Source organism: Musca autumnalis, unplaced genomic scaffold (assembly GCF_047663935.1).
Source record: "Musca autumnalis isolate F117 unplaced genomic scaffold, ASM4766393v1 scaffold_4, whole genome shotgun sequence".
NCBI classification, from domain to species: domain Eukaryota; kingdom Metazoa; phylum Arthropoda; class Insecta; order Diptera; family Muscidae; genus Musca; species Musca autumnalis.
In genome coordinates this window covers 19,893,919-20,015,814 of record NW_027411977.1, presented here as the reverse complement: position 1 = coordinate 20,015,814, position 121,896 = coordinate 19,893,919, and the positions used below count along the sequence as shown (strand labels likewise).

The 121,896-nt window shown below is 34.3% G+C and overlaps 2 protein-coding genes and 1 long non-coding RNA gene across 5 annotated transcripts; 1 reads left to right on the top strand and 2 right to left on the bottom strand.

Moving 5' to 3' along the window:
* Nucleotides 1–3,340: 3,340 nt before the first annotated feature.
* Pep (Protein on ecdysone puffs) lies at nt 3,341–17,413 on the top strand. 3 transcript variants are annotated; one of them, XM_073983836.1, is made up of 5 exons: nt 4,777–4,906; nt 5,061–5,191; nt 5,297–5,651; nt 9,628–9,845; nt 14,660–17,413. In XM_073983836.1, the coding sequence occupies exons 2-5, from the start codon at nt 5,181–5,183 to the stop codon at nt 16,167–16,169; spliced, it is 2,094 nt and encodes a 697-aa protein (XP_073839937.1). In that variant the 5' UTR covers nt 4,777–4,906; nt 5,061–5,180; the 3' UTR covers nt 16,170–17,413. The 3 variants fall into 3 exon arrangements, with proteins under 3 accessions (XP_073839938.1, XP_073839937.1, XP_073839939.1); XM_073983837.1 differs by lacking the exons at nt 4,777–4,906; nt 5,061–5,191 and adding an exon at nt 3,341–3,649; XM_073983838.1 differs by lacking the exon at nt 5,061–5,191 and having other exon boundaries at nt 4,782–4,906.
* LOC141402471 (uncharacterized) lies at nt 5,613–6,380 on the bottom strand. The gene is made up of 2 exons (XR_012412636.1): nt 6,121–6,380; nt 5,613–6,063 (listed from the first exon to the last, which is right to left on the bottom strand). It is a non-coding gene; the product is annotated as an uncharacterized lncRNA (long non-coding RNA).
* Nucleotides 17,414–26,638: 9,225 nt separating the features above from the next.
* On the bottom strand, nt 26,639–90,929 carry LOC141404204 (uncharacterized). Its single transcript, XM_073987569.1, has 6 exons — nt 90,184–90,929; nt 52,608–52,824; nt 52,274–52,466; nt 39,670–39,998; nt 28,106–28,421; nt 26,639–28,046 (listed from the first exon to the last, which is right to left on the bottom strand). Exons 1-5 carry the CDS (start codon nt 90,483–90,485, stop codon nt 28,173–28,175), a joined length of 1,290 nt encoding a protein of 429 aa, XP_073843670.1. The 5' UTR covers nt 90,486–90,929; the 3' UTR covers nt 26,639–28,046; nt 28,106–28,172.
* Between the last annotated feature and the right edge of the window lie 30,967 nt (nt 90,930–121,896).

Sequence of the window (121,896 nt, the reverse complement as noted above, 5' to 3'; positions counted from 1 at the left end):
GTTCATAGAATTTTGTGTGGGGAAATAAGTAATTTATTCGTAGTTATGGGCCGAACAACGAATAGAGAACGAACGACGTACCGTCGAAACGGGCTATAAAGGTTTGTGCAAATTTGTACAAACTTTTGGGTTATCGTACAGACCTATTGCTACCAGATCTACAATTTTTCCGTTCCTTTACTTTTCTGGAAAAATGTTCATGAGAGAGCAATTTTGCCACCTTTCTCTTTTACCGCTCTTACCATTAAAAAGTAAAGGAACAAAGCTCTTATTTGTTCTACCATGCAGACAAGGCTGCTTACTAGGCGTTTACACCAGACAATTTTTCTTCAAATACAACTCTGATTTACTAACACATACATACATTTGCCGGCTGTCTCCCAGCTGTTACTCTTTTTTTCACAGACAGTAGGGCTATCAAATTTTTGACATTTTTTGTAAAAATGTGTGAGATAACAGCGCTGTTCCTTTACGTGCAAGAATCTTCAAGTGTTACTACTTTTTACTCGAAAAGCGTTCCTTTACTTCAGACACCACACAATTCATATGGGAGCAGTTTACAACTTTTACTACTTTTGCCTGTTTTACAATTTTCAAGAGTAAAGGAACAGACCAAATAAGTGAAATGTGTTGAAAACAAAAGAACATGAACAAAAACAAAATATGTGAACGGAATACAAAAGGAAATCAATGATTTTCATTCATAATTTTACAACGGTTTTTGCAGTTGTCGGGAAGCCTACGTCACACAGGCAAGTTTTGAGATTTTGACAATACATGAAGTGAATTGTCCTGTCTTTAGTAAACGCAGGGTTATGTGTCCAGTTCTTTACCCTGCGTTTACAAATGACAGGACAGTTGACTTCATGTATTGATTGTCAAAAATCCCACAACTTGCCTGTGTGACGTAGGCGTCCCGTTCACATATTTTGTTTTTGTTCATGTTTATTTGTATTCAACACATTTCAATTATTATCTCACTTATTTTTACAAAAATGTCAAAAATTTGTCTTCCATACTGTCCATGGTAGAATAAGAAAAGGTAGCAGCAATACACAGCTGACTGAACTGGGTTGTAACGTTAGTGTCAAATTTCATATGACATTTTATACATTTATTTCTATTTCGATGTACATTGGGGACATATATTTGTTGAGAAAAAAAATATATCATTCGGAAAAAAAAACATTTCCCAGAAAGACTTCTTCATATCAATGATATGTAACCTCCCCAAGTTCGAACGATAAGCCGCGTAGTAAATCCCCGCTTGTAGAGGCGATACAACGTTTGTTAATATGAGAGGTATTTTGTTAAAATTAAAAAAAAATAAAGCCCTAATAAAGCCCTTCTTTGAAACAGCTTCTCCTTTTTCTGTGAATTTCCAGCGACCCCAAACTTTTCTGCAAGAATTCTACATTCTGCGAGAATTTATGCATTTAGTGGAATGATGTGGAAACATAAAAATTGAAAATGTTACGAATTTTCATTCATGTTTTCCAAAATATTCAACCAAATGTGAAAAATTATTAGTTTTTTAAATTCCAATAATTTATAGACATTTCCTTGTTTTGTTTACAAATACAACTGGCAGAAACGTTACAAACAAAAACAAAATCCTTTGTGGTTGTTGTTCGAGTTGTATTTGTTGTAGTATTAACTTTACCTTATATTTGTTCTACCATGCATACTGTCTGTGAAAAAATGATGGACAGCTGGGAGACAAACGACTAAAGGCCTGCGTACATAAGCTGCCTTGCCTGCTTACCTTGCTTACTTCTGATAAAAGAATAAAAAAGAAGAGGGCAACCCAGTTCGAAATTTCATCGGCCTTCTTTATTCTTTTATTTTTATTATGTCAAAAATGAAGCAGGAAAGCAAGGCAATCAGGCAGAGCAGCTTATGTACGCAGGCCTTAATGTATGTATGTGTTAGTAAATCAGAGTTGTATTTGAAGACAAACTGTCTGGTGTAAACGCCTAGTAAGCAAGTTTACTTGGTCCCGGGCCACACTAGAGTAATTTCACTGAAATTTTTGCATGAAATTATGCGTCTCTAGATCGATTTCCATAGTAGAGTAAAATCATGACATTGCTGTTGTGTGGAATTCGACCTAAGAACGCCTAATTTCATGAAATTTTTTTATGAAATTCACTCTAGTGTGGACCGGGACTTGCGGCTAGCCTCTATTTATAGGAGAGGAACGTAAAAAAATGGAAGTGGAAAAAATTGCTCGTACTGGCAATTTTCAGGCTAATCCTTTTATATTTTTCGTATTTGACATTATTTTCTTGTTTTGAAAACAAGACTTGCCGCAACAGAATTTCCTGTATAGACGCATGAGGCAATTTTAAAAGGTACAAAAAAAGTTGCCGCTGGGAAAATCGCCTAATGTAAATCGGGACTTTGTTTTATCATTCGTCCAACGCCTATGTACGTTATAAAAAATTTAATTTCTTGGCAATTATTGCTCTGTTCCTTTACTTACCTGAGGTTACCATTTCTTACCATTTTTAACCTGCAAAGCGTTCCTTTACTTTAAAAAGCATGCAACTTATAGTCGTGTTCCTTATGTGCCAGAGGTTACCAGTTTTTACCACTTTTTACCCGCAAAGTGTTCCCTTACTTAAAAAAGCATACAATTTATATGATAGCAGCTCACCACTTTTACCATTTTTTGCCACTGTTACCATTTTTCAAAGTAAAGGAACAGACCATATATGAGAGCAGTTCACCACTTTTACCATTTTTTGCCACTGTTACCATTTTTAAAAGTAAAGGAACAGACCATATGTATATGTATATTTTGTAAACACAGGATAAATGTTGGGTGTTTTTCGGCTTCATCCGAAACTATAGTCTTGGCTAGTAAATCATTCAAATGTTTGAATTTACATTTTACATTTACGAAATCCACTCGATTTAAACGTCAAATGAAATCCAATCGATTTCAGATGAGTTTTCATTTGACGTATAAGCAAAGGAATTGACGTTTGAAACCGAGTGGGTTTCGTAAATGTAAACCAAGCATTACAGACGGGTTCACAAATTTTGGAAATTTTAGTAAAAACAAGTGAGATAATTATTGAAATGGCTTGAAAAAAAAACGAACATGAACAAAAACAAAATATGTGAATAGAAAACAAAAATAAATCGACGATTTTCATTCATAATTTTACAATTGTTTTTGTTGTTGTCTGGACGCCTACGTCACACAGGCAAATTTAGGTTTTTGACAATAAGTACATGTACTCAACTGTCCTGTCATGTGTAAACGCAGGGTAAGTAATTGTGGCATGCTTGCGTGATTGATAACACTATTTACTCATGAAAATACAACCCTGTTTAACCAACGCCGTCAAACAGACTCGCATTGGCGTCTCATTCACAAAAACGAAAAAAATCAAGCTGAAATTTGGACATTTCACAGTATTTGTTGTCAAGTTGTGAAGTGAAGTTGTGTTTTTTCGGGCTGCGCTTCACTCTTAAATTTCTCTCAGTATAATAAGTGGAAAAGAATACTAGATAGAAAAGCAGCCATTTTGGGTTTTTGAAAAAAGTGAATTTTTTCAAGCAAGTTTTTTTGCATTAAAAAAATTAATTTCAAGTGAAAATTAACAAATAAACGGTTTTCCGGTAATTATTAATTAAGGTACGTGTCTATTTTGTAAGAAAATTCTTTAAACAAATTTTGCGAAAAAGATAATTTTTGCAAGAATTAATGACTCATATTTTTCATGTATTCGTGTATGTGTTTGTGCATGGTGAAATTTTTTATAGTTTAAATAATTAATAATTATGTTGTGATTTTCTTTTTTAGTTTTATTATCACTATTCTAGTTCCTGTTATATAATTTAGTTAATTTTCCTAACTTGTATTGCATTTTCTTGCGAAATGAAAAAACTTGAGATTTTCTTTGTGTATCTATCCTTGTGAACTGTTTCACCCCTCCTTGCATTCACATTTTTGTCATTGCCTGTCTGGCATGACATGTGTAGGCTTGAGGAAAAAATGGGGTCGTTATTGGCGGTGCGCATTATTCTATTTTGTGTGTATGTATGGTGGTAACATTTATCAGGGGTACAGTTCGCACATAGATTTTTTCATGTAAAAACGTTGTAGCTGGCTATCGTCAACAACATGGCTTGTAAGTTTTATCTAATAAAACATACTACTCATATTAACGTGTATGACAAAGTTTTTTTGAATAAGAAAAAAAAAATAAAACCGGCCGGCATTGTTTTCTGTCTGTGTAAAAGTTTTTGTATGCACGTCAGCGTGGTTTTTTTGGGGGACACTCCATCCATTCAATGTGTGCGGCGGTACACACGCTCCCGCCATTTTGTTTTTTCCATAAACTTCTATTCATTTCTCTACCTTTTTATGTGTTTCTCTTGCCATTCTTGCTTGTCAAGTTTTTCGTTTCGATGTGTTAATGCCCCAACGTCAAATACAAGGGGGAATACTGTTGTCGCCGGTGTTAATGATCTTTTGTTTGCCGCTAAAAACCGGTTCTCATTATAACTCTCTACATAATAATAATACGGGGATTTGTTATATTGATTTCACCTGACTTCATGGAAAATTGTTACAAAAATTACATAGAATTTAGTAGGTAGAAAAAAATACTAAAACAACCCCATTAGTAGTGGCTTCCTGGTATTTCAACCCTTATAATCTGTAATCCAAGAAATAACCACCAAATAATCAACCAACCCTCTTGTCAGATTTCTCTTCAACACACTTTCATATTACCTCTTCATTTCTGTTACTGTCAGTTGTTTCGCATCTCTGCTCTGGTACACATCAACTGGCCGGGCTCTCTTGTCTGTCAATAAACGCGCGCATTACAGTGTTGTATTTTTATGGTAGTGAACAGTATTTAGTGTAGATACCAAACACAAAAAAGTGAGAATATTTCCTGTTCTATTTATTTTTATGTTATAAGAAATTATTCTTGGCCAATTTTATTGACAAATTTTTTTGAAAAAATGCAAAATTTTAATTTGTTTGTTTGTGTGCGTGTGCTTTGTTGTGCGCTTTGTTTTCTGTTTATTTTCAGCTAGCTTTGTGTTCATAGTAAAAAAAAAATTGAATCCCATTCCCAACTCTCATCCCACAATCCATACAAATTTAGTTAAATTTAGTAGATCCTTGCATTTTTTGTATTTAAACAAATATTATGTGTCCAAGGTAGGTTGGCTTTGCTTTTTGTTTTGCCTAAATTTGTGTTTGTTCTTTTTTAAGTGTTTGAAAAAATTGTTTTTTAATTTTTTGTAATGTTTTTCTTATTTTTAGCGTTAAAACAGCCACAAATAACCAAAACAAAAACACAATGGCTTTCCGTAATCAAAATCGTAATAACCGCAACTTTGGCGGTGGTAACAACTACGGTCCCATGGGTGGTAACCGCGGTATGGGCGGTGGCAATAACATGATGTCTCCTTGGGAGAACCAAAATGCCGGTGGCGGCTTTGGAGGCGGTAACATGCGCCAAGGTGGTGGCGGCGGCGGCGGTGGCCAAATGAATGCCCAAGCCATTAGCTTGGCCAATAATTTGTTGAACAACTTGTTCCGCAATCAAAATCCACCCTCCTTGTTGGATATGCCCCGTGGCGGCAATATGAATCGTGGTGCTCAACGTGCTGGACCGGTATGTATATGATTTTTATTATCATCATTCCATTCTGTATTTTTCTATTATTCTACATAAGTTCCTGATTTTTTAATTAAATAATTGAATTGTTCTAGGGAAAATAGAGTAGTTATTTCCTGCTTTTGCTCCAGCAGCAGCATCAGATTTTGTTTTGTAGAGTTGTTGTGCAGTCATTGTGTTTTTATATGGCTCTCCTCTTCCATACATTTTGTTATCCCCTATTTCCGTCACGTAATTTGCTATTTGTTATGCCTTCAAGTTTTGTTTAATCTTGTTTCTTCTGGGGGATTTGGAAATGATTGTGGAATAATGCCTACGTGACTTTATTTCCAAATGTCATTGACCTTAAATACGGCAAAGCCTCATCAGCAAGATTTTTTACATTTCTCTCACACAAAAGGGCAATGATCTGAAAGAAATATAAGCCTTAATTAACTCATTTTTATTAAATTGAATTTTTCTTTACTTTAAAGACGGCTGTTAGACAAGTCTATTGTACTAAAACTTCTTTTTTACAGTCATGCATTGATTCATTTTAGCGCCAATTTCTCCACATGGTTTTCAAGTTAACTGACTCATAAAATCTCTATTACTGACTCACTCAACACGTTTAATATACATGGAAGTCATTACCACATTTTTCATAATTCTTTTTTTTTAGTTAGCCAGTTAACCGCAAAGAAGCTTACAGCCGTTCATATTTTTTGTGTTCTATTTCTATTTCCCAGACACATTTATTGACATTTGCTTTAAAAACTCGTGAGTTGGCAATTTTTAGTCTCACTTCTCTTCCCACATGTTTTCTCCCATGATTATTTCTACCGAAAGTTAAACGTCATTACAACCGTGAGAAGAGAACACAGCAAATGCAATTGACATTTAATAATTGTATTGTTGTTCAGCACAAAAAATCAAAGAAGAATTAAATATGTATGTAGTTTCTACTTTTATTTTTTGTGCTAAACAACAATACAATTATTAAATGTCTGTCAATTGCATTTGCTGTGTTCTGTTCTCACGGTCATGCATTGACATCTGCAGTAAAAACCTGGATGGTTGGCAACACTAACTCATTAACAATTGACACTGTCGTGTTATCAATGAAGTGTTGCTGATTTCTTATTGCAAAGGGAATAAATTTACTAATATTTGCAAAAGCAAATGGAAACAACGAAAGATGTGCCGAAAATTGATAGATTTTGTTTTGGTGTTAAGGAAAAAAGTCTTAAATACCAATTGAGAAATTAGTCACATACTAGGGCTTATGCATTTGGCGCAATTTACATCAGCAGCACAGCAGTCACAATGCAATCCCCAAATTTGCAAAGAATAGAAGAAAAGCAAAAGCAAGTGAGAAGTGCACAATCTGTATTATTTTAAATAGGCAAATAAAATTAATGATTATTTTTTTCATAGTGTTAATAAATGGCTGGCCCATTTACGGATGCCCTTAACAAAGCCCTGTTGAATTTCTTTCATAAGAAGGCTGATGGGATAGAGATAATAAAGATAAATAAGAACTGGTTCTAGGAGCATTATCTCTTATTTAATTAAATATCGATAAGTACCAAATAGCTGTGGCTCTCAAACCCATTAAACTCTTCTGTAGGATTGAAGAAAAATCGTTTCACGAAACAAGTAAATTTATTCTTAACGAGAATTTTGAAATTATGGCTGGTTTGCAATCTTCAACTACAAAATACAAAACAATTGATGCTACTGCTGTTGCCTTAAGATAGTTTTATAAATACAGTATGTTTTTTATATATAGAAAATGCATTTATCTTTATAATTTATTTTAAAAGTATTTTTTTTTTTTTTTTTTTGCTGCAAGTCAAAGACTACTATTTTGTTAGTTTTTTTATGTTTTCCAAGTTTTATTTAATAATATTTTGTATATGTTATTTTTAATATATATAAAAACGACGAAAAATACTACAACAACGTTAAAAATACCAAACAACAATAATTATATCCACATTTTTTAATTTTTTTTTTGTAAAACTCTTAACATACCTTGCAACTATTGTAACAATTGTTGTATATTAACTACTTTAAGGCCAACCAACCTGGAATTTAACCAAAACATTGTCAATCCCTTCAATTAAAACAACATATTACTTTTAAAATATTTGTAATAGTTACCATTTAATAATGTTTATTGATAACTTCTATCTTTCTCTCACTATAAAAATTGTTATATTTGATTTTAGTAATTTTAATTGCTACCCGAAATATTTTTTATAAAAAAATAGGAAATCAAGAAATTTTCATACCAACTACTACTCTACTATATATTTGTTATTAAGTAATTGATTTTTTGGAGTATTTCCAACCATTCTAATTAAAAATTTTATTTTATTTTCTCTCTCCCTTTCCATAATTACCAAAAATACAAAATGATATTGATCTGATCGTTCGTGTGTGTCAAAATATGATGTGTTGTATACAAAAATATGTCACACATCGGTTTCCGTTCCGTGCCCCTCTTCTTCAAAACACACATGCATGCACATTGCAAATATTGAAAACTTTGGTCTTTGGATTTGAAAACAAAAATGATCGATCGCTACTTCTGCCACACATCCATACCAACCACTACCACAACCCACCAACAAATGTCAACCACACTCCATGTACCACTTAACTCTATGGTCTTCTTCAACATCGATCGGTGGTATTGCCAAAAAATAACAATAAAAAAACCAAATACAATGTGTGATGATGATGATGCATCCTTATGTCAATCAATGAATATGATTTGATCGCTGGATTTGCATTTCAATGCATTATTTGTTGTAATGATATCTGTCGTCGTTGTTGTTGACATTGTCGAAATGCTGCAATTGAAAAACAATTCATGCCTCTTGACGTTGCTGTGTGTTTTAAATTTAAAACAATTTTTAATTGTTTGTATTGTTAAATAATTGTTGTTAACCCTTTTGCCAAATGCGCCACTATAAAACATATTTTTTCTCTTTATTTTTTACAAACATAAAAAATGAAAATTTGTTTTAAAAAAAAAATGTTACAAAATATTATTTTGTGCGCACACCATCATCTCCTTTTTCTCTATTACAAAATATCCTGTCTCAAACACAATGAACAACAAAAATTCAAACACACTCAACTCGAATTGCTGAATTTAAATGAATTGTGTTCTAAAATCTGAACATGAAATTCGACAACAAAATGCAACACAACGCTCGCAATTAAAAAAATGAAAAAAACAAATTCGATATCAATATGAACGATAACATTTCTGGACGCCTTTGGATGATTCCGATACGATTACCAAACTTCTTGTATGTGTGTGTGGTATATCTGGTAAATATATATCGACTGGTGCCTAATCTTCAACATATCGTTTGTCTGCTACTCTACTTGTGCAACAAAAAATCCGAAAACAAAACAAATATTTAACGCTTTATTGTGTTTGGGTTTTTCAACAACAACAAAAAAACAACACAACCTATTTTTTAAACATATGAATTTTTATAATTTTTTATTTAATTCTTTAAAAATGAAAAAAATGTTAAAACATTTGCCACAATGTTATGCAAAAAATGTACAAAAAAACCAAAAACAAATTGTGATTGTTGCCACACCAACAACAAATGCCTTGTAACTTTCAAACTGATTGCCATGCCATCCCACATGAAATGAAACAAAATATGTGAAATCATCTTTTCCATCCACACCCCCAAACCACCACGCTTCTTCTGCAACAAACCAAAATGGCCAAATACACAAAATAAAATGCGCTAAATCTTGAATTGAAAACTTGATTAAAAATGTGTGTAAACTTTGAAACATGACAAAATGTCAAAATAATGTGTTTAAAATGATAATTATCATTTATTACTTGTTTATAAAAAAATTATAAAAAACTGTGTTTCAAACGATTATCTTCAATATGCGCTTTAAAAACTGAAAAACCAAAATCAAACAATTATTCTTCACAAATCATCAGATGGCCAATCGTGGTGGTGTTGGCGGCAATCGTTTAAACAATCGTCGTGGTCAAGGAAGTTTCCAAAACCGTGCTGGTGCTGGTGCTAAATCAGCTGCAAAGCCCGGCGCTGGCGGTATTCGTAAGCAGAATGCTTTCGATCGTGCAAAGAAACTTTTGGCTAAAAATGCCAACAATAAAAAGAAGGATTCCGCTTCTGGCGATAAGAAAACTGAGAGGTAAGCCCACAAAAATAAAAAAACCAAACCTATCAAACAAACAACAAATTTTTCAAACCACAAAAAGGATTCTTCAAAAAAACACTGAATAATTTTTCAAATATTTTTTCTTATGGGAAAATATTTTTGTTGTTTATAGAAATACGATTTTACCATTTTTTATATGTAACATATAAATATACATAATAATTAGTTTCGTTATTTTTCCTTATACAACTTTCTTAGATAAGTCACATATAAAATATTAGGCTAATTTGTGGTTAAAAGAAAAAAACTATGGCGGGACAACACAACACAAGGAAGTTTTATACAGCAGCCAATTGCACCTAACCAATCACATGAACAGAGTCGTCGTTTCTTCTTTCGTCTCTAGTGTTGGTGGTGTTTTAGTTGTTGTTGTTTGTGTTTGTTCTTCTTATGGTATTTTTAGGGGTAACAAAGCGCCATGCTCATGCAACTTTTTTTTTTGTTGCATGTGGAGTAACGAAAATGGGTGTTATTATTAGCAGGTGTGGGCGGGCGGGTTATTTCTTCTTTCTTTGTTTTTATTTCGACTTCTCCTTTACAACATTTCTTTATTGTATATTTATTTCTATATATATTTGTATTGTATATTCCTTCGAATCATTTTAATTTTAAGTTTCATATTCACACATTTTCATCATATCCATATTTGTATTTGAAATCTCTTATAAGAACTGTATTTGAGATTTTATTTTATTTATTATGGGATTCTAAAGTAGTTTTTTTGCTTTACTCTTAAAATGCTTTATAATTTTCTTTATCCAATTTGAATACTCACTGGAAATATATTTTAACAGAGGAAATGTTTGCAATGTTATAAGAATGTCGGTTTCCAATTAAACTTCGCTATCTTCGATCGTTTCCAAACTCCTAAAGCTCCCATTTTATAGATTCAAATATAATTGAAATAATAATAATTGTTCCACAAACATCCCATACGGGACAAGAGAGACTTCTGTCATATCAATGACTGCACCCCGATTCATATCAGCTCAATGATATGGGACCTACAGTTTATCGCCGAGTCCGAACGGCGTGTCCTAAGACACCACTTGTAGAGAAGTTTTACATGCCTGAAATACTCAGAAAATGTCGCCAACATTACTGAGGGGTATTTTGCCAACGTTGAAAATTTTGATGTTTGCCTGGCCGGGGAATCGAACCTACGACCTTCAGCGTGAAATATAAATAATATATAATAAAGATACTTCATTTGTATCGCGATTCCCAAGATCGTTTTATGCTTGTCTTTCTATTACGAAGAATCTGCTAGTAGTAGGTCCCGCCCAAAAATATCCATCTGGTAATCAATGGAGATTTTTTATTTAGCTCTATAAACGATTCTTTCATTTAGGATCATTTGCGGTAGTCTCTGTTGTTGTTGTTGTTGTAGCAGCATATAATGCTGGGTTGGCAGCCGCTGGCCGAAACACTTGGTTTCGGGTCAATCCGGTACGTAAGAACCCGCTGCCGTGGGATTGTTGCGGTAGTCTATGAACATTTCCAGTGCTCTACCCCAACTCTTTCTCCTTCTTGTGTTCTGGTCGTGTAAAACGTCCCATTTTCATCGGTTGTTATCTAAAGGCAGCCTACCTATTTATGGTGACTTCCAACTTCTCGTCTACACAAGCCTAGCTTTCTCAGGTCTAGCACCTGCTCTTGTCTATAAAAAACATCACACTTGCCGGTCATTCGTGACCACAATAATACTCCCACCTGGTGACTCCCGAATGTTCGTCTATGAGACCACCTATCTGCACTTTATAAAAATAAAAATGATAATTATCAATCAGCTTGTCTTTAGGGACTGCCAACTGCTCTTCTATAAAGACTTCTAACTGTTCCAGTTATCAGCTCGTTAAGAATACCGTTCAGCTCTATAAATACTAACTTAAGGTAGTCTATAAAGACTTTAACCCGTCTATAAAGACTCCCTACAACTCGTCTATAAAGACGCCCTTCTTCTAGTCTATAAAGACTCCCTTCAATTCGTCTATAAAGACTCCGCTTATTTCCTTTATAAAGTCTACTAAAGACTCCCTCCTACTCGTCTATAAAGACTTCCTTATAGCTGGCCTATGTATAAAGACTCCCTACAATTCGTCTATAAATACTCCCTTCAACTCGTCTATAGACTCCCTTCAACTCGTCTATAAAGACTCCCTTCAACTCGTCTATAAAGACTCCCTTCAACTCGTCTATAAAGACTCCCTTCAACTCGTCTATAAAGACTCCCTTCAACTCGTCTATAAAGATTCCCTTCAACTCGTCTATAAAGACTCCCTTCAACTCGCCTATGAAGACTCCCTTCAGCTCGTCTATGAAGACTCCCTTCAGCTTGTCTATGAAGACTCCCTTCAGCTTGTCTATAAAGACTTCCTTCAGTTCGTCTTTAAAGACTTCCTTCAGCTCGTCTATAAAGACTCCTTCAGCTCGTCGATAAAGACTCCCTTCAGCTCGTCGATAAAGACTCCCTTCAGCTCGTCGATAAAGACTCCTTCAGCTCGCCGATAAAGACTCCCTTCAGCTCGTCTTGAAAGACTTCCTTCAGCTCGTCTATAAAGACTCCTTCAGCTCGCCGATAAAGACTCCCTTCAGCTAGTCGATAAAGACTCCCTTCAACTGGTCTATAGACTCCATTCAACTCGTCTATAAAGACTCCCTTCAACTCGTCTATAAAGACTCCCTTAAACTCGTCTATAAAGACTCCCTTCAGCTTGTCTATAAAGACTCCATTCAGCTATTCTATAAAGACTCCTTCAGCTCGTCGATAAAGACTCCCTTCAGCTCGTCGATAAAGACTCCCTTCAACTCGTCTATAAAGACTCCCTTCAACTCGTCTATAAAGACTCCCTTCAACTCGTCTATAAAGACTCCCTTCAACTCGTCTATGAAGACTCCCTTCAGCTAGTCTATGAAGACTCCCTTCAACTCGTCTACAAAGACTCCCTTCAACTCGTCTACAAAGACTCCCTTCAACTCGTCTACAAAGACTCCCTTCAACTCGTCTATGAAGACTCCCTTCAGCTTGTCTATGAAGGCTCCCCTCAGCTCGTCTATAAAGACTCCCTTCAGCTCGTCTATAAATACTTCCTTCAGCTCGTCTATAAAGACTTCCTTCAGCTCGTCTATAAAGACTTCCTTCAGCTCGTCTATAAAGACTCCTTCAGCTCGCCGATAAAGACTCCTTCAGCTCGTCTTGAAAGACTTCCTTCAGCTCGTCTATAAAGACTCCTTCAGCTCGCCGATAAAGACTCCCTTCAGCTCGTCGATAAAGACTCCCTTCAGCTCGCCGATAAAGACTCCCTTCAACTCGTCTATAAAGACTCCCTTCAGCTCGTCTATGAGGACTCCCTTCAGATCGTCTATGAGGACTCCCTTCAGATCGTCTATGAGGACTCCCTTCAGATCGTCTATAAAGACTCCCTTCAGCTTGTCTATGAAGGCTCCCCTCAGCTTGTCTATGAAGGCTCCCCTCAGCTCGTCTATAAAGACTTCCTTCAGCTCGTCTTTAAAGACTTCCTTCAGTTCGTCTATACAGACTCCTTCAACTCGCCGATAAAGACTCCCTTCAGCTCGTCGATAAAGACTCCCTTCAGATCGTCTATGAAGACTGCCTTCAGCTCGTCGATAAAGACTCCCTTCAACTCGTCTATAAAGACTCCCTTCAACTCGTCTATAAAGACTCCATTCAACTCGTCTATAAAGACTCCCTTCAATTCGTCTATAAAGACTCCGCTTAGTTCCTCTATAAAGTCTACTAAAGATTCCCTCCTACTCATCTATAAAGACTTCCTTACAGCTGGCCTATATATATAAAGACTTTCCTACAATTCGTCTATAAAGACTCCCTTCAGCTCATCTATAAAGACTCAGCTTAGTTCGTATATAAAGTCTACTTCCAACTGGTCTTCAATCCTTCAACACTTAAACTCCTTTCAACTCGTCCATTAAGACTCCCTTCAGCTCGTCTATAAAGACTCCCTACAGCTGGCCCAATCCTTTGGATCTTTGGTACCGGATTGAACCGAAACCATAGTGTTTCGGCCAGCGGCTGCTAACCCAGCTTTAAACCTATGCTCCTACTTAGGTTTCATGTTGCTACAACAACATATAAAGACTCCCTACAACACGTCTTGGTCCGGATTCCCATTTATGATGTGTCTTTTGAGGGTCATCCTATCTTGCCTGTCTATAAAGATCATCTCTTTTCGTTAAAGGATTCAATTCCATTGCCGGGAGGTATGATTTCTATAGCCTGGATAAAATTAGTTTGTGTGCTCAAGTCCTTCAGTCTTCCGGATAATGTCCATTTCGTTTTTCAAATATACCTGCAAACATTTCTCATGAAAGAGTATTTCAAATTATTAAAGAAAATATAATTTTTTTTGTTGGATTCGAAATCATTTTACATAAATATAAAGAACAATCATTAAAATTTTCAAAATAGTTGATATTTAAATTTCAATTCTCATGATGATGATCTTCCTCCTAACCTATTCTTGATCCCACATTCATTATAAAAATGTGTATATTTTCATTATATTTTTATTGCATTTTATTTTTTGCCCGCGTGCTATCTTCATTCTCCCCATTATTTCTTCTTCCCCCTCTCTATACATATAAAAATAAGTGTTCCTGCCCCTCATCATTTATCGATTTATAAAATTTGCCTTCATCAACCAAACGTGTTTTTTTTTTCACAATTTTTCTAATCATTTTCTTTTCTCTACCCATTTTTCTCTTGTATTTTTCTCACCTATGGGAAAAACAATTCTTCTGACCAACAGCAAAGAGTCTCCCTATGCCAATGTTCCCAACGATATGTTCTACTGTCACCTCTGCAAGAAACATATGTGGGATGCCAACTCATTTGAAAATCACATTAAGGGACGCACCCATTTGATGATGCGCGAAGGTATTGAAGAAAGCTATCGCCTAAAGGCCAACATGATCCGCCAGGAGGCCAAGATTGCTGAACAATTGAAGTCCATTGAATTGGATCGCTTGAAGCGTATGGGCAAGAGCAAACAACGCCAATTGGACTACTGTACCATGTGTGATTTGAACTTCCATGGTCACATCTCGGCCCATCGTAAATCTGAGGGTCATTTGCAATTGAAAAAATTCTTGCATCCCAAGTGTACCGAATGTAACAAGGAATTCGCCACTCGCATCGATTATGACTCTCACTTGCTGTCCGCTGATCACTTGATCAAGGCCGCCGAAAAGAACACCAAGGTTGGTGAACGTAAACGTCAAACCTTGCCCATCCTCACCGAGGAGGAAGAATTGAAGGATGTCCGCCCACCCACCAAGAAGAAGAAGAAGGCTGCTGCCAAGAAGACTGAAACTGCCGAAGGCGGTGAAGCCAAGAAGGAGGGCGAAGAAGATGCCGAAGGTGAAGAGGCTGAGGGCGAGGAAGCTGAGAAGAAGGAAGGTGAAGAGGGTGCCGATGAGACCAAGGAAGGCGAGGAACTCAACGAAACCCAAGAAGGTGAAGAAGAAGTTGCTTTGCCCGTCGATCCTGAGGATTGCATTTTGGATTTCAACGAGGGTGATGAAATTCCCACTGAGGTCGACAACCGTCTGCCCAAGTACAACTGGACTCGCCCCGTGGGTACCGCACTCATCACCAAACTCGAATGCTACGAGTGCTCATTGTGCGGCAAATTCTTCGACACTGAAAAGACCGTCGAAGTGCACTCCCGCACTGTTACCCATCACCGCAACTTCTTGAAGTTCATCAACGAGAAGGCCAGCGACACCAAGATCGCCCAAAAGCGTGCTGCTGCCGCCATTGAAGAAAGCGAACGCAAGAAGCGCAAGATTGAAGAAGCTGAGGCCGCTGCCAACGGTGAAACCACCGAAAAGACCGAAGGTGAAGGTGGTGAAGCCGCCGAAGGTGGTGCTGAGGGTGAATTGTATGATCCCTCCGAAGCCACCGGCGATGATGAAGATGTTGAGATGAATGAAAACGGTGAAGGTGAAGAAGGTGGCGAGGGAGAAGAAAATGGTGAAGAAATGGAAGCCCAAGAAGAGGATGGTCAAGGTGAGGAGGGAGGCGATCAGGAAGCCGAAGCTGAACCTGAGCCAGAGCCCACACCCGAACCCGTCAAAGAAGCCGCCAAGACACCCGCCAAAACTCCCGCCAAGACTTCTGCTCCTTCCACTCCAGCCGCAGCCAGTGAAGCCTCGCCCGCCAAGAAAGCCACACCCGCAGCACGTGGTGCAACAGCCGCCGCCGGAGCCAAGGGTACGCCGCGTAATCGTGGACGCGGTCGCTACAACCGCTATTAAGGAGGTGGTCTTATAGACAACCCCCCACAACAACACACACATATATTATATATAAACTAAACTACATAACCATAGAATAAAAAAACAAAAACTTTCCCTGGACCATAGAAAAGGTTTTAGTGAAAGTGTATTTGACGCGAATATTTATATTCAGCAACTATGATTTTCATAAAATTTTGTCATTACCATTATCGTTTTGCAAAATATAACTTTGTCTACAATATAAATACTATATACCCCCCGCTACTAACAACAAGTCCCCGATTTGACCCTCTACAAGAATAATTATGATGAATGTTAAACATCTGCAGATTGAAGAGTCGTCAGGCAAATAGAATTTATTCATTTCTTTAATTCCTTAAGTTGTAATTCTAAATCTATAACCGGAAGCCATTTAAGGGGCTTCCCATTTTAACGTGAAAAAATTTGCTCCTTTTTTTTACCTAATAAATATGCAAATTATGTACTAACCCAAATACACAAAAAAAAGAAAAAAATGAGAGAAACAAAAACCAACAAAACCCCCATTAGATAATGAATAAAAGATCCAAAATAAAAATAATAAAAAACAACAACAAACATTAAACAAAATTATTATTCCATTACCTAACATTTTGAATGACAACAACAACATATACCGGGAAGGAGATTCCTCTATCATTTTTAAATAAAAGATATAGATATATAACAACAACAAAAGTGAATACATACAGGCAGTTGTGTAGTGTAGCACGCTCAGCGCTCATCATCCTGAAAAACCTCCAACTAATCTTTTTCATTTGACATTCATCTGTGTGTGTTCATCTTCTCCATTTAATGACGATGATGATGAAGATGATGGGCAGCTTCAATCTCAACAAAAATAGGAAACACAACAACAACAAAAAATTTATATAAAACAAATTATTATTTACTTTAAGATTTTAGTTAAAATATAAGTATTGTACTCTACTCTTTGAGGAGAGAAGGAGAAAAAAGAAAAACAAAAGAAATAAAAAAAAAAAACAAAAAAATTATCTGAGAGATCTCTAATTTATCAGAAGAAACATAACCAATAGAAGAAACACCTCTCATATTCTTTCTCCAAACATTCATTCAAAGAGAAGAAATAAAATACAAAAAAAAAAAAATATAAGATGAAGCACATGAGAATGATTGCACATCGGAAGGAAACAAAGAGACATGAACAAAACAAATTGAAAATTTAAATAAAAAACATACCATGTAAGTGTAAAAAACAAAAATATTATTGAAGTTGTTTCTTTTTTTGGAAGGAATTGGTGGGATTTTTTTAGAGGTCGATTACACTGTACAACACAAAAAAAAAAAATTACAGAATAATTCGGCCAGATTATGAAAGAGGACCGAAAAAAGAAGACACGTGTATCGGCGTTTTGAAAGTTTACGTCGAGAAGTAACCTAAATAGGCGTGGCAAGTTCCGCCCATTTCTACAGGTTTTGAAATATTCTACATCAGATTCCTTGGAATCCTTGCATTTTAAGTATAAAGTGTCTTTGGCAATATTACGGACAACAACGCGGGATATCTTTTTATGAAAAAAATTAGGGGTCGATCATCGATAACAATTATCGTTGAGTGGCGTTGCCAGCTGTCAAAATTGATCCACGTATGGCAACACTCAACTGAAGTTGCGGATCTCAGTTGACGAAGCGGCTGTTTTTCAGCAACCACCAATTTTCAGTTGCAGTGAACATTTTCGAAGAAACAAGAAGTAAAATAGAAGGAAAAATAAACATTCACGGTGCTCTTGAAACAATTTTAAATGGAAGGTGCTTACACCTTGGAAGTTTTTGCGGATTCTGAAACTACAATGTTCATAGATGAGAAAAATCAAAAACCAAAAAAAATCGCCGGAGCGCTTTTTAAATAAATCGCGATTTAAGTTGACATTTTTAGGCGTTGTTTTTGTTTTCACGATTTTGCTTAGAAACCGCAAGTCGAATCAAAATGGGACTAAAGAAAATGTTGTAGCTATGAAAATTCTCTACAAGATCGACGTTAATGGTATTTTCGTAGTTTTTGCCATTTTTGAGATATGGAAGTTCAAATTGGGACAATTCAAATTCAATTCAATTCTGTATCGCCCCGTTATAAAACAATGTCATGAAGGGTGCGCCTTAACTAACTTTTGATGAAAACCGCTTACACAGGGGAAGTTTTTGTGAATTCTGAAACAGCAATGTTCATAGATGAGAAAAATCCAAAAACAAGAAAAAATCGCTGTAGGGATTTTTAAATAATTCGCGGTCAAAATTCACATTTTTAGGTGTTGTATAGGTTTTCACGATTTTGCTTGGAAACCGTAAGTCCAATCGACATGGAGCTAAAGAAAATGTTGTAGCTGTGAAAATTCTCTAGAGGATTGACGTTTATCATTTGTTCCCTGCCTGTACCATTTTTGAGATAAAGAAGCTCAGTTTAAATTTTTAGATTTTTTTGTTAGGGTTTCGCGATTTTGCTTGAATACGGTAAGTCTTATCGATATGGGACCTGAGAAAATCTTAAAGCTGTGAAAATTCTCTACAAGACTGGCTTTAGTAACTTATCCTAAGTTGTACCATTTTTTTTAGATATATGAGTTTAAGTTGGGAATTTGCAGTCATCACATTGTTTTATAAGGGGGCGACACAGAATTGAATTGAATTTGAATTGTCCCAATTTGAACTTCTATATCTCAAAAACGGTAAAACCGACGAGAATACCATAAAGGTCAATCTTGTAGAGAATTTTCATAGCTACAACATTTTCTTTAGTCCCATTTTGATAGGATTTGCGGTTTTTAAGCAAAATCGTGAAAACCTAAACAACACCTAAAAATGTCAACTAAAATCGCGATTTATTTAAAAAGCGCTCCGGCGATTTTTTTTTGTTTTTTGATTTTTCTCATCTATAAACATTGTAGTTTCAGAATCCGCAAAAACTTCCGAGGTGTAAGCACCTTCCATTTAAAATTGTTTCAAGAGCACCGTGCATTTTGTTAACAATTATTGATTCTTTGCATCATTAATTTTGTGTATCAATATGGTGAAAAAAACGACAAAGCAACAGTTCGAAATATTAATTGATAAACTGAGTGAAAATGCAAACTTAGCCCGAGGAGTTCGGGTTTTTGTTGAAACCAAAGCCACAGCTGATGAAGCGTGGAGGTCCATTTCGGACAGTTTAAACAGCCATGGACCTCCAACACGACCACCTGAAGAGTGCCAGAGAGTCTGGATTCACTTTAAAGCAAAGTTGAAAAAGAAAATGGCTCAAAATAAAAGAAACTTCAACGCCACTGGTGGTGGTCCATCACAGTAAGTGAATTTTTCGCCTTTGGAGCAGACAGCAGCAAATCTTTTGCAAATGAATTTGGTGACTTTGAAGTCGTCCTTTAACGTTTCCACAATGTAAACTACGGCATCCTTTGGCAATCGAAAATACGCCTTAAACCTGAAATAATTTACTGATTATACAGATCTTTCCACATGAACATCAACTTACAGTGCAGATGGCGATTCCAATGGATTCGACTTGTCCCTCAAATTTCTTCTAATAGATGCAATGTCCTGTACATTTTCTTCATCATCAAAAAATAATTCTACCGAACTTATCATTTTTTGGGACAGCAAATAAAACTTGACGATGCGAAGATTCAGTGGCCAGGTTATATTCCAATCTTAGGTTGTTTTCCAAATTTGCTCGAAAACTCAGCCAAAATATTAAAATATTGTCCATAATACACCAAAGAGTTATCCAAAGTGCAAATTATTTTTAAAATAGTTTTTTTTGGCGAATAGAGGTCACAAGTTTGAAAAAACACTGATCGATAACATGTTTATCGACCACCCAGTTAAGTTGACATTAATGGTACCACATTTCATCTCAGTCGCGCAGACAACTGACAACGCAACTCAAGTTTAAAAAAAAAACACAGATTAACAGCAATACAGCCACTCCTTAAAGGGTGTGCTCCTTTAAGGTTTTTGCAGAAGGAAGCTTTCAAAAATCCCATGGCAATGACTTTAACCTCGGGATGGCTCAACCCACATTGTCAAAGGTATTAAGCGAGGGTCTGGAGTTTATAAAAACTAAAATGTTGATTGTTTCCAAATTAACAGAACTTTCCTCTTCTATTAATTTGGAAACAATCAAAATAAAAACTATTTTTATTCAAAAACAAATTTCCCGGGCGTTGTCGGTTGCATTGACGGAACACACGTGCATATAATGGGACCAAAGGAAGATGTTCGCCATTTATATCTGAATAGAAAAGGATATACAGTGTTGGTCACACAATTAGCACACCCCACTACCAAAATTTATTTTGCCTAAAAAGACCTACCAAAGTAGTTGTATTTAATAAAGTATTTGTACTAATATATTCTCAGTAATATGCTTAAAGAATACAACGCAATACAGAAACTGAAACATAGGTAACTTTCAATTTAAGGGGTCGATCGTCGATAACAATTATCGTTGAGTGGCGTTGCCAGTTGTCAAAATTGATCCACGTATGGCAACTCTCAACTGAAGTTGCGAATCTCAGTTGACGAAGCGGCTGTTTTTCAGCAACTACCAATTTTCAGTTGCAGTGAACATTTTCGAAGAAACAAGAAGTAAAATAGAAGGAAAACTAAACATTTTGTTAACAATTATTGATTCTTTGCATCATTAATTAATTTTGTGTATCAATATGGTGAAAATAACGACAAAGCAGCAGTTCGAAATATTAATTGATAAACTGAGTGAAAATCCAAACTTAGCCCGAGGAGTACGGGAGTTTTGGTGAAACCAAAGCCGCAGCGGATGAAGCGTGGAGGTCCATTTCGGACAGTTTAAACAGCCATGAACCTCTAACACGAACACCTGAAGAGTGGCAGAGTCTGGATTCACTTTAAAGCAAAGTTGAAAAGGAAAATGCCTCAAAATAAAATAAACTTCAACGACACTGTGAATTTATCGCCTTTGGAGCGGACAGCAGCAAATCTTTTGCAAATGAATTTGGTGACAAATACAGTAGGTTCAGTTTAAGTACAAATGACGAACATCCTCCATCTATATAGCCAACTACACCAGAGAATTTCGTTTTTGAATAAAAATGGTTTTTATTTTGCCTTTTTTCCTCCTCTGTCAACTTCGAAACGATCCAATTTTGGCACAATTTGTCCTCTATCAAGTGGACAACTTCCTTCAATACTCTCGACAATGTAGATTGAGCCATGCAGTTGTTGAAATCATTGCCATGGGACTTTTGGAAACTTCCGTCCTCCAAGAATCGCAACGCTGCGCACACTTTTAAAAGTGGGGGTATTCCTGTTGATCTGTAACTTTCTTTGAAGTCATCCTTTAACGTTTCCACAACGTAAACTACGGCATCCTTTGGCAATCCAAAATACGCCTTAAACCTGAGATAATTTACTGATTATACAGATCTTTCCACATGATCATCAGCTTACAGTGCAGATGGCAATTCCAATGGATTCGACTTGTCCCTCAAATTTCTTCTAATAGATGCAATGTCCTGTATAGTGTCTTCATCATCAAAAAATAATTCCACCGAACTTATCATTTTTTGGGACAGCAAATAAAACTTGGCGATCCGAAGATTCAATGGGCAGGTTATATTCCAATCTTGGGTTGTTTTCCAAATTTGCTCGAAAACTCAGCCAAAATATTAAAATATTGTCCAGAATACACAAAAGAGTTATCCAAAGCGCAATTATTATTATTTTTTATTTTTTTTTTGGCGAATAGGGGTCACATGTTTGAAAAAACACTGATCGATAACATGTTTATCGACCACCCAGTTGAGTTGACATTCATGGTACAACATTTTGTCTCAGTCGCGCAGACAACTGACAACGCAACTCAAGTTTAGTGGCAATACAAGATAGACCCATAAATAACCTCCAAAAATGTAAAAAATGTCCTAAATTTACTGGACACGTAATTAGCACACCTTAAAAGAATCACTAATATTGTGAATAGTTTCAATATTTTCGTCCATATTCAGTTTTAAATCCCATTCGTTTGGGAATAAGTTCCAGTCTGCTAGTTATACTCTGCACCAGTGTCCGAAATTCCAGTGTCAGAAGGGAATTATATGGGTACACCTTGGGTCCCAAGGACTGATGGAAATTTCTGTTTTTTAGTGTTTTTTATCGAATTTTTAAATATAAACAAATTCATTGTGGCAAGTAGTTCATAGAAACATCAAATAAAACATCATATTCTTGTTCATCTTTGTAAATTTGCGAATAGTGGAATGTACCCCCCAGCAGTGTGCATCTGTAAAGTCCGTTTGATACAAAAATTTTCATTAAAACACTGTAATATTATGCTTTGAGCTATTGATTTTATAAATACTTATCCATCTGGACTGAATTTCACCGATATGTCCAGATGTATGCCACGATAAACCTATCGGGTATGTTCTGAGACACACTTCACCTCTCACTTCACGCTTCAAGCATTTTGTTCAACCCATTTACCCCTATTTTTTGCGAATTTCTTGGGGCTAAGATTCATTAGGGTATTTAAAAGGAATAGTACACCCTAGTCCGTCCATAAAATACTCGAGAAATAAGCGTAAATGGGGTGAACAAAATACTTGAGGCGTGAAGTGAGAGGTGAAGTGTGTCTCAGAACATCCCCGTATGTTCATCTCTATGGGACCTACACAAATTTCAATAACTTTATAAACGTAAGGCAAATGGGAGATAGTCTAGTGAGACCGCAAGATAATATGTTTCCCAAAGCTTAAAACGATTAAATTTAAAATCAAAAATCCAGAAAACTTATATCTTGAATAGTATGTGCCTACTTTCATGGATTTTAACCAATTTCAGCAAACCTCAAAATCCTTTATTGTTAGAAAGGGGTTATACCTTTAAACATACTCATGTGCTACGTGTTCACCTAGTGCTTTGTTCACAGTTTTGTAGTGATAGGTCTTTGTTGTTATTCAGACGTGTAATTTTCAATAACAAATGGTGTTATAAGTTGATCCTTTTTCACATAAGGGTGCATTTTACTGATCTTCTTTCTATAAACCCATTCCAATTCGAAAATGTTCTTGAATAAATTATCGACCATAAACACTTTTTGAACGGTTTTTGCACTTTATATTTAAATTTCGGTAGTCGGTTAACAATAATAATTTCAATTCCAATAATTTCAGATCCAATTGTACATTTGTTTTTAAAGTTTAGGCGACTTTCTGACGTTTAAGTGTACATTACGAAAAATGGTACGCTATTGAGATATATTTTGAAATTCCGGGGTGATAAATTATTTTTTCTTTCAAAAAATAACTTTTTCAATACTTTTTGAATATGAATTAACTTCAATATAAATTAATGTTTGTATATTAATTGAATTAAAATAAAAAATCTTAGGGTGTGCTAATTATATGTCCCCTTGATAATTTGGGCGTCTTCACAAAACTTTTATTTTCAAAAAACCACTGATAATACTATTCACTTATATCATTAAACCTGTTAAATACATTATAGAAAAGAATTTTGTTTACGAAAATATTTCAATTTGCCCTATCAAAACTCTTAGCTGACTGAAATAATTTTGCCCCAAAGGAGTGTGTTAATTCTGTGACCAACACTGTATAAGTTTAAACGTTTTGTTGGCAAGTACTTTGTCAATTTATATTTCATTTTGAGGTTTTTCATTTTCTACCTCAGCAGATTGTCCAATTTCACTGTTATTATCATCCCATGTCTCTTCAATTTCGTAGATCGCACCTGTAGGATTTGAAACCATATTAATTTGCAGTAAGTCTGCTACCGCTTGCTTCATCGACGACAAAGATATTTCTTGTGATGGTCCACCTCCTGTAGCTGTAATGTTCTTCTTATTTTGAGAAATTTTTTCTTTAGTTTGGATGTAAAATGAGTCCATAATCTGTGCCATTCATATGGTGTACGCACACAACTATTTATTAGTTCCGCAACATACTTCCCCATCTAATCAAAAGTGGCTTTAGTTTCGCCAAAAAGTCTGACTCCACGAGATACGTTTGGGCGGGCTTCCATTTTTTCAAGCAGCATTTCAAATTGCTGCTTTGTAGTAATTTTTACCATTATAAGTACTGAAACACTCAAAAACGTATATAATATTAAATAAATTCAGTTAAAATAAATGAAAATGTTACTTAAGTTTCAATTTTTCGTTTTTATTCGTTTGTAAAAATGCACGGTGACAGCTAATTTGTTGTCGCCGGAAAATAAACTTTATGGCGACAGAATTTGACGTCGTCGGGCGACTTTTGCCATACGTAATGGAAAAATTGCAACTAGCAACGCGACACGACTCGCATCGCAATACGGAATCGACCCATAAGAGTTTGTTCGAGAATCTTTTGAAATTTTTTACCGAAGGTACACATACTGGCCTTGTTTACAGCGATATTATGTTGTTGGTGGGCAAGTCCATGTTTTCAGATATAAAAGTCCAAAAGCTCTGGATATTATGCCCAACTGAAATGACTTGTTGGCGTGATATCTATATATGGAGGGTATAATTAAATTTGTCATTCCATTCGGTGTCATATTATTGATTAGCATAAAATTCTATGTCAATTTGACCATGTCCGTCTGTCCGTCCGTCCGTTCGTCTGTCTGTATGTTGAAATCAAGATACAGCTCGCAATTTTAAAGATAGAGAGTCAAAATTTGGTACAGAAGTTTTTATTACTTGCAGGATGGTTGGTATTGAAAATGGGATATATTGGTTCACGTTTTGATATAGCCCCCATAGAACGGTACCTCCCGATTTTCGTTATTTTTAAGGTTTTAGCTTCATTATCCTACCAAAATGGGTGAAATTTGGTACGTAGTCTTCTTTAGGGGTACAAAACTTTTCCCCAGAATTTTGTCGGTATCGGTCCACACCTTCATATAGCCCCCATAGAACGGTATCTCCCGATTTTCGGTATTTTGAAGGTTTTAGCTTCATTATCCTACCAAAATGGCTGAAATTTGGTACGTAGTCTTCTTTAGGGGTACAAAACTTTCCCCCAGAGTTTTGTCGGTATCGGTCCACACCTTCATATAGCCCCCAAAGAACGGTACCTCTTGATTTTCGGTATTTTGAAGGTTTTAGCTTCATTATCACACCGAAATGGCTGTAATTTGGTACTTAGTCTACGTTGGTGGTATAAAACTTTCCCCCATAACTTTGTCGGTATCGGTACATGCCTTCATATAGCCCCCATAGAACGGTACCTCCCGATTTTCGTTATTTTTAAGGTTTTAGCTTCATTATCCTACCAAAATGGGTGAAATTTGGTACGTAGTCTTCTTTAGGGGTACAAAACTTCCCCCCAGAACTTTGTCGGTATCGGTACATGCCTTCATATAGCCCCCATAGAACGGTACCTCCCTCCACCGAAATGGCTGAAATTTGGTATTTACACTTCGTTGGTGGTACTCAAACTTCCCCTTTAAATTTGTCGGTATAGGTCCACGCCTTCATATAGCCCCATGGAAAGGTACCTCCCGATTTTTCGTATTTTTAAGGTTTTAGCTTCATTATTCCACCAAAATGGCTGAAATTTGTTATTTAGTCTGTTCGCCAGAAATTTGTCTGTACTGGTCCACGTTTTCATATTGCCCCATTTCTGACTGAAATTCGCCGGTATAGGTCCACGTTTCGATATAGCCCCCATAGAACGGTACCTCCGGATTTTTGTAATACTGAAGATTGTGACGTCAATATCCAACCGAAATGGCTGAAATTCGTTATTTCGTCTTCCAAGAGTTATAAAATATTTCAGAAGAGTATTATCAGTATAGGTAAACGTCTTCCTATATCCCCATAGAAGCTTACTTATGGTTTTCGGTATTTTTTTAGTTTTAGCCACATTCTCTTACCGAAATATAGGAAATTTGGCATTTAGTCTTTTTTGAGCCTAAAAACTTTTCGTCAGAAATTTGTCGGTATAGATCGACGTTTTGAAATAGCCCCCATAGAATGGTGCCTCACATTGTTTTACCGAAATTGCTGAAATTTACCCCCAGTTTTTGTAAAAAATTTTATTCTTCTCACACGAATTGTCAAATTTTGTAGATCGATTTACTCGCTTTAGCGCTAATGCAAAGCGCTGATTTTTAAATGAGGAATCCTTAACGATATATGGAACGGGTATACGAAAAATTAGATGTGTATGTCATCTGGGGGCTGAGCTATGAATGCCTAAATTATTACGAATATAGACGAACGAACAAAAATAAGTTACAAAAACTGGGGGTTAGTATTAAGTCTTCTTCATACACGAAAGGAAACTAATTATTCCATTTTACTTCAATACAACTTGTGGTTGAGGGTATAACAAGTTCGGCCCGGCCGAACTTAACGCCGTTCTTACTTGTAGGGCCATATATATAAGGTGTTCAAATCTCCCACCCTACTGAGGGTATATACATATCTGTTTATAAGGCGTACTAATGTATTTTTAACTTTTTTTTAACATTCATTACTGTTTATTTAAAAAATATTTAATACAAACATATTATCTTATATTAATTTAATTGTTCTTAACAACTATATTCGTTTCAATTATTCAACCAACAACACATACTTAGTTTTCTGATTTGACACTGTTGTGATCAATTAACAGTAAAGCCAGCCTTATTTTATTATAAAAAATCTTACAAGCAACGAACTTAAATTTAAAGAAAAAATGTGATGTGTGCAAAATTTGAAAGGTACAAATTTTTGCTAAACAATTTCTTTTCAAAATATGATTTTAAACAATTTTGCTAACATATAATAACACATAACATTTCAAGTTTATAATTTTAGTTTATAACATTTTCTTTGCAATAAAATCACTTTTTGGTTTCAATTTTAATCTTTTTTTCTTAGTCACCAATCCACTAAAGCAAAACCCCATATTCTGCCTTCTTTTTTTGTAAAATGTTGAAATAATTTCAGAATTGTAATTTTATATTTATTGTGTTGAGGTTTATATACTTGTTTGTGTGCCAACTGGATATAATGTCCTTGCTTGTGAATCTTATTGGTATTAAATTTTCGTATTTTTCCAATGGTAATATGGTGATGATAATGCAGATGTGAATGATGTTTAGTTTCAGTTTCTAAATATACTTATGCCTATAATTACATATAATAATCCTATGTTTGTATATGTCTTTATCATATGCGTAGTGTTGTGATGTTATTTACAATGATATGTTATTACATTACGATGTGTATCCAGTGGGACAAGAGATTATATTCGAAAAACAAAATTGAATGTAAATTATAGAGCAGCATGTTTTCAAGGGTTATTCCAATTACACGTATACTATAGCCACAGTTTCTTTCTTGAAAAAAAAAAAAAACAGACAATTACGTATTAAATTTACGAGAAAATATTGACCCTAAGAGGATAAGCGAGTGTTATATTGGATACTTATTTCATAATACTGAAAATGCATTCAATTTCCAATATTAAACTATGAGGTCGGAATAAGCCCAGCAATAGAGGATAAACATATCATATGTTACATATGTACTATACCTACTTGGATGTACTAATGCAAAACGTTTTACAAAAGAAATATGGGTTAATGTAACAACTCGTATCGATACTAATAATAAAACGAGATAAAATAAAGGAAAGATGCTAATTTAGGTTATTAAGTACCTATGGAGACCAGACATGGTGATGGTGATACCCAGGGCAGAAATGGCCAAACAACTGAGAGATAATCAATAAAACTCCATACAACACACTACATAGTAAATAATCTCGTAATGAAGATGTCAAGCCTCCACATTCAAGAAAAAAAAACTATTGTATGTATGTCACGTTATGATTTTGTTGTTTTCGTTGCTGCTATTGCCGCCGTTACCTAAAAGGAAACAACTAATTAATGTGATTCCATAAATAATATCCCATGAAGATACCTACTTGCTATAACTGCTGCTGTACTCCTTTTTTTACTACTGCTGCCGCCCATCATCATTCATCTTCGATTTCAATTGAGACCACACTCCAATGTATGCTGTTCAATGGTGGCCCGCAAACGACTTTGATCACTGTGTGAACGTTTCAAACCGGTATGCCACCGCTTCAGACATCCCAAAATGTAGGAATGTTTTGTACGACTCAACACATAAACATAGGGATCGGATGTAAAGTGTAATGCCATTAACATGTCAGCAATCAAAAAGAAAGGATGTGCTTTTGGCACTCGATTCGGTACAATGGCCATGGGTATGGCAATCTGTAAAAGGAAAGAAAGAAAAGTTTGTTTTAGTAGATAAGATTTTGAAATTTCAAGTTAATTAAAAATTCTTTATTTTGTGGTTCATTAAAATATTTGTTTCCAATGAATATTAAGGTGGGTCGGCTGTTGAAACCCTGGAATTAAAATCTTAAAATTCAAAGACAAGTAGATAATTTTCCGAGAAATGAATAAGATGGCATCAGAGCAAATAGAAGCTGTGTAGACCAGGCCAACCCCCTACACATCATAATAGAACTATCTATAGTATGGTGTATCACTCTGTATGTACTTTTGATCGATTTCAAGAAAGTCTTCGACACCATTTGGGAAAGAAACGTAGAGCAAAAAGGAACCCAGAAAATAATCCGAGTAATAAATGCGATGTACAAGGATACAGAACTCGTAAGTTTTTCACAACGAGAACATAAGCCAATCGTTTCTCACAAACATGGGAGTAAAGCAACAATGCCCTCGGATATATGTATGTCTTTCCTCTCACAAGATATCCAACAGGCTGTCTAAATTAGAAGATCTGCAAACACTGTTTCGCAATGTTAAACTTTACATTAACATCAAGAGAACTTATGCCATGAGAATAAGTTGATACACATGTAGATAGCTTCTAGGAAGCACAGTAATAAACAATAGAGGTGCAGAAACGGACATTAGCAATAGGTTAAAAAAGCGAGAGCAGCATTCGGATGAGTGCAAGGTGTATGGAGAAGCTCAGAAAAATTAAGCTTAAAGGCCTCGGTATATAAGAAGCCGGCTGGTTTTCTTGCTCCGCTTCGGTTTTGACATAATAAACATAAAGAAGGCCTAGCCAATTTCGAACTATGCTGCCCTTTTCTTCTTTATTCTTTTATTTTTATTATGTCAGAAAAGAAACGGAACAAGAAAAGAAAGCCAGTCGGCGAGGATTTTTACCGAGGCCCTAAAGGGCTGAGTACATAATCTGCTTTGTCTGGTTGCCTTGCTTTCCTGCTGAATTTTTGACATAATAAATATAAAAGAATAAAGGAGGCCTTATAGGCCTGGGAACATAAGCAGCCTCGCCTGCTTGTCTTGCTTTCCTGCTTAATTTCTAACATAACAAAAATAAAAGAATGAAGAAGGCCGAGGGGAAAACGATATCAACATCTTAAACATCTACATACCCCCAGATTCTGTCTGCCAAGCAGGATATAAGTCATCCATAAGCCAATTCCTCCAGGATGAAAATACAATTCTCCTGGGGGACCTTAATGCACACCACGACAGGTGGCACTCAGAATTAGGCTGTGATGCCAGAGGTAACAGTATAGCAAAACAGGTGGATGATTCAAATTACTGCCCCATAAATGAGGAGCATCACAGCTTCCTGCCGCAGCTCCCCTGACGTCACACTAGTAAGTGCAAGCCTAATCGCGAATGTCACCTGGCATGTTGATATCGCGCTTAACTCTGACCATCTCCCCATCACAATAAAGCTCAATACGGCAGATACAACCACCTTGTCAGAAGAAAGAACCTGTGTTAACTTCAACGAAGCTGACTGGATCTGTTTAATCGGTTAACAGTGGTCAGCAGGTGATAAATTCTTTAGACTAACGCTCCTGCAAGCATGCAAAAGATGCATTCCGACTGGGCGAATAATGAACATCAGGCCAAATTTCCCTACGGAAGCTTCGAAGCTTGCCGACCTCAGGGATTCCATCAGGAAAGCAAATTCATCCACCACCAGAATACAGACCCTCAATAAGAAAATAAATAAAATGGTACCCAACCGTAAAAAAGAAATCTGGCGCAAACACTTTGAGGAATCTGACCCTGGCACTAAACGAAATGGAACACAATTCGCAATCTGTCCAACGCAAGACGCACTGACAATACAAAATAACTTTCGGGGAAAACACTCCAAAAACCCCAGCCAAGACTGCAGCGGCCTTCTGCAGACAATTCTTCGATCACCCGGCGACACCAAATCGCGATAGAAGGTAAATACGCCGAGCTTCCCGTGCGCTTAGACCAAATACGGACCCAACCACCATCACAACGGATAATGTGCTTAGAAGCATTGAAGCCGCCAAGAGCTCCACAGCTATTGGTCCGGATTGTCTGGCTACGAAGATGCTGAAACACATGAGACAGCATCGTGCCAACTACATCGCCTGCACCTTCAACCTATGTCTCAGCACCTTCGAGGTCGCAGACAGCGTGCTTCACTGAACACTTAAACCTCACTGATCACCAGCACGGTTTCAGATCTGGAAGAAGTACCACCACAACTCTCAGTGAAGTCACAGCAAGGATAACTGAAGGACTGAACAGCAAGATACCTTATAAACGAACAATACTCCTGTCTAAAGCCTTCGGCACAGTTAACCATGCCACTCTCTTGAGAGACGTGATGGAAACATCACTCCCAAACTACCTCAAGAGATGGCTGGTTAACTATATGCCTTAAGACAGTCCTACGTGGAATTTCGTGGACATAAATCCCCACCAAGGAAGAATAGGCAAGGAGTATCTCAAGGAGGCGTACTATCTCGGGTACTCTTCAACTTTTATGTCTCCAGGGCCCCAAATCCACCCGATAATGTCCACCTAATATCGTATGCTAATGTCCACTGGCAGGAATGTTATAGACACAGATGCTTACATAAACAACTATCTCCCATTCTTAAAGGACTTCTTCGAAGACCGTAACCTGCAGCTATCCGTCCCCTAGTCCTCAGCCACCATCTTGACATCGTGGACAAAAGAGGTCAACACAAAACTTGATATACACATACGCGGGTAAGTCATCTCAACAATCAAGAACCCCAAACTACTGGGCGTAACTTTTGACAACATGTACCTCTTTTGTAAACATCCTGAGATCGTTGCTGGGAAGGTGGGGAAAAGGAATGAAATCCTTAAAGCTCTCTCGGGCAGCACATGGGGGAAAGACAAGGAGACAATCTTGAACACTTATAAAGCCGTAGATCGTCCCCTCCTAAGCTATGCAGCCCCTATATGGACACAAAGTATCAGTGAAACGCAGTGGAGAAACCTCCAAAACACGGCCCTGCGCATTGCAACATGGCGCCACTCCAAGGCACCCGAACAAGGCAACACACAATTAAATGCCAAAAACTTGACCACCCTAACAATATGAGCTGCAACAGACCCCCATCCAAAAGACGCGAGCCTATCAGATACGACTTTCGTAAGGAACTCCCCAACATTCCCCCAATCCCCCATAATCCATCAAACGATGACATTCAAAGCGCACCGTGGAGAACCATATATCCTCATACCCGAGCAGTGTTGTGCTCGGTGGAAGACCACCTCCCATAAGCGAGGATGAGAGGGTACTGCCTAGAGAGACCAGATCAATATTATCACAACTTCGGTCTGGCATCTCTTGGTACTTAAACAGCAACCTCTCCCTCCTGAATCCTGAGATAGCAGACTCATGCCCAAAATGTGGCCAATCTCTATACATCACACGGCACCTCTTTGCGTCTCCTGCACATCCGACTGACCTGACCCCGGAGTCACTTTGGACACATCCAGGTGAAGCAGCAAGCTTCCTTGGACTGGATGTGGATGCTTAGATGTCCACCTATTAATTTCAAAATTTCTTCTCTTTTTTTGTTTTGTTTGTTTTGTTCTTTTCTATTTTCTTTTCTCCCGATACAATATTTATCTGTAGGGGTTACAACAACAACAACTGCAGCTTACAGCGTTGTGGTGGTTACAACGTACTGAAGAAGGATCGCACCAGATGTGGGGAGTGGATACAGACCTATCTCTATGAGTTGACATTGGATGTTAAAAGGTTGGTTGGTGAGCATAAGCTGAACAATTGGTTAAATTGTCTGAAGAGTTGCAACATTGGAGCCGCTATAAGTGAATTGTGGGCAACGGTTAAATCACTCTCGAACCCTGGAAAATAGGAAGATAGGACCTCTGAAGAGGTGCGAAAATTATTTCAATCGACAATTTGTAGTGCACCTCGGGAGTGACAGAGCGAAGGGAAAAGTAATAAAGCGCATCAGATATCTTCGTGCCGATGATGTTGCGAATACCATCCGAAATGCTAAATTATCCAAAGCGTTGGGCCCTGATGGAATCTCCATGGTAATGCTGAAACAGCTGGATGAGCCAGAGGTGAAGTTTTCAACCTGTTTCTCTAGCCACCCTCATTATTCCCGATTTCTGGAAAATGAATCATACAGGCCGATTTCGCTTTGGCGCCCGCAGCAAAGTCCCTTGAGGCCTTAGTGTCATCCCCAGTGTCAGCAATAACTATCCAGTTGCCGATCATCAGCATGGATTCCGTAAGCTGCACAGCGCGACAACAGCGTCGCACGCCATCTCCATCTCTTGCCGAGGACGTAACCAGGGTAAGCCGTGTGATAGAACAGTGATAGTGGCGCTTGACTTATCAAAAGCCACCCCACGCCAGTCGTATGTGGAATTCAGAAACAAAAAGGCCAAACCCCGTATAGTGAAACAGGGATTTCCCCAAAGTAGGGAAAAATCTCCGTAACTGTTTAATTTCTACCTCTCCAGTATTTCCGCCCCTCCAGACGGCATCGAGATCGTAACGTATGCGGATGATGAGATCTGTGAAAGACCGAACTAGAGTTGGGTAATATAGTTCCTGGAGCGGATCGATACTTCTAGTTCCTTTTACCAAAAGGAACTAGTTCCTTAATATAGTTCCATAGTTCCAAATAGTTCCGAGAGCGATATAGTTCAATGCATCTTTCTCGTCCCTCGTTCTTTTTATTTCCTTCATTCCAAGTAGTTCTGAGAATGAAGTAGTTTAACGCATCTTTCACTTTCTTTTTGTTTTCATTTTTTGGTGGATGAATTGACATAAAAATAAATAAATTGCAGCAATGCACGATGGGGCCAATAACAGGTTTTCGAGGCAAAAAGTCAATTTTTGAAGTGAGCAATTTGAAAAAAAATAATAACGGATTTCGATTGCCACACCCTGAATCACTAAAAATAAAAAAATAAATCAATCTGGTAACATCACATAGCGACATACTGATCTGGCAATGGTGACATATTTTCTTATGCATCATTTTCCGACATTCATTATAAATAAGTAGTGAAAGCATTTTAGGCGCCAAAAAGAACATTTCAACATTTTTATATTTTTTAAACATGGAAAGCTCTTCAATGGGTATATAAAATAAGATAGTGTTAACAAATAATAAAAATGTTATGTGTGGTAAATGTATTTTTGAGTTAAGATGTTATGTCTTTTTTGGTGTATTTCGCTTTGTTATCCTTGTGTTCTCTGGAGTATAACTTTTGAGATCTAGGTAGATCTATGATATTATATATATGTGGTGAAAGGTATTAATGTGTACTATCATTTTGTGAAAAAATTAGCTGCGCCTTTTCATAAAAATCTGATTTCAGATGTCGTAATACTTAAAAATATGGAAATTTTTATGTTCTGGTAAGTTTATGTAACAAAATTAAAGATCTGATTTCGAGAAGATTGTTAAAACTATAGCCATAGAGAGAGATCGAAAGTTGTCACAGCACATTTCACAACTTTCGATCTCTCTCTATGGCTATAGTTTTAACAATCTTCTCGAAATCAGATCTTTAATTTTGTTACATAAACTTATAGTGAAACAAAAGCCTAAATATCTGTTTGAAAAACTTATTTTTGCCCAATCTGACAGAGGAAGAATTTTAAAACCATTCACACGTCGGAGCTCTATGTCCGAAAAACAATTTTATATCAACACTATACGTCTTTGAAATAATTTACCACACAATATTCAAAGCATCAGCAACGCTCTCACATTTAAAAAACGCCTTATTCAGCACATTATTAGTCAACGTGGATATTAATGCTTTTTCAAATGTTTTTTTTTTTTAAATTAATATTTATCAGGTTTTATTTAATTTCGTCCCTTTTTATTCATTGTGACCCTACTTAACTAGGATATTTCTTTCTGATAATATATCTTTTTTTTAATCTAATTATATTTATTTAATTCGTCCCTTTTTTATTCATTGTGACCCTACTTAACTAGGATATTTTTTTTTCTGATTATACATCTACACTTTAATTATAAGATTAATGTCTTGTTGTGTAGAAAACATAAATAAATAAATAAATAAATAATCGGAAACACATTAATGTTATCAATTGGATTTCGGAAAAATTTAATAGACGTATATAATAATATATATATAATAATATATAATTTCAAAGATGTCGCAGACAAACTTTGGCTTTTGTGGCGGAATCTTAGCCGATTTTTACTAAATTTGGAACCTTTGTTTATTAACTTATAACAAACCACAGACAAAACCATGAAATTTTAACATATGTATATAGGGGAGCTATTTCTATATCTGAACCGATTTCAATATAACTTGACAAACTTATTTGTAGTCCTAATTCCGTAACATTTTCCAAATTTTTTTTGTAATTTGATGGAATTTGCATGCTTGGTCAATAATTTGCCTGAAATCGGACGAACATATATATGGGAGCTATATCCAATTCTGAACCGATTTCAATATGATTTGCCAAAAATGTTTCTAGACCAAAATCCGTCATACATTTCAAATTTCATCAAGAAACATACATAGCGGAAGTGGTGCTCCAAATACCTAAAATCGGGAGAAAATATATATGGGAGCAATATCAAAATCTGAACCGATTTCAATATAACTTGGCAAACTTATTTGTAGTCCTAATTCCGTGGTATTTTCCAAATCGCATAAAAATTGGGCAGAATTTGCGTGTTTGGTCTATCAATTGCTTGAAATCGGGCGAACATATATACGGCAGCTATATGTATATATGAACCGATATGAACCAAATTTGGCATATTAGTTTCTAAGCCCATTATAAACATCTGTACAAAATTTGGAAGGTCTAGCATTGCCCCAGTGATTTGTTGCCTCGAAAACCTGTCATTGGCCCCATCGTGCAATGTAACGAGGATGTAATTTACATTTATTTAACACTGTGGCCGCATCTGAATGATGAAGGAACCAAACGTGAAAGATCGAAGAAAGATAATGAATTATATACATAAATGAAAGGAATTATATGCACGGCTGGAACTATATGAACTAAAGGAACAAGAAGCAGAATTCCGGCCACAAACTCCCCGAAAATTCCAGGGGGTCACATTCGACGGCTCGTTCACGTCGTCTGCGCTTTCCACAGCTATCTTCGACAAACTGAAAAGTTTATGTGATATGCAATGGGGAAAGGTTTAAACTTGTTAGAATGCCACCCTGAAAACACCAACAGAGGGCCTCCTCAAATCTTCAGTGGGTTATCCACGTGAGGGGGCAAAGATTCTTCCAGTACAGCAACACAGTGAGATGCTTTCGTTGCAGTACTTGTTTGGGAACTTCTTGGAATTGGAGGTTGAGCGAGATTGAGCAGTTACAGCAACAACAGCCAAGTAACACCTGGCGATTAACAATAACTCAAGAACTAAGACAAAATAACCACACATGGGAACAAATATGCCGTGTTTAACATGGGTGCCTACATACCTTCCGGTCTAACTCCACTGTGTTCACTCACAGCAATGAGCTGATTGCAAGCAAGCAACCAGCGCCCCTTCTTACACCGTATTGAGGTACCAATTGTGTTCAATTGTTTGGTCCTGTTCATCACCTTGGTTTGTTTATTGCGGAACCCATTTAACATTCCCGTCTTTCTATGCCTCGGACAGCCGCGGTTGGCATGCAACTCCACATTCAAGCCGGAGGCTATACTCACGATTTGGGTACAACCACAACCACCACGATACTCCTACAAGGGAGCCGACACTATGCCTCGGACAGCCGCGGTTGGCATGCAACTCCACATTCAAGCCGGAGGCTATACTCACGATTTGGGTACAACCACAACCACCACGATACTCCTACAAGGGAGCCGACACTAACTTCTAGACTAGATCAACACCCTTGGTCCCAGAATTAACAGAATTAAGTCTCTGGTACGACCTCTTCTGCGAGTACGGTATTTTCACCACACCTTTGAACTTCCTGTGCAACTACACCAGTGTGAATGATATCAAGCCTGCCTGATATGACATGAGTGTTGAGTATCGTGCTTTCAATTTGGGCCGAATATGCTATCAAGCCTGTAAGATAGGTTCGTTGTTCTAGAGGTTCTACTTTATACCTTTGGTCCTCTATTTCAAGATTATGAAAATCTATCCTGACATGATTGGGTGGGTGTGACAGGGATGCTTATGGTAATTACATCCAATCAGGTACTGCCTCGACAACATCTTGTTGTGTTGATGCACCAGCAAAATCGTCGCATCCTCATAAAGATCTTTCATGGATGTTATGAGGAGGCACTCAGTTCCAGTCTTCCGGTTGGCATTCAGGTAGGTCAACAAGGTTTCTTGATCAGTACTGTCGCCCAAACGAATTGATGACCTTGTTTCTACTTCAGAACTTGTCAGATTACTCCCAATATGTTGGAGCAATTAGTGGTCGCACAGAAAAAAAAATCCGGCGATAAAAAAATTATCATATTTACGAAATTCGATAAAATTATTTGATCACAAAGTAAAAATACAACTGATAAAATATTTCACATATTGACTAAAATATTTATCGATTTTTTATATTGAACTGATAAAATGGAATATGTGGAATATTTTGATAAATATTTTTGTCAATATGTGAAATATTTTATCAGTTGTATTTTTGCTTTGTGATCAAATAATTTTATCGAATTTTGTCAATATGAAAATTTTTTGTGGCCGGAAAATCGATAAATTTTTGATTGAATCTTTGAATCAGGAAACCATCGAGCAATATATTCAGTGGGAGCTTCATTTCAGCCGTTCTTTTGGTGAACAGTGTGGCAGTAGATTTAGCGGCAGATATTTTCATATTCCTCATATGGAAGATCTGTACTAAGCCAGCTATGTATGTGTATTGGTCTGTTCCAGAACCTGCAAGAAGCTACTAATTTTTACTACGATAACATTTTTTCCTTTATGATATCGGAAAAAAATAGTACAAATTAGTAGATTCTTGCAGTACTGGAACAGACCATATATTTATATGTGTGTCTTTGGCGATAGGTTCCGAGGACGCCAAGGTCGAACAATACAGTAATCCGCATATATTACGATCTCTGTGCCGTCTGGAGGTTTTGGAATTTCTGAAAGGCAGAGGTTAAGCTATTCCGGAGATATCACCCTTGCCTTGGGAAACTCCCTATTTCCCTCTACCGGTCTTTGACACCTTATTTCTGAGTTATACAGCCCAATCATGAATATACTTGCGGAATGCAGTTCTCGCGGAATAGTTTTTTCTCGAGAGAACATTCCTCCTATCATGAATAGCTGGGGAAAAATAATCATTGAATTTGGCAGCACTGAAGGGTCGTTTTCATACCTTGTGTGCCCTAATTGTTGTGAAAACAAAGAGAAAATGTCAAGTGTTTGTGTTTTTAGACAAAATAAACAAATTTAATCAAATAAATTACGCTTTTACACATCAAAGAAATTCAGAAGATGTTACTTGTTATGAAAATCATCAAATAAGATTGTAAAATTCCAAGGAAACAGTGCATTGTGCTATCGAACTGCCACTATCATGAATGTATAAACAACGAGTGTTTTTAATAAAAAGATGGCAAAAATTGAAAAAATATGAATTTTGAAGTAAAAATAATAGCAAATATGCATTTATCCAGTGTTTTTCAACAATATCGAAGCGGAGTTTTGTATGTGCAAAATTCTGCTATCCTTCGTTGATAAAGTTGAGAGTGACCGAGTTTGCAAACTAATGTTATTTTGTGAAATATGTTAATTTTTTAATAAATTTCCATCGCGAATTGAAGATTTTAGTATAAAAATCCAATAAAAGTGTTTATTTTGCATGTTTTGTACCAAGTTTGTGGGAAATACTAAGATTTTTTGTAAACTCCCTTCAGTTTTGCAAGGGAGATTTTTTTGGAGGAAAACACACGTTTGAGAGCGTTCATGATACCTACTTTTTCTCCATCGGAATTTTTTTCCGTGCGGATTTTTTGTTTGTGATAGCAAAGAAGGGAAAAGAGAGAAATTCCGCACGGAATTTTCATTCATGATTGGGCTGATAGAGAAATCTTCTCTAATACCGAACAGTACAGCTTGGCATGGTCTACGGTATCGAAGGCTGTCGGTAGGTCAAGTGCCACCATGACTGTTCGGTCGCACGGCCTGTTCTGATTCAGTCCTCCACTAATATGTGGATAAGGTAACGCTTTTGTGGTGCTCTACATTTTCCGGAATCCATGCTGACTTTGGGCAACCGCTTCTCGTCATGGCGAGGAGTAGTTCCTCTAGATTCGTTGATACTGGCTACTAGAGGGAGATCAGCCTGTGCGATTCGGCTCTGCTGGCATTCTAGCCTGACTTCAGTAGTCGAACATCATCCCAACCTTCCACGCTTCTGGTACAATAAAGTGGATTACCGCTGTGCGCTCTATGAAATAACACGGGCACATCCGTTCTATCCCGGATTCGAGAGTGATTTAACCGTTGCCCACAACTTACTTAATTCTATACAATGTTGTATTTCCTCAGGTAGTACATCCACATTTTCCGCTTATGTTAGCTTACTAGCCTGTTGACTTTTGGGTCTTCAGGGTCCGTACCACGAACCTCATCATGCTCATTTGCTAGTCTCGCCGTCTTTGCTGTGAATTTGGTCTAATTTCGGGTATTCGACCAGCAGGTATGTAGCGAACGGATGCAGCAGTGATGATGTCCCAGAAAATTCTCTCAGCTACCCGAGGATCTGAGGGTTATTTGTAAGTTCTCTGAATCCTTGCCAATCAGCTTATCAATGGTTCAGAAAAGTGATTCTCAAATCGGGTGGTCTGTTTCGGAGATGATGATCGGAAGATGCCATACGTCATTCATCACACCGGTTACCAAATGTTAATGTCTGGCGAGATGTGGCAATCTGCGTTTATCCTCCCTAGAAACGTCTTCATTCACCGTGCAAAATGTGGGGCTATCGATTTGCTCTACGATTTGAGCTGTGATAGTTCCTCATAAAATTTAAAATTTAAATATCCACAATCTAAGCTTTAAATATTATTGTTTGAATCCCCGATTATTTCGAAATATGACCATCAAAGTTGCATTAAATTTATTTTTTTTAATTTTTCTCATCAACATTCCTCTTATCTACTCTAATATCTGCAATTCATCATTGCCAATACAAATCCTTATCCCATTCTTCCACTTACCATTTGTGGCATCCAGCAGATAACGAATGATATGCTCAAGAACAGCATTAATTTGGCAAATTTAATTTCATCTGGAGATGCATGGGCCGACAATGTCACACTGTTACTGTGATGATATTGTGGTATGTGTGTGGTACTGCTTTGGCCATGCTGATACAGAGTTGTGCCACTGGAACTTTCAGCATCGATTTGGGCCACAGAACCCTTTTCACTGCGATTCACCATGTCATAGGTCATGTGACGTTGGGTGGTGCGTGTGCGGCCAATAAAGCATAGAACGCGCATAACAAATAAATTACAAGCGACTATAACCACACATAGGAGAGTGCCTGCAAAGAAACAAAGAGAAACGCAAAGGAGTAGTAAGTAAATTGAAAACATGGAAGACATGAAAGACAAGAGGACAAGTGTTCAAAAGTTAGAGGACCATAAAAAACAGACAAACAACCGAATAACGTCAATTGCCTAAACCATTACAAATATTAAATGCTGATAAATGATGTTTGTTGTTTGCCATCATCAATTAAAAAAGGATATTTTCGGTTCTTCTCCTATTTCGTGGAAGGAGGAGATTGGTTATCGGTTCGGTTGTTTATGTAAAATGTCAATATTGAATGGCTTTTTTCTTGTTGTTTTATTGCCAAAATTGCCACTTAAGCTTTTGATGAATTATGATAGCCCTGAGTCAATGGAATAATTTCATTTTATTTGTTATTTGATCATTTATTAGGAGTCGTAATTTTGTGGCTTATAATTGGCGTTAAATTAATGAGTTTTAGAATTTTGTTGCTTTAGGTGATTAAACGAAATTAATATTTCAGGTAATATTCTTAAAAAAATCCAGGTGCTTGAAAAATATTCTTTAAAAAACCCCGATCCTCAAAATAAAAAAAAAAAAAATATTTTTTTAAAAATCCACGGGTCTCAAAAATATTCTTTAAAAATCCAAGTGCCTCAAAACTTCTTTAAAAGTCCACGTGTCTCAAAACTATTCTTTAAAGGTCCACATGCCTCTAAAATATTCTTTAAAGGTCCACATGCCTCTAAAATATTCTTTAAAAGTCCACATGTCTCAATACTATTATTTAAAAGTTCACGTGCATCAAAAATATTCTTTAAAACATCCACTGGCCTCAAAAATATTTTTAAAATAATCCACGGGCCTCAAAAATATTCTTAAAAAACACCACGGGCCTAAAAATTTTTTTAAAATATTAACGGTCCTCGAAAATATTCTTAAAAAACACCACGGGCCTAAAAAAATCTTTAAAATATTAACGGTCCTCAAAAATATTCTTAAAAAACACCACGGGCCTCAAAAATATTCTTAAAAAACACCACGGGCCCAAAAAAATTTTTTAAAATATTAACGGTCCTCGAAAATATTCTTTTAAAAAATCCACGGGCCTCAAAAATATTCTTTTAAAAAATCCACGGGCCTCCAAAATATTCTTTTTAAAAATCCTCGTGCTTGAAAAATATTCTTTTTAAAAATCCACGTGCCTCACAAATATTCATTAAAATATCCACGGGCCTCGAAAATATTCTGTAAAAAAATCCACGTGCCTCAAAAATATTCTTAAAAAAATCCACGTACTTGAAAAATATTCTTTAAAAAATCCACATGCTTGAAAAATATTCTTTAAAAAATCCACATGCTTGAAAAATATTCTTTAAAAAATCCACGTGCTTGAAAAAAATTTCTTTAAAAAATCCACGTGCTTGAAAAAAATTTCTTTAATAAATCCACGTGCTTGAAAAATATTCTTTAAAAAATCCACGTGCTTGAAAAATATTCTTTAAAAAATCCACGTGCTTGAAAAATATTCTTTAAAAAATCCATGTGCTTGAAAAATATTCTTTAAAAAATCCACGTGCTTGAAAAATATTCTATAAAAAATCCACGTGCTTGAAAAATATTCTTTAAAAAATCCACGTGCTTGAAAAATATTCTTTAATAAATCCACGTGCTTGAAAAATATTCTATAAAAAATCCACGTGCTTGAAAAATATTCTTTAAAAAATCCACGTGCTTGAAAAATATTCTTTAAAAAATCCACGTGCTTGAAAAATATTCTTTAAAAAATCCACGTGCTTGAAAAATATTCTTTAAAAAATCCACGTGCTTGAAAAATATTCTTTAAAAAATCCACGTGCTTGAAAAATATTCTTTAAAAAATCCACGTGCTTGAAAAATATTCTTTAAAAAATCCACGTGCTTGAAAAATATTCTTTAAAAAATCCACGTGCTTGAAAAATATTCTTTAAAAAATCCACGTGCTTGAAAAATATTCTTTAAAAAATCCACGTGCTTGAAAAATATTCTTTAAAAAATCCACGTGCTTGAAAAATATTCTTTAAAAAATCCACGTGCTTGAAAAATATTCTTTAAAAAATCCACGTGCTTGAAAAATATTCTTTAAAAAATCCACGTGCTTGAAAAATATTCTTTAAAAAATCCACGTGCTTGAAAAATATTCTTTAAAAAATCCACGTGCTTGAAAAATATTCTTTAAAAAATCCACGTGCTTGAAAAATATTCTTTAAAAAATCCACGTGCTTGAAAAATATTCTTTAAAAAATCCACGTGCTTGAAAAATATTCTTTAAAAAATCCACGTGCTTGAAAAATATTCTTTAAAAAATCCACGTGCTTGAAAAATATTCTTTAAAAAATCCACGTGCTTGAAAAATATTCTTTAAAAAATCCACGTGCTTGAAAAATATTCTTTAAAAAATCCACGTGCTTGAAAAATATTCTTTAAAAAATCCACGTGCTTGAAAAATATTCTTTAAAAAATCCACGTGCTTGAAAAATATTCTTTAAAAAATCCACGTGCTTGAAAAATATTCTTTAAAAAATCCACGTGCTTGAAAAATATTCTTTAAAAAATCCACGTGCTTGAAAAATATTCTTTAAAAAATCCACGTGCTTGAAAAATATTCTTTAAAAAATCCACGTGCTTGAAAAATATTCTTTAAAAAATCCACGTGCTTGAAAAATATTCTTTAAAAAATCCACGTGCTTGAAAAATATTCTTTAAAAAATCCACGTGCTTGAAAAATATTCTTTAAAAAATCCACGTGCTTGAAAAATATTCTTTAAAAAATCCACGTGCTTGAAAAATATTCTTTAAAAAATCCACGTGCTTGAAAAATATTCTTTAAAAAATCCACGTGCTTGAAAAATATTCTTTAAAAAATCCACGTGCTTGAAAAATATTCTTTAAAAAATCCACGTGCTTGAAAAATATTCTTTAAAAAATCCACGTGCTTGAAAAATATTCTTTAAAAAATCCAAGTGCTTGAAAAATATTCTTTAAAAAATCCACGTGCTTGAAAAATATTCTTTAAAAAATCCACGTGCTTGAAAAATATTCTTTAAAAAATCCACGTGCTTGAAAAATATTCTTTAAAAAATCCACGTGCTTGAAAAATATTCTTTAAAAAATGCACGTGCTTGAAAAATATTCTTTAAAAAATGCACGTGCTTGAAAAATATTCTTTAAAAAATCCACGTGCTTGAAAAATATTCTTTAAAAAATCCACGTGCTTGAAAAATATTCTTTAAAAAATCCACGTGCTTGAAAAATATTCTTAAAAAAATCCATGTCCTCGAAAATTTTTTTTTAAAAAAATCCACGTGCTCGTAAAATTTTCTTTAAAAAATCCACGTGCTTGAAAAATATTCTTTAAAAAATCCACGTGCTTGAAAAATATTCTTTAAAAAATCCACGTGCTTGAAAAATATTCTTTAAAAAATCCACGTGCTTGAAAAATATTCTTTAAAAAATCCACGTGCTTGAAAAATATTCTTTAAAAAATCCACGTGCTTGAAAAATATTCTTTAAAAAATCCACGTGCTTGAAAAATATTCTTTAAAAAATCCACGTGCTTGAAAAATATTCTTTAAAAAATCCACGTGCTTGAAAAATATTCTTTAAAAAATCCACGTGCTTGAAAAATATTCTTTAAAAAATCCACGTGCTTGAAAAATATTCTTTAAAAAATCCACGTGCTTGAAAAATATTCTTTAAAAAATCCACGTGCTTGAAAAATATTCTTTAAAAAATCCACGTGCTTGAAAAATATTCTTTAAAAAATCCACGTGCTTGAAAAATATTCTTTAAAAAATCCACGTGCTTGAAAAATATTCTTTAAAAAATCCACGTGCTTGAAAAATATTCTTTAAAAAATCCACGTGCTTGAAAAATATTCTTTAAAAAATCCACGTGCTTGAAAAATATTCTTTAAAAAATCCACGTGCTTGAAAAATATTCTTTAAAAAATCCACGTGCTTGAAAAATATTCTTTAAAAAATCCACGTGCTTGAAAAATATTCTTTAAAAAATCCACGTGCTTGAAAAATATTCTTTAAAAAATCCACGTGCTTGAAAAATATTCTTTAAAAAATCCACGTGCTTGAAAAATATTCTTTAAAAAATCCACGTGCTTGAAAAATATTCTTTAAAAAATCCACGTGCTTGAAAAATATTCTTTAAAAAATCCACGTGCTTGAAAAATATTCTTTAAAAAATCCACGTGCTCGAAAAATATTGTTTAAAAAATCCACGTGCTAGAAAACTATTGTTTAAAAAATCCACGTGCTTGAAAAATATTCTTTAAAAAATCCACGTGCTCGAAAACTATTGTTTAAAAAATCCACGTGCTTGAAAAATATTCTTTAAAAAATCCACGTGCTTGAAAAATATTCTTTAAAAAATCCACGTGCTTGAAAAATATTCTTTAAAAAATCCAAGTGCTTGAAAAATATTCTTTAAAAAATCCACGTGCTTGAAAAATATTCTTTAAAAAGTCCACGTGCTTGAAAAATATTCTTTAAAAAAATCCACGTGCTTGAAAAATATTCTTTAAAAAATCCACGTGCTTGAAAAATATTCTTTAAAAAATCCACGTGCTTGAAAAATATTCTTTAAAAAATCCACGTGCTTGAAAAATATTCTTTAAAAAATCCACGTGCTTGAAAAATATTCTTTAAAAAATCCACGTGCTTGAAAAATATTCTTTAAAAAATCCACGTGCTTGAAAAATATTCTTTAAAAAATCCACGTGCTTGAAAAATATTCTTTAAAAAATCCACGTGCTTGAAAAATATTCTTTAAAAAATCCACGTGCTTGAAAAATATTCTTTAAAAAATCCACGTGCTTGAAAAATATTCTTAAAAAAATCCACGTGCTTGAAAAATATTCTTTAAAAAATCCACGTGCTTGAAAAATATTCTTAAAAAAATCCACGTGCTTGAAAAATATTCTTTAAAAAATCCACGTGCTTGCAAAATATTCTTTAAAAAATCCACGTGCTTGAAAAATATTCTTTAAAAAAATCCACGTGCTCGAAAACTATTGTTTAAAAAATCCACGTGCTTGAAAAATATTCTTTAAAAAATCGACGTGCTTGCAAAATATTCTTTAAAAAATCCACGTGCTTGAAAAATATTCTTTAAAAAATCGACGTGCTTGCAAAATATTCTTTAAAAAATCCACTTGCTTGAAAAATATTCTTTAAAAAATCCACGTGCTTGAAAAATATTCTTTAAAAAATCCACGTGCTTGAAAAATATTCTTTAAAAAATCCACGTGCTTGAAAAATATTCTTAAAAAAATCCACGTGCTTGAAAAATATTCTTAAAAAAATCCACGTGCTTGAAAAATATTCTTAAAAAAATCCACGTGCTTGAAAAATATTCTTTAAAAAATCCACGTGCTTGAAAAATATTCTTTAAAAAATCCACGTGCTTGAAAAATATTCTTTAAAAAATCCACGTGCTTGAAAAATATTCTTTAAAAAATCCACGTGCTTGAAAAATATTCTTTAAAAAATCCACGTGCTTGAAAAATATTCTTTAAAAAATCCACGTGCTTGAAAAATATTCTTTAAAAAATCCACGTGCTTGGAAAATATTCTTTAAAAAATCCACGTGCTTGAAAAATATTCTTTAAAAAATCCACGTGCTTGAAAAATATTCTTTAAAAAATCCACGTGCTTGAAAAATATTCTTTAAAAAATCCACGTGCTTGAAAAATATTCTTAAAAAAATCCACGTGCTTGAAAAATATTCTTTAAAAAATCCACGTGCTTGAAAAATATTCTTTAAAAAATCGACGTGCTTGCAAAATGTTCTTTAAAAAATCCACGTGCTTGCAAAATATTCTTTAAAAAATCCACGTGCTTGAAAAATATTCTTTAAAAAATCGACGTGCTTGCAAAATATTCTTTAAAAAATCGACGTGCTTGCAAAATATTCTTTAAAAAATCCACTTGCTTGAAAAATATTCTTTAAAAAATCCACGTGCTTGAAAAATATTCTTTAAAAAATCCACGTGCTTGAAAAATATTCTTTAAAAAATCCACGTGCTTGAAAAATATTCTTTAAAAAATCCACGTGCTTGAAAAATATTCTTTAAAAAATCCACGTGCTTGAAAAATATTCTTTAAAAAATCCACGTGCTTGAAAAATATTCTTTAAAAAATCCACGTGCTTGAAAAATATTCTTTAAAAAATCCACGTGCTTGAAAAATATTCTTTAAAAAATCCACGTGCTTGAAAAATATTCTTTAAAAAATCCACGTGCTTGAAAAATATTCTTTAAAAAATCCACGTGCTTGAAAAATATTCTTTAAAAAATCTACGTGCTTGAAAAATATTCTTTAAAAAATCCACGTGCTTGAAAAATATTCTTTAAAAAATCCACGTGCTTGAAAAATATTCTTTAAAAAATCCACGTGCTTGAAAAATATTCTTTAAAAAATCCACGTGCTTGAAAAATATTCTTTAAAAAATCCACGTGCTTGAAAAATATTCTTTAAAAAATCCACGTGCTTGAAAAATATTCTTTAAAAAATCCACGTGCTTGAAAAATATTCTTTAAAAAATCCACGTGCTTGAAAAATATTCTTTAAAAAATCCACGTGCTTGAAAAATATTCTTTAAAAAATCCACGTGCTTGAAAAATATTCTTTAAAAAATCCACGTGCTTGAAAAATATTCTTTAAAAAATCCACGTGCTTGAAAAATATTCTTTAAAAAATCCACGTGCTTGAAAAATATTCTTTAAAAAATCCACGTGCTTGAAAAATATTCTTTAAAAAATCCACGTGCTTGAAAAATATTCTTTAAAAAATCCACGTGCTTGAAAAATATTCTTTAAAAAATCCACGTGCTTGAAAAATGTTCTTTAAAAAATCCACGTGCTTGAAAAATATTCTTTAAAAAATCCACGTGCTTGAAAAATATTCTTTAAAAAATCCACGTGCTTGAAAAATATTCTTTAAAAAATCCACGTGCTTGAAAAATATTCTTTAAAAAATCCACGTGCTTGAAAAATATTCTTTAAAATCCACGTGCTTGAAAAATATTCTTTAAAAAATCCACGTGCTTGAAAAATATTCTTTAAAAAATCCACGTGCTTGAAAAATATTCTTTAAAAAATCCAAGTGCTCGAAAAATATTGTTTAAAAAATCCACGTGCTCGAAAACTATTGTTTAAAAAATCCACGTGCTTGAAAAATATTCTTTAAAAAATCCACGTGCTTGAAAAATATTCTTTAAAAAATCCACGTGCTTGAAAAATATTCTTAAAAAAATCCATGTCCTCGAAAAATTTTTTTTAAAAAAATCCACGTGATCGTAAAATTTTCTTTAAAAAATCCACGTGCTTGAAAAATATTCATTAGAAAATCCACGTGCTTGAAAAATATTCTTTAAAAAATCCACGTGCTTGAAAAATATTCTTTAAAAAATCCACGTGCTTGAAAAATATTCTTTAAAAAATCCACGTGCTTGAAAAATTTTCTTTAAAAAATCCACGTGCTTGAAAAATTTTCTTTAAAAAATCCACGTGCTTGAAAAATTTTCTTTAAAAAATCCACGTGCTTGAAAAATATTCTTTAAAAAATCCACGTGCTTGAAAAATATTCTTTAAAAAATCCACGTGCTTGAAAAATATTCTTTAAAAAATCCACGTGCTTGAAAAATATTCTTTAAAAAATCCACGTGCTTGAAAAATATTCTTTAAAAAATCCACGTGCTCGAAAAATATTCTTTAAAAAATCCACGTGCTCGAAAACTATTGTTTAAAAAATCCACGTGCTTGAAAAATATTCTTTAAAAAATCCACGTGCTCGAAAACTATTGTTTAAAAAATCCACGTGCTTGAAAAATATTCTTTAAAAAATCCACGTGCTTGAAAAATATTCTTTAAAAAATCCACGTGCTTGAAAAATATTCTTTAAAAAATCCACGTGCTTGAAAAATATTCTTTAAAAAATCCACGTGCTTGAAAAATATTCTTTAAAAAATCCACGTGCTTGAAAAATATTCTTTAAAAAATCCACGTGCTTGAAAAATATTCTTTAAAAAATCCACGTGCTTGAAAAATATTCTTAAAAAAATCCATGTCCTCGAAAAATTTTTTTTAAAAAAATCCACGTGATCGTAAAATTTTCTTTAAAAAATCCACGTGCTTGAAAAATATTCATTAGAAAATCCACGTGCTTGAAAAATATTCATTAGAAAATCCACGTGCTTGAAAAATATTTTTTATAAAATCCACGTGCTTGAAAAATTTTCTTTAAAAAATCCACGTGCTTGAACAATTTTCTTTAAAAAATCCACGTGCTTGAAAAATATTCTTTAAAAAATCCACGTGCTTGAAAAATATTCTTTAAAAAATCCACGTGCTTGAAAAATATTCTTTAAAAAATCCACGTGCTTGAAAAATATTCTTTAAAAAATCCACGTGCTTGAAAAATATTCTTTAAAAAATCCAAGTGCTTGAAAAATATTCTTTAAAAAATCCACGTGCTTGAAAAATATTCTTTAAAAAATCCACGTGCTTGAAAAATATTCTTTAAAAAATCCACGTGCTCGAAAAATATTCTTTAAAAAATCCACGTGCTCGAAAACTATTGTTTAAAAAATCCACGTGCTTGAAAAATATTCTTTAAAAAATCCACGTGCTCGAAAACTATTGTTTAAAAAATCCACGTGCTTGAAAAATATTCTTTAAAAAATCCACGTGCTTGAAAAATATTCTTAAAAAAATCCATGTCCTCGAAAATTTTTTTTTAAAAAAATCCACGTGCTTGAAAAATATTCATTAGAAAATCCACGTGCTTGAAAAATATTCATTAGAAAATCCACGTGCTTGAAAAATATTTTTTATAAAATCCACGTGCTTGAAAAATATTCATTAGAAAATCCACGTGCTTGAAAAATATTTTTTATAAAATCCACGTGCTTGAAAAATATTTTTTATAAAATCCACGTGCTTGAAAAATTTTCTTTAAAAAATCCACGTGCTTGAAAAATTTTCTTTAAAAAATCCACGTGCTTGAAAAATATTCTTTAAAAAATCCACGTGCTTGAAAAATATTCTTTAAAAAATCCACGTGCTTGAAAAATATTCTTTAAAAAATCCACGTGCTTGAAAAATATTCTTAAAAAAAATCCACGTGCTTGAAAAATATTCTTTAAAAAAATCCAAGTGCTTGAAAAATATTCTTTAAAAAATCCACGTGCTTGAAAAATATTCTTTAAAAAATCCACGTGCTTGAAAAATATTCTTAAAAAAAATCCACGTGCTTGAAAAATATTCTTTAAAAAAATCCAAGTGCTTGAAAAATATTCTTTAAAAAATCCACGTGCTTGAAAAATATACTTTAAAAAATCCACGTGCTTGAAAAATATTCTTTAAAAAATCCACGTGCTTGAAAAATATTCTTTAAAAAATCCACGTGCTTGAAAAATATTCTTTAAAAAATCCAAGTGCTTGAAAAATATTCTTTAAAAAATCCAAGTGCTTGAAAAATATTCTTTAAAAAATCCACGTGCTTGAAAAATATTCTTTAAAAAATCTACGTGCTTGAAAAATATTCTTAAAAAAAATCCACGTGCTTGAAAAATATTCTTTAAAAAAATCCAAGTGCTTGAAAAATATTCTTTAAAAAATCCACGTGCTTGAAAAATATTCTTTAAAAAATCCACGTGCTTGAAAAATATTCTTTAAAAAATCCACGTGCTTGAAAAATATTCTTTAAAAAATCCACGTGCTTGAAAAATATTCTTTAAAAAATCCAAGTGCTTGAAAAATATTCTTTAAAAAATCCAAGTGCTTGAAAAATATTCTTTAAAAAATCCACGTGCTTGAAAAATATTCTTTAAAAAATCTACGTGCTTGAAAAATATTCTTTAAAAAATCCACGTCCTTGAAAAATATTCTTTAAAAAATCCCCGTGCTTGAAAAATATTCTTTAAAAAATCCACGTGCTTGAAAAATATTTTTTAAACAATCCACGTGCTTGAAAAATATTTTTTAAAAAATCCACATGCTTAAAAATATATTTTAAAAAATCCACGTGCTTGAAAAATATTTTTTTAAAAAATCCACGTGCTTGAAAAATTTGTTTAAAAAAATCCACGTGCTTGGAAAATATTCTTTAAAAAATCCACGTGCTTGAAAAATATTCTTTAAAAAATCCACGTGCTTGAAAAATATTCTTTAAAAAATCCACGTGCTTGAAAAATATTCTTTAAAAAATCCACGTGCTTGAAAAATCGTCCTTAAAAAATCCACGTGCTTGAAAAATATTTTTTTTAAAAATCCACGTGCTTGAAAAATATTTTTTAAAAAATCCACGTGCTTGAAAAATATTCTTTAAAAAATCCACGTGCTTGAAAAATATTCTTTAAAAAATCCACGTGCTTGAAAAATATTCTTTAAAAAATCTACGTGCTTGAAAAATATTCTTTAAAAAATCCACGTCCTTGAAAAATATTCTTTAAAAAATCCACGTGCTTGAAAAATATTCTTTAAAAAATCCACGTGCTTGAAAAATATTTTTTAAACAATCCACGTGCTTAAAAAATATTTTTTAAAAAATCCACATGCTTAAAAATATATTTTAAAAAATCCACGTGCTTGAAAAATATTTTTTTAAAAAATCCACGTGCTTGAAAAATTTGTTTAAAAAAATCCACGTGCTTAAAAAATTGGTTTAAAAAAATCCACGTGCTTGGAAAATATTCTTTAAAAAATCCACGTGCTTGAAAAATATTCTTTAAAAAATCCACGTGCTTGAAAAATATTCTTTAAAAAATCCACGTGCTTGAAAAATATTCTTTAAAAAATCCACGTGCTTGAAAAATCGTCCTTAAAAAATCCACGTGCTTGAAAAATATTTTTTTTAAAAATCCACGTGCTTGAAAAATATTTTTTAAAAAATCCACGTGCTTGAAAAATATTCTTTAAAAAATCCACGTGCTTGAAAAATATTCTTTAAAAAATCCACGTGCTTGAAAAATATTTTTTAAACAATCCACGTGCTTGAAAAATATTTTTTAAAAAATCCACGTGCTTGAAAAATATTTTTTAAACAATCCACGTGCTTGAAAAATATTTTTTAAAAAATCCACCTGCTTGAAAAGTATTCTTTAAAAAATCCACGTGCTTGAAAAATATTCTTTAAAAAATCCACGTGCTTGAAAAATATTCCTTAAAAAATCCACGTGCTTGAAAAATATTCTTTAAAAAATCCTCGTGCTTGAAAAATATTCTTTAAAAAATCCACGTGCTTGAAAAATATTCTTTAAAAAATCCACGTGCTTGAAAAATATTCTTTAAAAAATCCACGTGCTTGAAAAATATTCTTTAAAAAATCCACGTGCTTGAAAAATATTCTTTAAAAAATCCACGTGCTTGAAAAATATTCCTTAAAAAATCCACGTGCTTGAAAAATATTCTTTAAAAAATCCACGTGCTTAAAAAATATTCTTTAAAAAATCCACGTGCTTGAAAAATATTCTTTTAAAAATCCACGTGCTTGAAAAATATTCTTTAAAAAATCCACGTGCTTGAAAAATATTCTTTTAAAAATCCACGTGCCTGAAAAATATTCTTTAAAAAATCCACGTGCTTGAAAAATATTCTTTAAAAAATCCACGTGCTTGGAAAATATTCTTTAAAAAATCCACGTTCTTGAAAAATATTCTTTAAAAAATCCAAGTGCTTGAAAAATATTCTTTAAAAAATCCACGTGCTTAAAAAATATTCTTTAAAAAATCCACGTGTTTCAAAAAAATTCTTTAAAAAATCCACGTGTTTGAAAATATTCTTTAAAAAATCCACGTGCTTGAAAAATATTCTTTAAAAATCCACGTGCTTGAAAAATATTCTTTAAAAAATCCACGTGCTTGAAAAATATTCTTTAAAAAATCCACGTGCTTGAAAAATATTCTTTAAAAATCCGCGTGCTTGAAAAATATTCTTTAAAAAATCCACGTGCTTGAAAAAACTCTCTTTAAGAAGTCCACGTCCTTGAAAAAAAAAATCTTTAAAAATCCAAGTGCTTTAAATTTTTTCTTAAAAAAATCCTTTAAAAAATAGAGTTTAAAGATCCTCATGCTTTAAAAATAGTTTTTAAGTTCACGTGCTTCAAAAAAATTCTTTATGTTGGTTCATCCCAAAAAATATTTTTCAAGTCGTAATTATAACCCTGGATCGAATGAGTTTTGTCGTTGTTCATACGCCAATGTATCTCAAAGTTTTGTTAATGATAACATTTGAAATGTGAATGTGGAACTTACCAAATAACATAAACAGCACTGAATAAGTTTTATTCCAAAAACCTTCAGCATCACGATAACGTAAACATTTAATTTTCTCGGGGTTGCTATCGTCCATGTAGGCGCCAAAACCGAAGAAGGGTAAAAATGTGATGACCACAGCTATTAGTATTAGGGATTTTATGGTTTTACGCACCAATTCATAGGTTATGTGCTGAGCGAAAAAAAGAAAAATAGGTGAATTGAACAAATACAATAAGAGTTTTTTTTTCAAGCGTGGCGAAGAAAAGTCAAATAAAAAGTTAACCCACAAAATAACACAAAGATGGATATGATTCCTCCCCCACTCACTTACCTTGTGATAAATAAATGGCCTAGCCAATGCCATCCACCTTTCAATCGCCATGACGGCTGCTATACAACCGGAACTTAGGCCAAAAAATCGCCACACCACTTTACCCACACAGTCCCATTTATTGTATTTTTCAAAGACTTCCGGCGGCAGATAGACTTTCAACAACAAAGTGGTCAGCATACCCAATAGGCCAATGAAGTTGTTGGTCAATAGGCACCTGAAAGAAAACAACAACAAAAATCAACACAGAATATTTTTTTGTTTTCTATTTTTATTATTATTATTAGCCGCATCAATGAAGGAATTAATGTATGATGTTCCATTTATCCTTTCTTGGAAAAACCAAAATCCAAACAATAGAATTTAATGGAAATTGTTAGAATTTAATGTTTTTTTCCCCAACACGTGTTAAGAGGCTTTCAATTACAAATATTGAATTTCCACAAACCATTTGATGAATTGGGATGACTGTAATCCAGGAGGGGTTTTCTATTATTGCATCAATATTGTGGGTTATTTTGCAACATTAAAAGCGTTGGCCTTGTCATATTATATGTATGTACTTGGTGTTAATGCTTTGTGTCGGGATTACTTAGAACATAAAAGATTTTATTTGATAGTGCGAAAAGTGGCTCATTTGATGGTGATGAATTTCAGTAAATTGTCTTTCCTTTCTCGTTAGAAGGGATAAATGCATTGGATATTGTGAAAGAAATTAATTTGTTTATATGTAATTTATCACATAGGGTCTTTACAATGGAGAAACAAATGAGAAATAGGGACTAAAGTCATATTGAAAACCCACATACAAAAAGAGCTTTGAAGGAAGCTACACAGTGAACGTATCTTAAAAGTTCGAATTGATAACAAAATTCCGTAACCGGTGATATTCCTTGTAATAGATGACTGTAATGCTTGGATGGTGCATCCAGTAATAAAGGTTTAAACTTAGATGGTGTCGATGCGTCAAAAAATAGACTTAAAACCACGTTTCTAGTTTGGAGATGCCTCAAAAATATTCTTTAAAATATCCACATGCTTGAAAAAAATCTTTAAAAAATCAAAGCGCTTTATAAATGTTCTTTGAAAAAGCCACGTGATTGAAAAATGTTCTTTAAAATATCCACATTCTTTGAAAAATCGACGCGCTTAAAAAAATTATTTAAAAAATCAACGTGTTGGAAAAATATTCTTTAAAATATCCATGTGCTTGAAAAAAAATCTATAAAAAATATTCTCCACTTGCTTGAAAACAAATTCTTTAAAATATCCATGTGCTTTAAAAAAGTTATTTAAAAAATCAACGTGGTTGAAAAATATTCTTTAAAATATCCACGGGCTTGAAAAACATTCTTTAATATCCACGTGCTTGAAAAATTATTTTAGAAATTAACGTGCTTGAAAAATATATTCTTTAAAATATCCACGTGCTTGAAAAAAATTCTTTAAAATGCCAACGTGCTTGAAAAAAGTTATTTAAAAAATCAACGTGTTTGAAAAATAATCTTTAAAATATCCACGTTCTTGTAAAACATTCTTTAAAAAATGAACGTGTCTGAAAAATATTCTTTTAAATATCCACGTGCTTGAAAAAATTTGTTATGAAATGAACGTGTTTGAAAAAATATTCTTTAAAATATCTACGTGTTTGAAAAAAATTCTTTAAAAAATATTCTCCAGGTGCCTGAAAAAAAATCTTTGAAAAAAATTCTTTAAAATATCCACGTGCTTGAAAAAAAATTATTTAAAAATCTAAATTAAGTATTTGAAAAATATAAAATATCCACGTGCTTGAAACAAATTATTTAAATTCAAAATGAAGTGTTTGAAAAATATAAAATATCCACGTGCTTAAAAAAATTATTTAAAAAATCAACTTGTTTGAAAAATATTCTTTAAAATATCCACGTGCTTGAAAAAAATCTTTAAAATATCCACGTGCTTGAACAAATTCTTTAAAATAACCACATGCTTGAAAAAATACTTTAAAATATCCACGTGCTCGAAAAAAATTATTTAAAAAAATCAACTTGTTTGAAAAATATTCTTTAAAATATCCACGTGCTTGAAAAATATTCATTAAAATATCCACGTGCTTGAAAAATATTCTTTAAAATATCCACGTGCTTGAAAATTATTCTTTAAAATAACCACGTGCTTGAAAAATATTCTTTAAAATATCCACGTACCTGAAAAATATTCTTTAAAATATCCACGTGCTTGAAAAATATTCTTTAAAATAACCACGTGCTTGAAAAAATTCTTTAAAATATCCACGTGCTTGAACAAATTCTTTAAAATAACCACATGCTTGAAAAAATACTTTAAAATATCCACGTGCTCGAAAAAAATTATTTAAAAAAATCAACTTGTTTGAAAAATATTCTTTAAAATATCCACGTGCTTGAAAAAATTCATTAAAATATCCACGTGCTTGAAAAATATTCTTTAAAATATCCACGTGCTTGAAAATTATTCTTTAAAATAACCACGTGCTTGAAAAATATTCTTTAAAATATCCACGTACCTGAAAAATATTCTTTAAAATATCCACGTGCTTGAAAAATATTCTTTAAAATAACCACGTGCTTGAAAAAATTCTTTAAAATATCCACGTGCTTGAAAAAATATTTAAAAAAATCAACGTGTTTGAAGCATTTAAAATATCCAGGTGCTTGAAAATTTTTCTTTAAAATATCCACGTACTTGAAAAAAAAAATATTCTTTAAAATACCCACGGGCTTGAACAAATATTCTTTAAAATATCCACGTGCTTGAAAAAATTTCTTTAAAAAGCTCCACGTACTTGAAAAATATTCTTTAAAAAATCCACTTGACTGCATAAAGTTCTTTAAAAAATCTACGTGTCTGAATAAATATTCTTTAAAATATGCACGTGCTTGAAAAATATTCTTTAATAAACCACATGTTTGAAAAATATTGTTTAATAAACCACTTGTTTGAAAAATATTGTTTAAAACATCCACGGGCTTGAAAAATATTCTTTAGAAATCCACGTGTTTGCAAAACATTCTTTAACAATCCACGTTCTTGAAAAAATATTCTTTAAGAAATCCATGTGCTTGAAAAAATATCTTTAAAATATCCACGTGCTTCAATAAATATTCTTTAAAAAATCCACGTGCTTGAAAAATCCATGTGGTTGAAAAATGATCTTTAAAAAATGTACGTGCTTGAAAAATATTCTTTAAAAAATCCACTTGCTTGAGAAATATTCTTTAAAAAAAATCCACTTGCTTCAAAAATTCCACGTGCTAAAAAATATTCTTTAAAAAAAAACAACATGCTTGAAAATTTTTCTTTAAAAAATCAACGAGCTTGAAAAGTATTCTTCATAATATCCATTTGCTTGAAAAAAATTATTTAAAACATCCAAGTGCTTGAAAAATATTCTTTAAAAAATCCACGAGCTTGAAAAGTATTCTTCATAATATCCATTTGATTGAAAAAAAATTATTTAAAATATCCACGTGCTTGAAAAAGATTCTTTAAAAAATCCACGAGCTTGAAAAGTATTCTTCATAATATCCATTTGCTTGAAAAAAATTATTGAAAATATCCACGTGCTTGAAAAATATTCTTTAAAAAATTTAAGCGCTTGGAAAATATTCTTTATAAAAAGAACGTGCTTGAAAAATATTCTTTAAAATATGAAAAAATATTCTCCACGTGCTTGAAAAAAATCTTTGAAAAAAATTCTTTAAAATATCCACGTGCTTGAAAAAAATTGTTTAAAAATCAAAATGAAGTGTTTGATAAATATAAAATATCCACGTGCTTGAAAAAATTCTTTAAGATATGCACGTGCTTGAACAAATTCTTGAAAATAACCACATGCTTGAAAAAATTCTTTAAAATATCAACGTGCTCGAAAAAAATTATTTAAAAAAATCAACTTGTTTGAAGCATTTAAAATATCCACGTGCTTGAAAATTTTTCTTTAAAATATCCACATATTTGAAAAAAAAAATATTTAAAAAAATCAACGTGTTTGAAAAATATTCTTTAAAGTATCCACGTGCTTGAAAAATATTCTTTAAAATATCCACGTACTTGAAAAAAAAATATTTAAAAAAATCAACTTGTTTGAAAATATCCACGTGCTTGAAAAATATTCTTTAAAATATCCACGGGCTTGAACAAATATTCTTTAAAATATCCACGTGCTTGAAAAATTTTCTTTAAAAAGCTCCACGTACTTGAAAAATATTCTTTAATAAACCACGTGTTTGAAAAATATTCTTTAGAAATCCACGTGTTTGCAAAAAATTCTTTAACAATCCACGTGCTTGAAAAAATATTCTTTAAGAAATCCATGTGCTTGAAAAAATATCTTTAAAATATCCACGTGCTTGAAAAATCCATGTGGTTGAAAAATGTTCTTTAAAAAATGTGCGTGCTTGAAAAATATTCTTTAAAAAAATCCACTTGCTTCAAAAATTCCACGTGCTAAAAAATATTCTTTAAAAAAATAACATGCTTGAAAATTTTTCTTTAAAAAATCCACGAGCTTGAAAAGTATTCTTCATAATATCCATTTGCTTGAAAAAAATTATTTAAAACATCCAAGTGCTTGAAAAATATTCTTTAAAAAATCCACGAGCTTGAAAAGTATTCTTCATAATATCCATTTGATTGAAAAAAAAATTATTTAAAACATCCAAGTGCTTGAAAAAAAATCTTTAAAACTTTTTGGTTATTTAATAAATATTCTTTAAAAACTCCACGTGTTTGAAAAATATTCTTCAAAAAATCCACGTGTTTGAAAAATATTCTTTAAAAAACCCACTCTGTAAGAACCACAAGTGCTTGAAAAATGTTCTTTAAAAAAGCCACGCGCTTTAAAAAAAATCTTTGAAAAAATCACGTGGTTTAAAAATATTCTATAAAAAATGCACGTCCTTGAAAAATGTTCCTTATAATGTGCACGTTCTTGAAAAAAAAAATTAAAATATTCATGTGCTTGAGGAAAAATTTCTTAAAAATCAAAGTGTTTAAAACATAAAAAAAATATCCACGTGCTTGAGAAAATATTCTTAAAAAAATCCGTGTGCTTGAAAAAATATTCTTTAAGAAATACACGTGCTTGAATAAATATTTTTTAAATATTCTCTTATAAAATCATCATCATTATGATCTTCTATGGGGAAACCTACTGGACTTCTATGAAGAGATCAGCAGAAATTCTATGAAAAGAGCTATTGGTCTAATATATCCGTCTTCTGGCTAGTGTGAACCATAAATCTCAAATATTTTAATAGAATTTTCAACTCAAAACTTTATTTTTTTTTCATTCCAAAATGTGTGCACATAAGTTCAGTTTAAGGTTCTTCAAAATATTGGATTATATCAAATTTTTAAACAACGCCCACAACACAAGTTTTCTTTCTTATTGTTGAAAAAATTATTTTTGTCATAAATTTCCACAAATTTTACGGGAAGTGATAGAAAACAAGATAGCAAAGAGGGAAAAAGAAAATATATTTGGTTGTACCGATGTATTTGTAGTAACAGTATCTACAAAATTACCTTTTTTCGTTAAAAAACAATACTCAAAATCTGAAGGAAATTCATCGATTTTGTATGGTCCACAAAATTACAAAATCTACAAAATTAACTTTTTTCGTTAAAAAATACTCAAAATCTCAAAGAAATATGTCGATTTTGTTTGGACCATATTAAGAGTTATTGGTGCCTGACGTATTAAGATCTGTTTAGAAGTAATTGTATTTGCTTTACAGTTCAGTAAAGCAAACGGATTTATTTGAACTTTTTTAATGAATATTTTCAATTAGTTCTTTTTCCGTAGGATATAACTAAAAAGTTTCGCTGTGGCCCGCTGTTCTAATGGTGCACAAATTTAGATTTCAAACTATTAATTTCTCAATATATTAGCTGCGACCCTGGGTTATAAACCCCCTATAACTGTACCACCAGTTTTTGTGTATTTTCAGGATTTTACCTACAATAATCAACCGATTCAGCTAAAATTGAAATATAATGTTATCTACGAATAAACAATATCCTTTCCAACAATTGTCAATATATGTCCACATCTTGATATAGGCCCCATATAACCTTACCTCCGATTTAATTTTTTTTTAATTTTTTTTAAGATTTCTGGCCACATTATTGAACCACATGGGCTGAAAAATTACATTTTGAGATCTTAGTGAGTAGGGAGCATCCCTGCAAAAAAGTTTCACTATAGGTACACGTTTTTATATAGCCACCATATAACATTACCGCCGCTTAGAGCTTAAAAATTTATAAATATAAGCATTTTTGTAACTTGGTAAAATAAAAGATATCCATTGGATATGGATATTCCAAAAAAATTTAAAAAAAAAGTTTAACAAATTGTTGACATTGCTGTTTTTTAGTAGTTCGCGTCAAAGAAGAAGATTGAACATACATTTTATCATTATGATATCGGAAAAGTTGTTGTGTAAATTACCGAAAAAATTTCTTGCAATAGCTTGCATCAATATTTTGTTGTTTTTTTTTACTTAACTCCACCTTTTAGTGGGTACTTTTTATATGTAGTACTGCACCACCTTGAGCAACAATTGATTGCAGCAATTAAACATACATAACTTATGTATGTTTTCAAAGATGGTTGACATACATACATGCATGGGATCTTCCAAATATTTTGAGAACAAAAAAAATCCCCGATTTTTTTCGATAACGTCTGTTTATTATCAAAAAAAATGGTATAAAAACAACTATCATTTTAATACATACATACATAGATACATACATGTATTTGTATATACTTGTACGACGAATGCCTTTTTTGTAGTAACGTTGTAATAAATTTAGAATATTAATTCCAATCTGCGTTTTGTTCATCACTAATCTATTAATCTATTGGAGAAAAATAAATTGTAATTTATATTCGAAACTGACCATACGGAATACAATTGTAAAACAACGCAAATAGTCACAGCGTGTACTACCTGTCTATCATCATCGCCAATTGCTGATCATAAAATAGTTAATAAATATTTTTTATTGTCATTTGTAACGGGTTTTGGGAGGGGAATTTGTCTTTATAACGAAATTAAATTGCAAATCACAAATATTTTTTTAGATAAATCAATTTGTAATATAGGTATGACTTTATATATTTTTACAGTGTTTTATTTAACTTGCTTTGGTGTCCGTAGAACATTATCTCCGGATTTTTTGTATTTTGAAGGTTGTGGCCTCAATTTCCCACCGCGTTTTTAACATAGTTGCAGTTGACCAATCGAACTAAAACTTTGGACACTTTTCAGATTCGGATGACAATACATGAATATGAAACCAAAACCAATATGGGTCCATTTTATCTTATAGCCCCTATATAGTGGTACACTCCGATTTTGGTTCAAATCTAGTAACTCATTTTCCTTACAGTTGCAGTTGACCAATCGAACTAAAACTTGATTGGTACTCGAAAGAAACTTCATCTGGAAGACTAATCAATTTCAACACAACACAACCAAAGACACAAATACTTAACACAGCCAAAAATCTCATTTATCGCGTTTTATCTATTAGTGACGAACAATTCCACAGCAAGAATACAATGGCAGTAATAAACATTTTGAAAAATAACAGCTTCCCAACAAAAATCATAAATAATTTAATAGAAGAAACAAAGAGAAAAATCAAAAAAGATGAAGACAATTCAATGACGACAAAGGAAAACTCATCACCTAAAAAATTTTACAGTGTTCCATATATTCCTGGCCTTTTTGACAGTTATCACCTACGTCAAATAATAAATAACAACAATGCCAGCTTTGCATACAAACCAAACACAACATTACGCACATTATTTACGAATACAAAAACACCTATAGAAAAACAACAACAAAGCAATGTGGTCTACCAAATTGAATGCAAAGGTAAACCAGAAGAGAAATGTAATAAGATCTACATCGGAACAACAAAAAGAACTCTGAGTACACGAATGACTGAACACAAGCTAGACATAGAAAAACAAAAGGAAACAACAGCGCTAGCACAACATGTTCTCAACACAGCACTATAGGTCAAACGGGCCATTTTATTGGCCAAAAGTCTTAAAATTAAAACAAGTATTTGGTTTATGTTAATATAGCGTTTTTAGATTCAGGGAGAAAAATGGAACAACGTGGGCCAAAAAATTAACCCTTTATGGACCAAATACACAACTGGTACCTTAACCCTTTGGGGACAAAAACTGGAAGGTCTGTTATTTGTCTACAGAATTCAAGGCATCGACGTCCGATAAGTTCAGAAGCTTTTTTGTTGTGTTTTGTTTTAGTTTTAATGTGAATATGCCTTAAAATTATTACCTTGAAAATCCCACAATACGATGTGACATATTTTGACTATAACTGTATATATTTACAAAAGATTTGTAAATAATTTGACTTTAGAACACAGCAGAATGCTGTAGACTCCAATTTGGCTAACATTATTTAATAAGAGGTTTAAGCTTGACTTCAAAAAAGTTAATACTATGGAAAATATGGTAACCTAAAAAAAGTTGTATAATTCTTGCCGAGCAAATTTACGCAAAATCACATAAAATTTTCTAGATTTGGCACGAGTTAATGAACCAATTTCAATTTTCACTTTCATTGCCGAACGTTGCCGAGACTTTAAAAGCGTACATAACCTCAAAATTTTCAACTTTCTTCGAAAATTCAAAGTTAACACCCATTTAATAACTATTTATACAAATAAATGATGAAAGGAGGTCATTTTTGATAAATAGATATCGAATACTTTCTAATCAAATCGTTACTTATGCTAATATTGTGATTTTGTTTCACCCTGAATGTATACAAGTAAACATATTTCGTTAACAAGTTTTTAAAGATATTTGGATAATACATATTTGGCAGCCTCCCATGTAACGGTATAATTTCTCATACAAAAATAAATTTTATTTTTATTATATTTGAAGGGTTTCTTACAAGGAAGTAACACAAAATAAGTGAAAATACAAAGTGCGAAATCTGACTTTTGGCCAGTAAAATGGGCTGTTTAACCTATAGTGCACAGGTCACTCTCCAGATTTTGACAATGTGCAAATAATAGATAAAGAGAGAAATGAAAAGAAGAGACTGATTATAGAAAGCTTACATATCCAAAAAAACATTGACAGAACGATAAACATGAAAGAAGATACTGACAATATAAGCTGCAGTTATGGAATCGCAATAAAGTAACCCGCTGTGATATTAGTTCTAAGTCGTGTGAATTGTCTTTTATGTTTTAAATATAAGATTTAATGAAAAAACGCCTTATAATAATATTGTAAGTTTAAAATTATTGGCAATTCTAAGATCATTCTCGCACTGATGAAATTGTGAAATATTTTATTTTATTTAATAGACGATTTCCCCTGATGACGTTACCAAGAAAGTGACGAAACGTTGGGAAAAAGCAATAAACCTCCTTGTTTTATTTGCTAAAGTACCAAAGGTCAATAAGCTAATCAAATAATACAATAAAACTTTGCACACTTCTCAGATTTGGATGACAATACATGAATATGAAACCAAAACCAAAATGGCCCCATATAGCGGTACCACCCGATTTAAAGTATTTTAAGGATTCTATCTTCATTTTCAACCCGAATTGGCTGAAAGTTGGCATTTGTAGTTCCGAATGGTACAGGAACATCCCCACTAAAAATTATGGACATAAGTCCAGATTTTGGTTTAGCCCTTTTATAACGGTACTACACGATTTCAGATATTTTAAGTTTTTTTTATCAATATTTTAGGCCTAAATTGGCTATAATTTTGTTATGAACATAATTAAAAACATTAAGTTACAGTGTTTTATTTATAAATGCACTTACAACTAGAAAATAATTGTTCATAATGGAATCTCTCAAATAAAACTCTTGTATTTGAATTAACAATTGGGACAATATTAAAAGTTAGATGATAGCGAAGCCGTCCTACATCCGATATGTCTGAGGAGCCTTCATTACCAAAGGCGAAACATGTCATGTCACATAGTGGTGGGTGTGTGGGTTCGAGTCGTTGGATTTTCTTTTTCAGATGCATTATTGATCATAAAGCTCGTTTTCCAACGAGAAATTAATTAAAAAATTAATGCTAAAAATGATCTTCGCCTAAAAAAGGCAAAATTCTCAAACAAGCGTTTTATTTGAGAGATTCCATCATGAAAAATTATTTTCTAGTTTTAAGTGCATTTATAAATAAAACACTGTAACCATGACACAATTACCAGTGGCATCACACCACCTGTTCGCATATGAAGTGTCAAATCCTTTTATAAAAAAAAAACAAGTAAAAAAGTATCAGCCTGTGTGGATTGAAATACTTTTTTCCCAAAAATAAACTTAAGTATTTAGGGGGGTTTTCAAAATTTTGGGCGTATTCACCGACTAAAGTATGGATAGGATTAAAGCTCAAAAATTTGAGGGGATATCGATAGATAGGGCTTTTTTATCACACTAGCCTGCGAAAAACATAATATCGCTGTAAACAGGGAATAGGAATACCTTCGGTAATTGAGGTAGAGAATGCAGATTGCTTCAACAAAAATCAAAGTGATTCGAGAGCAGGTTTTAAAGTGAATTTATCCAAAATTTTGTGTGGAAGGTACCCGAAGGAGTCGGAAAATATAACCCATATTCGAACCTGCTCTATATCTGGTAAATATTTTAGAATGTGTAAAGTATGGACCAAATCGGTCACTCCCTTCAAGAGTTATCGTGCGCACAATTTTTATACCCTCAGCATTTATGCTAACGAGGGTATATGGTAATATTCAAAAAGGTTTAACAATCGTTGAAGTTGAGGTTCACCATTTAATAAGTCGCTAAATGTCAATATATTTTATACAATATGAATATATTTATATTAATTGAAGTGTTTTAGTCGGGGTCGCATAAAATGAACCATAACAAATAATTTTCGTGGAAGCTGCGTTGGTGGTAATATTAAAAAATGGGTAAAAATGTGTTGAAGTTTACAAGTTTTTTTGTGTTCTATCTTGATTTCTGGTTAAACCACGGAAAATTCGGACCTGAGCTCAAAGAAAGAATTGAAGTATACCCCATGGGCAACATGGTTCTAATGTATGACTTTTCGATATATACACTGCATCCCCCTAAAATCGATGCTGACATTTTGAAGTTTTGAAATCTAGGTTTTTTGAATTTTTCTTATAATTGGAGGGCGCAACCAGATAATTACCCAAACTATTTATTGGATTGTAGAACTCGTGATTTCACGTCGTTTGATGTATATCTCATGAGTGTGCTTCATGCAGCTCCCTAGTAATAGGAGTCCAAAGTCGAAATTTTGGTGCGTAAATTTTCTTTAAAAACCTATTTTTTGGCTTCAAAATGTACAACTTTGACTCAGGTACCCTTGAACCCCGCGTGATTTTAGTTTTTTTACGCGTCGAATCTAATGAACCCTTCCGCGTTCAAATCCATCCACTAAAACGGCGGATATAGATACCTTGAAAGTAGGAAATTCTGCAAAATTACATTTTGATGATTCCGCGCATTGAACCGCGATTTTCTTTGGCTATTTTTACATAAATGGAATCCTTTATACGCGATTATATTATTTTCCAAAACCGTGAGGCATAAATTACCGAGATTCTGGAGTAATATTCGCATTTCGTATAGAATAGAATTTGGTAGCACATCCGCGGTTCTTGACGAATTTGTTTAAAATTTGCTATAATGACGTATTTTTTATAGGCGGTCACTGAAATCGGATGCGCCTTATAATCTTATGTACATCGCGCAATTTTTACCCACATAAAGGTTTTTTTAACAGTAAGATGCAGCTGACAGCACACTTTGGCCGCTGAATGAAAAGTGGAAAAATCGCTAGATATTGATAGAGATGCACTCGCTGCATCTGAAAAGTGCATGCGCCTTAACTGATTTTAACGAATTCGCGAGTTATACGTTTTTTAACTTTTATGTTTTTTTCTTTGGTTGTAATTTCAATATTACTTTCTATTTCATAATTCTATTGTTTACCAAAGTAAGCAAATACACTTTCGGGTTTGTCATCGCATTTTCCGTGAAGAAATTTCAGCGAAGACCGTCAATCCTTGCATCGAAATTTAGAGAAATAGTAGAATAACTCCCAAAAATGTTTTTTCTATTTTTCGTATTAAACAAAAAAATATTTTTTTGAAATAATTGGTTTGTCTTTTTACGTACTGAACTTTACTGAACATTTTTTCTTCAGTAAAGTTTTGACAATTGTATAATTGAAATGTTGCTAAACATTACTGAAGAAACAATGTTCAGTAAAGTTCAGTACGTAAAAGGACAAACCTAATATTTGGAATATTAAGTTTTCGTCTTTTGTTGTTGCTGTAATATGACAGTTATAAACCGTATCGTTAAAATTGTGGTCTCATATTTTTCTACGCGTTGTCTAGAATCTGTACGTATTTTTAATTTATTTTTTTCGAGTTTTATTTGGACTCTAAATTAGAATAAATTTAATTTACTCCAAAATTTTTTCAGTATTTCTTGATTTTCCGCGAAAATAGAAATACATTAAGTAACTTTTTAGGCATCTACGGATAGATATTAAATGCTGTTAACGCTTTATATATACATTTTCTTATTACAGCAAAAATGGAATTTTTAAATATTTGTTCTTTATAAGGGAATAAAACCCCCGATAACTTTGGAGCGCAGCATCCAATTTTGTGAACGCGAACAGATTTGAAACCATGACTTTTTTCTTAATCTATGTTTCAAAAATTGCAGATGTGCTCGCAAAAAATTTTTTAACTTTTCTTCCAATGGAATTGCAAAAGAAATTTGAAATTTACCATATACACTTTCATACGGGCAAAATGTGCCTCATCGAAATAATGGATTTAGACCCCAAGTATGTTTGGACGAAATGTGTTTTAGACAATTTGGAGTCGATTGAGCAATGTCCGTCCGTCTGTCTGTCTGTCTGTCTGCCTGTCTGGCTGGCTGGAGCGCACGATAACTCTCGAACGGATGAACCGATTCGGTTCAAATTTTGGCTTTCGTAATATTTTGCCCAAACTTAGTTTAAGTTCGAAGATGAGCTATATCGGTCCACTCCTTCCGGTACCTCCCCCACAAAAGTTCGAAAATGTTCGGAAAATTTGTGCGCACGACAACTCTTGAAGGGAGTAACCGATTTAGTCCACACTTTGCCCATCGTGGAACGTGTACCAGACTTATATCAGGTTTTAATATGGACTCAATCGGTCCACTCCGTCAGGTACCTCCTACATAAAAATTTGGAAAAGTTCAGTTTAGGACCATCTCTCGAATCGCTTTGATTTTTGCTTTAGCAACTTGTATTCACTGCCCTTCATACGACGGTATAAGTTTCATCAGGGGCAAGTCCATACTTCCTGAGAAAATAGCCTGAAAGTTGCAAAAAAACCCTATGACACCGTGTGAGAAGGTTGGAGCGCAAAATAACTCTCGAACAGGTCTGTCGATTCGGTCCAAAGATTGGTCTTAGTAATATTTTGTCCAAACATAGTTTAAGTTCGAAGATAAGCCATATCGGTCCACTCCTTCAGGTACCTCCCCCACAAAAGTTCAAAAATGTTCGGAAAATTTGTTCATACGGTAACTCTTGAAGGGAGAGGCCGAATTGGTCCATACTTTACACATCCTAATATGTCTACCAGATATAGATCAGGTTCAAATATGGACTATATTTGTCCACTCCATCCGGTACCTCCCACTCAAAATTTCGGATACATGTTCACTTTAAGACCTGCTTTTGAATCACTTTAATTTTTGTTGAAGCAACTTGCATTGCTGCCTCAATTGCGATGGTAAAAGTTGTTTCAGGGGAAAGTTCATACTTCTTGAGCAAACATCCCTGAAGTTCTAAAAACCCCTATGGTACCATATGTAGTGGCTGGAGATCCATTCTTTTTAGTATCTCCTCCGCAAAACTTTTGATATTAAATCCTAATCAACATTTTTGTCAGTTCAAACGCCCAAAATTCTTAAAACTCCCTAAATACATGCGTTTTTTGGAAAAAAATTGTTTCAATATACACAGGCTGAGGGTATATCTCTGTCGGCAAAGCCGACTGATACTTTTTTACTTGTTTTAAGTGCATTTATAAATAAAACACTGTAACCATGACACAATTACCAGTGGCATCACACCACCTGTTCGAATATGAAGTGTTAAATCCTTTTATAAAAAAAAAAAAACAAGTAAAAAAGTATCAGTCGGCTTTGCCGACAGAGATATTCCATTCCCTCAGCCTGTGTGGATTGAAATACTTTTTTTCCAAAAAAAACTTATTTATTTAGGGGGGTTTTCAAAATTTTGGGCGTATGCACTGACTAAAGTATGGATAGGATTAAAGCTCAAAAATTTACGGGGATATCGATAGATTTTTTATCACACTAGCCTGCGAAAAAACATAATATCGCTGTAAACAGGGCCACTAGGAAAACCTTCGGTAATTGAGGCAGAGAATGCAGATTGCTTCAACAAAAATCAAAGTGATTTGAGAGCAGGTCTTAAAGTGAATTTATCCAAAATTTTGTCGGTCACTCCCTTCAAGAGTTATCGTGCGCACAATTTTTCCGAACATTTTTTAACTTTTGTGGAGGAGGTACCTGAAGGAGTGGACCGATATGGCTTATCTTCGAACTTAAACTAAGTTTGCACAAAATATTAAGAAGACCAAATTGTGCGCCGAATCAGCAGATCCGTTCGAGAGTTATCTTGCGCTCTAACCACTACACACGGTGTCATAGGGCTTTTTTGTACCTTTCAGGCTATTTTCTCAGGAAGTATAGACTTGCCCCTGATGAAACTTTTACCGTTATATGGGGGGCAGTGAATACAAGTTGCTACAACAAAAATCAAAGCGATTCGAGAGCAGCTCCTAAACTGAACTATTCCGAAAATTTGTGTGGGTGGTACCTGAAGGAGTGGACCGATTGAGTCCATATTGGAACATAATCTAAGTCTGGTAGAAATTTCACGATGTGCAAAGTATGGACCAACTCGGTTAATTTCTTCAAGAGTTATCGTGCGTACACATTTTCCGAACATTTCTTTTGTGGGGGAGGTACCGAAAGGAGTGGACCGACATAACCCATCTTCGAACTTAAACTAAGTTAGGACAAAATATTACGAAAGACAAATTTGGTAAACATACTTGGGGTCTAAAACCATTATTTCGATGAGGCACATTTTGCCCGTATGAAAGTGTTTATACCCTCGTAATCATAAATGCTGAGGGTATAATGAATTATGTTTAGGTAATGTTTCAAATAAGGGCAGTAGATTTGCTGCTCATAATAATAGATACACTTCAGTTATAGTCGAAAATAATTAATTTTTATTAATTTTGCATATGAAATATTGTTGAAAATAATACAATCAACTTTCTAACAAAATTTGGAACACAGGACCTCACTCCTTGACTTATCCCAAGAGGCATTCCGTACCTTACATTCATCGTTTTTGCCCATAAATAATTACCACAATGTTCGCATTTTGGAGAGAAATGATATTGTATGCAATAAAAAGCAACGAAAAAGAGAATCCAAATGCGAAAGGATGAAATATTTGAAAAACTTTTGGTGAAAAATTATGAGTCCTCTAAGGATTACATATCCTTTTTCCCAGGAAAGTAGCATAAACTGGACAGGAACCACTTTAAATGGATGCTTTATTAATTAACAATAATATCAAACTGGAAACAGGCCCAAAGAAAGCATATTTTCATTGTACGGATGAATGTGTATATGAGCCATTTTGTCCAACAAATAGGCGTATGGAAAATATTAACTTGCTCGTGCTATTGTATCAAAATTTTACCATGAATTATGAAAGAAAAAATTAATTATGGAAAAAGGCATAAACAGTGTGTAATTTGTAATTTATTGTGTTATATAAGGAATAACTTAAAGATTTCTTAACTAAAGTTTTTATTATTATAAGAATATTTACTTATAAATATGTAAATTATATTTAGGTTTGTTTTTCCTCAGCCTTGAAGGTATATTTGGCCATAGACTGCAAATGAAATAAAGATATAAAGAATGTGTCAGTCGAACAAAACAAATGTAAACAGCTTAAAATAATGGATCATTCATAAATATAAAAAAAAAAACTCTTGTCCGTAGCCTACCACAGTGCAAATTTCCTTTCACTCATATTTATGTATCTAAAGAGAAAAGTCTGACAATTAATCATAGAGCATTAACCAAATGACAATAATAACCTTTTAGTGGGAAATTATAAATATGAACAGGGATTCCGGTATTACGCAGCAACGGCATGACAAACAGAGGTGCATCTAAGCGAAAAGATCACTAAGAAATGCATTACTAATAGTCAGCAATAAATGATTACTTATTGTGTTCAGCCAAAAAGGCAAGGCATTGTCGGTAGAGATAAGGATCGCATTACAACGTACCTCACATGAAGATGATGACGACGATAATGAATTGAGTCTTAAGTGCAAAGATAAATGACATTAGGCGCTGTAGTTAACAGTGGACACACTTACAGTTAACAACAAAATTTATATTTTCACAAATATTATATATAAAATTAGTTACGACTTTTATACGCTTAGTCAACACTGTGACCGGCATTTTTTTACTCTGATATAAATAATACACAATGGAATTGAGGTTAAATATGGTGTATCTATAGCATAATCGGCCTAAAACCATTTCATTGTATTCCCATTACCTTTCTGGTATATTAGCATTACCATATGGATATGTCAGTCCAACCCAACATATTCTGCAATTTCAAGTTCAAATAAATAAATCTAAACAATGTTATCTTTTTCTGCGGCATGCTAGAGGTAGGTACATTCCCCAACTTAAATCGTCTTAGTCATTTTTATCTTTGCATATCTGTCACAATAGATATACATACGCCTTCAAGTTCAAATTAATCGCGGCAATCAAAATTGTTACAATTTTCTTATTGTTGTTGTTACAGCAAATAAATCGTATCACAAGCATTTTGTGTCATGAGTCAATTACTTGGATTTAATAGTCAGTCAAACAGCCCATTGTCATTATTAGAGGCATTTGTTAGTCTCAATAAAATTCACTGTGTTTTCTCTTTTTATGGAGATGGAAAGTTAAGAGATTAATTGTGAATGGTCCACTGATTTATTGTTCCAATTGTACAATAAAGGAACATTTTAGAGGTGAATAAAAATTTTGCCTTTTAAAAGTCTTGCTAAAAATCTGTAAAAAAAATCCGTATTTATTGCCCTTTGAAGGTCCTGCTAAAAATCTTTAAAAATCCGCATTTATTGCCTTTTAAAGGTCCTACTAAAACGCTAAAAAACCGCCGTTTATTGCCCTTTAAAGGTCCTGCTAAAACTCGTTAAAAACGCGTTTATTGTCCCTTTAAGGGCCTCCTAAAATCGTTACAAAATCAATGATTATTGTCCTATTTAGGACCTTCTAAAAATCTTTAAAAAATCAATGATTATTGTCCTATTTAGGACCTTCTAAAAATCTTTAAAAAATCCACGTTTATTGTGGTTTTTAAATCTTCCTAAAAATCTTTAAAAAATCCACGTTTATTGTCCTATTTAGGACCTCCTAAAAATCTTTAAAAAATCCACGTTTATTGTCCTATTTAGGACCTCCTAAAAATCTTTAAAAAATCCACTTTTATTGTCCCATTTAGGACCTCCTAAAATCATAAAAAAATCCACGTTTATTGTCCTATTTAGGACCTCCTAAAAATCTTTAAAAACTCCACGTTTATTGTCCTATTTAGGACCTCCTAAAAATCTTTAAAAAATCCACGTAAATTGTCCTATTTAGGACCTCCTAAAAATCTTTAAAAAATCCACGTTTATTGTTCTATTTAGGACCTCCTAAAAATCTTTAAAAAAATCCACGTTTATTGTCCTATTTAGGACCTCCTAAAAATCTTTAAAAACTCCACGTTTATTGTCCTATTTAGGACCTCCTAAAAATCTTTAAAAAAATCCACGTTTATTGTCCTATTTAGGACCTCCTAAAAATCTTTAAAAACTCCACGTTTATTGTCCTATTTAGGACCTCCTAAAAATCTTTAAAAAATCCACGTAAATTGTCCTATTTAGGACCTCCTAAAAATCTTTAAAAAATCCACGTTTATTGTTCTATTTAGGACCTCCTAAAAATCTTTAAAAAACTCCACGTTTATTGTCCTATTTAGGACCTCCTAAAAATCTTTAAAAACTCCACGTTTATTGTCCTATTTAGGACCTCCTAAAAATCTTTAAAAAATCCACGTAAATTGTCCTATTTAGGACCTCCTAAAAATCTTTAAAAAATCCACGTTTATTGTTCTATTTAGGACCTCCTAAAAATCTTTAAAAAAATCCACGTTTATTGTCCTATTTAGGACCTCCTAAAAATCTTTAAAAACTCCACGTTTATTGTCCTATTTAGGACCTCCTAAAAATCTTTAAAAAATCCACGTTTATTGTTCTATTTAGGACCTCCTAAAAATCTTTAAAAAAATCCACGTTTATTGTCCTATTTAGGACCTCCTAAAAATCTTTAAAAAATCCACGTTTATTGTTCTATTTAGGACCTCCTAAAAATCTTTAAAAAAATCCACGTTTATTGTCCTATTTAGGACCTCCTAAAAATCTTTAAAAACAATCCACTTTAATTGTCCCATTTAGGACCTCCTAAAATCTTTAAAAAATTCACGTTTATTGTCCTATTTAGGACCTCCTAAAAGTCTTTAAAAACTCCACGTTTATTGTCCTATTTAGGACCTTCTAAAAACCTTTAAAAAATTCACGTTTATTGTCCCATTTAGGACCTCCTAAAAATATTTGAAGAAATCCACTTTTATTGTCCCATTAAGGACCTCCTAAAAATCTTTAAAAAATCCACGTTTCTTGTCCCATTTAGGGCCTCCTAAAAATCTTTAAAAAATCCAATTTTAATGTCCCATTTAGGACCTCCTAAAAATCCTTAAAAAATCCACGTTTATTGTCCTAGTTAGGACCTCTTAAAAATCTTTAAAAAATCCACGATTATTGTCCCATTTAGGACCTCCTAAAAATCTTTAAAAAATCCTCGTTTATTGTCCTATTTAGGACCTTCTAAAAACCTTTAAAAAAGCCACGTTTATTGTCCTATTTAGGACCTCATAAGCATCTTTAAAAAAATCCACGTTTATTGTCCTATTTAGGACCTTCTAAAAACCTTCAAAAATCCACGCTTATTGTCCTATTTAGGACCTCATAAGCATCTTTAAAAAATCCACGTTTATTGTCCTAAAAATCTTTAAAAAATCCACGTTTATTGTCCTAAAAATCTTTAAAAAATCCACGTTTATTGTCCTAAAAGTCTTTAAAAAATCCACGTTTATTGTCCTAAAAATCTTTAAAAAATCCACGTTTATTGTCCTAAAAATCTTTAAAAAATCCACGTTTATTGTCCTAAAAATCTTTAAAAAATCCACGTTTATTGTCCTAAAAATCTTTAAAAAATCCACGTTTATTGTCCTAAAAATCTTTAAAAAATCCACGTTTATTGTCCTAAAAATCTTTAAAAAATCCACGTTTATTGTCCTAAAAATCTTTAAAAAATCCACGTTTATTGTCCTAAAAATCTTTAAAAAATCCACGTTTATTGTCCTAAAAATCTTTAAAAAATCCACGTTTATTGTCCTAAAAATCTTTAAAAAATCCACGTTTATTGTCCTAAAAATCTTTAAAAAATCCACGTTTATTGTCCTAAAAATCTTTAAAAAATCCACGTTTATTGTCCTAAAAATCTTTAAAAAATCCACGTTTATTGTCTTAAAAATCTTTAAAAAATCCACGTTTATTGTCTTAAAAATCTTTAAAAAATCCACGTTTATTGTCCTAAAAATCTTTAAAAAATCCACGTTTATTGTCCTAAAAATCTTTAAAAAATCCACGTTTATTGTCTTAAAAATCTTTAAAAAATCCACGTTTATTGTCCTAAAAATCTTTAAAAAATCCACGTTTATTGTCCTAAAAATCTTTAAAAAATCCACGTTTATAGTCCTAAAAATCTTTAAAAAATCCACGTTTATTGTCCTAAAAATCTTTAAAAAATCCACGTTTATTGTCCTAAAAATCTTTGAAAAATCCACGTTTATTGTCCTAAAAATCTTTAAAAAATCCACGTTTATTGTCCTAAAAATCTTTAAAAAATCCACGTTTATTGTCCTAAAAATCTTTAAAAAATCCACGTTTATTGTCCTAAAAATCTTTAAAAAATCCACGTTTATTGTCCTAAAAATCTTTAAAAAATCCACGTTTATTGTCCTAAAAATCTTTAAAAAATCCACGTTTATTGTCCTAAAAATCTTTAAAAAATCCACGTTTATTGTCCTAAAAATCTTTAAAAAATCTACGTTTATTGTCATAGAAATCTTTAAAAAATCCACGTTTATTGTCCTAAAATCTTTAAAAAATCCACGTTTATTGTCCTAAAAATCTTTGAAAAATCCACGTTTATTGTCCTAAAAATCTTTAAAAAATCCACGTTTATTGTCCTAAAAATCTTTAAAAAATCCACGTTTATTGTCCTAAAAATCTTTAAAAAATCCACGTTTATTGTCCTAAAAATCTTTAAAAAATCCACGTTTATTGTCCTAAAAATCTTTAAAAAATCCACGTTTATTGTCCTAAAAATCTTTAAAAAATCCACGTTTATTGTCCTAAAAATCTTTAAAAAATCCACGTTTATTGTCCTAAAAATCTTTAAAAAATCCACGTTTATTGTGCTATTCAGAACCTCCTAAGAATGTTTAAAAATCCGCGTTTATTGTCCTTTTTAGGACCTCCCAAAAATCTTTAAAAAATCCACGTTTATTGTCCTATTTAGGACCTCCTAAAAATCTTTAAAAATCCAAATTTATTGTGCTATTTAGGACTTCCTAAAATCTTTAAAAAATCCAGGTTTATTGTCCTATTTGGGACCTCCTAAAAATCTTTAAAAACTCCACGTTTATTGTCCTATTTAGGAACTCTTAAAAATCTTAAAAAAAATCCACGTTTATTGTCTTATTTAGGAACTCCTAAAAATCCTAAAAAAGTCCACGTTTATTGTCCTATTTAGGACTTCCAAAAATCTTTAAAAATCCACGTTTATTGTCCTATTTACGACCTTCTAAGAATGCTTAAAAAATCCACGTGCTATTTAGGATCTCCTACAAATTCTTAAAAAATCCACTTTTATTGTCCTATTTAGGATCTAAATTTCTTTAAAAAATCCACATATTGTCCTATTTAGGGCTTCCTAAAAATCTTTAATAAATCCACGTTTGTTGTCCTATTTACGACCTCCTAAAAATCTTTAAAAAATCCACGATTATTGTCCTATTTAGGACCTCCTAAACATCTTTAAAAAATCCACATTTATTGTGCTATTTAGGACCTCCTACAAATTCTTAAAAAATACACTTTTATTGACCTATTTAGGATATCCTAAACATCTTTAAAAAATCCAAGATTATTGTCCTATTTAGTACCTCCTAAAAATCTTTAAAATATCCACGTTTATTGTGCTATTTAGGACCTCCTAAAAATCCTTTAAAGTCCAAGTTTATTGTGGCTTTTAAATCTTCCTAAAATACTTTAAAAAATCCACGTTTTTGTCCTATTTAGGACCTGCTACCGATCTTTAACAAATCTTTATTGTAGCTTTAAGAGATTTAAAAAAGAAATTGTAAAAAAGCCACATATATTTTTATATTATTTATTTTAAATATTTTAAGCATTTATTTGTGTTTGTTTAAGCAATTGTTTTGTTCCAATTTCTTTAATATATAAATATTTATTTATAGATTTCAATCATTTCCTAGTTCCCAAATAGTAAATTTAAATTGATTTATTATTCGTTGCCTAAATCATTGAGCCAAATATTTTTGCACAAAATTAATTCATAACAAACAAATAACACCTCATCATCAACATGATTGACTACCATGAGCAGCAGCAGCCGTAACCCATCGCACACGCCTCACCAGAGCACCACAACAAATGTTTAGCCAAAAAATATTTCAATAAAAAAAGTACGCAATAATCGCTACTTATGGTAAAGAGAATATTAAGTTATATTTTGATTTGTTATTGTTAATTCCTTAATTGTTTAACAATGAGTTTTTGCAAACAAAAAATAGTTTACACATGATTTGAATATCCATTCATATTTTTTGCAACACGATTTAAGTATTCCGTTAAACAAATGTTTGTTTTTTTGTTCGTCAACAAATCTGACAGCAAGTTGTTCTGTTTTTTACAAAAAGTAAACAAAATAATAATAAAAAAATAAATAAAGGAGGGGAAAATATATAGAAATTTCCCAAGAAATTTGGCATTTCCATTATCACTTAGCAAGTGTGAAAAACTATATTTTTATTGACTTTAAAGGAGAGTCATAAAATGATGAACTGTAAATTATTTGTGGCATTTAGATTCTCGGCCATAAAATTAATTGAATTGCATTAAATTTTGTGTAATGCTTTGTGGTCCATCACATTTCTTATGTTAGGCAATTTAAATGGGTCTCTTAGGACCCATAAAGTTTCGATATTAATGCGCCTGTCAACCACACCGTGTGGACAGTCATTATTAATTAAGAGCGAATGGAGATTTGTTTTAAAGTGAATGAATTTAAATGTAAACAGACAGAACTAAACCAATTTATTATTATTTTTAATATTACTATTTAAGATGAATGTTGGATATAATAGGGTGGGACCATGGGTGGATTCTTTTAAAACATTATTAGGACCTACTAAAAGTAGCAATAAACGTGGATTATTTTAAAGATTTTTAAGAGCCACTAAAAGCCACAATAAACGCACGTTTTTCAAAGATTTTTAGGACGATTTAGATGATCCTAAAGAGGAAAATAAATGTGGTATTTAAAGAGATTTTTAGGAAATCCTAAGGATGACAACGAACGTGGATTTTTTAAAAGAAGAGGTCTTATATGAGACAATAAACTTGGATTTTTAATGATTTTAGGTGGACTTAAATAGGACAAAAAACGTAAATTTTTTAAAGATTTTCAGGGGGTCTTAAATGGGACAATAAACATGAATTTTCAAAGATTTAAAGGTGGACCTAAACGGGACAATAAAAGTGGATTTTTAAAGGATTTTAGGAACCTTAAAAAGGACAATACACGTGGATTTTTAAAGGTTTTAGGTCGACCTAAAAGGCACAATAAACGTGGATTTTTAAAAGATTTTTAGATGGACCTAAAAGGGACAATAAACGCGGATTTTTTAAGGATTGTTAGAAGGACTTAAAAGGGACAATAAACGCGGATTTTTAAAGGATTGTTAGGTGGACTTAAAAGGGACAATAAACTTGGATTTTAAAAGATTTTAAGTGGACTTAAAAGGGACAATAAACGTCGATTTTTAAAAGGTTTTTAGCGGCCTTAATAAGGACAGAAAACGTAGATTTTTATAAAGATTTTAGGTCGAACTTAAAGGGACAATAAACGTGGATTTTTAAAAGATTTTTAGGTGGACATAAAAGTGACAATAAACGGGGATTTTTAAAAGATTTTTGGGTCAATCTAAAAATAAACGTGGATTTTTTTAAAAGATTCTTGGGTCCACCTAAAAGGGACAATAAACGTGAATTTTTAAAAGATTTTTAGGTTGAATTAAAAAGGACAATAAACGTGGATTTTTAAAAGATTTTTAGATGGACCTAAGACGACAATAAACTTGAATTTTTAAAAAATTTGTAGGTGGGCCTAAATGGGACAATAAACGTGGATTTTTAAAAGATTTTTAGGTGGACTTAAAAGGAACAATAAACGTGGTGGACTTAAAAGGGACAATAAACGTGGATTTTTAACAGATTATTAAGTGGACTTAAATAGGGAAATAAACGTGAATTTTTAACAGATTTTTAGGTGGACTTAAATAGGGCAATAAACGTGGATTTTTAAAGGGTTTTAGGTGGACTTAAATAGGGCAATAAACTTGGATTTTTAAAAGATTTTGAACGAGGATTGAGATTAGATTAAGATAAGATTTTTAGGTGGACATTAAAGGGATAATAAACGTGGATTTTTGGATAAAAAAAAATTTAGGTGGACTTAAATAGGACGTGTTTTTTAAGGTTTCAAGGGGGTCTTTAAAAGGACAATAAACGTGGATTTTTAAAAGATCTTTAGGTGGACTTAAATAGTAGTTATTTTTCCCTTTTTTCCTCTCCCATCGGACGCTTCCCCAGGTGGTGGATAGGGGAATGCTCATCAGATATGGCGGGTACCGCAGAAATAAAATATGCGGGGCGAACCAAAAGAAAAAATGGAAAACGGCTGCATCTGACCAAAGGATTGGCGGCAGCAAACAGCGTCTGAACTCCAGGAGGAGCGGCTGAATATGGAGACGGAATACTCTAAACCCTTCAGAAGGCCCCGGCAAACCACTGAAGTATATAAGTCCTAGAAAATCATACAATTACAATGACCACACAAAATAACCTACGGCCCTCAGTCTCCGGCAATCAGAGGGTGCTAAGAATCCCCGGAGGTAAAACCAAAACCAAACTTAAGATAGGAACCTGGAATGTGAGAAGCCTTTATGAGCTTGGGAAACTAGACAACACCATAAGCGAAATGGAAAGACTACAAATTGACATCCTGGGTATCAGTGAAACGTGGTGGACGGAGGATGCGGAATTTGTTTCCCAGAACGCAAAAATTTACCCTTCCGGAAACAGAGAAGGAATTCACAGAAAGGGTGTCGCTATAATAGTAAAAAGCAACATAGCGGCCTGTGTTGCTGGATATGTTCCAATTTCTGATAGGGCGATGATGGTAAAAATATCAGCAAAACCTATAAACATGAACATAATTCAAGTATATGCGCCAACATGCGATAGCGATAACGACGAATTGGAACAGTTTTATTGCGACGTTGAAAATTTATTAAAGATGACAAAACCACACGACATTACCATAATCCAAGGAGATTTTAATGCTAAAGTTGGGCATGAAGAAACAACAGGAATCACAGGAAAATTTGGCCTAGGACATCGGAATGAAAGAGGAGAACGACTGATACAATTTTGTCAAGAACACCGTTTTAAGAAAGACAATAACAGAAATATTGTTAGAAACCAAATCGACTACATTTTAATAAATAAGCGATATTCCTCCTGCATAAATAAATGCTCTACGTACCCAGGAGCAGATGTTCCCTCGGACCATAATCTTCTGTTGTGCAAACTACAGATAAAGCTAACTACCATCCGAAAGAAAACGCCAAAGCGAAGAATTAATATTCAAAAATTAAATGATCCCTCCACTAAACAATCCATGAAAGATCACCTTAATGCAGAACTATGCAATATTGATGGAGAAGATGTCGAAAATCTATGGAACAATGTAAAAAACTCCGTGAATATCATAACCAACAATATCCTTGGAACCACAACAGCTAAAAGAGAAGACACATGGATGACGGACGAGATACGCGCACTCCGCATAGAAAGGAGGCAATATAAGAACTCAAATTATGAAAAATATTGGGAAATTAACCAAGAAATAAAAGTTGCAATTCGGGCGGCAAAAAATGAGCAATTAAATAAACAGTGCCAGGAAATTGAAAGACTCCAAATCCTACATGACGACTTCAATCTCCACAAAAAGTTAAAAGAGGCATCTGGAATATATTCAAAAAGATCATCTGCATTTATTTTCGACGAGAATAATACAGCCATATACGAAACTTCAGAGAAGAAGAAACACTGGGAAAAATATATTAGAAGTCTTTTCACAGATACCACAAGAACAGAAATGCATAACACAGATAGAGGAACCAATTTTAGAGGAAGACGCATTACAGGAAGCGAATTAGATGTGGCCATAAATTCAATGAAAAACAACAAAGCTACCGGGCCGGATGAAGTCCCATCTGAATTATTTAAATTACTAGATGGAAGAAATAAACAACTATTGTTGAAATTATTCAACCAAATTTATGAAACAGGACAATACTTTTATTTTTTATTTTATTATGATTCCCAAGAAAAATAATGCGAAGACGTGCGGATATTATAGATTAATAACTCTTATGAGTCATGCCCTTAAAATATTCTTAAAGATAATACATAGGCGCATATACCCAATATGCGAAGCACACATGGGAAAATCGCAATTTGGCTTCAAGGAAGGCATGGGAACTCGAGAGGCCCTACTTAGCTTGAATGTACTTATACAAAATTGCCGCGATGTACAAAAGGATGTATATATATGTTTTGTCGACTACGAGAAGGCATTCGATACGGTCAACCATGACAAATTGATGGAAATTTTGATTTCAATTGTGTTAGAGGATAGCGATATAAAATGCATCAAAAACCTATACTGGCAACAGACAGCAAACATTCAAGTAGATGGTGAACTTACAGGAAATGTTCCAATCTCGAAAGGTGTAAGGCAGGGTTGCGTACTTCCCCCTTCTGTTTAATTTATACTCCCAAAAATATTTGAGGATTCAATATATGCGAAAAACATCGGAATAAGAATAAACAACACAATTATAAACAATATACGTTATGCCGACGACACCACCCTAATTGCAAGCAGCCTCGCAGGACTACAAAAACTAATAGATGCTCTTGAACATGCCAGTACGTCATATGCCTTAAAAATTAATATAAAAAAGACAAAGTTCATGATTATAAGTAGAAGGGGCATCGAATCCAACACTCCTTTAAGCATCAATGGTACTCAAATAGAAAGAGTCTCAACATTCAAATATCTCGGACTTCAAATTAATGAAAACTGGGATCCATCAAAAGAAATAAAATGTCGAATTGAAATGGCAAGAAACTCTTTTCATAAATTTAGAAAAATATTAACGAGCCATGACATAACTCTGGAAACAAAAAACGATTTGTAAAATGCTACATATGGTCAGTACTATTATACTCGGCAGAAACATGGACACTAAAAGCAGCAGGCGAGAGAAGACTGCACTCGTTTGAGATTTGGATATACCGACGGATCTTAAAGATATCCTGGACAAATCACATCTCAAATAATGAAGTACTGAGGCGAATTAATACCGAAAATCAAATTATCAGAACTATAAAAACGAGAAAAACTGCTTATTTGGGACACATTATGCGAAATATTATAAGAACCAAAATTGAAGGTCGCAGACCAAGAGGAAGACGAGAAATAACATGGATGAAAAACATTCAGGAATGGACAGGACACCAAGATGAAATAAGCCTTTTAAGCGCCGCAAGAAACAGAGAACTAGCTATAATTGAATGAAATGTTTTAACTTTATAATATGTAATTAAATAACTCTGTAATAATTAACATTGTATGATCGCTAATATCCGAATACGGATTTGCAAATAAAGAAGAAGAAATAGGACAGCAAACGTGTATTTTTTAAAGGCTTCAAGGGGGTCTTTAACAGGACAATAAGTGTGGATTTTTAAAAGATTTTTAGGAGGACTTAAATAGGACAACAAACGTGTATATTTTAAAGATTTCAAAGGGGTCTTTAAAAGGACAATAAGCGTGTATTTAAAAAAAATTGTGGGTCTATAATGGGACAATAAGCGTCGATTTTTAAAAGATTGTTAAGGGGGCTTAAAGAGGGTAAAAAATCTGGAGTTGTTAAAAATTTTAGGGTGACTTAAAAAAGACAATAAACGTGGGTTTTTAAAAGCTTTTTAGGGGTCTTTAGAAAGACAATAAACGTGGATTTTTAAAAGCTTTTTAGGGCTCTTTAGAAAGACAATAAACGTGGATTTTTAAAAGATTTTTAAGAGGTCTGTAATGGAGGATTTTTAAGAGATTTTTAAGAGGTTTGTAATGGAAGATTTTTAAAAGAATTTTAGGAGGTCTTAAAACGTGGAGTTTTGAAGATTTTTAGGTGGTCTTAAAAATGACAATAAATGTGGATTTTTAAAAGATTTTAGGAGTTAATTTTTTAAAGATTTTAGGGGGACTTAAGTAGGACCGCAAATGTGTATTTTTTAAAGATTTTAAGGGGGTCTTGAAAGGGACAATAAACGGGGATTTTTAAAAGATTTTTAGGAGATCTATAATGGGACAATAAGCGCGCATTTTTAGGGGTCTAAATAGGATAATATACCTGAATTGTTAAAAATTATGTTTCGACCACCCTAAGGCACATTACTCAAATAAATAGAAACTGGTGTGATAATACGTAAGAAGCTAAATGAACATGATCTGTTGCAGCAATAAGCGGCAAGTACAAATACAAAACTTGATTTAAGTTAATTTAATATCAACAGAAGAAACTTTCAAAAATAATACAAATAACACAAAGATTTGAGATCAAATGTTTGAATGTGGTAACCGGTTTTAGTGTTTTCAAAATAAAGGATAAAAAACGACTAAAATTTTATTTCAAAATTCCAAATCTATACTTAAACAAACTGTCAAAGTTAAAGTTGTTATGGTACTTTAGTTTAGAACCGATTAAAAATGTAACATCACATCGTCATTTACAGCTGTTATTTACAAAAAAGCAACATTGCAATAGAGTCAATAAACTCTTTCCGATTTTGCCTTACAATTCAATAACAAAAATCGCCTTGAACTCTATTGACGGCTAGAACGGCGTTCGTTAAACTTTACATGGGGCTTTTTTATCATAACTAAAAAACTGCCAACAATTTTAACTAGCCAAAATAATGCGGGACAGACGGACGACGGACAGAACATGCTTTAGACTTGGCTAATATGTAACTTGTTTTGTGTCTATTTTATTGTGGTCTGTTTGTGCGAATAATTCACGCTGATAGCAAGTGAATGAACGCATGTCCAGGCCTAAGTAAACATGAATTATAATTAGGATTTTTTAAATAACGATTTAGAATGGTTTGCCATTTATCAAAAAATAACTCAAAATTAATTTTAAAAATGTGGAAAATTGTTTTTTGTTGGTAAAAAAGGTTAATGCTTTTTGCGTTCCATAAATAATTTTCTCACCATTTGAAAATATTTTGAATATATGCAAATTACGCAGTTTGAGTTGGAAAAAATATGGCTCTGCTAAAAAATAAGGCAGGAAAATTATTTATTTACAAATATTTGGAAAAGCTTTTTCAAACAAAGAATAAAATAATATAACATTTAAATGTGTAACACTTTTATAAACTCCACTAATAGACGTGGAATTTTTGTAAGTGGTTATAAAAGGGTCAATACAAGTGTGTTTCTTAAAGGGCAATAAACAGGGATTTTTGTAGGTGTTTTAGGGACATCTTAAAAGGACAATAAACATAAAGTTTTCTCTATTTTTTTATGAGAATTTTAAAGGGACAATGACAATGAATTATTAAAGATTTTTGTAATTTTTTTTAAAAATTTTTAATATGATTTTAAGATAATTTCTTAACGGTCATTAGGAGGATGTTAATGGAACCATAAACGTGGATTTTGTAAATATTTTTAGAAGGGCCCTAAAGGGACAATTAACTAGATTTATTTTAAGATTTATAGAAGGGCCATAAAGGGGCAATGAACCTGAATTTTGAAAGATATTTAGGAGGGCCTTAAAGGGGCAGTAAACGTGGTTTTTTAAAAAAATTGTTAGAGGGTCTTAAAAAGGACAATAACAAGTAAAAAAGTGTCAGTCGGCTTTGCCGACAGAGATATACCCTCAGCCAATGTGAAGTGAAACTTTCATCTACGGACAGATCGAATGTATTTAGGGTCTCTTCAGAATTTTGTGGCCTGGCCCTCTTTGAACATTTGAACTTGCCGACAAAATTGTGTATTCGAAATCAACTGCACTAAGACACAAATGTTGAACTTTTGTGGAGGAGGTACACTTAGGGAGGACCGACATGGGCCATTTTAGGAGTTAAACTAAATTTTGACAAAATATAAGGAGAACAAAAGTTTGGACCTAATTGGTTGTCCCATTCAAGTGATATCGTCCTAGCATTTTAGGAATTTTTTTTAAATATTGGGAAGAATTTCCGGAATTTGTGGACCGGTATTACCCCATGAAACTAAGTTTGGATAAAATGTTGGACCAAATCGGTTGAACAGTTCGAGAGTTATCGTGGCCGCCACATATGGTGACATAGGGTTTTTTACACCTTTCGGGCTGTTTTCCCAAGAAATATGGACTTGCGCCTAAAAAAACTTTTACCGTCGTAATGGAGGCAGCGTATGCAAATCGCTTCAACAAAAATCAAAGTGATTCGAGAGCAGGTCTTAAAGTAAACTTATCCGAAATTTTGTGTGGGAGGTACCAGAAGGAGTAGACAAATATAGTCCACATTCGAACCTGATCTATATCTGGTAGATATATTAGGATGTGCAGAGTATGGATTACATCGGTCACTCCCTTCAAGAATTATCGTGCTCACAATTTTTCCGAACATTTTTGAAATTTTGTGAGGGAGGTACCTGAAGCAGTGGACCTATATGGCTTATCTTCGAACTTAAACTATGTTTGGACAAAATATTACTAAGGAAAAAATTTTGGACCGAATCGGCAGATCCGTTCGAGAGTTATCATGCGCTCCAACCACCTCAGACGGTGTCATAGGGGGTTTTTGCAACGTTCAGTCTATTTTTTCAGGAAGTATGGACTTGCCCCTGATGAAACTTTTACCGTCGTGTAGGGGGTGGTGAATACAAGTTGCAAAAAAAAAATCAAAGCAATTCGAGAGCAGGTCCTAAACTGAACTTATCCGAAATTTTGTGTGGAAAGTACCAGAAGGAGTCGACCGATTGAGTCCATATTGGAACAACATCTAAGTCTGGTAGACATTACACGATTTGCAAAGTATTGACCAAATCGGTTACTCCCTTCAAGAGTTATCGTACGTAGAAGTTTTCCGAACATTTTCGAACTTTTGTGGGGGAGGTACCGGAAGGAGTGGACCGATATAACCCATCTTCGAACTTAAACTAAGTTTGGACAAAATATTACAAAAGCCAAATTTTGGACCGAATCGGTTGATCCGTTCGAGAGTTATCGTGCGCTCCCGCCAGCCAGACAGACAGACGGACGGACATTGCTCAATCGACTCCAAATTGTCTGAAACACATTTCGTCGAAACATACTTGGGGTCTAAAACCATTATTTCGATGAGGCACATTTTGCCCGTATGAAAGTGTATATGGTAATATTCAAAAATGTTTTACAATATGCTGAGGGTATAAAAACGGATTTGTAAAATATTTTTAGGGGTATTAAAAAGGACAATAAAGTGGATTTTTTAAAGATTTTCAGGTGGTCCTAAAGAGGACAGTAAACGAAGATTTTTAGTAGAACCTTAATGTGACAATAAACGTGGATTTTCAAAGTTTTTTGGTAGACCTTAATTGGATCATAAACGTGGATGTTTTAAAGATTTTTGGGTGGACCTCAAGTGGACAATAAACGTGGATTTTTAACAGGTTTTTAGATGGACCTAAAAGGGACAGTAATCGTGAATAGGGGTAATAAAAGTTGATTTTTTAACGATTTTTAGAGGGTCTTAAAAAGGTCAGCAAACTTGAGTTTTTTAAAGATTTTTAGGAGGTCCGCATAGGCCACTAAGCGTGGATTGTTAAAACAATTTTAGGAGGTCCGAAATGGAGCAATAAACGTGGATTTTTAAAAAATTTTATGGGGTCTTAAAAAGGACAAAAATTGGATTTTTTAAAAATGTTCAGGTGGCTCTAAGAAAGACAATAAACGAGGATTTTTAATGATTTTCAAGTGGTCCTAAAGAGGGCAATAAACGCGGATTTTAGTAGGACCTTAAGAGGACAATAAACGTAGATTTTTAAAAGATTTTTAGGAGAACCTAAAAGGGACAATAAACGTGGATTTTTAAAAGATTTTTAGTAGGACCTTAAGAGGACAATAAACGTAGATTTTTAGGTGGACCTAAAAGAGACAAAAAACGTGGATTTTGAAAAGATTTTTAGGTGGACCTAAAAGAGACAACAAACGTGGATTTTGAAACGATTTTTAGAGGGTCTTAAAAATGACATTGAGCGTGGATTTTTAAAAGATTTTGTAGGTGGACCTAAAAGGGACAAACAACCTGGATTTTTAAAAGATTTTTAGGTGGATCTAAAAAGGGACAATAAACGTGGATTTATAAAAGATTTTGTAGGTGGACGTAAAAGGGACATGAAACGTGAATCGATTTTTAGGAGGGCTTTAAAGGGACATTAAACGCGAATTTTTAAAGATTTTTTAGGAGGACCTTACAAGGATAATAAACCTGAATTTTTAAATATTTTTAGGAGGGCCTTAAAGGGACAATAAAAGTGATTTTTTTAAATATTTTGAAAGGATATTAAATAGGCAATTTATGTGATTTTTTTAAATCCTTAATGGTTGTTAGAAGTATATTAAGGGGAAAATGAACATTCAGTTTTTTACGGCTTTTGGGTGAATCTACAAGGGACAATAAACGTGAATTTTTAAAATATTGTTATACCCTCAGACTTTAGGCTAATGAAATACTGGTTTTAGTCCCCAAGTATGTATGTTTGAACGAAATACGAAAATACGTTTGAGGCAATTTGGTGCCGATTTACATAGCCCCGTCCCCGATAATTCTTGAACGGATCACACGAGTTGATTCAAACTTTGCGCATCGTAATATTATATTACAAACTATGATCAAGTTCGTACCTAGACCACATTAATCCACTTTTTCGGGCACCTCCATACAAAAATTAAATAGTGTTTGCTTAAACGTTTTGGTCTTCCGGACATAGGTCAGGTTCGAATATGAATACTATGGCCCATTTCTTCGGGTATCTCCAACAAACATTGATTGTAGTCATTTCTCGACTCGTTTTTTGCAGCAGTTTGTCCTTGAAGTTTCTATTACGAGGTAAAAGTGTTGATCCAAAGCTCTAAATAATCTTGCAGGTATCATATGCGATATGTACCTACCATAAAAAATGTTAAAACATTTAGCTAAAGAGTTTAAAGCCACCTTTCGGATTGGTTTTAAGTTTTTTTGCGGCAGCTTGTCTTTGCAGATGTTTATGTACTATGACAGTACGCTTTTTTCATGGGCAAGTCCATATTTCCTGATTTCCTAAAGTCTCTTTGTCGGCACCAACAAAAATGACTCTTGAAACTTTGTACATCGTAAAATTTCTTCAAAACTTACATAAAGTTTTAAGAAGGTGAATCAACACCTTCGGGTACTTCCCTCACAAAAGTTCAAATTGTTCGCTCAATTTTCATCAAAGGTCCAAGTCCACGTTCCTAACATAATGGTCCTAAAGATCTAGAAAATGAATGGCTCCACTTCTTCAGGTACTTCCTCGGCAAAAGTTGATATTTTGTGCTTTAATCGATAATTTTTAAATTTTTTATAGCGGGTACTCGTTGTGGTTAAAACTGAAACATACTATTTTTTGCTGAGGGAAAACATTAGTTCCTGTGATATGTATGTGCCCCGAAATGTCCCAATATTTAGGATCACTACACATACACATATGGAAGTAAAATAGCTTCTGAACGGATTGAAGTAGGTGGATAAAATTATGCAAAAATGTATTTTAGCTCAGTGGAAATTTTAAGGTTGAAAATGTGCAATATACGGGTCGGAGCACCGTCAACATCGTCTCTTTTATTAGAAGATCAAGTTCGAAGATGGATTAGATTGGTCCATTCCTTTTTTCACAAATTATCACTTGTACATAGTATGGCTATACAATTTATTTCCCTCTTCTCTACAACGGGCACCATAAAAATCGTGAAAATCGTTAAACACGCCATTTTTTCTTGATGTGCGGAATCAAATGAAGTCATTGGGTTCCAATCCAGTTCTGTACGACTGATGACCCATCAATTTAACATTTTGTCCAGTCAAAAAGACGCTGGTTTGAATCGATATGTGAAAACTCGCATTGTCATGGTGTATAATAATTCGTCTTCTCTTGTTCGTTTTTCAAATTTCTCAGGAGACTTCAGGCGAAAAAATTAAACGTCCTACGTTGCTCAAGCCGCCACATGGTCAGTTTTGAGGAAGAAACAGGCGACCATTTGGTTCGAAGTGCTTCTTCCTTAAACGACTTCCGTTGAATTTGGCTCACCTTCGAAGACCCCAATGGTCGATTGGTGTTTTGTTTCGGGTTCATGCTCATAGATCCATGATTCGTCACCTGTGACGTTCTTATAAACGTCGTTTGAAGCACCGCGATCGTATTTATTCACAATTTATTTGCACCAATCGACAAGACCCTTTGTTTGAGCGATTCTGCTGGAATCTTATGAGAAAACCCCATTTTTTACGTCCATCAATCATGCAATATCATATGTTAATTGGTGGAAGAAATACCCAAGGATCTCTCTCTACCTCGTGGTATATAACATGACGATCTTATATTATGCATTCGACCGTCCTTTTTTGGCGATTGTTGTCCACGATTGTATTCATTAAACCAGTTTCTCATAGTTCTATAGGATGGTCCTTTGTCGACATACAAATATTTAATTTGATCGATGCAATCTTGCCGTGATTACTCACGTAGAAAGTTGTGAAAATTATCGGATGGAAATGTTCAGAAGTAATTTCCATTTTTTTGCAAAGTGTTTTTTTTTAATTCACTGTACATAACACATGGTCGTATGTCAAACTGTTCTAAGTAACTTAAAGATAAAAACCGTAAAACTTTCCAAAAAAAAAATCGAACGGCGCCTGGACAGATAGTTATCGTGCAGACCTCATATCGTTTATGATATGTATCTGCAAAATTAAAGATATGATTGGGATAGTTGGCCTTTCGCACGCATAACGATATGTATGTATAATGTGTTAACAAACATTGAATAAAAGTTATCTAGAACATTTCTTCAACATTTGACCCAGTTGTTTTTGACAGTTTTTTTTCTTTCTCCCAAAAATAGTTAATTTATATATTTTAAGATAAGATACTGTTTAACATAAAATCAAATAGTGCAGGAGAGAATAGATATATTTAAATGTGCGTGCCAAAAAATAGTTTCGTTTTATTTGGAACACGCCTGAGATAACAATTTTGCCTAATTCCAAAGGTTTACACTTGGCGACAGTTTTTAATTACTTACTAAGGTAAGTCCATAAGACGAACTTACAATTGATCTAAATGTCCTATGGACGCAAACAAAAATTTGGAAGGTGACAACAGTTATGTGTCCCATGGTCCCTCTAAAACATTATTTTAAAATCTACGTTTATGTCTCCCATGTTGCATCAAAAATATTCCTAAAAAAGTTCACGTCAGTGTCTCCCAAGGTCTATACCCCATGGCCCATTAAAAAATATTCTTTAAAAAATCCAGGTTTATATCTCCCATGGCCCCTTGAAAATATTCTTATAAACTCTACATTTAGATCTCCCATGGTCCCATAAAAAAATATTCTTTAAAAAAATCCAGGTTTACAGCTTGAAAGGCCCCTCAAAATATTTCTTTAAAAAAACAAGGTTAATATCCCCCCATGGCCCTTTAAAAAAATATCTTTAAAAAATTCACGTTTATTTCCTCCCATTGCCCCTCTTACATATTCTTTAAAAATCCACATTAATATCTGTCATGGTCCCTCCTAAATATTCTTTAAAAAATATACGTTTATATCCGCCTTGACCCCTTCTAAAATCCACATTTATATCTGCTATGGACACACTTAAATATTCTTTAAAAAATTCACATTAATATCTGTCATGGCCTCTCTTAAATACTCTCTAAAAATCCATTAAAAAATGTTTTTTAAAAAATCTAAGTTTAGACTTCACATGGCCCCTTGAAAATATTCTTATAAACTCAACGTTAAGATCTCCCATGGTCCCTTAAAAATATTCTTTAAAAAATTCAGGTTCATAGTTGAAAGGCCCATCAAAATATTTCTTATAAAAATCCACGTTAATATCCTCCCATGGCCCTTTAAAAATGGCCATGGCCCCTCCTAAATATTCTTTAAAAATCCACATTAATATTTGACCTCTTAAATATTCACTAAAAAATCCACATTAATATCTGTCATGCCCCTCCTAAATATTCTTTAAAAAATCTAAGTTCATATCCGCCTTGACCCCTTCTAAAATTCACAATTATATCTGCTATGGACCCTCTTAAATATTATTTAAAAAATCAAATTAATATCTGGCATGGCCTCTCTTAAATATTCTCTAAAAATTTATTTCTGCCATGACCCGTATTAAATATTCTTTAAAAAATCAACGTTTATATTAGCCATGGCCCCTCTAAAATATTCTTTAAAAAATCCACGTTTATATTTGCCATGGCCCCTCTTAAATATTCTTTAAAAAATCCACGTTTATATTTGCCATGGCCCCTCTTAAATATTCTTTAAAAAATCCACGTTTATATTTGCCATGGCCCCTCTTAAATATTCTTTAAAAAATCCACGTTTATATTTGCCAAAAAATCCACGTTTATATTTGCCATGGGTCCTATTAAATATTCTTTAAAAAATCCACGTTTATATTTGCCATGGGTCCTATTAAATATTCTTTAAAAAATCCACGTTTATATTTGCCATGGCCCCTCTTAAATATTCTTTAAAAAATCCACGTTTATATTTGCCATGGCCCCTCTTAAATATTCTTTAAAAAATCCACGTTTATATTTGCCAAAAAATCCACGTTTATATTTGCCATGGGTCCTATTAAATATTCTTTAAAAAATCCACGTTTATATTTGCCATGGGTCCTATTAAATATTCTTTAAAAAATCCACGTTTATATTTGCCATGGGTCCTATTAAATATTCTTTAAAAAATCCACGTTTATATTTGCCATGGGTCCTATTAAATATTCTTTAAAAAATCCACGTTTATATTTGCCATGGCCCCTCTTAAATATTCTTTAAAAAATCCACGTTTATATTTGCCATGGCCCCTCTTAAATATTCTTTAAAAAATCCACGTTTATATTTGCCATGGCCCCTCTTAAATATTCTTTAAAAAATCCACGTTTATATTTGCCATGGTCCCTCTTAAATATTCTTTAAAAAATCCACGTTTATATTTGCCATGGCCCCTCTTAAATATTCTTTAAAAAATCCACGTTTATATCTACCATGGCCCCTTTAAAATATTCTTTAAAAAATCCACGTTTATATCTGCTATGGCCCCTCTTAAATATTCATTAAAAAATCCACGTTTATATTTGCCATGGTCCCTCTTAAATATTCTTTAAAAAATCCACGTTTATATTTGTCATGGCCCCTCTTAAATATTCTTTAAAAAATCCACGTTTATATCTACCATGGCCCCTTTAAAATATTCTTTAAAAAATCCACGTTTATATCTGCCATGGCCCCTCTTAAATATTCTTTAAAAAATCCACGTTTATATCAGTCATGGGTCCTACTAAATATTCTTTAAAAATCCATCTTTATGTCTGTCATGGCCTCTCTTAAATATTCTTTAAAAATCCACTTTTATATCGGCTGCTCTTAAATATTCTTTAAGAAGCTTAATTTTTAAAACAATTCCCAAACATATGGCGTTTTAATTTGTCGCATTGCATTTTCAAAACAATCACTTACCGCAACATGAACGTGTACTTGCTATGTTTGGTGGCTTTTTTACGCGCCAAAATAATCAAAGCCAAGAAATTGCCAATGACACCCAAAACAATGACCGCGGCACTCCAAAAGAGGCGGCGCTTATTTTGATACAATTGCAGCTGTGATGGCGGTACAATACTCTGAGATTCGGTGGGTTCTATATATTTTGCAGTTGTAGCATTATCCTGCTCAACGACGGGATTATCGGCAGGATTAAAGCAATTGCAAAGTTGTAAAAGCACCACCAAACAGAGAGAATTTAACAAACACTTTCGCAGCATTTTCGTTTTGTTTCGCTTTTTTGAATCCACAAACAAAATTCGAAATTAAAAAATATTTAATTTTTGCTTTTTTTTTGTTTTATTTTTTCTTGTTACTATTTTCAAAAAATATTTAAACAAAAACTAGTTTGATTTTAATTTTATTCACTTCATTTCACCGAACAAGTGCAATTTCTTCGAATATTTTAACGCATATTTTTTTCGTCGTTTTGTTTTGAAAGTTATTTGAAGAATTTTCTGTAACGTCTGTAAAACACAAATTAATCGGTTGTTTTTAATTTTGCGAAAAAATACCGGCCGACTCTCACTTGCGGTGTTGTGTGCGTTGTTTTCGTCGTGTTTGAGAAGTCAGGCGAGAAAAATTGCTTGCCATCCAATCGTTTACGAGACTTTTGAAAAACTGTGCGATTCCAGTGCGTTGCCTACCATAGACTTTAATAATTTGCAGCAGCCGCAGCGCTGAGCAGCCACCAAACACAAACTTTGCAAAATAGTCTTTACTGTGGGGGATCTGCTTCAGTTAACTTCACTGCCTCGTTTCCCCCAAGCAGAGCAATGTCACTTCGTTGGGTGGTGATGTGCGACGAGTGAGTGTTGAATATTTATGTTTGTTTACTGTTTACGAAGTGCTTTCGTGTTTTCAAACGATGATGATATTAACCAACATTAAAGAGTTAATTTGTTGTTATTGAGGATTTGTTTTGTGGTCATGTAGTGGTAGTGGGTGGTAAAAAGGATTATGGGAAACAGGGTTCTTATTTAGCATTTTTTTTGGGAAAAAATTGGTCGAATTGGTGCTATAAACGTGGATTTTTACAGAACATTTTTCTAAGGGGCCACTTCAGATATTAATGTGGATTTTTTAAAGAATATTTAAGAGGGGCCATGGCAGATATTAAAGTGGATTTTTTAAAGAATATTTAAGAGGGGCCATGGCAGATATAAACGTGGATTTTTTAAAGAATATTTAAGAGGGGCCATGGCAGATATTAAAGTGGATTTTTTAAAGAATATTTAAGAGGGGCCATGGCAAATATAAACGTGGATTTTTTAAAGAATATTTTAGAGGGGCCATGGCAGATAGAAGCGTGGATTTTTTAAAGAATATTTAAGAGGGGCCATAACAGATAGAAGCGTGGATTTTTTAAAGAATATTTAAGAGGGGCCAAAACAGATAGAAGCGTGGATTTTTTAAAGAATATTTAAGAGGGGCCAAAACAGATAGAAGCGAGGATTTTTTAAAGAATATTTAAGAGGGGCCATTGCAAACATAACCGTGGATTTTTTTAAAAAATATTTATAAGGGGCCATGGCAAATATAAACGTGGATTTTTTAAAGAATATTTAAGAGGGGCCATGGCAGATATAGACGTGGATTTTTTTAAGAATATTTAAGAGGGGCCATATCTGACATTAATTCGGATTTTTTTAAGAATATTTAAGAGGGGCCATATCTGACATTAATTCGGATTTTTTAAAGAAAATTTAAGAGGGGGCATGTCAGAAATCAATGTGGATTTTTTAAAGAATATTTAAGAGGGGCCATGACATATATTAAAGAGGATTTTTAAAGAATATTTTAGAGGGGCCATGGCAGATAGAAGCGTGGATTTTTTAAAGAATATTTAAGAGGAGCCATGGCAGATATAAACGTGGATTTTTAAAGAATATTTAAGAGGGACATGCCTGATATTAATGTGGATTTTTTAAAGAATATTTAAAAGGGGCCATGGCAGATATAAACGTGGATTTTTTAAAGAATATTTAAGAGAGGCCATGGCAGATATAAACGTGGATTTTTTAAAGAATATTTTAGAGGGGCCATGGCAGATATAAACGTGGATTTTTTAAAAAATATTTAAGAGGGGCCATGGCAGATATAAACGTGGATTTGTTAAAGAATATTTAAGAGGGGCCATGGCAGATATAGACGTGGATTTTTTTAAGAATATTTAAGAGGGGCCATATCTGACATTAATTCGGATTTTTTAAAGAAAATTTAAGAGGGGGCATGTCAGAAATCAATGTGGATTTTTTAAAGAATATTTAAGAGGGGCCATGACAGATATAAACGTGGATTTTTTAAAGAATATTTAAGAGAGGCCATGGCAGATATAAACGTGGATTTTTTAAAGAATATTTTAGAGGGGCCATGGCAGATATAAACGTGGATTTTTTAAAGAATATTTAAGAGGGGCCATGGCAGATATAAACGTGGATTTTTTAAAGAATATTTAAGAGAGGCCATGGCAGATATAAACGTGGATTTTTTAAAGAATATTTTAGAGGGGCCATGGCAGATATAAACGTGGATTTTTTAAAGAATATTTAAGAGGGGCCATGGCAGATATAAACGTGGATTTTTTAAAGAATATTTAAGAGGGGCCATGGCAGATATAAACTTGGATTTTTTAAAGAATATTTAAGAGGGGCCATGGCAAATATAAACGTGGATTTTTTAAAGAATATTTAAGAGGGGCCATGGCAGATATAAACGTGGATTTTTTAAAAAATATTAAAGCGGGGCCATGGCAGATATAAACGTGGATTTTTTAAAGAATATTTAAGAGGGGCCATGGCAGATATAAACGTGGATTTTTTAAAAAATATTAAAGAGGGGCCATGGCAGATATAAACGTGGATTTTTTAAAGAATATTTAAGAGGGGCCATGGCAGATATAAACGTGGATTTTTTAAAAAAATTTTTAAGAGGGGCCATGGCGGATATAAACGTGGATTTTTTAGAAAATATTAAAGAGGGGCCATGGCAGATATAAACGTGGATTTTTTAAAAAATATTAAAGAGGGGCCATGGCAGATGTAAACGTGGATTTTTTAAAGAATATTTAAGAGGGGCCATGGCAGATATAAACGTGGATTTTTTAAAGAATATTTAAGAGGGGCCATGGCAGATATAAACGTGGATTTTTTTAAAAAATATTAAAGAGGGGCCATTGCAGATGTAAACGTGGATTTTTTAAAGAATATTTAAGAGGGGCCATGGCGGATATAAACGTGGATTTTTTAAAGAATATTTAAGAGGGGCCATGGCAGATATAAACGTGGATTTTTTAAAAAATATTTAAGAGGGGCCATGGCAGATATAAAAGTGGATTTTTTAAAGAATATTTAAGAGGGGCCATGGCAGATATAAAAGTGGATTTTTTAAAGAATATTTAAGAGGGGCCATGGCAGATATAAACATGGATTTTTAAAGAATATTTAAGAGGGGACATGGCAAATATAAACATGGATTTTTAAAGAATATTTAAGAGGGGACATGGCAGATATAAACATGGATTTTTTAAAGAATATTTAAGAGGGGACATGGCAGATATAAACATGGATTTTTAAAGAATATTTAAGAGGGGACATGGCAAATATAAACATGGATTTTTTAAAGAATATTTAAGAGGGGCCATGGCAGATATAAACATGGATTTTTTAAAGAATATTTAAGAGGGGACATGGCAGATATAAACATGAATTTTTTAAAGAATATTTAAGAGGGGCCATGGCAGATATAAAAGTGGATTTTTTAAAGAATATTTAAGAGGGGCCATGGCAGATATAAACATGTATTTTTTAAAGAATATTTAAGAGGGGCCATGGTAGATATAAACGTGGATTTTTAAAGAATATTTTAGAGGGGCCATGGCAAATATAAACGTGGATTTTTCAAAGAATATTTAAGAGGGGCCATGGCAGATATAAACGTGGATTTTTAAAGAATATTTAAGAGGGGCCATGGCAAATATAAACGTGGATTTTTCAAAGAATGTTTAAGAGGGGCCATGGCAAATATAAACGTGGATTTTTCAAAGAATATTTAAGAGGGGCCATGGCAGATATAAACGTGGATTTTTAAAGAATATTTAAGAGGGGCCATGGCAGATATAAACGTGGATTTTTTAAAGAATATTTAAGAGGGGCCATGGCAAATATAAACGTGGATTTTTCAAAGACTATTTAAGAGGGGCCACGGCAGATATAAACGTGGATTTTTAAAGAATATTTAAGAGGGGCCACGGCAGATATAAACGTGGATTTTTTAAAGAATATTGAAAAGGGGCCATGGCAGATAGAAGCGTGGATTTTTTAAAAAATATTTAACAGGGGCCATGGCAGATAGAAGCGTGGATTTTTTAAAAAATATTTAACAGGGGCCATGGCAGATAGAAGCGTGGATTTTTTAAAAAATATTTAACAGGGGCCATGGCAGATAGAAGCGTGGATTTTTTAAAAAATATTTAACAGGGGCCATGGCAGATAGAAGCGTGGATTTTTTAAAAAATATTTAACAGGGGCCATGGCAGATAGAAGCGTGGATTTTTTAAAAAATATTTAACAGGGGCCATGGCAGATAGAAGCGTGGATTTTTTAAAAAATATTTAACAGGGGCCATGGCAGATAGAAGCGTGGATTTTTTAAAAAATATTTAACAGGGGCCATGGCAGATAGAAGCGTGGATTTTTTAAAAAATATTTAACAGGGGCCATGGCAGATAGAAGCGTGGATTTTTTAAAAAATATTTAACAGGGGCCATGGCAGATAGAAGCGTGGATTTTTTAAAAAATATTTAACAGGGGCCATGGCAGATAGAAGCGTGGATTTTTTAAAAAATATTTAACAGGGGCCATGGCAGATAGAAGCGTGGATTTTTTAAAAAATATTTAACAGGGGCCATGGCAGATAGAAGCGTGGATTTTTTAAAAAATATTTAACAGGGGCCATGGCAGATAGAAGCGTGGATTTTTTAAAAAATATTTAACAGGGGCCATGGCAGATAGAAGCGTGGATTTTTTAAAAAATATTTAACAGGGGCCATGGCAGATAGAAGCGTGGATTTTTTAAAAAATATTTAACAGGGGCCATGGCAGATAGAAGCGTGGATTTTTTAAAAAATATTTAACAGGGGCCATGGCAGATAGAAGCGTGGATTTTTTAAAAAATATTTAACAGGGGCCATGGCAGATAGAAGCGTGGATTTTTTAAAAAATATTTAACAGGGGCCATGGCAGATAGAAGCGTGGATTTTTTAAAAAATATTTAACAGGGGCCATGGCAGATAGAAGCGTGGATTTTTTAAAAAATATTTAACAGGGGCCATGGCAGATAGAAGCGTGGATTTTTTAAAAAATATTTAACAGGGGCCATGGCAGATAGAAGCGTGGATTTTTTAAAAAATATTTAACAGGGGCCATGGCAGATAGAAGCGTGGATTTTTTAAAAAATATTTAACAGGGGCCATGGCAGATAGAAGCGTGGATTTTTTAAAAAATATTTAACAGGGGCCATGGCAGATAGAAGCGTGGATTTTTTAAAGATTAGTTTAGAGGGGACTTTGGACATATGTATAAACGTGGATTTTTTAAAGATTAGTTTAGAGGTGACGTTGGACATATGTATAAACGTGGATTTTTTAAAGAATAATATAGAGGGGCCATTGACATATAAACGTGGATTTTAACGAATATTTTGGAGGGGCCCTTGGATATATGAACGTGGATGTTAAAGAATATTTTATTTAAATAATGTTTTTTAGGACCATGGAAATATATGCATGAATGGACGGCAACACTGCTTAATAATCTTGTTTTCATAGCTTACTGTTTTTTCCCCATCTTACCCTGTGTGAGATTATTTAACGCTTAACGTTTCATTGGAAATTAATATTTTGAAAAATAAATTTCTGTCCCCTTTAATGTAATTGAATTCTGTTGCCAACTTTGTTGGCATCTCAAGGAAATGTTTCAATAAATAATTTTTTCACAATTGTAAAAGGATACTTGAGAGAATTTTGATTTTAATTGAAGAAATACTTGCGGCATACAGGACCGATTTGTGTTCAATTTTTTTTTTTTAAATAGCGGCGGTTTAAGATCTTTTCTGTTTCTTTGTGTGAATGACATTATCGCGTATTGGATGGCATCTGCAACATCACACATTGAGAGTTGTGAAGGTACTGTAGTTCTACGGTTGAATGGAGTCCTTCATTACCTAAAGTTTGGTGGTATACAAATTGATTCTTATCATTTTTTCTGCTAATCATTAGAAATATTATTTATTCCCAATAATTTATTTTTTTTTTTGTTTTTTATTTAACGTTATTTAGTTAAAACACATTATTCCTCCCTTCCCCTACAAACGATTAGTATCTCATTTAAGAAAATGTTTTCAGAGAAAAGCCACAGCAAAGCAAAGATCATTAGCCTTTCATCGATATCTGTTGAGTGTTTATTCTTTGCTTTTCTGCAAAATCTACTTCCTTCCACATTCCACACAATAAGAAAAACATTTCACACTTGATTCGATTGGCTTTTCCGAGGAAATGCTGTTATTTCATTTTTTCATTTTCATTTCATTAGAAATTCTTGCTGAGCGCTCCAATTGTTTTCCAGCAGTGCTAAGCGAGTAATCAAAATGTTGATGGTTGCCTTTCTACAATATTATTTAATAAAGAAACATCAACTAAATTCATTTGCAATTGTAATAAAAAGAAAAACAATTATCAATAATAATAGGTATGTTCGATAAACTACAAATGTGTACAAACTTTTACAAAATGCTGTTCGATAGCATTCTTGTTTAGCAAAGGAGAACTGAGAAGTACTTGAAGGTACTAGCAAGTACTTTTTACTTGCGAAGTTACCGAGACAGACCTAATCACAACAATAATTCTCTTGATTCTTATATCATATCTCATATTGACATGTATGGATTCGAGCATATAGGAATGTTTTTTTTAATAAATAAATATTCAATATTTGTAAAGTAATTCATCTTAATCTCAGTTGTTGTTGTTTTAAATTTTAAATTGCAAAGAAATGCAATTGTCGTATTTTGAATACGAAATTATGCAGATTTAAAATTTCAGTTGTGGCAAATAAAGCCCTGGCGATAGGCCTTTCCTTTATATGGACGTGCATTGTTTTTGGATGGGAAAGGGTAGCCGGTAGCGATTCCCACCATATTAAAAAAAATCATGACAAGATTTACGCGAATGTGTGAAAAAAACGCAGACGAAGCACGTGCTTGGACTGTTTATTGTAAAATTGTGCTAATGAATAAAAAGGGTGTATCGATGAGGATTTATAGATTTTGATACCCTCACGCTTTAGGCAAACGAAGGTAATAGACATTGATACGATCATGAATGTGGCTCGCTGAATGTATATATGTTTGAAATCTGTTTCAATTTAGCCCGGACAAACGGATCAATCATTTTGGCCCAAACTCGGCACCTCGTAACATGTTGTTCAAACATAGATCAATTTCGAAACAATGTCCTATGCCTCGAATCCTTTGGTTAATACCTTCAGATAAGCTCAACATTTTGGCCAAAAATAGCGTCCACTCTTTTGGTACCTCTTACACTATGGCAGAACAAACAAGGTAAAGTAAATACTACAACAAATACAACTCACCAACAACCACATAGAAAATTGCTTTTGTTTGTAATGTCAGTGTCACCGGTATATGTAAACACAAGAAGGAAATGTCTATAAATTGTTGGAATTTAAAAAACTAATATTTGTTCACATTTCATTAAATATTTTGAAAAACATCAATCAAAATTAGTTTAATTTTCAATTTGAATGTTTCCCTATCATTCCACCAAATGGATAATTTCTCGTAGAAGGTAGAATTCTTGCAAAAATCTTTGAGATCGCTGGAAATTCATTGAAAAAGGTGACGCTGTTTCAGTCTTTTGTTTTTGAAATCAAAAGGCACATTTTTATTAGGGCTTTATTTTTTCAAATTTAATTTCAAATTTAACAAAGTACCACACATATTAACAAATGTTGTACCGCTTTTGTAAGTGGTGTTTTAGTGTGCGGTTCGTCGTTCGGACTTGGATGAGGTTACATGTCCTGAATATGAAGAAGTATTTATGGGAAATAGTTTTTTTTTCGGAATAATATATTTTCTCCTCAAAAATATTTATCAATAATATATGTAAATGGAAAATAGAAACAAATAAATAAAATGTCGTACGGAATTTGATACTAACATTACAGTCCAGTTCAGACAGCTCTGTGCTGCTGTTACCTTATTTTGTTGTACCATGCTCTTACACAAAGTTTCAAAAAATTTACACAAAGGCGCCCGAGCTGGAAGCGAGTGTTTTTGCAGGCGCGGCCATAAACTATATCAATAGTTCCCAATACATAAACAAATATCAGTTAAAAATTCTAAATCATACCGGAACGCAGAACATTGCCGTGCCCTGCTCCCAGCTCAAAGAACGGAGCCAGCCAGACGGCAACTCACCCGAATCGGTAAACCTACCTACCACGAGCCTCCCGAATTCCCAAGACAAAGCAGTGAGCAAGACTCGTCCGGCCCTATGCAATACTATTTGAAAGTTTGACATGTTTTAGCCTAAACAGCCGCTGTGATTGAGTACATTGATGCCGTACGTCAACTGACAATTCCTCCTTGTTTACTTCTTCCATCAGAATATATTCGATATTGCATGAAAATAAAAAAGGTTTGTTCTCGTTGGATCCGTGTCGTGTAAAGAAATCTTAAAAAAAATTCGATCGCGATGCTTCAAAAGACTTTTATAAGATCGTAACAGGTGACGAATAATGGATCTATTCGCATTGGTCCGAAAAAAACATCAATGGAAACTGGGCGACATAATGAACAGTTTAGATAGACAGAGCAGGATGCTTCTCAATCTCATTGACAAATTCATTGGAAATGTTGTTGAACCGATCTGTCAGAACCCATTACTTCTCAGGAAAAACCCTGTGGAGAGAAAGACACACACTACAATAATAATATAACAAGGGAGACTTCGCTCATATCAATGAGTGCACCCCGATTCATATGGGACCTACAGTTTATCGCCGAGTCCGAACGGCGTGTCCTACGAAACCACTTGTAGAGAAGTTTTACATGACTAAAATACTCAGGAAATGTCGCCAATATTACTGAGGGGTATTTTGCCACCGTTGAAAATTTGATGTTGCTTAGCCGGGGAATCGAACCCACGACCTTCCGCGTCCAAGGCGGGTGTGCATTAGGGTTATGACTTTTTTACAACCTCATATCCCTGTATCATAGCGTGATGAGTTTTGCCATAAGATTACATAAAATCATAAATATAAGGTGATTCGGAGAAAAAACCTCACGCACAAAATGATTTTAAAATTTGAATTTATCAAAATTATGGACAATTTTTTGAAGTCACTGTAAGCAGATATACAATTGAAAATAAACTTTAGAGTCACATGAGATAATTAAACTGACTTAACATTTATTTCTCACTAATTTTCTTCAATTCTGAGAATCGTAAAAATGTCGTAAACGGTTTTATTTAAAGATATAATTTTTTAACAAAAAACAAAAAATTTAAAATTTTTTCAAAGTGGTTTGTGCACGACCTTTTTCAATATTTGAATGAAGTAAACATTATTATAGTTATTAGTAGGCTTATATTTATTCATTCGTGCAACAAAAAATAATTTTTGAAAAAAAATTTTTTTCATTTCATATATTTTTTCAAAAAATTATATTTTTAAAATCGATTTGTGCGTGAACTTTTTTTATATTTCAATGGAATAAACGATAGCGTAGTGATTATTATTCAAAAGTTCATTCATTCCTGCTACAGGAAATCATTTTTGAGAAAAAATGTCAAAAAGTCATAACCCTAGTGTGCATACCATTGTACCACGGTGGCACCCCACTACAATAATCAGTCTTATTAATTCACTGATATCGCAGACTTCCAAAAAATGCAAAATCCAAAGAAGAGCATTGGATTAGAGAACATAACGTATGGTAGCCACATACAGCAATTGGACGGAAATTCATACATATGTTCCCACAACATCTCCGAAGGGACAAGGGAGTCTTCTTTTATATCAATGAGTGCACGCCGATTCATATTGACTCAATGATATGGGAAAACCTTCTCAGAGGAAATAACAGAACGCAATTTACCCCACTTTATCAACGAAATCCCACTTCAAGAATAAGAGGAACCCCTATAGAGGACCCTAAAGGGGTGAGTACATATGCTGCCTTGCCTGCTTACCTTGCTTGCTTTTGATAAAAGAATAAAAAAAGAAAAGGGCAACCCAGTTCGAAATTTGCTCGGCCTTCTTTATTCTATTATTTTTATTATGTCAGAAATGAAACAGGAAAGCAAGGCAATCAAGGCCTGCGTACATAAGCTGCCTCGCCTGCTTACCTTGCTTACTTCTGATAAAAGATTAAAAAAGAAAAAGGCAACCCAGTTCAAAATTTGCTCGGCCTCCTTTATTCTTTTATTTTTATTATGTTAGAAATGAAGCAGGAAAGCAAGGCAATCAGGCAATGCAGCTTATGTACGCAGGCCTTCAGGCAGAGCAGCTTATGTACGCAGGCCTTTAAGGAGATGGCAAACGAGGTGACCTCTTGTTCGAATAAGAATACATTTTCGCCCAAGGAGGCTAAGTCACAACCTTAAAAAAAAAAAAAAATGTTGAGAAAAAGTCAGAAAAGGAAAAGAAGCTATACAATTTCTCCGGGACGGTTTCACTTCACTCCCCATCTGCCTAACTCCAAAATCCCCCAAAAGGATGAAGGCTGATGAACAAAGGAAAACCATTGTAAGGAAAATTCAGCTGATAAAATCTAACACGAAGTCTCACTTGAAGAACTGGAGGAACCCCAATTGAGGCCGAGGAAACCTCTAGAACACATCTTTGCATAAGGCGGCTAAGTGACACCCTTAAAAAAAGACTGAGAAAAAGTCAAAAAAGGCAAAGAAGGTATTAAAATTCTCCGGGATGGTCTGCTCATCTGCCTCAACTCCAAAACCCCGCAAAAGGATGATGGAAGTGAATCATCTGATGAACATAGGGAAACCATTCGTCTTAATTGCAAACGCGAGCAGACGGAGCCATGTAATAGGTAAGCAAATAAAGATTTAAACACTATTAGCGTAAAATATTTCAGCTGATAAGATATAACACGAAGTGCGTGAGGAAGTTCACGCAACTAAGGACGATCATATCAACGAAATGACCATTTGAAGAGCAGGAGGAACCCCAATCGACCCAATCGAGGTCCCTATGGAGGTTTGGACCTGTATCTATGTCGCAGTCATCAAAAAAGGCTGAGAAGAAGTCAAGAAAGGCAAAGAAGGTATTCAAATTTTTCGGAGCGGTATCACTTGACTCCTCATTTGCCTGAACTCCAAAACCCCACAAAAGGGGTGATGGAAGTGAGCTAGCTGATGAACAAAGCGAAACAATTCGATTTAGGTACAATGCAAGCAGACGGAGCATTGGTGGCTTTGTGCCAACGCCAACTACTTCAAAGTCGCCGGTCCTCAATCGACCAATCTAAAATCACACACGGTGCGCCTTAACTAAATTTAAATGAATCTACAATGTTCATAGATGAGAAATATCAAAAAAAAATCGACGGAGGGATTTTCAAATAAATCGCGGTCAATGTTCACATTTTTAGGGCTTTTCACGATTTTGCTTGGAAGCCGTATCGGAATTGGATTAAAAAAAGTGTTGTAGCAGTGAAAATGTTCTACAAGATAGTCCTTAATGATAATTTCGTAGGATTTACCATTTTTGAGATATAGAATTTTTAATTTTGACAATTTACTGACTGTATCGTCTCCTTCTAATACTAGGTCATGACTGCAATTTCACAACTTAAACTTATACATCTCAAAAATGGTACAACCTAGGAAAAATAACGAAAACCAATCTTATAGAGAATGTTGATGTTGTCCGATGTTTTCTAGTCCGATTTCGATAAGACTTTCCGTTTTCAAGCAAATCGTGACAACGTAACAAAAAAACTTAAAAATTTGACCTGAACTTCTATATCTCAAAAATGGTAAACCCTAGGAACAAATCATAACGGCCAATTCTCTGGAGAATTTTCACAGCTACATAATTTTCTTTAGCCCCATTTCGATAGGAATTGCGGTTTCCAATCAAAATTGCGAAAACCTAAAAATGTGAAGTTTGACCGCCATCCCTTCAGCAATTTTTTCTTGTTTTTGGATTTTTCTCATCTATGAACATTGCTGTTTCAGAATCCGCGAAAACTTCCCAGTTGTAAGCGGTTTTCATTCAAAGTTAGTTATGTTTCACCCTGCATGACATTGTTTTATAAGGGGGCATACAGTAAGTACATTGTCCCAATTTGAACTTCTATATCTCAAAAAACCTACGAAAATCCAATTGAGGTCAATCTTCATCCCCTTTAGATAGGTCGTGCGGTTTCCAACAAAACCGTGAAAAACTAAAAAAACTGAAAATGCGAACTTTGACCGCGATTTATTTGAAAATCCTTCCGGCATTTTTTTTGATTTTTCCCATCTATGAACATTGTAGTTTCAGGAACCGCAAAAACTGCCCAGGTGTAAGCACCTTTCATTTAAATTTTGTTAAGGCGCACCGTGCACAGCCATTGGTGAAGAGAATGATAATGTTTGAGAACCAGCCTCCTGCTGCGAAGATGTTGACACTGTCGCACTCATACATTTGCCTGGGTCGTATGCCTCTTCTTCTTCTTTATTTGCGGATCCGTTTTTCGGATATTAAGCGACCATACAATGTTATAGCATTACATCTGAATATGTTTTAATATTTTATATTATGAAATTATTGACAGCTCTCGGTTTTCCGGTTGTCCCAGATGATCTCCGGCTAGCAAATATTGACAAGGCTAATCCCAATGGGCCCATCAACGACTGTCATTGGCTGCTGGCGGAAGGTAGTCTTAGGAACATTCTCATCTCAGACAAGCAACGTACGGCTGGGGCAGGCATCTCGATACAATTATCTGTCAATTATTTGGGAGAGTAAGGAATCAGTAGATTTTTTATTCAGGCAGTTGACGACATTGGCTCGATTTGGGAAGGCGGCAAACTGGCTGCTGTACCTGTCACTGAGATGCCATGTGGGATGATAACCTCAGTAAGGGTTAATGGAGTTTGGAAGAATACTGAAGTTAGTCGAAAAAGTGGATAACTCCTAACTCATTTCAGAAGAACGACGGACTTGTCATCAACTTGTCATGCTACAGACTGGAGTTGTGTAGTTCCGGAACGAACTAGTTCTAAGAAACTATTTCGGGCAAGGAACTATTGGAACTATATCCAGCTCTTGCGTTTATATAGTTCCTTTAGTGCATATAGTTCTTTTCGTTCTTCTTGTTAATTTAATATCTTAATTTAACGCCTACGTCGATCTTTATTCGTTGATGTTTATTGACTGCAATTTATTTTTATGTCAATTCATCCACCAAACATTTTGGTCTCGGAATTTTTGCAACTAAGGAACAAAAAGAACGACGAAAGTGAAGGATTCGTTGAACTATTTCGGTCTCGGAACTATTTGGAATGAAAAGAACGAGAAAGATTCGTTGAACTATATCTGTCTCTATTTGGAACTATGGAACTATATTAAGGAACTAGTTCCTTTAGGGATAAGGAACTAGAAAGATCGATCCGCTCCGGGAACTAGATTGCCCAACTATACTACAGACATGAGAAAACTATTTAAGAAGTCTAGCTAAACTTCGTGCTAGGAATTGTATGCTTCCGAATCCGTCCAAAGGGCCAATATGACGGAAACATTAATAACTTAGCTTTGTGCCTTTAAATCTGCATCATTGTCAAGCTGCTGCTGCTGAACTTCTTAGACATCGATATATGTAGCCCTTACCTAGAAACCTTATATGTATACAAATAAGGCGGTCAGACTGTTCCAATCAGCAATTTTAGTTGGTGACCATACGATTTATTTGAAGCTTCTGGGTCGTTAGTCAGTTAGTCGTTGTAATTAGAATCTACTTTCGATAAAAATTTCAAAACAATCTTCGAACAACAGTTTAGGGGCTAACTGCACTTAAGCGAAGTTGATTAAAGTTTGAGAGAAATATTAGTGTGTGCAAAGGTTGGACCAATCTTAGTCCCTCCTTTCGAAAGTTATCGCGGGTACACCTGCCATTTTAGTTGGTCACCGTGGAATTTTTTAAGCTGTTGAACCAATACGTCCGGAAACATGGACCTGCTACCGAAAATCATTATATCGCTGTAATTATGACAACAAGAGTACCTTTAATGAACACTTCAATATGATCCTCGCGCATCCCTTAACCAACACATAACCGAAAATGTTGAACATTTATTAGAGAGGAAACCGAAGGAGTTGTCGGATAATAAACTTTTTAGAAAATGGAAAAAATGTTAAAAAGAATTTTTACAATTTGCGATGTTTGGGTGCCACCGTGGTGCAATGGTATGCACGCCCGCCTTGCACGCAGAAGGTCGGGGGTTCGATTCCCCGGCCAGGCAACATCAAACATTTTTCAACGGTGGCAAAATACCCCTCAGTAATGTTGGCGACATTTCCTGAGTATTTCAGCCTTGAAAAACTTCTTCACAAGTGGTGTCTTAGGACACGCCGTACGGACTCGGCGATAAACAGTAGGTCCCATATCATTGAGCTAAATATGAATTGGGGTGCACTCATTGATATGAGAGAAGTCTCCCTTGTCCCGTATGGGATGTTGTGGAACAATGTTTGTTTTGTTGATGTTTTGGACAAATCGGATATCCATTTCGTAAGAGGTTTTGTAATGAGTATTTTTGCCGGTAAGTTACCGTGCTTATCAGTCATATCAGGTGCTGCCGGTAGGATTTTTGTAACTTTTGGGGTCTTATCTTAGGAGTTATGGACTTGGACCCGGTGGCCTACATTCTTTGGAAATTTCGAAACTATTCTCAAACAACCCTTAATCTGCACCTAAGCGACCAATTAGACCTTGTTCGGCCCAATTTGTAAATTGTTGTACTAATGAGGCATTTGAGTTGATGCCGGCAGCTTTTCATAGAATTTTTTGAGCCATTATCTTCGGAAGGGTGAATTTTGCCCCGGAAAAATTGTGCCGTCGTTATAAGGGCAACGAGGACAGCATGTTGAAAAAATGAAAAAAAAAACTGAAACAGAACTTTTGTAAAAAATTTTGCTATTTTGTGTGGGAGTTATCCAAGGGAAGGCGTGAGTCCGCTACTTTCTTCCTCCTATTCGAACCGGGTCTGTGTTTGAAAAAATATTACAATGTAAAATCCTTCGAGAGTTATTGTGCACTCAATTTAAGCGTAAAATTTTGAACTTTTGTGTTGCTCACAATATTCTTTACAATCTACCCACACTATTCAAGCCCTCAATTTAGTTTAGTTATGGAGTTTTCACGATTTATCTTCAAATATAACATAACCCCTACACATAAATATATGTATACAATATTAAATTATTTTAATTTTAAAAATGACATCTTACACCCTTTTCTGTTTCTGTTTCCAAGGAAATGAAATGTTCAATTTAGTTGAAAACGTTCACAACTTAGTAGTGTGGTAAAGAAAAACAAACAAACACAAATGAGTACCCAAGTATATTAATACAATAAAACTTCTACGAAAATTCTTCGTGAAGGAGGGTGTAAATATACTTCAAGAACTTTTACAAATTAAAGGATTTAATCAACGCCAAGGATACCAGAAAAGTAAATACCAAGTAGTAAATAGTTCACCCTTTTGCTTTAAATTGTAGGTAGTGAAACATTAAATTTTATTATTTTTGAACTTTTCATTTAGTGCACATATTTCTGGCTTTAAAAAAAGCTTCATGAGTTTCACTACTCTTTAAAAGACTATCTATCATTCCCTTTGCGTTAACCTGTTTTACACGTTCTTTTACTTTTGTTACCAATGAGATGAGTTAATCATTCTCAGAGTTAATGTTACCGTAAATTCGATATTTCAACGTCAAATCAACAAGGAATGCAATAAAAATAATTGTCTTCCGCCGTTGTTGTTGTCGTTTCTCAGCTCAATTGAGGATGCATTTATGGCCCATCGAAGTCTATTCAAAGATTATTAATTTACTAATTATAGCCACTGGAATGGGTGGGATGCTATGGCAATGGTATCATTGGCATTTCAACCTACACCAAAAGACATATAGTCAGGAATACATACATATGTACGTATTTAAATATTGGCCAAAGTCCATCAAAGCATTAGTCTATTGGTTAGACTTTCGAAAGTAGGTATGTGGTAATAAAATAAGTCTGTGAAGGGTTGGTTTTATTGTCAATATTGTCAAAATATTAACCTAGATTCATATTTTTTTATTTTGTTATAATTTATGAATGTCAATCTAATTCCATTTCCCCACTTCCACTTGCGTCAATTTGGATTAGAAGGAATAATAAAATGAAAGATTAAAGAGACTAACTGTCGTCCCTAAATTAACTTCGATACGAATATGACATTTGATTTTTCAATAATATTTATTGGTGGTTGTAGAGAGGGTCGTATCTTCGAACTCAAACTTTATATTTAGCTTATTAACATTTTTAGAGTTATTTTTAAAAAAAATAAAATATAATAAAATGTAAAATATTAAAAATATGAAATACATATAAACAATTAAAAAAGTAACAGTCGGCATTGCCGACAGAGATATACCCTCAGCCAATGTGAATCGAATTGTCATCTACCGACAGATCGAATGTATTTAGGGTATTTTCAGAATTGTGGCCCTTTTTGGACATTTGAATTTGCCAACAAAAATGTGGATTAGGATTAAAGTTCAAAAGTGTTGCGGAGGAGGTACTTGAAGAAATGGATCAACATAGTCCATTATGGAAGTGGATCTTATTTTGGGAATCATATCATTTCGATAGATATCGCTTCCACTAGTCATTTTAGTGGGTCATCGTATAACTTTTGGACCACTGTGCCAGGAAGCATGGACTTGTCCACGGAAAACATAAAATCGTTGTTAACAGGACCACAACGAACATCATCGGTACACACAGAAAAAATGGTCTCTCTAACATATGTCACACACATATTTTGCAGCAAACACATATTTGTTTGCAAGCAGTCCCAAACATAACATATGTTTGGGTCCTGCAAACAAATATATGTTTGGTACAAACAAATTATATGTTTGGGCGCAAACAAATACGAACCCGAAAGCCGCTTCTGAGAGCAGAAGAGCGTAAATGTCAATGTGAAACACATTTAAGTGTATGGTCACTTGCTCTCAGAAAGCGCTCAATGGCTACTTCTAACATATATGCGCATTAATAAATGGTGGTGTCTTTTATTGAAGGGCATAGAAAAAAGCAAAAGTAACAAAGACACATAGTTACATACAAAATTCCAAAAAATACATAACACACTTTAATAAAAGAAAAACTAAATAAAATAACTTATAAAACGTCTCACTTTTAAAAAGAAAAAATTATATAGAATCATCGTTGAACGCCTCCTTAGTTGTGAAATAAAACACATTTTCTTCAATGTTGAAATCATCAGCGGGAAATCGGCATTTGGAATCAAATGATTATATAATGTAATAAATAGGTACATCCACATTTCAAATATAACAAACAAATTATGTATGGATCCAAACAAATATTTGTTTGCAATCAAAACAAATATTTCATTTCCAAACAAATATTTGTTTGGATCCGAACTTATTTCTAACATATATTTTTCTGTATATAATTCCAAAGAATCTTTGAACAGACCCTAAACTGCACTTAGAAACAAATGTTGAACTTTTGTGTGGGAGGTACCCTAAGGAGAGTACCTTTATGGGCCATTTTAGAAGTAAAACTAAATTTAGACAAAATATTAGAAGATCCAAAGTTTGGACCAAATTGGTAGAGTTGGGCAATCTCGTTCATTTGAACGATCCGGATCACTATCTCGTTCATTGGACACCGGTAATTTCTTTGACAAAACTGCGTATACTTAATTTCACACGTTGGTTTTTATGATGTTACTCATTCGTTTTTGAACGGGGGCAGTGATCCGGATCGTTCAATTGAACGAGATTGCCCAACTATACAAATTGGTTGCCCCGTTGAAGAGATATTGTGCATTCCATTGTAGTGACATGTTTTAAGTATTGGGGGGAAGTACCGGAAGTTGTAGATCGATATTGCCCATCTTCGAACTGAAACTAAGTTGGGACAAAATATGACGAAGGCCAAATTTTGGACCAAATCCCTTGATCAGTTCGAGAGTTATCGTGCTCTCCAGCCACTACATATGGTGCCATAGGGGTTTCTTCACCTCTGCTGCTGTTTTCTCAAGAAGTATGGACTTGCCTCTGAAAAGTTGCTCCAACAATCTCACAAATAATTGCCTTCGCCCCTAAAAAGGCAAAAACTTAAAAATAAAACAAAATGATTTGAGAGAAGGTCTTAAAGTGAACTTATCCAAAATGTTGTGTGGGAGGTACCCGAAGGAGTGGATAAATATAATCCATATTCGAACCTGATCTATATCTGGTAGATATATTAGGATGTGTAAAGTATAGACCAAATCGGTCACTCCCACCAAGAGTTATCGTGCGCATAATTTTCGGAACATTTTTGATCCTTTGTGTGGGGGGGTAACCTGAAGGAGTGGACCGATATGGCTTATCTTCCAAATTTTGGACCGAATGGGCAGATTCAGGCTATTTTCTCAGGAAGTATGGACTTACCCCAGATGAAATTTATACCGTCGTATAGGGGGCAGTGAATTGAAGTTGTTAGAACAAAAATCAAAGCGATTATAGAACAAGTCCTAAATTAAACTTTTCCGATAATTTGTGTTGTAGATATTCGAAGACGACGAAGATACCACAGACCCAATCCCAGAATATAGTATATAATGTATACCACCCGGCCAAAATGAGGTAAAGACAGCAATAAATCGGCTGAAGAATAATAAGGCAGCAGGAGCCGATGGCTTACCAGCCGCTGATAAGGTGTATTCATCAGCTAATTAGCACCATCTGGCAGGAAGAACGAGTACCCGACGATTGGAACCTGAGTATCCTGTGCCGAGTCCACAAGAAGGGAGATAACACTGTATGCTCTAACTATAGGGGCATAAGTCTACTCCCTATTGCCTACAAGATCGTGTCAGGGATATTTTGCGAACGACTAAAGACCTGGCAAGTCCACCATTGACCAGATATTTACCATGCGGCAAATCCTGGAGAAGACCCAAGAGATGCAGATCGACACCTGAATTCGGTATCCCCGCAAACCTCATCCGACTTTGTAAAATGACTTTAACTAACACGAGATCCTCAGTTAAAATAGGAAAGAACCTCTCCGAAGAGTTTTGTACCAAAAGTGGTTTCAGACAAGGAGACAGCCTTTCGTGTGATCTCTTCAACATCCTGCTGGAAAAGGTTATACGAGAGGCAAACGTCAAAAGAAGTGGCACAATCTACACCACATGTCACTTGCGTATGCTGATGATATATACATCATGGGACGATCAGTAAAAGAAGTTACTGACACAATTATGAAGGTCGAAGGAGAATCTGCTAAGGTGGGTCTGGCGGTAAACGGTGAGAAGACCAAGTTGATGGTGTCGACGCGCAATGCGTCCATTGAGTTCGGACCAACTGTGGAAGTTGGTTCCTATAATTTTGAGGTAGTAAAAGACTTTGTCTACCTCGGCACCTCCGTAAACACAACAAACGAGATCAGTTGTGAAATAAAAAGAAGAATTGTATTGTCCAACAGATGATACTATGGTTTAAGTAAGCAGTTTAAAAGCAAAGCCACATCTCGTCAAACAAAAATAACGCCATACAAAACATTGATACTACTCGTGCTGATGTATGGCTCCGAAGGCTGGGTACTTTCGCAAGCAGACATGCTTGGTGTGTTTGAGAGAAAAATTCTTCGAAAGATCTACGGACTAATCTGCGTTGACGGTGAATATCGACGTAGCATGAACCACGAGCTGTATCTGCTATACAACGACATCAATATAGTTAAACGTATCGAGATGCAGCGATTGCGTTGGCTAGGCCATATCATAAGAATGAGCGACGATGAACCCGCTAAAAAGGCGTATGAATACATGCCACATGGCGGTGCACGCAGAATTGGCAGACCAAAGAATATATGGCGCAGGCAAGTGGATGAAGTGATGACAAGGCGCGGTATTCCAGAAAGCGAAATAATAGACAGAGAGAAATGGAGATCTTTTCTTAGTTCGGCTTATGGAACAAATGTTCTGTAATGGGCCAGCTAAGTAAGTAAGTAAGTAATGCCTTTAGCAGCAAAACCTAACGTCATTGTCTAAGCATCCCCCAGTAGTTATGTTTGATACAATTTTTCTGGATGGTAATTGTTGCCAAAGGTCAACACTGATGACAATGACGTTGACAGTGATTATGATTTCTTAGATATTGTATTTAATTATTTCTTGTTTTTTTTTTTTTTTTGTGGAGTAACCAACGACCAAGTGTGTGCAATAATATTCCTCGTGTCCTTTGTTGGCCGCTTAATTGCCACAATTAATGGTTTTCATTTTATGGCCATGAAGTAGCGAGCTAAAGTTTTTATTCCGACCATAATTTAAACGATGAACATTGTTAACTATTACAAAATTTAAACAATACAAATATCTTATTGAAGTCGTAGGCCTTCTGGGGTATTAGAAGACTTTAAAGAAAATTAATATACCAGAAATTTAATTAATGTACAGTACATTGTGTGGTACTCATTAGTTAAAGCATGCTGGCGGTTTGTCACACAATCTTAGGGATTAAACTTTAAGAAATTTCATATGAAAAAGGTGAGACTATTGAAATGTTTTTTTTTCAGAATTTTGCTGAGAGATCATCGTGGTTTATTTTAATATATATGTACCTGAGGCACCAACGTAGCCAGGGGAAAGCGAATATTAAAACTTAGAAGTGCTGCAGAGTTAATCATGCTCAAAAGGTCTGTGGTTCAATACCTAACCAGAACATGACACTTTTCGTGGGTTGCAAAGTTTGTAAATCCGAACGAAATGTTGGAGTTTTTTATATATATGTACAATAAGCTGGTTTTAAATCAAAGGGAAAAATCGATGTCGAATTTTTTTATGCGACACCCGCCTAAAAAGTTTATGTTTGTTAGATTTTAAGATTGCTAAAGTTTGAGCACAATCAGAATATGTTAACACGTGTCGCTGGGGCCTCGAAGTTTCCATAGTAATTTTTATGGTGCTAAAGGCGAATTTTCACGAAATAGCTCTATAGAACATATTTATTGTCCAATCGATGAACTAAACTAATCCGTGTAGAAGTCTAAACAAAATTTCTTAAAAACCCTCGCAGTGACCTTTAATCATTCATGTGCATTTTCTTAAACCCAATGATGGAGTGACCCATCACAACATCGATTTGAACACCATAAATAATTTTTATATTAATTAAATTTCCAGTGTATATCAATTACCTTGAAAGTCTTCTAATACCCCAGAAGCCCTTAGTCTTCAGTAAGATATTGTATTGTATTTTTCTGTAATAGTTAACCACATTTTATGCTCGAATTATAGTCGGAACATTGACGTTAGCTCGCTACTTCGTGAAATCATTAATTGGATAAATAAATGGCTAATAAAGGACACGAGGAATATTATTGCGCACTTGGCAGTTGATTCATTTTCATCATCATCATTTCATAATCATAACAAACGTCATTATCTTCATTGCAATGCCACTGTTTGACCTTTGGCAAACATTCGCCGACAACAACAAATTGTCTCAAATAAAATTCCTGGGATGCCTAGCTAATGACATTGGTTAGGTTTTATTGTGTGAAAATAATTAGACACTGACACTTACAACAAAACAAATAAAGTACAATTACATCTCGGTTAGAAGCTTTTGTTTTGAATTGTCATTATACCCTCAGCCTTTAGGCTAAAGAGGGTATATACATTTTGATACGTAATATTTTGTCCAAACTTAGTTCAAGTTCGAAGATGGGCCATATCGTCCAGTCCTACGGGTATCTCCCCCACAAAAGTTCAAAAATTTCCGTTAAAATTGTGCGCTCGATAACTCTCGCAGGGAGTAATAGAATTGGTCATAACTTTGCCTATGGTAATATTACTTCCAGGAATATATCGGGTTTGAATATAGACAATATCGGTCAACTGCTTCGGATACCTCCCACACAAAGTTCAAAAAATGTGAAGTTTAAGAGCACCTCTCGGATCGTTGTAAAATTTTCTCCACTTCAACAGTAATTTTTTTTTGGGCCAAGTCCATACTTCCTTAGATAATGGCTTAAAAGCTCCAAGAAGCCCTGACGGTACCAATTAAAATGGCAAATCCGCAAAATAACTCTTGCAGGGAGTCTCTGATTGGTCCAAACTTTGCACATCGTACTATTCTGTCTAGTCATGTATCCGTTTGGAACATGGACTTTATCGGTCCCGTCCCATAAAACTTTGGGAAAACTGCAGTCTCACAACTCGCCTCGGATCGTTTTGAATTTTTTTTTCGAAAAGTTTTTCACTGCCGCACACGCAGCATTTAACACCAGCCGTTGTTGTTGCAATACCTGAAAATGTACATGGAATGTATGGGGGTAGCAGTCAGGTGTGGAACTGCCGAGGAAGTTGCTGAACGTATACATCCCGCCGATAAATAACTGTACTCCAGGTTATAGGGGACTTTAATGCTCATCATGATTTGCTGCATTCGGTCCTCGAAACGACCACACAGAGGTACAGTGCTGGTTGAGCAGATTGATAGCTCTACAATTAACATTTTTCTAGCACCAGTGCTAACAAGAAAAAATGTTAATTCTCTACGTTTTGAACGGCGAATGTCGACGCCCATATCAGAATTAGCGGAGAGTGTCACAGTTCGCCAGACATAACCATCGCGTGGTCTGACAAATGATGTCACCTGGTCGTTTTTTTGGATCAGACCATCCCCCCATAATTATCTCCATCAACAGACCGCCCAATTTCATCACCTCTGAAAGCCGCACTTTCGTCAATAATGGGAAAGCTAATTGGCTTAGTTTCATAGAGTTCACCAATCACCGTTTCATAGATCTACCCAACCCTTCTGATGTTTGGGTAGCAGAAAGGCAGTTCCGAGATATCATCACTGCTGCAGCCGCACGCCATATACCTGCTGGTCAAATACCCGAAGTAAGAGCAAAATTCTCAGCAGAGGCGACGGGATAAGCAAATGAGCTTGATGAGCTCTGTCGTGCCAACCACAGTGAACCCAGAGTCAGGGTGCTGACACAGGAAGTTAAGAGGTTGGTCGGTCAGCATAGGCGGAACAAGTGGCTAAATCATCTGAAGAGTTGCAGCATTGGAGCCGGAATAAGTGAATTGTGGACAACCCTGGAAAGAAGGAAGCTAGGACCACAGTCACGTTTGGCTACCTTACGTTGACTGACCCAAAGAGTTGTGCTACTGAAGCCAGGCAAGAATCCCAGCAAAGGTGAATCGCACAGACCGATTTCGTTTTGTCGCCCGTAGCAATGACGCTTGAGGTTTTAGTGTCCTCCCCAGAGTCAGATGTAGCTATGCAGTTGCCGATCATCAGCACAATTTTTGAGTGGCAGGTCCATACTTCCCTCCTGCCAGCATGTGTAGTAGCTGCTGCGCATGACAACTCCTGAACCGAATACTGCGTTGGTCCACACTTTGCATGTCGTAATATTTGTTCGAATATTATATGAAATTCGTAGGTGGTTCTCATAGGTCCTCTCCTTCAGGTACCTCCCCCACAATAGTTCGAAAATATTCGCTAAACGAGCTAAACTTTGGATCTCGAAATATTTTGTCCAAACTTAGTTTATGTTCAATGTGGGCCATGTCGGTCCACTTCTTGGGGTACCACCAACACAAATGTTCAACACTTTTGTTTAAGTGCGGTTAAGGGTCGGTTCGAGGATCCTTTGGAAATTCTTACCGGAGGTACTCCTCATGGCCCTGTTTACAGCGACATTATGTGTTTCGCGGGCAAGTCCATGTTTCCTGATATAGTGGTCCAAAAGCTTTAAATTATATGGTGACCAACTGAAAATACTGGTGGGCAATATATCTATCGAGAGGAATGACTTCCAAAATGAACATATCGGTCCATTCCTTTAGATACCTCCTCCTCAAATGTTTTGAGTCAAAACTTTTGATCTTTTATCATAATTCTGAAACCCCCTTTAAAACATAGGTTTTTTGAAAAAAAGTTTCAATTCACACAGGCTGAGCGTATATCTCTGTCTGCAAAGCCGACTGATATTTTTTAACTTGTTCTTTGGCACTTCCATATAATCCGAACAAGCGTATTGCTTTTGGAATACCTCTACTAGAAGCGTAGATATTCACATAAGAAGAATACGTTGACCTTTTTCCCACATAAGTTTGCCCATTCTGATACCTGGATATTATCCCACCATCAATAGGTTTATTTCTCTCTCGGCCCCCATCAGCCCCCAAAATTTCGTGGCGATCCGATCAAAATTGCGACCTTTAGCGTGAATTCAATGTATAGATGGGCAGACGGCGGACACACATGGCCAGATCGAATCAGCTCATCATATATCGACCGGGATGCGCTTCTTTGCAAAGTCAGTATACTCAGCGAACCCACTGAGTTGTCTTTGCATTTGCTGTTTTCCCTCACATACACTGTGCGTGGACAAAAACAAACGAATAACGGCATTTGGTTGTTGCTTTTTTCACTCATACATTCACACATGGTTCATTCGGTGGTCTACGACCATAACTTCTTTGTATTAAACACATTTGCAGTCGGCGTATTCCAGCGATTCCAACCTTTCGTTAGGTCTTGATAGTTGTTGTTGTAACAGTGTTTATTATTGTATGTTTGTGTGTTCGTTCTTCTCCTCAATCTGGCTCTGGGTCTGTCTCCAGTTCAAGGAAAGTGGCTGTTTCGATGGGATGTAACCACATATCCACTGGAATTAGATGAGTAGGTTTGGCAGGACAGTTGAAAATGTGCAGTGTGTCGTGCCGCATACTGGGCAAATGTTTTGCACGGCTCGACCAATATTCACCCAATAAGGAATTAGGCGATTGCAATATCCCGAGCGTAGTTGAACCAAAACTACTCTGGTTTGTCGTTGCATCTGACGCTCCTCAGCTGCAATAGATGGGGGATGTACTCCGATGACTTTGACTTTATTCACACAGTATTAGCTTATGGCATTCGAAACTGGGTCCGTGTGAATGCTATTCACACTTGTCTGGTATGCCTCCCTCTCTGGAGCATGAATATCCTTCCTGATATGCCAGTCCTTTCTGTCGGGCCTAGCCAGCAGATGGTGATTGGAATGGCTCTCACGGTAACACTCGAGCAAGTTCTGCAACGAAAGCATCTCATTGTGCTGCTGTACTGGAAGAATCTTTGCCTCCTCATGTCTATGGTCCACTGAAGACTTGAGGGGGCGGAATACAGGAGAGGTAGAGGTTAAACAGTTCCGGAGATATCACCCCACCTTGGGAAGCTCCCTGTTCCACTCTACGGAGTTTGGACTTCTTGTTCCTGAATTCCACGTACGACTGGCGTCCACACATATAATTAATTATCCAACGTTTCAAACTTGGCCGGAGGGTTGTCTGCTCAATGTCCTCAAACAGCGTGGAGTGCCTGACAGTATCAAGGGCTTTTAATACTAATTCAGCGCCACCATCACCGTTCTATCAGAAGCCCTATCCTGGTTGAGTCCATGCTGATGATCGGCAACTATTTCTGACGCTGGGGTGGACTAAGGCCTCAAGGGTCTTTGCTACAGGCGACAAAACCGAAATCGGCCTGTAAGATTCACTTTTGCTAGCATCCTTGTGTGACTTCAGTAGCGGGTCCACCCTGCTCATTTTCCAGACTTCAGGAACAATAAGGGTGGTTGGCAACAGGTTGAGAACTTTAGTGAGATACTCCACTCCCGGCTCATCCAGCTGTTTCAGCATAATCATGGAGATTCCATCAAGGCCCACCGCTTTGGATGATTTAGCGCACCTGATGGCATTCACAACATCATCCATTGTAAACTGTGATGGTTCATCTTCGGCATTAAGAGATCTGATGCGACGTAACACTCTTCTCTTCGCCCTGTCACTCTCGGGGTGCTCGACAAAAGATCGATTTAAATAACTTGAGCACCTCATCTGGTCAGTCAACGCAACGTGACTAAAGTCCTATCTTCCCTCCTTCCGGGTTCGAATGTGACTTATTTGTTGCCCACAATTCACTTAAACTGACAGCTCCTCAGATAATTTAACCACTTGTTCCGCCTATGCTCACCGACCCACCTGTTAACTTCCAGTGTCACGCTCATTTGCCCCTGCTGGAAAGTTTAGTCTTATTTCGTGTATTCGACCAGCAGGTATATGGCGGGCGGCTGCAGCAGTGATGATGTCTCGGAACGTACTTTCCACTACCCGAACATCAGAAGGATTGGGCAGTTATCTGAAGCGGCGATTGGTGAACTCTCTGAAACCTCTCTCTCGTCTGCTTATGGAGACAATTTTGAGGAGATGGCGTGATCCAAGGGAAATGACGGGTTGCCAGGTAACGTCATTTGTCAGACCCGGCGACACGATGGTTATGTCTGGCGAACTGTGACACTGTCCTCTAATTCTGGTAGGAGCGTCCTCAATGACCGAGCAAAGCGTAGAGCTATCAATCTGCTCAGCGAACGCTGTACCCCTCTGGTCGTTTCCGAGGGCCAAAGGCCACATCTCATGATGCGCATTAAAATCCCCCTAGACCAGACTATTATGACCTTGCCATCTTGCCAATGTTAGGCTTGTAATCTGAGATACAGCTATTTCTCGGCGAAATGTATATGTTCAGCAACTCTATCTCGGCAGTTCCACACCTGACTGCTACCCCCATACATTCAGTCATTAGAGCCAGACTGAAGGGAGATAGATATGTATTGACTGGTGCAAAAGGAAAGCTAATCCCCCACCTTCACTAGTTTTAATGGTAGGCACGTTTCGCTACGGCATCGATCACAAGCTAGAAGAGCAAAAGTGACCAAATGCAACCATGTCTTACACCCGAGATTGTACCAAAGTGTTCTGACATTTTTCCCTCGTGCATCAATGTGCATTCGTAGCTGCTTGTCAACTTGTGCTAAAAGCCTCCCTTCTACGTTTTTCAACGGTAGCGTCTGCCTTATGTGTTAGCCTGTGATTTTTATATTTATGCCAACGAGGGTATATACACTATCATACGGACAAAATGTGTCTCATCGAAATAATGGTTTTAGACCCCAAGTATGTTTGGACGAAATGAAATGCGTTTCAGACAATTTGGAGTCGATTTAGCAATGTCCGTCAGTCTGTCTGGCTGGTGCGCACCATAACTATCGAACGGTTGAACCGATTTGGTTAGTTTAAATTCGAAAATGGGTTATATCGGTCCACTTCTTCCGGTACCTCCCCCACAAAAGTTCGAAAATGTTTGGAAAATGTGTGCGCACGATAACTCTTGAAGGGAATAACCGATTTGGTCCATACGTTCCACATCGTGAAATTTCTACCAAACATAGTAAGGTTCCAATATGGACTCAATCGGTCCACGCCTTCGAGTACCTCCCACACAAAATTTCGGAAAAGTTCAGTCTAGGACCTGCTTGCGAATCGTTTTGATTTTTGTTGTAACAACTTGTATTCACGGCCCCTCATACGGCGGTACAAATTTCATCAGGGGCTAAACCATACTTCCTGAGAAAATAGCCTGAAAGGTTCAAAAAACCCTTATGACAAAAAACCCTTCTCGAACGGATCTGCTGATTCGATCCAAAATTTGGCCTTTACAATATTTTGTCCAAACTTAGTTTAAGTTCGAAGATAAGCCATATCGATTCACTCCTTCAGGTACCTCCCCCACAAAAGTTCAAAAATGTTCGGAAAAATTGTGTTCACGATAACTTTTGAAGGGAGTGACCGATGTAATCCATACTTTGCACATCCTAATATATCTACCAGATATAGATCAGGTTCGATTATGGACTATATTTGTCTACTGCTTTTGGTAACTCTGAAGCGATTTGCATTCACTACCTCCATTACGATGGTAAAAGTTTTTTCAGGGGCAAGTCCATATTTCTTGGGAATACAGCCCGAAAGGTGTAAAAAACCCCTATGTCACCATATGTGGCGGTCGGAGAGCACGATAACTCTCGAACTGTTCAACCGATTTGGTCCAACATTGGGTCTTCGTCATATTATATCCAAACTTATTTTCATGGGGCAATACTGGTCCACAACTTCCGGCACTTCTCCCCAATATTTAAAAAAATGCCTCTTAAATGGTATGACGATATCACTTGAATGAGGCAACCAATTTGGTCCAAACTGTGGATCTCCTATCAACATTTGTGTCTTTGTGCAGTTAATTCCTAATCCAGATTTTTGTCGGCAAGTTCAAATGCCCAAAAAGGGCCACAAGACCTTAAATACATTCGATCTGTCCGTAGGTGAAAGTTTCACTTCACATTGGCTGAGGGTATATATCTGTCGGCGATGCCGACTGACACTTCTTTACTTGTAGTTTTCTGAACTGGAGACAGCCAGGTGCCCTTATGGATGTCGAGATGTTGAAATCTGGTGCTGCTAACTACCATGTATCTTGCCACTGCGAAGTCTATCAGCCTCATACCATTGTCAGATGTTTCACGGTGGAGAATGAATTTTCCGACTGTTGGGCTGAAAATATTTTCCTTTCCAATTTTGGCATTAAAATCGCCTAGAAAAATTTTAATATCATGGGCTGGACAACGGTCATATGTTTCTTCTAAGCGCTTATAAAATATATCTTTGGTCAGTTCGTCCTTGTCTTCAGTGGGAGCATTAGCGCAAATAAAGCTGATGTTGAAGAATTTTGCTTTTAATCCAATTGCAGCGAGTCTTTTATTCACTGGGGTGAAGCTGGAGACCAGATGTTTTAACCTCCGACCAACTACAAATCCGCAACCACACTCATGCTTTGTGTCATGGCAGCTATAATACAGTGTGTCACCTTTAGGTGTTGTTGTGACGCCTTTTCCAATCCATCGTATTTCCTGTATGGCAGTAATGTCGGCCTTGTACTATTCAAGTACATCTGCCAATGCGTAAACTGCACCTTCTCTATAAAGAGTGCGAACATTCCAGGTGCAGATTCGCAGATCATGGTCCTTAAAACGTTTGCGGGGGTTGTCAACATTTGAGGGATTTGTTTTTCTTTTCTTTTGTTTTTTCATAGTAGGCTACTTTTTCTAGGGGAGGGTTACTAACCCTGCGCCCAAACCCAAGCTTTTAACATTCTTATGGGTAAACGCGCGGCACATTTTAGCTCACTACCTTTAACGGGTGTTAAAGACAGCTACGCCAGGTGACACCACGGGGAGGTCAGTGTCCACTTGAGATGTAAGAGGGACCAAGATAAATCCTGGACTTTGCCATGTTAAAGCCGGTCAGGATCGTTCCTTGGTATCTTTCATCCCCTACGTCGCCCAAGAATATTCACAGCTACAATATTTCTCCAATCCCATTTCGATAGGACCTGCGGTTTCCCAGCAAAATCCTGAAAAACTAAAAATGTGAACTTTTACCCCCATTTATTTTTACCATCTACGAACATTGTAGTTTCAGAATCCGCAAAAACTTTCCAGGTCTAAGCTCCATTCATTTAAAGAGCACCGTGTTATGTGTTAGCCTGTGATTATTTCTGTAAAATTTATGAAATAAATTTTATTACAGTGAATTCAAAAACATAATTACCTCCAAAGATAATTTAATACAAATGTGAAGAACCTGCTTCGAAGAACCATGTTAGCAAATAAACATTCATATTATCTTAACAATATAAATGATTCATTGATTAGCTATTATTACTTACACAACATACGTACATACATTTGTATGAAATGTATTTATTTTAAGTTCAATAAATTATGCCAACTAAATACACATAAATGCAGTAATGTGCTACTTTATTTACTCAAACTTTAATAAATCATTTGGGTCATATTAAACCCTTACACCCTCAATCATATTTTTCCAACCACCTGTTGTGTAATACTTAACTTGAACTTCCTTTAATTTAGGGATATTTGGTAAGAACATTAAGCATTTGTAACAACGATTTCCACACTGACCACTATTGACCAAAAACGAAAGGTCATTGTACTCCCACCAGAGTTTATTCATTCTAATGAACTATTTATTGTTATATTATGCGTTGAAGATTTCATATTTGTGTGAATGTGTGTGTGCAAAAGAGAAAGTTTTTCTGGCAAGCACTTGTAAAATTTATGAATTCATTTACATTCGTGGTGGTGCTTACCAGCACAAACAATTTCCTTCCTATCCCACACTGGCGTATACGTTATAATTTCTCTTGTTTTAATTAGCAAATTGTTGTTTATACGTCACAAAATTATTAACAATTGAATTCTGTTTGCCAAAAAAATAGTTTTGTTTTCTTTTTCTTTTTTTCTAATTCGCTCACTCACCTATTTAATATGAATTATAGCAAATTAAGCAATGTAGAGCGTAATTTCAATATTTGTTTTCTAATTTGGGTTAATGAGTTTTGTTATGAAAATTATGTTGTTGTATTTGTAATAAATTCCACTTGTTAATTGTGATTAGATGGTCATTACATTTGTAAAATGATGGATAAACAAAATATTATTTTTTTTTCTTAAGAAAGGTTACCTTATAATAATGAATGGCTGAGGATTTTAAAATAAAATAAGGCAAATAAGCAAAAATTAAAAAAAAAACAACAACAAATTCAGAGAAATTGTGAGAAACATCAACATGAGAATAATCCCATAAAAATCGTTCTCACTTCTTAAAAACGCGAAAAATAAATTAAACGTTAGGACATATTATTCCAAACGTTAAACGTTACGTTACTGATCCATAATCAAAACGGTTATAATTGACTAGCAAACAATGCACAGATTTCGCGTGGTTCCCATGTAACGAAACATCTTGAATTTAAGTGTTTTACTGTAATCCGGTACCAGGAGTTATTATTGCATAGTAAGCATCCCCACGAAAAATTGCCAGTATTGATCCATGATTTGGTTTACTCCCCATACGATTTATATATCGATTTATTTGGGCAGATGTCAACCAAATATTCTAACCGAATAGGTTTTAATAATTAACTCAGAGTTCAGAACACCACCTTATAAAGAAATTTTATATCGGGTTACCATCCTTTTTCAGTACTTTATAAGCTTTAATCACCTTTTTCTGCAGAATTACCTGTAATAATGTATTTTTAGTTCTCAGTTTTGGCGTAGCCCAACATTAGGGTGTCCCAAAAAAGAAAAATTGCTTGTTAAAGTGAATACGTCCAAAACTTTGTATTTTTCTTTCACGAGTTTTCAATGCGGCTATAAGTTACCGTGACAATAGAAATCTCTAATAGTACAAAAACATGATATTGAACAAAAATGTAAGAAAGGATAATAAAAACTAGTAAAAAAGTATCAGTCGGCTTTGACGACAGGGATATACCCTCAGCCTGTGTGGATTGAAATACTTTTTTCCCAAAAAAAATTATGT

Coding starts and splice junctions, on each gene's coding strand:
- Pep (XM_073983836.1), top strand. Junction 5,652..9,627: donor GTGCTCAACGTGCTGGACCG/GTATGTATATGA, acceptor ACAAATCATCAG/ATGGCCAATCGTGGTGGTGT. Junction 9,846..14,659: donor GGCGATAAGAAAACTGAGAG/GTAAGCCCACAA, acceptor TCTGACCAACAG/CAAAGAGTCTCCCTATGCCA.
- LOC141404204 (XM_073987569.1), bottom strand. CDS start 90,485: ATGCTGCGAAAGTGTTTGTTAAATTCTCTCTGTTTGGTGGTGCTTTTA. Junction 52,825..90,183: donor AAGTACACGTTCATGTTGCG/GTAAGTGATTGT, acceptor GTTTTCTTTCAG/GTGCCTATTGACCAACAACT. Junction 52,467..52,607: donor GGCCATTTATTTATCACAAG/GTAAGTGAGTGG, acceptor TTTTTCGCTCAG/CACATAACCTATGAATTGGT.